General features: G+C 44.3%; 2 protein-coding genes across 2 annotated transcripts; one reads left to right on the plus strand and one right to left on the minus strand.

Annotated features, from left to right (window-relative positions):
* The first annotated feature begins 18218 nt into the window (after window positions 1–18218).
* Sh3rf2 (SH3 domain containing ring finger 2) lies at window positions 18219–119208 on the plus strand. Its single transcript, XM_051163908.1, has 9 exons — window positions 18219–18847; window positions 67829–68098; window positions 70610–70705; window positions 77910–78233; window positions 104076–104167; window positions 105575–105745; window positions 113250–113494; window positions 115943–116301; window positions 118617–119208. Exons 1-9 carry the CDS (start codon window positions 18470–18472, stop codon window positions 118890–118892), a joined length of 2211 nt encoding a protein of 736 aa, XP_051019865.1. The 5' UTR covers window positions 18219–18469; the 3' UTR covers window positions 118893–119208.
* On the minus strand, window positions 44951–45148 carry LOC127204723 (thymosin beta-10-like). Its single transcript, XM_051163964.1, has one exon. The coding sequence runs from the start codon at window positions 45146–45148 to the stop codon at window positions 44951–44953; it is 198 nt and encodes a 65-aa protein (XP_051019921.1).
* Window positions 119209–137765: the final 18557 nt, after the last annotated feature.

Below are 137765 nucleotides of genomic sequence, written 5' to 3' on the forward strand. Positions count from 1 at the left end.
GTTGTTGCTATTGGTTTTGTTTGTTTGTTTGTTTGTTTGTTTGAGACAGGTCTCTCTATATATCTTTGGCTGTCATGAATTCACACACTTTGTAGACCAGTCTGGCCTCAAACTCACAGAAATCCTCCTGCCTCTGCCTCCTTAGTGCTGGGATTAAAGGTGCATACCACCACCACCCGGCTGGGTGCTGTTTCTTATGGTCTCAAGCCCTGGAAATGGCACATAGAGTCGGGATCTCATCTGTCCTCACTGCACCACAGGGCACAACGCCATCTGCAAGGCCTTTCCATGCTTCTGCCTTATATTAGCCACCGTGGTTATGAGCTACCCTTGCCACATCCCCTGGGGCTTAACTTGTGGCTCTAACACTTGCTTCCTAGGCACAAAGAATCTGTTCTTGGAACGCGTTGAGGCAGATTCCTCATAGCGCGTCCACCATCCACGTGTCCCCAGTCCTATAAAATGTAAGGGTTTTCTCTTCCAGCCCAAAGCCATATAAACAAGGCAAGGACATTAAAGGATCTGGGCCCTGCAAAGAAGCTGAACATGGCTATATGTGTCTGGAAACGAGGCAGCTGAGTCATGTGCAGGGTAGATCCCAGTAATGACTTCTTATATATCCTCTATGGTAATCTTTGTCCTTTAAAAAAATAATTAAAAATTTTTGTGTATATGTGTTTCTGTATCCATGTATGCCATGTATGTGGTGTGTGTCGGTACATGTGGAGGCTACATAAGGATATTGGCTTCCTTGGAGCTGGAGTTATAGGCAGCTGTGTGTCACCAAACATGGGAGCTGGAAACTGAACTTAGGTCCCCTGAAAGAACAGGAAGTGGCTCTTGGCTGCTGAACCATCTCTTTGAGTCCTTCCCCCCCCCCTTTCTGTCTTTTTCTTTTTTTCTTTCTTTCTTTCTTTCTTTTTTCCTTTGACTCCTAACATGCATATCTAATGAACACACCACTAGTGTCCTCAGTGACAGTAAGATCATGGCAGGCATGTTCTCTAAGACAGGAAGGGAGAAGTTCATCCATCTTCCTGATCTCAGAACCCAGGCCCTTAACTCTGTCACAGCATTGTGACGGAGCCTTGCCCACGCCGGCTGCATTGACAGGGTGTGCAGATCCAGAGGATGTTTCTTGCTGCAGGATTTCGCTGAGAAACGATGACAAAGGAAGGTTTGGGTAGCGGGTAGGTGGATGGTAGGAGTGGGGAGGAGAGTCTGTTAATTTTAGATCTGTAATTCAGACAGCTCATTAAATAGCAGGGGTGTCACTGTGCCCTTATCTTCTCCAGTCACTTTCTGAACGAAGGAGTCAGAGCCTGGGATTTCTTGGGCAAGGAGATCTCTCCGTCCCATCCTTATAAACCCTGGCAATGGTGGGGCTTTTCCCAACTCACACAGCCCTGTAAGTCTCCAGTCATTCACCCGGCTCTCCCCAAAGCATGCCTTCAACATCTAGTTGAGAGTTTCATTAAGCAGGACAGTTTACCAGGTGTAGTCTTTTACCCAGGCATTCTCATGGAAGCTAAGTCAATAGAACTTCTCAGGTACCTGGTCATCCAGATGCCTCATTTCTACTTCCAGGTCACTCAGATGCCCATGGAAGTAATGACTGGTAATTCCTAGCTCCTCTATACACTAAATTACTCTTTATCCATGTTTGTGTTAGTTCTGCATACATTAAAAACCAAGTGATTACTTGCACAACCAAAGTAAAGACCCTATAATCAGTATTACAACTAGGTATACTATCTGTACCTCTGAAATATTATCATATTTTCTGTATGCCGGACATATTTAAGTTGCCGTGGACTACCACAGGAGTGTCGCTTGACAGCTGCTCAGCATACTTATTCTCAGGCCATGCCCAGATCCTGAGTCAGAACCCCTGGAGAATGGGCCCATCAGTGGAGACCTTAATAAAGCTTTCAAGACTGTTGTGCCTTAAACTTGAGCGCCCTTGTCTCACTATTGGGCATTACCACTTACATTTTATAAAGAAGGACTCTCAAGTCTTAAAAACATGGAGTGAGCTGCCCACAGTGAGTATCAGTAACTCTCAGGTGGGAACATAGTCCAAGTTCTTGCTTTCCTATTGGTGAACACTTGGCATGCCAAAGAACCAAGGAGACAAACAGCTATTCCTATGGAAACAACAAGAGTTTCAGCTCTTGTTGGAAGTAGACATTCACCAAACATGAGTTGTATGCCAGTCTCTATGCATCAAATGTCTGTGTCTCTTCAGAGTCTTACATTGAAATTACAGCCCCGGAAGTAGTGGTATCAGATAGGAGATCATGGGGGTAGTTAGGGCAGCAGCTAGTCTTCATAAATGGAGTGAGTGCCCTTCTTTGAAAAAAGTACTAGAAAGACTCCTTGCCCACTCCTTTCATCTTGTGTGGACACCAACAAACTTCACTATGAATCAAGAAGCAGCTTCTTTTTGATCTCCACACGAGATCTGCCAGTGTCTTGATCTTGGACTTCCAGCCTCCAGAACACCAGGAAAACACATTTTTGTTGCTGATAAGCCACCAGTTCGGGAGATGTTATAGTAATCTCCAAAGACCTTAAAGCACTGTGCATAGATGTGTCTTCTCATTTCATTCTTACCATAGGCTGTGCCAGGTAAGCATTTTGAAATCAGACCAGGGAGGACAAACAGCTCCCACTACTCAGTAAGTTGCAGAGAAGAAACTGAATCCTGCTTAGTCTTTCTCTAAACCCCTCACAGCTTCCCTGGGGCACATGCACACATTCAGCAAATCTATTCCTCCTTGTGGCAGAAAGGCCAGGAAGCCTAGGGTGAATTCTTATGCATCAGCAAATGAGATCACTGTGCTCCAGGGCTGAAAGTCCATGTCTACAGCTCACCAGCAACACCCCAGATTGTTCGTCTTTCCCCTCCCTCTCCAAAAACACCAGCTTTCCCTTTTCTCCTCCTGAAACAGGGAAAACAAGTTCTTACCAAATTGGACATGTTGAGTCTCTCTCTTTTAATACCTTTCCAGGGAAGCAAGGCCTCAGTGCGTTGTGATGCCAGGAGAGAGATGAATTGCCAATTGGAAGCTTAGCAATATTCAATGAGGATTATCTTAATGCTATGGATGCCTTCAGCCAGCTCCCCATACAGAATGTGTACACACCCTCGAAACTGGCCTGGGATTACCAGCAACCATCCAAATCAATGGCTGAGTTGATTTGCAGGCTCTGTGTGATGTGTCATAAAATGTCTGGGAAGGCAGGCAGAAGAAGGCAAAAGACTGAGACCCATTTGTATGTTGTCTACAGTTAACCAGCCATCTCAATATACTCTGTGTTTGTTAAATATCTTGCTATTTCTTTCCATTTAAGGACAGAACTTCTTTATGCCTTGATTTATAGATTCAAAGAGATATAAGGTAGAAACTCTAAGAATATTTATTGACATAAATATATAAGATATGCTCAATCTAAAGGCAAGCTGTCACTCCCTAGTTTAAAATTTGTGATTGGTTCTCAACTGCTTTTAGAATGGAGGTTGGAAGTCCCAGCTTGGTTTACAAAGCATCTGTGGCCAGCCATCCTTCCGCCCCAATGTCTGAGGCTCCTACTAGACACCTCTGCCCAGGTTGGCAGCGCACAAGCATACCCAGAACGTTCCAGATCTTCCCACACTTCAACCTTCTGCAACTGTTAGGTGCTCAGCCTAAAATCTGCCCTCCACCCCTGCCCCCACCTTGACTAACCAACTTCCTCTCATCCCTAAAAATTTACCCCACTTGCCATTTCTTTTGGGAAGTATCCCTTGACTTCTATGGAGCATTCTCAAAAACTGACCCTTACAACACTACCTTTCACACTGGTTCCCAGTAGTCTACTTACTTCTGTGTCACCTCCAAAGATAGGAGCTTCAACAAGGCCCACCACAGTGCTAGGCAAACAGTAAATACTCACAACATCATTGCTGCTGAATGAATGAATGAATGAATGAATGGTCACCTCAATTTGTCTGTTTACTTCACTATAGGGATTGAATCCAGGATTTTGTGTGTTCTAGGCAAGAGTTATCCCACTGAACTAACAGCCTCAGTCCTTTTATTTTTACCTTAGTTTGAGACAGTCTCACTAAGTTACCCACACTGCCCTGATACCTGGCACCCTTTTGCCTCTGCTTATTCCCAGCAGCTAAGACTATCAACTTGGGTCACTTATGCCCAATATTTATATTCCCTGCAGGCTCTTGACAGAACCATGGAGATGAGAAATACATGGCTGTTCTCACCAAATACTCTTGAAAAGCCAGTTCTACCCCCACGGACTCTTATGACTCAACAGGCTCAGAACATCTCAAGGTTTCCAAGCCCTGGTCCAAAACTTTATTTAGATGAGCCCATTTTCATTCCCTAGATAAGCCCAGCGATAGTCACCAACCTCGAGGTTCTTGTGGTTAGTAATTAGGTTAGACCAAACTCTGGAATTAGTTCCAGGCTGGATCTGTCTGAAAACTCAGTTGTATTCAGAGCTTTCTAATATAAGACCATCTGTTCTGTATACCTGGACATAGTGGGTGCATTACAGGAAACACAAAGGCAAATATAAACTAACAAAAAAATAGGTAGGTGTGGTAGTTAGTATTGATTTTCAATGGCAGGGCCTGGACTTTTCTAGGTGACAATCTTCAGGCACCTATGAGGACTCACTAAGATTAGGCTAGTCTCTGAACAATCCTTTGAGAGATTATCTAGATTATTTGAGGTAGGAAAATTCACCCTAAAGGAGGGCAACAACACCCTGGGCTTGGGTCCTGAACTCTGTAAAAAGGAAGAAGTGACCCCTAAGGCTGGGGGAACATCACAGAAGAGAACATAGAAAGAACATAAGAGTCACCAGACAAAGAGCAATGCTGTGAAATGCTGTCTTCTGGACACAGAATGGGCCATTATACTCACGACCTCACTGCAGATATGGTTACCAACACCAAGCCAAGATCAGTCAACACTGCAACAGGCAGCGGTAATTGGACTCAGTGGGTCCAAGACAGTGGGGGGTTGGGGGGGTGGGGGGTAGGAAGGGGAGGGGGAGAGAGAGAACATGAAGGTGGAGGTGCCTAGAGGTAGTGAGGGGTGGGGGACAGGAATTGGGTAGACACAATGCTTACATATATTAAATAGCCAAAGAATGAAATAAAGGGTGTTTTTAAAAGACAGGGAGGAGGCAAGACCAGCTTGAGGCACTGTTGTTCTCTGCTTCCTGACGGTGGAGGCAGTATGAGCGGATGATGGCTCAGTCCTTCATGCTGATGTTCCAAGTAAGCCCTTTCTCCATTAAGTTGCTTTTGTCAAGATATTTTATCCCAGTGAGAAGAATGACTAACATGACCATAGAAGATGGTCCCCTAAGACTGGCCACTAACACAATTCTCCAGAGACTGTTGCTAAGACCATTTTAGAATCTAATATGAAGTGAGCCATCAAGATAAAGCCATTTGCAGCTGACTACATACAAGGCATTATTTAAAATATTCCTATTTTAACCACTAAATAAACACTAAAGGTTTTCACATAACTGAAGGTCTTTTTGTGAGGCTTCCAGCTTCAGAGGTAACAGGGAAGTTAGCAGGCTATCGCAGACCAAGAAATGAAAAATTCCATGGTTCCCAGCTGGTCTCAGAAAAACCTAAAGACCTGCCACTTCATTCACAATGATGCCTGAAACTGAGAGACGCCAGTCACTTGCCATGAAGCATGCCCTTAAAGTTCTCACCGTTCCAGCCTGGCCTACTAACAAAGCCAGTCTGGTCTCCATATGCTCCAGAATTTATAATTGCTGTGTGTGTCTTTACAAAGCTTTTCTAAAGGGCCGAGGAGATGGTGTAGATGGCTCAGTCAGTAAAGTTCTTGCCCTGAAACCATGAGGGCCTGAGTTCGGATCTCCAGGAACCACATAAATGCACATGTGTAGGTCTTGTGCGTGCATGCTGTCACAGAACCTGTGACGGTTCACATGTGCATCAGTCATGTTGCATTTATGTTGAAGTCAGAAGTCAATGTTCCTAAACCAGTCTTTTGATAGAATCTCTTTCTGAACTTGGAATTTCCTGGTTCAGCTAGATTGGCTAACCAGAAAGATCCAGGGATCCTCCAGTCTCTTATTTCCAAGTGATGAGACTATAGACATGTGCTGTTGTGCCCAGCTTTTTATGTGGTTATTGGGGATCCAAACTCAGGAGAAAGTTGGGGGGGTTAGAAGGATTGGAAGGACAGGCAATCTGGGGTGTTGCTGGTGAACTGTAGACATGGGCTTTCAGCCCTGGAACACAGTGATCTCATTTGCTGATGCATAAGAATTCACCCTAGGCTTCCTGGCCTTTCTGCCACAAGGAAGAGTGGATTTGCTGTGCATGTGCCCCAGGGAAGCTGTGAGGGGTTTAGAGAAAGACTAAGCAGGATTCAGTTTCTTCTCTGCAACTTACTGAGTAGTGGGAGCTGTTTGTCCTCCTTGGTCTGATTTCAAAACGCTTACCTGACACAGCCTATGACAAGCATGAAATGAGAAGACACATCTATGCAGAGTACCTTAAGGTCTTTGGAGACTACTGTAACAGATCTTCCGAACTGGTGGCTTATAAGTAAAAAAAAAAAAAAAAAAGTACTTTCCTGGTGTTCTGGAGGCTGGAAGTCCAAGATCAAGACACTGGTGGATCTCATGTGAAGATCAAAAAGAAGCTGTTTCTTGATTTGTAGTCTGGAAAATATTGGTTCCTTGGAATCATCCACCACTCCTAGCTTTTACAATCTATTTTTGTCTTCTTCTCCATAGCTGTCTGAGCCTTGAGGGATAGGGTGTAATGCAGATGTCCTACATAGGGCTGAGTGCTCCAAAGTCTCTCAGCCTCTGCATGTTGTCCAGTTTTGGGTCTCTGTGTTAATTATTATCTACTGTAAAAAGACGCTTCTCTGATGATGGTTCAATGCTGCACTGGTATATGGGCATAGGAATATGTCATTAGGGGTAGTTTTATAGCTGTGCTCATTCAACAGAATAATAGTAAGAGGCTTCATCTAAAGCCTATGACCTATATATTCTCAGGTTTTGGGCCTCATTAGTAGTGTCAGGTATGGTTTCCACGAAATCAAATCAAAAGGTGGTTGGTTACTTCTATAACATCTATGCCACTATTGCATAGGTGAACATATCTTACAGACAGGTCCAGCTCCCTGTTGTAGCTTACAGAGTTCATAACTGAATAGTATTGATGTTTGCATTTCCCCTCTGGAGGCATGCGTAGTGCCTTCCAGCACTATCAGTGTCAATCAGTAGGAGCAATGCCTCTAGTTGAGCCCCCCCTTGATTTCTTCATGTTTAGTGACAAGCATGTGGTATCTTCAGCAGTAGAATCTTGACATTAGTTATGAAGTGCCTGTAGTATTGGGGACAATTATGGGACCCCTTTAGCCAATGACTCAAAAAGATGTAACTCATTCCTTTTACCAGGATTTTTATTTGGTACCATATGATGTCTACTTGGGGACATTGTCTCTCTCACTCTATGGTGACTCTATTTAAATTGCATGTGTGTGTGTGTTGTTGTGGTTGTGGTTGTTGTTGTTTTGTGAGACAGAACAAAATATTTTTGTAACAGAACAAATAATTTTCAGACTTAAAGCTAAAAAGTAGTTTACAGTAAAAAATTGGACCAAAAAAAAAAAAAAAAAAAAAAAAAATGAAGTGATTCTGTTTAACTTAAAAGCAAACTAATTTTTTTTCCTTTTGTTTTTTGGGGGTTTTTGTGTGTTTGTTTTTCAAGACAGGATTTCTCTGTGTAGCCTTGGCTGTCCTGGACTCGCTTTGTAGACCAAACTAGCCTCGAACTCATCGATGCACCTGCCTCTGTTTCCTGTAGTGCTGGGATTAAAGGTGTACGCCTGGCCTAAAAGCAAATTAATTTTTATCCAAATGTATTATATCTACTAACATTCACTTTTCTGCCATAGCCCTCTGTTTTCTGAGACAGGGTTTCCTGGGGTGGTCCTGATTGTCCTTTGACTTCCAGTCCTTCTGCCCCAAACTCCTGAGTGCTGAGATGGCAAGTGTGCATTCCACACCTAGATATTCCTTCTGCATTCTCTCCTTTTCTGTTCCAGGCTATTTCTCTTTCTTCTTGCTATAAATTAACCTGAAGTTACTGTTATATTTCCATTTAGACTGAACTAAAATAAAAATCTGAAATCAAAGCTACTATAATAACGTCTTTTCATATTACAGCTACAATAAATGGGCCACGGGAAGGTCAGGAGCACAAGCTGACTGGGTCTCAATTCTGGGTTCCCTTTGCAGAAGCTGGAGCAACACACAACCTCTCCAGGACTCGAGTTCCTCGCCTGTAAAATGAAGGTTGTGATTCTTAGTTCAGCAACCGGCAAAATAATGATGATTGTTATTGTTTATTCTAGTGTAACAGCAAACCTCGCCCCTATTTAAGTTGTATAGAGCGCTGCAGTACCCAGGATCATGTAAGCCTCCAGGCAGCCACTCATTTGGCAAAGGCCAAATGAATAACAGCTTTGGTAAAAGCCAGAAGTTGGTCTCAGTTTTAAACTGCACTTTAGACGTAGCATGATAAATAATAAGGGGCCAGGTATGGGGATAATGGGTAACCTTGACCGTGTGCTCACCCTGTGTCACACTCTTTGAAGCACTTTATGAGCGTCTTTTGTATGTGTGTGCACAACAACCCCATAGGGTGTTATTATTGTTATCTCATATGTCACACATGCCTGTTTAGACAGGGTCTCATGTAGTCCAGGGTGGCCCAGAGTTCACTATCTAGCCAAGGATGACCCTGGACTCCTAATCCTCCTATCTCTACCTCCAAAGTGCTGGCATTGCAGGAGTGTGCCACCACACCCAGCTTTACGTCTCACTCTTATTTAATAAGATGGCCAGGGTCACCTGACTTGAGTGGAACACATGTGAGACAAAAAGAAAACGCAGATGTCGCAACCAATATCTGTTGAGCACTCACTATATGGTAGCTATTGCTCCAAGCGATACCAATACATATTAAGAAATGTGTTGCTCACAATCCTGAGCAGTAGATGCTGTTGATTGCAACTTTTATGGGCAGGGCTTGGAAATGCTGAACACACAGGTCGCAGAGTGGTTGGTGGCAGACCGATGTATCCAAAGTCTCCAGATGCCCAGTCCTGAAGCTTTCCCTTAGAGACTCAGTGATATTAAATGCAGATGAGCTTTCCACGGTGCCCATCAGGTAGTTATCTATTAGTGTCAGGCATAGAGCGATCCACACAGCCATGGTTCCTGCTCCATGTTACAGAGACTATATAGGAGAAAAGTGAACACAGTAGCATTACTGAATGTATAATTGGCACCACTGGGGGCCCGTCAGAAGTATCTAATTGATTTGTCAAATGTTTCTTACATTCAGATATAGAAAAGTAATTTTATTTAATCTATAGTGTCCTTGAAGACCAGACTCAGGACAGACGTCCATGATTAATCATAGCATTCAGCGTGACTCAGTTTTGCAGTTTCTCTGCCTGTATAATCAAAATTGCAAGACCGTGGTTGCACAACAGCCTCGGCAAATCATCAGCTTTTTGCATGAATCTGCTTATTGTATGAGTGAAGGCTGAATCCTGCTTGTGATTTTAAATCAAAGCATTTACTGATTTCCTCAGAAAGGAAACAGTGGAAGAAGACAGAGAGTCCAGTTAGGAGTGGCATGCCAGCCACAGCCTTTCCTTTTGCCAGGCGCTTACCAGTTCTGAATTGCCAGTGGCCAACTACACCTTCACAGCACATGGGATTCATTATCTTAATGGTTATTTTACATTGTACGGGCAGGCTCTTTGGATTTACCGCTCCTCATTGCAAACGTTTTAGTAAATCTTTGATGATTTAAGCTATTTGGGGGTCTTGGGGTATGTGTGTGTGTGTGTGTGTGTGTGTGTGCGTGTGTGTGTGTGTGTTTAGGTGTGTATGTAAGCATATATATGTAGTAGAGGCAGAAGTCAACTTTGCATATCATTCTTAAGAATAACCACCCTGTTCTTTGAGTGTGGGTCTCTCACAGGGATCAAGAACTTATGGAGTAGGCTAGGCTGGCTGGCCAGTGAGCCCTGGCAATCAGTCTCTACCTCCTCGGATCTGGGATTACAAGCATGTGGCTCTTCAGATGGGTTATAAGGTCAAACTCAGGTCCTCATGTTTGTGTGCTAAGCATTCTACTATCAGTCTAGCCCCTGTTTTGGCTTTTTGTTTGGTCAGTTTATTGGTTGGTTGGGGTTTGGTTTTGTTGCTTTTGTTTTGTTTTTACTGTTGTTTTTAGAAAAAAACAGGTAGCTCAGACTAGTCACAAACTCACCATGTGTCATAGCTTGACCTGAATTCCTGCGCTCACCTCCCAAGAGCTAGTGTCACCATTATCTGCTTTAATATACATATATATAATGGTAGAACCATATGTTCATCATTTTTAAAAGTTATAAAGATGCATAAACAAACTAAAACCAATAAAAATCAACTAATCAGCTGACTTATAAATGTTAACTTTTGGCATATACTCTTCTAACCATGCCACTGCATGTCTGTGCACTTTAAAAAATAACCTGGACTCTGCAGGCATGGTGGCACACGTTTGTCACCACAGCACTTGAGACACCGAGGCAAGAAGATTGCTACCCTGAGCTACAGTGTGCAACCCTGTCTCAATAAGCAAACAAAAGAACCCCTTCTGAAAAGAACAATAAATAAATAGATAGATAGATAAATAAATAAATAAGTAAGTAAGTAAGTAAGTAAGTAAGTAAGTAAAGTAAAACAGCCTGGAATCGCATGACTTTCAAGTTTCTATCATATAGTTGTGAATGTTCTTCATGACATAAAACATACCTCCCTCTATTACTCCTAATAGTCATATAGTTTTCACGTATCACATTTGTTTAACCAGTTTCCAATTGTTTCATATTAAGGCTCTTCTTAACTGCTTGCTAGTGTAAGTCATGTGCTTGGGTACATACATTTTGCACCAGAATTGACTTCTGGATGGCAGTGGGTGAACTGGATACACTCATATGGCTATCACTATACATAGAATTCTTTTTCACAAGAGTTTGCAGAAATAGCACAGAGAATTTCTTGCACACTTCCCACAGCCTCCTCAGTTATGGCATCTTATAAGGAATAATAGACATGAGACAACTGACATGGGCACACAGTTGTCTGGGCCTTAACAGCCAAGTGATTTTCTGCTATTGGCAGCATGGTAAGCTAGCAGGCTTACTTAATATTCTATGTTCTGCTCTCACATGATGCCTTTAAACTTGCCTTCTAGTCTGTGGAGAAAACATGCCTGCACCTACCAAGCTATTCTGCTGCAAATCAAGATGAAGACTGTCACCAAGATGGGCAAACTACTCCTCATGATACAGAATGGGCAGGTCCCTTCAGTCACCCTCTTCCATACAAGGTACAGAGTGTCCCGAAGCTGGATACCCTATCACAGAGTGGATCTCTCTCAGTCTCAGGGTGAGAAAAGCCTTCTTGCCTCATCCCTTAATTCCTGACTCTAGCAAGAAAACTTCAGTCTAGAGTTAGTCTTTGACGCCATGCTAGAACTTGTCAACACTCCCTCTTTTTCAGTCATAATTACACAAGCATTTGCTCTCACCTGTAAATTATAGCAAGTAAATCTGTTTGCTCGTTTGCAGAATTCTTTTCTGAAGTTTCCTTTTAAATGTAATTTTTATCAGAAAAATGATTCAATGTCTTTAAAGTGTGTTACCATAACAAGAGGCATGAAAGTGAGTGTAACTGTGAGAAATGGTAGGTACACTGGGCATAGCATGCCAGTCCATAGAGAACTGGCTGGTCACACTTTAGAGTGAAAAGACTTCGGTTCTTTTTTTTTTTTTTTTTTTTTTTTTTTTATGAGCTCTACTTACCAAAAAGGAAGGAAAAGATGAGGAGGAGGAGGAGAATCCTACATCTAGTAAGCAGTTGTTATATGCACCAACAGACTCCTCGGAAAGAATTCATGAGGTGTATCCTATTAATAACCTCAGCCGATACATGAGGAACCCGAGGAAGAGAGGGATGAAGCGGGCTATGTGGTAACTGGCAGGTCTGTAGGACTCTACAGTCCTGCTCTTGACCCGGATTCGAATTGCCTTTCATTAAACTTAAGGACCATAGGTCCTCTTGAGAAGGTTAATAGTAACTCCTTGTCCTTGTCTGGATCATTTTACCTCAGGCCTCATGATTCCATAGAAGGACCCTAAACTACACTCATCACCTGCAAACACCCCTTAATGGGAGACGAAATACCTTAGTTAACTTCGTTCCAGGCCTGCATCTGTCAGGAAAGACAGGCTGTTCAACAGCCAGCCAGACCACCCTTCTGCCTGCTTTCATGCCCACTGTTAGAAAGCTGCCAGTTTCACACACTCAATCCACTCTCTGAAGCGCTAAAAAAGCTCCCAAGGACTCACTGGAAAATCAAACCACAAGGGCTGACTCAACACCAGGAAACGGCAAATCTCTATTTAAATGTTTCAAATGCATATGCAAATTTATACTAGCCACTGAAGGAAGCCTGTGAGCAGTATGAGCCTCCACCAGAATGCAGAAAGGCTGCCTGGAGTCAGGGCTCTCCTCCTAGAGAGAGCTAGAGTTCATGGGAGCACTCTTGAAGGATTTAAGGACTGATTATGAATGATTAGGTTTAAAGTAGAGATCCTGAGATTACAAACGCCACGAGCAGAAAATGAAGATGATTTCCATGGGTCAGTGAGATGGCTTTACAAGCGAAAGCACTTGCTCCACAGGCCTGATCCCCTGAATCTAAGGCCCGGACTACTTGGTGGAAGAAGGGAATGACTCCCAGGGGTTGTCTTCTGAGCCCCACATTTGTGCCATCACATACACACTTGCATCAGCACACAGACACACAGACACACAGACACACAGACGCAGAGAGACTATACCAAATAGTATGTTTTAGATGGTGTACCACTAAAATTATAATTTCAAAATTACATCCAAACCAACTGCGCTTATTTTGTGATTCAATTTTCACGTTGAAAGAAACTCTCTTAATCTGAGAGAAAGGGTGGTTCCTCATAGGTAATTTATTCAGGGGCAGAAGTCAGAGGCACGCAATCTGTGTGGCGCCCCCTGTAGGTGAATCCTGCTCAGCTCACAGGACATTCTGACTCTCAGGAGCATCACCCTTGATAAATGAAAGAAGAGAGATGAGAACTTCCTCCATAAGGTCCTCCACCTAAGAAGACTCTGGCTTCTGGGTCAGGTTGCCAAGGGTGACCCACATGGTACCACCAGACAACATCTGGCTCTGGGGGAAAGAAGTATATGCAAGATCTTGACTCAAGACACTGCCAAGTGGCATCTACCCGAATCTGGTGAAAATTCTTAGTTCAAATAAAAGGTGGAGCTCATAACATTCAATTTGACTCCAAAGATGCATCTGATCCAATACAGGTTCGATGTATAGTGACCTAAATGTGATTTTGTTGATACAGTCTTTCAAATTGAACTCACAATCCACAGCTTCTGCATAGGCCACTATGGCTCAGTTCCAAGCACAACACTTTTTAAACGGTGTTTAGTCATCCATACATTCATTCTTCCCCGCATAAGTCCATTCATACACATGTATCGGGCATCAACTACACACCGGGTCACATGGTTGGACAAGGACATGCTCCCTTCTGCTTTGTGTGGGAGTATTAGACATTAACGGATGGTTAAAATTCTGAGTTGCAACTGTGAAAAAAAAAGGACAGGAGGACAAACTCACTACTCACAGAGTCAAGACCTCCTCCCAGAAGAACAGACGTTTGGTCAAAGCTCAAAGTTACAGAGAACGTGGCACGGGCAACGAGGGAGCATGAGAGAAAGGAGGCTGAAGGGGGAAAGGTGATGCTTCTGGAATAGGGAGGGATGTGTTTGCACAAGCTCAGGCAGATACACCAGATCATGCGCGATCTTACACGCCAGAAAAAAGACACTTGGATTTCAGCCTAATGCCAGAAAGAAGGAGGTTGAGTAGGGGAACCAAACGATCAGATTTGCCTACTTTTAGCATGAATTGACGTGTAAAGACAAGCAGCATAAACTCATAAGTACCGCACAGATATTAAACAAGCATGCAGCCTGGAGTGGTCTTGTAAAGAGTGTTGATGAACCGAATGCGGTCCGGGGGGGGGGGGGGTCTGGAGTCTGGGAAGGATGCAGAGGTCACCCTTCTGTTTGTTTTTTAGGAACTGACTGTTTGTCTGATTTGATGCCAAGGTAGTGTTTGGGAAAGCCAGAATAAAATCCCCATCCAAATCCACCCATCTTCCAACAGTTCAAAAGAAGAGGTCTACTTGAGACTAACTCTCTGTGGGTGGTTAGGGACCACCTACAGGTATGTTTTGAGAGCCCTACCCCCACCTCCAGTTAATGTTAACTTTCTCTGTCCTACTCTAGTACCCAAAGCCTTCCATCTCACGCTGTGGTTTTGAATTGCCAAATGCACGAGGAAAGGGTAGCTCACTGCACTACCCTGCCTTCTTAGGGGAACAGATGTGACCGAATTTTCTCAGGAATTGTGAGACCCCCTGACTCTGCAGAAATAGAAAGGGGCTGTGAGATGGGCTACACTGAAGAAGGTGGGAGTCAAAGCACCCCACTTTCTTTTATTCTTATTTTCTTGGGCTGTTTCTGCAATCTGTTGACAGATACACCGCAGACTTCATGTGTAAAAGCATGTTGACTTACATAGTAAAAATACTTGAATAGACTCAAGGTATATAAAGAACTTTGTAACATGAAAAGTCAGGATGAAGTCAAAAGTTTCATAACTCTGAAAAAGTTACAGCACCTACCACCCAGAGTTCCTGGAAGACAAAATGAGACAATTTGCTTAAAGTTTTCTCACTGGTATCTGGCATACATTAGGTTGTCTGTAACATTTCTGTAATTGGTATACACATATTACCTATGTACAAATGCTGCATACTTTTCTCATTCAAGCTTGTGTGTGCATGTAGGTGCAGATACAGGTTTGTCAGAGAGATAGTGTGTTTAAGAATCAGAGAGGGCGCACTCGGGAGGCAGAGGCAGGCAGATCGCTGTGAGTTTGAGGCCAGCCCGGTCTACAAATTGAGTCCAGGACAGCCAAGGCTACACAGAGAAACCCTGTCTTGATATATATATATATATATATATATATATATATATATATATATATATATATATATATAGAGAGAGAGAGAGAGAGAGAGAGAGAGAGAGAGAGAGAGAGAGAATGAATCAGAGAAGGCATTCCAAAGCCCTGCTACAGAAGTGCTAGTGTTAAAGTGGTACTTTCTAGAAGGCAGGAGAATGCCCAGCAGTTCGCAGAGGAGCTGAGCTTTCCTAAGAGGACGTGGAAATGAAGACTCAGCAGAGATGTTCAAACTGACCCCATGGGCAGCACAGCAAAGTTGAATGGGATGGGATGCGGGTGAAGCTCAAGGGAGCAATTGGCGGAGAGTTACAAGTGTTCTCTGAAATGAGCATGTGTGGAAATTAAGGCCTGAGAGGAGAAAAGGAGGCTGTGCCTGAGCCATTTAGACATCTCCTTCATCCTGAGCTTCATGCTTATTTAATTTTTCTTTTTGGAACTGAAATGGGAAAACACTAAAAGACAAAGCACCACAGGCTTCTAGATTCCCTCTTAAGATTTTCCAAGAAGTCATGTCAAAGTGACTTCCTCGTAGTAAAGAATTGTTATCAGGCAGATCATTTAGGTCACTGATAAAGCCCTTTCTAGCAAGCAAGAAGCCCTAGGTTCAACCCCATCTCCCCTCTCCGCAAAAAGGAAGTGTTACCCCTGTGCTTAAACATATGAAGAATAACTAGGTAGATAGACAGAAAGAGGGCAGGGGGAAAAAAAAGGAAAGGAAAATTGATTTGTATTTAGGGTGGGGAGCAAAGTCTCACAATATAGCCCAGATAGATTCAAAGTCATGATCCTCCTGCCTCTGCTTTCCCACTACTGGGATTACAGGTGTGGACCACACACCCAGCCAGAAGATACAAGGAGGAGGAGGAACCGGAGTAAGAAGTAGAAGAGGAGGAGGGGGAGAAGGAAGAAAAGAAGAAGAAGACCCAGTTTCTAGTTGCAGCTTTAAACTCACTCACTCTGCAACTTGAGAGAATCTTTTGATCTCTTTAGGCATAGCTGCCTCATCTGCAAAGCATGCTGATTGGTCAGTCTAGGTCATTATCTTTTGACTTCTTGCCATCCTAGATGAGGTTGGGTGCCCTCAAACCCTCTCTTCTCTTAAAGCCTGCTCACTCCATGAGAAGAGTGCGTAGTTAAGAACACAGACCATCTACCTTTCATCTGATGCCACTGGTAGGGTGACCTGTTCTCCTGCCTGTCTTTGCGTCCTTATCTGAGTGAGTAAACTTTAGCTGTGTTCTCATTGGTAAAAGGGAGAATGCAAATAAAGTATTTAGAATAGTAGCTGACACAGACAGGGGCCACCCTGCTGTTATGTAACGTCGTCACCTACTTACTCAATCGACTGCCTTGCAACTTCACATCAAAAAATTATTGATAAATCAGAAATGGAACTTTAGCATCATATAGGTGTGTGGAATGACTGACTGCAGGAAATAAGACAGGTGCTATGGGTTCACTACTTTGGCCTTTTTAAAAGATCTTCCTGAGCTTGAATTTTCAAAGTGTGTGCATGTACACCCTTCTCTTTTTTTAATTGGAAGAAACTGAGTCAAAGATTACTGAAGTCTCTCTCGTCTCAAAATTCAAGGAGTGATTATCACTTTTAAGACCAGTATTTTACGAGAGACTGGCTTATCTTTGCACCACAGCTATCATTAATATGTTTGACCTTCTCAGGAAATCCTTATAAAAGTTTAAAAATAAGTAGGAGCACCTTGGCATGTTTCTAACTAAGCAAGTTTAAGCTGCCTGAATGAGGGAGATAAATGAGGAAAGTGGATCCACAAACTCTTTGCTGTTTGGACCTATGCTGTAACATCAAGGATAGGTTAGCTGAGGTGTGGCTGGCAGGCAGCAGCCGGCAATGACAGTGTTAACAGGGCTGGGTAAGGTGATCCCTTGAAACTGGAAGTTTTCAAAGCTTGGCAGCTGTGCTGCCCAGCCCTTGAGAGGAAAGGAGGTTGGCCAGTTAGAAGGAGCACTCCCCAGCTGAGCCCAAAAGCAGGAGAGCAGATTGCAACTGCAGTTATAGGCACAAGGTTAGTAGCTTCATGCACCTCTCCAGCATGCCAACAGCTCTGGAGAAGACACTCCCACCCCACCCCCACCGCCCCAACACTCTGGCTGTCTCAGTTTAGCTGTGCTAACTGCTGGGGCCACAGGCCTTCCTGCCAAACTCACAGGCCACTTCTGTCATCACTGTCACAGGAGCCTGGGCATGGCTGACTTTTACCGTGGGAAGACCTCTCAAAACTGAAGAGTTGGTTTCAGGCATCCGAAATGAAACTATTTCTAAAGCCAGGCTTGTTTTCAGAACACACACACACACACACACACACACACACACACACACACACCCCTGCCTGTTCACTTATGCTGCTTCCTCTAGGTTTCTGTAGGCTGTGACCACAAGCCTGAATTCCTTTCTGCTTCAAGCAGAAACCCAGGACAATTGTCAAAGCAACTAAACAGGCCCCAGGACCTCACCTGGTAGGAGGAAAAGAATGTTTCTGATGCTAAACTACTCTGGAGTAAAGGAAGACTGGGAAGGAATGGGGGCGGGGAAGGGGGAGGAACAGGGGACAGAGTTTAGGCGAAACAATAGTGGGGAGCAGGAATTTTTCTTATATATTGTGAGAACAAAACAGTGGAGGAAGCTCTACTGTGAGGGAAAGAATTCTGCATCTGTATGGGAGTCGGTAAACATTTTTCTATGCTCATCTGCTTATGCGGCAGATAGGGGGATGAGAGGAAGGGAAATTGCACTGTGAGGGCCTAAGTCTGAGTTGACAGACTAGGCTCCAGGAGGGAAAAAAGACTCCTCCACTCTTTCCAGTAGAGAAGTAGCTCCCTGCCTCAGCTGGCCAGTCTTCTCTCCTTCATAGGGCCCTCGGCTCAGAGGCAATGAGCAGCCAGTCACGGTGCAGGATTCCCGCGGATCCCTGCAGCAGGCACATTGAGTCTTCTAACCTCCTGTACTGAGGCAGAATGAGTCATCCGAAGCTCGCGGAACAAAGTACTTGCAGCTGCCTTTCAAGATACTGCCTCCATGTAGGTGGGACACACCTCTCAGGGCAGTCACACTTTTTTTTTTTTTCCTCCTTCCTTCACACAGGCAGGGAATTCTTGATGCTCCCAAAAGACTGGCTCTACTCCTTCCGCGCTCGGCTGTCCCTACAATGTGGAGTCTGCTTCTTCAGGTCGGGACTGGCGTTTTAAAATAAAATGGATGATTTGACGTTACTTGATCTCCTGGAGTGCCCTGTGTGCTTTGAAAAGCTCGATGTCACAGCCAAAGTCCTCCCCTGCCAGCACACCTTCTGTAAACCATGTCTACAGAGGATTTTCAAGGCCCACAAGGAGCTGAGGTGCCCGGAATGCAGGACCCTGGTGTTCTGCAGCATCGAGGCCCTGCCTGCCAACCTGTTGCTGGTGCGTCTGCTGGATGGTGTGCGTTCCGGGCAAGGCGTGTGGAAAGGGGGCTCCTTTCGCAGCCCTCGAATACTGACCTTGCAGGACAACAGGAAAGCCAAGAGCAGCCCCAGAAGTCTACAGGCTAGCCCTTTCCGGCTGGTACCCAGCGTCAGGATCCACATGGATGGGGTAAGAGAAATCTTGCTTGCTGATATGATGTGCACATGGAAGTTGGCTATGTGTGTGCAGAGAGCGAGGGAACAGACTCCCACCGGAGTGCTGGAGATGATTCCCCAGAAATCAGATGGGTGAGCTGTGATGGCTTTACCAACACACAATGGGTACTCTAAACCTACCTAATCATCTCAGAACTTCGAGCACTTGGTACATTCTCTTTAGTGGTTGTCCAGAGGGAATTGAATGAGGAAAGGACTCGTAGATGATCAGTGTTTTTGGTCTTTCATGTCTACTGCTAAGGGGCCAGACCAGTGTATGGGAAATTCCTCACCTGAGGGTGAGGAATAAAGAAAATAAATTCAGCTGCAGGTTGCTTTTGAGATTTCTGAGAAGCTTTCATATGGCAGGTGTTGCTTGAAATTTATCTAAATCTGTCCTCCCATCCCTTGTCAGAAAGTGCTGTCATGATGACACTCATTCAAAATTTGTTCGAAGTAAATCTATCGAGATACACGTGACACCCGAAATCACTCAGGAGGGAAGTGTCTATGTGGATGGACTGATTGATGGCAAAGGCATACAGATGTGTATAGGAACACTGCTGGTGCGTGTCTACAAATCAAGAGAACACACAAAATACATGGCGTAGACCCAGTCAAACCACACAGATTACCAAGTAAAAGCTCCCATGCTCCTCTGTCTACCCCTGACAGCACATCCTGAGGAGGTTATCTGGCCTGCTATGTAAGAGCATGCCTCTGGAGAAGGACACAGTCCTGAGTACACTGGGATTATGTGCGTTGTCATCCCTGGACCCTCGGAACCAAAATGGACACAAAGCCATGGCTTAGATTGTCAGAAGACTTAGGCAATCAAAGATGCATTCTTTGAAGTCCTGCCTACAGCAAGCTTTAATGCTGGCAGCAGGGTGCCGACGCTGCCCTAAAGAGTATCAGTGGGTGCGAGCGTTTGGCACTGAGCTCCCTCCTCACACGGAAGAAGCTTAAGGTGTACATTTACAACCCAGTCCTAAGGTCTTTCTTTTAAGAGTTCAGTCTTTTGGGTGCTCAAGTCACCCATGTGGTAGGGTTGTGTGTGTAAACATTAAAAAATGAGAGCAGGAAGGCAGTGTGGTTTCTTCACTGAAGTTTTTTCTTTCTTTCTTTCTTTCTTTCTTTCTTTCTTTCTTTCTTTCTTTCTTTCTTTCTTTCTGTTGTGCTTGTGTGTGCGCGCACATTCCAGAAAAGGGATGGGCGCTCACTTCTCTGGAAGTCTCCTCAATCAATCAGAACCCACACAGGCCTGGGAAGGTAGAGTAAGGTGGAGAGCAAACTTTATTCAAACATGCCTTGCTAATAGAGAAACCTATCCGTCTCTGGGTTGGCAAATCTCCCTTGAACTCCTAACACCTAGAAACCTCTTCTCCCCGCTTTCCTACAAAAGCTTGACTTAACCTTTCAGGAGAGGATCACCATTCACGAAGGAACTGTTGTCTGGAAGAAGGCGGGTCCCCTGTAAGCTTTGCATATTTCTGTTCAGGTTTTCCTCTTTACCCCACGCTGCTAAGAAAAGTGCATCCCTGGTTATCAGGGCATTGAACCATACAAGATTCACAGAGTGTGCCTCCACTGGGGGGAGGGGGGGATTGAGAGCAGATACTATAGAAGACATTAAGATAGTGGGTGTCCTTGGACCTCTTCTTGGGGACTTGGAACATGGGACAAGACAGACTCTCTGATGTACCCAGTGCCCACTCACCAAGCTGTCGTGGACCTAGGCCTGTCATCCCACTGAAATAGACTTGAGGGCTTGTGCATTCCGACGGAATCCTAACTAATAAACATGCTTTTCAAAGAGAGGAGCTGGCAGCCCACCACTGGCACCCCCTTCATTCATTCGTTTCTTTCTTTGAAGTGTTCACCTCATGCCTTTTGCCTCTTGATGTGGATACGAACAAACGCATTCCCGGATGTTAATATGGTGTCGTTCTACAGCATGTTTCTGCTTGTAAAGCTATAACTATCTTCCTGGTATGAAACCATCATGCCTTCCAGTTAAGGCATGGATGCTGCGCTCTGAGGATGGATTTGTAACATCAATCAAATCCCCTGGAGCTATTTGCCCTCTCTGCCTCAGTTTAGCCAACCAAGCCAACAGCTAGTAATATTTGCTACCCCCCATCCCTTCTCTAAGGCACTGTGAAATTATCTCTGCAGCATGCTGTATCACCATGGAAAACATCCGCCAGGGAAATGCAAAGCACCATCATTATCAGTAATTTAAGCTCTCTCGGTGTGACTTTGGGCAAGCCACTTAAGTTAGCTGGGTCTCAATTTAAAATTCTGTAAAATGGGAAAATGTATTGTAAAAACAGAGAGCCGCCTTGACACCTAGCTAATTAGTGTTTGCAGAGCTCTCTGAGAGCCTCAGATGAAAGGCATTGGGAGATGTTATCATTGTAAACATCACTATTGACTGTTTATTGTGCCCTGCCATTCTTGTGAGGCATTCTGCAAAACACAGGAGTTATAGCCCTTGCAGGAAAGCGGAGCAGGCATTGTCATTAAACATGACTCTGTGGTGAACCCAGACTGGAGTAATACTAAGTCTAAGTAGTCCCCTGAGCAGGGAAAATAATCTGTTGTCAGAGGGTACCATTTTGTAAGGCACCTCTTTCATAGGCCTCCCTGATAGCCCGGTACTCTGAAGGAGTTCATTTAACTTCCTACCCACAAGTTGTTTAAGCCCCAAGTCTGTTCTGCTCGCCCAGGCTCATCCACCAAACAAGCTCATCAAGATCCTTTTTGTTGGCTCAAAGAGGCCCTGATGCCTGTTGTGCCAGTGAGTATGCTAGGGTGGAACCAATAGTCACACCTCACGCTGCCAGCCCAAGAGAGGGAAAAATTAGCCCATTGTGCCTACACATCTAAATCCCTCCCAAGCTGATTGTGTAAAACAAAACCGGGGAAGTGGCTGCAGGCTTTTACGGCATGCAATTCTTCCACCTAGATGACTGGCTCTGGTGGGCTCCTCGGAGTACAATTCCCTTTTCCTCACAGTGCTGCCAACGCCAAGGAACTGGACCAGCCCTCAAAGTGCTATGAGTAGCCAAAGAGCTTATCTTTTCCCTCTCCTCTTTCAGTTTAAGAATATTTCTAAATTAGGGAAGGTAATAAAGGTTTTGAGAAACTGAAAATCCAAACCGGGAGTCGGCTTGGTCAGTGGTTATGTACTTTAACTGAGTCACTTAAACCTCAGGGCCTTCAATTCTCCATCAGCAAATTGAAGATAATAGCAGTGCCTACCTCAGAGTGGTTGCTGAGATCTGAATAAGATGATTCACACCCATTAACTCTTAGGGCGCTGACTGGCTCACGTTGGATGCTCAATAAATATTAGCTGTTACTTAAGTGACTCAACACTTTCTACTCAAAATCACACGCCCTCTCTCACCCCCTTGAGAATTAAGTGCCACCCCAAAATGATTCTTGGTGCCCTAGTGATCTGACTCCTCTGGTTTCCCCGCCCCCCCAAATGATCTATGGCCCATAATTCAGGTATGTGACTTCACAGCCTGTACTGGCTTTGATGTTCCATTTCAGACCCCCTTAGGGAGCTGTGGGTTGATGATAGGAGAAAGGTCACAAACTTCACTTGTCTGAATAGTACAAGAAATTAATTAAAAATTTAAAACCACACGCAGAAAGCAAGTATCTGGTTGACCTCCCAGGCAGCACCGATTCTTCATTACCTTTGCAGTTTCTCTTTTCCCTGCCTCTCTCTCTCTCTCTCTCTTCCCCCACACAACTGTCACCAACCTTGGTCTCTCAGGGCTGGACTTTCTACCTGCACTGCTAAGCACTGTGACAATCGCACACCATATCAGCGAGAACACACCTGCTGTCACCACACACAGACCAGGTGGCTTTGTCATAGAAACTCATTCAGCTGCTGTTGCAAGCACCTGAGGGGGGAACTAAAAAAGAGGTCAGAAAGCACTTGAGGGAGCTGAGGTCCAGCAGAAACCACGAAGTGGTTGTGCCCCTTTCTTGGGTCTCATGTGTGTTCCAAGCTGTAACACAGATGGTGGGTTTTGCTAAGTGTGCAAAGAGACTAAACTCATTCCAGTTCCTGAAAGCAGCAGGCAGGTGACACCTGGGACAACCACATGTAGCATGTAGAAGGATTCAAGCAGGTAGAGGCTGCGGTTGAGAAATGGGGAGAAAGCGTGATTCTCTGGCCTTACTCATAGTTATTTGTAAGCATTTTTGGGAAAACACAGGGCCCCGAATTTTACTATTGTCACCTACCATTAACACACCAATTCCTAGTTCTAACTCACTCTCCTTTTCATTGCTGTGTTCCCAGATTTCAGGCCAAACGGAGCTGCCTTAGTGCTGAGATTTACTATTTGTTAGCTATGAAGCTTTGGGCAAATTACTTAGCGCCTCCACTCCTCAGTTTCTCTATTGTAAAACGCAGATAATAATGGCATGCATACAGCATAAGGTCATTACGAAGTTAAAATGTGATGATGACACATATTGAGAGGTTAGCATATGCGCCTGGCATCCAACAGTAAATAATAAAGCGCCAGGCATAGAAAAGTCTGCTGGTAGCAAGGCCCTCTAAAACAGCCGAGCAACGCTCATATTCACAAACAGAGACTGATGCATTCACAAGGTATATGGGTTTGCATCAGGTCCTCTGCATATAAACGATAGATTTCAGTTTAGTGCTGTTATGAGACTCCCGAATGTGTGAACTCTTGTGCCTTCTCTTGGGGCTCTTTTATTCTTCTGTTGGCCTGTCCACCAACTTCGATATAATGTTTTTGTTTTTGTTTTTGTTTTTAATTTTATAGTCATTCTTTATTTTGCCATGTTTTGCTGTTACTGCCTAGAAGTGATACTGTACTGGAAAGGGAGTGCAGTCTGCACTTGGTACACGGTTCTTAGTGTTGCCCGATTCTCAACTGGCCTCCTCTGATTTCCCTTCCCCTCTGTGTACAGATGGGAAGGACCCTGCCATCGCCTGCCTGATGATCAGAGTGATTCTTGCTAGGGGCTCCTCCCTGTTTTAGTGAGCCCAGTGTCCTGTGACCTGTTTTAAAGGTGCCTGGCTTATTCCCCATAGGAGGCCTCAGCTCTGAGGCAGGTGGGTGGGGCATGAAGTTCTCCCTAGCCAACAACAATTATCCACTGCCAGGGAAACAACACCTCGGGGATTAGCATATGCATATTTTTGTGCTGTTTTCCTTTCTGCCGAAGAAAGGTTGCTACACCTATGTCTCATCATACTATAAAGAGGTTTGGGAGAGAAAGTGCTCTAGTAGCTTGTGACCTGAGAAGAGCAGCCTCGTCTGACCCATTGCAGGGTTCTGCTCAAACCAGATGAAACACGCTACCAACCCGTTTCCTCCCCTATCTTTCACATTCTTTTCATCTTGTTTACTTCAGAGACCAGCCTTTCACACTTGGGCACTGTAAATCCTCAATGGGTGTCCCACAGAGTTCCAGAGTCAACCCTCAAAGCTATAAACTTCTTTTCAGAACCTTATTGAGATTGCAGAAGACCTTAGCCTCTAATGGCCTGGGAATCTCCGAGTGGCAGATTGTAATAAAACCCGTTTCCCAAACTCTTCTTCCTCCTCCTGTTTGGTGCTGGGGATTGAACCTTGGGCTTGTACAAGCCTAGCAAGTGCTCTGTTACTGCGCTACTTCCCCCAGCCCTTCCTGTTTCTTTCATTTTGTTTTATTTTTTTAATTTGGGCAAGAGGATGGGGGGGGGGGGAGGTCTTGATAAGTTGCCCAGCTTTTTTGAGTTTACTCTGACATCCAGATGGGCTGTGAGCATCAGTCCCCTTACCTCAGCCTTCTGCGTTGGCAGCATTGTAGGCTTGTGGCTCTAGGGTAAACTCATTTCCCAAATCTCAACAACACTGCATCGCATTCTCCGGTCTCTTGTCAGGACCGCAGTAAGACAGCAAGTGCTGTCTCAGAGTTCACATGCTTAGTCATAACACAGACCTTATTTTTAAGCAACTCTGAAACCCACTATCTCCATCTTCTGCAGTACTTAGTGTCTGCTGGTTTCGAGCCACAGGAACTATGGTAACCTACACAGCAAAGTAAGAATCTCACCTTCTCAGGGCTCAACCTTCAACTCTGACTGGCTGGAAACACAGCGATCAGCATACAAGATCACAAATCTGGGTATAACAGGTGTTTCTGTGTGTAGATCAGATATTGATTGTAATATGACATCATTAGAAGACATACTATCTGTGTGCTTATGACATATGGGGGGGGGACATGGCATATTAGCTACTCAATTGTAAGAAACATCTGATTTTAGGAATGTTGAGGTTTGCTAAAAGCAGCAGCATCTCGTTCCAATTATATAAAGCTCAAGAAAATACAAAATTATAAACTATAATTTGGAGGCTAGTGAAGATGTTTAATGTATCTTCATGTGAGTTTATCAAAATCCACAATCCTTTATATTTAAATGGATGAATCCCTATGTATGTTATAATCCAATAAAGTTGACTGAGACAAAGAAGACTTAGACTCAAACATACTATAAGAATGTGAGGTACTGGGTAGATCATTTTGAAGGGAATGAAGCTTGGCCAATACAAAGAAACTTTGTACAAGATAAGCACTTTTCATGACTGAAAGCGAGTGGGGTCAAGGAAGGGAAAGGGAGGGTCTGATCTGCACATGGGCTGCAAAGAAAGGCAGGAGAGAAGTGTGTTGAATTAGAACAGAAATTGGGATGGAGAAAATAGACAGAGTGGAAGCATGGGGTCCTGACTTCTTAGCAGGGTGGCTAATTACTTGGAAGGCATATGTCACTTGCTCCCCATAATAAAGCCACTCCAAGAGCCATTGCAGACTGGTTACATGTCAGTGTGTGGCCTTTCAGCTCTATCAGTAGAGACTTGATGGATCAGTCACAGCTAAAGGACATAGGTGTGCTCCAAGGTGGTAGCTAAGCACATTAGGAAACAGAGATGCAGCAATCAGCAGAACCGTTCTTTACCATTCATATGGGCAGGTCACCTATCTAGCCCTGCACATAGGAATTCCAGCCACAGCGCCCAAAGCAAGGGACAGAGCAGCATAAGACATGGTCCTTTGTAAGCAGCTTCCTGCAGCTTGGTCTTTGTCAGCAGCGATGCTGACAATGCAACCCCAGAACCCCAGCTCAGAAGCCAGAGTACCCAATGTCTGCCACCCTGTTCCTCAGTGCCTGCCACACACAAGCCCTGTCCTGACAAGTCACCCCCAGGAACTTTTGCTGAATTCATGTCAGATCTCCATCAATCCTTCATTCTTACTCCAAGACACCAAGAAAACACAGAACTCAGCTTTCAATACTGCACTCTGATCTCCTAGCCTATAGCCTAACCCGTGCTAACCTCTCCAAAATGTCTATTGAAAGTTAGAGTGAATAACATAATGAGTACATGTTCCTGGTAGACTTCATGGAACCTTGGGCTAACCCCTCATGGGGCAGGAATGGCCCCTTTGTGAATTAAACCATTACTGAGCTATGTGTGGAATGACCTGCACGCTATATTAGGGGCAAAGCCATGGAGCCTGAAATGCTCTTGACATGAGTCACCTCCTTAAATACCTTTTAGATGGATGAACATCTCTCTGCTAACAGCATGGTGGGGCAGGTTCACAATCCCTTGGGTCATGAATTGCTAATCCTAAGACAGGAACCGCCACTGTGCACAGGGCTAACCTCCTTTGTCACGCACCACGAAGCCACACACACTCCTTGGTTTTTGGTAGGCACACTTGATCGGAGTTCATCGGCAGTCACAGACAGGAATGGGCTCCAAAATGTTTTGCCTCCGAGTTACAAGCTGAACTGGCATTACTCCCACTGTCACTGTGGACAGGAACATGGCTGGGGGACTCTGTTGCTGCCAAAATTCTAACTTTACCACATAATATTAAATCTACCACGCGAGTCTTGCCGATGCTAGTTACTCTGCAGCATTTTCATCTTCTCAACATGAAAGTCTAGACCTGCGGCAACCTATGTACGTAGGTCTCCCCATAGTGTGTGTGTGTGTGTGTGTGTGTGTGTGTGTGTGTTTCTGTCTGTGTCTCTGTGTGTTTGTGAATAAAGGAAACAGATTCCTTTGTAGAGTTTTAAAAATATGTATCTCAACTTTCCTGCTACTTCTAATTAAACTTCCCATAAGATAAGCAAAGAATATAGTATTGTGACTCTGAAGAAAGGCCCCAGTTTGATATGTAGTGACTGTGTGCTTCTGGGTAAGTTACTTAGCAACTCTGAGAAGTGTTGGTATCAAGTAGAAATAGCAGGGCACACCTCACAGGATGGCTTGGAGAATTCAGTGAGACAGTAGCGTAAAGTATCCAGCCAGTAGTCTAGCTCCTGCACAGGTTAACCGTGTGCATACCCATCCAGGTAGCTGCGCATATCTGCTGAAGAACTACACTACTTGCTGGTTCAGTGGCTATGTCCCTGCTGTGAACATGGAAGTAAGCACCATCCTGGAGATTTAGGGAGTGTCACATTTAGTAAAGCATTTGCTTTGTAAGTACAAAGTTCAATGGCCAGAACCTGTGCTGAAATGCTGGGCATGGTGGTGCACAGGGGAGGCAGAGGCACGAGACTTCCCAGGCTCACTGAACTGATTAGTGAGCTCCAGCCCATGAGCAGCCGTGTGTGTGTGTGTGTGTGTGTGTGTGTGTGTGTGTGTGTGTGTGTGTGTAATTTTTACAGATTTTGTTTCCTGCACATTGTTGTGGGAATTGAATGCAGGTCCCCTGGAAGAGCAGCCAGTGTTCTTAAACAGTGAGCCATCTCTCCAGTATAAGAGACCCTGTCTTAAAGACCCTGTCTTAAAGGAAGTTGATGGCTTTCCTGAGGATGACACCTGTTGTCCTCTGGCTTCTACATACATGCACAGGTACTCAACCATACACCCACACATTAAATAAAATAACAATCCCTGTGCCACTTGAAGGATAAGTAAAAAAAAAAAAGCCTAGGAATTTTCTAACACAGGCCTGTTGGATACTAAGCTCTTGTAGGCACTGGACTCTTTGTCTTCAGTTTCAGGGAAGATGAAAGCAAATGAAGCATGACCTTTGTCCTCAAAGAGCCTTAAATGCCAACCACGAAGATGTGTTAATCAATCCTAAAAGTAGTGCAGTGTGCTAAGACAACAGGTAAAAGATGGGTCCACTCTGCCAACACAGTCCGTGTAGGGTGTGCCACCTGAGCACTATTCTTGGGGTGAAACACTTCAACTCACAGACTCTGATTTGGAGTGTTTTAAGTTTAAAAAACAAATTTACTATTATGTGCCTGGACACTTTACCTACATGTGTGTCTGTGCACCATGGGCATACAGTGCCTACAAAGGCCAAGAGAGGCCATCAGATCCCCTGGAACTGGAGTTACAGACAGTTGTGAGCCACCTTATAGGTTACAGGAAATGAACCCAGGTCCTCTAGAAGAACAGCCAGTGCTCTTAATCACTGACCCATCTCTCCAGCCCAAAGACTCTCCATCTACATGCAGCTACTGACATGAGTACCACTGGAATCTCCACATTATACATAGCCATCCCAGCCTTAGCTAGGGTTGAAAGTATTGCTTTGATAAGAGAATATGGTTACAGAATATGGTTAGCATGCCTGTAGTAGCTGTGGGAGAGTTCAGGGAAGTGATTGAGTTGCATCTTTTTTTTTTTTTTTTTTTTTTAACACATGCACATGGTCTGGGTCCCTAATCATCTAAGCATTGATGGATGACACTGAGCCTACACATTTCAGAATACACTGAGGCATATATGCTGAGTATTGAGTCCTGGACTCATGGCCCCAAGGCTGCTGGCTTTGGAAAATATATCACAGTCAACAGAAAGAGTCTCAGCAACTTAGAGTATTCAGTATCACCCCTTCCCCCAAAAGGCTACTAAGAGGACACTAGCCTGGAGAAGGAGACATAAAGCAGATAATCCCAGGGAGCTCGAAGCAGACCACCCACACTAAGGACATCCATCAAGGGGCCAGGCACAGGAGGGCAAGAATGAGGCAGTCTTCCTAAGCAAGAAGCTGGCCCCACGTGGCTGGCTGAGACTCACTCTTGGGCCTGTGTTGCCCTCTGTCTTACACCCCAAGTCAGCCTTATGTGCTCCCTGAGATTTTCAGGGTCCCCTTTTGCTTCCGACCCTGCCTCCATTAGCACCTGTCAGCCTGCACTCTACTCTCTCCCATTGACCCCTATCTCCATAGGGTAAGGAAGCGTCCTGTCTTCCTCTGTACCTAGCATAGCCTCTCAGCTGCAGCCAACACTTGCCAAATAGTTCTCTGAATGCCTAATGTTTGCCACACTGTAAGAAGCCACAGTCAGATTCACCAGCCTCTGTGCTGAAGAGCTCTCTGAAGGCTGTCAGAGTTTCCTGAGGCCAGCAGAAAGTTAGCCATTTTGCTCCCAGAATCCTTACCAGCTCCTTTCTGATTGACAAAGGTGTTTCCTGACTTGGGGCCAGGTGTGCTAGGAGTGGCATGTAAGCACTTGCAGAGGATTCAAAGGTAATTAGATTTCAGAAAGTAAGAAAAGAAGAAGAAGAAGGAGGAGGAGGAGGAGGAAGAGGAGGAGGAGGAGAAGGAGAAGAAGTTGTTGAACCAAAATGGAGCAGATTGCAAGAAGAATGCCAGCCTGGCATGTCTTCTGAGTAGGTCATGCTGGGTTTTTGCAGAATTAGGAATGATACCACCATACACATAAAAGTATTTTAATTGGTTACCAAGGCGATGCGACAGAATCATTGGGCACAGAACAAGAATAGAACCATGCAGGGCCGTGTTCAGGAACCGTGTTTATCTGAAATATTAACAAGCTGCCTGCATATAAGAAAGCAGGGGTGACAACAAATTTTATTGGGGACTTTTGCTTAATAAACAAGAAATGGAACAGAGACAGAGAAAAGCTCTCCTCCCTACTCTCTAGAGACGCAGCGGAGGCAGTCTTCCAAAACTCACGGGTCTCCTTGGAATGAGTTTCTGTGGACAGAAAAAAATCCCAGGCGATCAGCTCTTTGCTTAAAGGAAGGTGGAAGTGGGTGAGAGGATGGAGAGAATGGAAGAAGACACCAGCACTGCCTTCCTCCTGAGAGAGGAAAGGGTACAGGATACAGCAAAATCATCCCATCCCTTCCTTTTGATTTTCCTTTATATTGGAAAAAGAAGTATTTTTGTATTAAACACATTTCTTTTTTATTACCTCATTTTTGTTTTCTTTGAGCAGGAGAGGGTTCAAGACAAGGTTTCTCTGTGTAGCCCAGGCTGTCCTGGAACTTACTTTGTAGACCAAGCTAGGCCCTAACTCAGAGATTCATCTGAGTCTGCCTCCCAAGTGCTGGGATTAAGGATGTGCCACCACTGCCCAGCTTCCTTTTTGTCTTCCGTGGTCTGAGTTTCTTCCACAGCAAGCCAGGTTGCAGGTTGGGTGTGTTGCGTTCCTACCGTCTGTCATTCACATCCCAGGACCTGAAGAGTAGAACAAAACTAGTCTAGGGGAGTGTTGGGTCTGATTGCATGAGCAATGGTAAGAGGGCCAGAAAAGGAAGCTGGGAAGGAGCATGGGCACTGGGGTTAACTGTTACCTTGACAAGGACTGGGACCATACAGCACGTACCATATTCCAGGCAGTGTGCAAAATAAACCGATTTTTCTTTACTTCTTCCACTATTCCCTGGAGGCCTGCAGTATCTCTCTCTCTCTCTCTCTCTCTCTCTCTCTCTCTCTCTCTCTCTCTCTCTCTCTCTCTCTCTCTCTCAGATGAAAACAAAACAAAACAAAAACAAAAACAGCTAGTTAATGCAGGGCCAGGACTTGAACCTTATCTGCCTGAATCTAAGGCCTGTGCACTGGGCAGGGCAACCAAGAGGACCAGGACCACAGGATGTAACTCTATGGAGCCTGCACAAGCGGCTTTTGCTGGTTGCCTCAGGCTGCCACCCATCTCTCCATGCCAATGATTCTGAGAAGCTCCCAGAGCATGGTTTAGCCCTCAGCTGTCTCGACTCCATAATAAGGACGTGCCCCGTCTTTTTTTTTTTTTTTTTTTTTTTTTTTTTTTTTTTTTTGAGACAGGGTTTCTCTGTGTAGCCTTGGCTGTCCTGGACCCGCTTTGTAGACCGGGCTGGCCTTGAACTCACAGCGATCCACCTGCCTGTGCCTCCCAAATTCTGGGATTATAGGCGGGATTGTCTGACCAGAAATTTAAGAATTTCAATCATTTTTTTAAAAAGTGAGTTTAGGTAAGTAGAGAAGGAGAGAAAAAAGGAAGATAAAGGAAAGAGAGAGGCAAGAAGAACACATGGGAGATCTAGAGGTTGAGGGGCAGGGGGACACAGGCCTGAGGAGAGCAGAGAGAGAGGCCAGTGGGAAATCAGATGTGCACGGATGGGAAATAGGCCGGCGATATTTTAGCAGGAGTTATGACAAGCTGCGGTCCAGAACTAGTCTGCCTTCCCCCAAAATATAAACAGAGTCAGCGCCAAATATTTACGTCCCATTCCCCACGGAAACCTGTCGTCTGGGGCAGGCGGCAGAAAGCCAAGCCTGAACGTGAGGAAACTCAGTTTCCATCCGAGTCTCAGACGAGAAGCAACCACGGACACGGAATTCATCCGAGTCCTTCCAAACCTTAACAATGACTATGGCTCGGGGGAAAGTTTCAAATTCTCATTCTGAATATTCTAGCATTCCAAATTTAAGTTTTTCCCCTTCCAATTTTAGAGAATGTGCAGAAGAAACAGAAATATCCGCGTACATATAATTTTAAGGAACTTTTTTAAATTTAAAGGTTCTCGGGGGTGGGGCGGGAGAGGGGGGGGGCGGGAAATAGCTACCACCTCGAGGCCTTGCGGTTTTCAAGGGCCTGGAATGATTTAAACCACAGAGCAATAGGAAAACTAAGGCTCCGGAGAAGGGAGAGCCGTGTTCAAGGCCACTCACGTACACTGACTCCAATGCCACGTTCTACACCAGTGGTTCTCAACTGGTGGGTCGCGACCTCCCAGCATCAACCCTTTCGCAAGTGTCGCCTAAGTCCATTGGGAAACAGAGCTATTTATATTACCGCTCATAACAGTAGTAAAATTACAGTTATGAAGCAGCGTCAAAAGTAATTTTTTGTTGCGGTGGGGGGGGGGGGGAGTCAACACGACATGAGGACACAGCATTAGGAAGGTTGAAAACCGCTGCTCTAGACCCTCACACGTGGGGTCATGGTGAAGCCCGGCCTGCCTGTGCAAATAGGATGCGTAGCACACAGCTGTTTACTTACCGTGCATTTATGTATTTCTCTCGTCTTGTTACTAGTTTAAATCTTGGTACCGTACCCCCAACCACACATTCAGGGTCTATGTAAGTCATCTTGTTCTTGTATTCTGGAATTTTTACATCTTAAAAGAGGTTTTGAGGGTCCTCTAACACCAGCTGGCTACCTGCCCCATGCCTCAGTCCTCTCTTTGGCTTCCCAGAGAGAGATTCACCTCAGGGCCTGGGTGTCCTCTGTTCCCTCCACCTCTGGAGAACAATGAGAAATGTATGACTGAAATCTAGTCATCAACCCTATCAGGCAGCCTCATCTCAAACAGGACCCTGCGACTTTTTGAAGGCAACTCCAAGCAGGTGCGCTTTATTGTCGGCAACGTCTTAACTCTCAATCTCATTTTCCTCAACCCGAACATTTCAGTGAGTTCATCCAATGAGCAAGTTCTAAGTATTACTGACATGAGGGGCAGTATAGAGCAATGGTTAGAGCAGGAGGGGGGGATGCTTTAAAGTCATGATGGACTGGGTTCACAATTCTGCTTCTCTTCATTAAGAATAGGATGATACACACCCCACCACAAGTCGGTTCTCAGGAATAACCGATATATTCAAGGACTGATCCATGGTCACAATTTTTATTATTAGATTTTTAATTGCCATATCTCCTATAAAAGTATCCATCATGTTTCATCATGTGCAGCTGGCCTAAGGTCCAATTACTTACTGGTCAAACCACCCACAAATAACTGCGCTGTGGTTTTGGCTCCTATGGCAGCTCTGAAGTGACCCCACACACAGCAAGAAGTGCCACACTCTTAAAAGGATCTTTCTTGACATCCTTTCCCAGGAAAGAGTCTCCAGCCATAACAAACTGTGCTAAGACAGCATCTTGACAGGAATGCTGTTCTTCAGAGCCTTTAAAGGGAAAATATTTTTAGCTTCCACTTTGGAAAACGTATTTCAGTGTGTGTGTGTGTGTGTGTGTGTGTGTGTGTGTGTGTGTGTGTGTCTGCTATAAATCAAGCTCAGGGAAATGAAGAAATTCTGCATTTCGATAACAGTAGCAACTGACATTCACTGGTTACAAAAACCTATACCGCGTACTTTCTGCAAACTGCACACTACACTTGGCACTAGGATATAGCCACGGATGAGGCAGATCGGCACGTGCCGTAGTAGGACAGGCAGAAAGAAAGGCAACAGTGCACACACACGTGCGCACATGCCTGCACAAACGCCTGTGGCCTTACTTGGGTCCTCGGGCACTGTCAGGGCAGTGGGGACATCAACTGGAGAACAAAGGACGAGCAATAAGGATTACAGTGAGGCCAGCTGTCACTCGGCACTGAAGCTTAGGCCTCTGGGTACAGCTCTGGGAGATGTATGGTAAATTCTAACAGGTGACAGATCTGGCGTGTCTACACCACCACCACCACCACCACCCCCATCCCATCTATGAGCCATTGGTTAAGAGCCGTCTTTGGGAGCAAACCAGGTTCAAGAAAGAAAAGATTTCCAACAACATTGCAGGTATTGGCCATAAAAAACAAGCTGACTCCTACACAGTAAATATATCTGGGACACAGACACATATGCATAAAAGAAATATTTAAAACAACAAATGTAATCTGAATAAAGTATGAGTTTTAGTTAACAACTTGTAAATAGTGTTCCATTAATATTTATATTACTCTACCATCTGGATGTAAAACATTAGCCATAGGCGTAACAGGCTATACAAGAGTTTTTTGTTTTTTTTTGTTTTTTTTTTATTATCCTAGGTGTTTTTTTGTGAATCTAGATAGTAACAAAATAGAATATATAGAATGTAAGAAGATATAAATAAGGTATAAACAAGAAAATAAGTAGCGTGGTGGTGGCACACACCTTCTATCCCAGCACTCAGCAGTCAGAGGCAGGTGAATCTTTGTCGAGGCCACCCTGGCCTACAGAGCTAGTTCCAGGATAGCCAAGACTTCTGTTTTAGGATTAAAACTTATTCACACAGTAGAGACTACTATGCTGGTAATTGTTGACAGCTGTCAACTACGTTCTGTTAGTAGAATTAATAATAGAATTTCCTTGGCGTGCTGAAAACATTATTCTAAGGCTTTCTGACTCTCATTGGTGGTGTTAATAAATACGCAGATGTCTGTTTTTATTACTCTTTTTAAGGTGACTTATATCTTCTTATCTGGCTCTATGAAATGTCACTCCCTTATATGTACTAGTCTGTGCCTACCCAAGTGCTTGAGCTAGTGCAGTTGTGTGTGTGTGTGTGTGTGTGTGTGTGTGTGTTATTATCCTACTTAGCTCTTACAGAGCCTCTTACATCTGTACATTGACGTCTTTATCTGTGATTGGAAGAAAAATTGCTACCCAAAGGTGCTCCTCTCTTCTTAGTCCCCTGTGGACAATCCGTGTTAACACTGTAGATTAATTTAGGTCACTGATCAGATGACCCCATGTTGAAAAGATTGCCCTGCGATAGCCACGTGGACCTGATATAACCAACTGTTTACACAGTGGAAGAAGCAGACAGACAGGGGGCCACAGTGATCTAGTGTTGAAGGCGAATAAAGAGGGCCCAGAAATGCCGGCAGGTCCTGAAAGCCGGAAGCTGCTGTGGACATGAGTTCTCCCCTAACGTCTCCAGAAAGCAGTGCATGCTGCCCACATCTTGAATTCAGCCCAGAGATACTTTTGTAGAATTTCTGACTTCCAGGAACAGCAGACGCAAATCTGGTGCTCTAAGCCAGTAACTTGTTATGACAGCTACAGAGAGTTCACACAGTGCTTTCCAAGGGTCCTGGGAAATTCTTCAAATACAGTTCCTAAATACCAGCTTTTACATGCATTCTATCCTTCATATCTCTTGACCAATTTTAAATATCTCATATCTTTTTATTTTGGGGGTTATTTAAAAACTATTGGTGTTTGAGTCTACTGAAAGCTAACACATATATTTATCACTATTAACTAACTTGTCTATAACTGTAATTGAGTTATATTATTCACACCTTTAAAAGAAATTTGTACTTCTACTCAGTATTTTATTGTATTTAGGCTTGAGGTTTCTATATCAGAGGTGCAATAAATTATTTTGATCAAAATTAAATTTTTATTTTATTTTTTATAGTTGTCTTGGGGTTACTGATGCTGTGATGAAACACCACGACCAAAAGCAACTTCGGGAGAAAGGGGTTTATTTGGCTTTATACTTACACATCACTGCTCATCATTGAAGGAAGTCAGGACAGGAACTCAAGCAGGCAGGAACCTGGAGACAGGAGCTGACACAGAGGCCAGGGAGGGTACTGCTTACTGGCTTCCTCCTCATGGCCAGGGCCACCAGACCAAGGATGTCAGCACCCATAGTGAGCTTGGCCCTCACCCACAAATCACTAATTAAGAAAATACTTTATATCTGGATCTTATGAATGCGTTTTCTCAGTTGAAGATCCCTCCTCTCTGATGACTCTAGCTTGTGTCAACTTGACACAAAACTAGACAGTACAATAGTCATCAGTTGAAATCACTTTTACTACTAGTTCTCTTCAGTCTAGCAACCCAGTTCTGAGTGAGCAGACATGCTATTAGATCCTCTTAGGCTAACTAGCGGGATGCATAAGGATTTTCTGATTATTGATAAATATATATATGTGTGTTTATGTATATTTACTTAATTCTGTCTTGGAAACAGTGACTGACTGTTTCTAATCTGCTGTTCCAAATGTCTCATATTTTAGCCTCAATTATACTTCCATTAAAGTTAGTAGTTTTTAAAAAGAGAAAGAAAGAAAATAAGCTGCCAGATGAAGGGCTCAAAGAAGATGTTAGTAGAACACCAAAAACATCACTTATTTATGTGCAAGCGCACGAGTGCACACATACACATGTGCACGTGAACACACACACACACAGGAAATGATCACAACTTGTGATGTGTCTGCAGACATCTAGAGTCACAAAGTAGAAGACAAAAAGACTCTAGTTAAGAGTGGTCAAGTACATTTATGTTGACACCTGAGGAACGAGAGGCAGACAGCTCTGTGACGAGCAGAGAGCATGGGAGCAGAGCTGCCTCCCTCAGCCAAGAGCAGAGCAGCAGTGAAGTGAAGCCTCTCTCCTTGATCAGCTCAGGAGACTTCTCTCCAACGACCTTGGGGGCCAGGCTGTCTTCCAGGGAGAACTGGTTCAACCAAATTCCTCCCATGACTACCTGAGGCCCAGCCTAAGCTGAGTGTTGCAAGGGCAGTCTAAACCACATTCTCTGATAACTTTCCTTTAAAATGCACCTGATAAGGAGTCATAAAACATGGATGGTAAGAACTCTTAAAGAAGAGAGGGTAATAAAAAAGGCATCTGCTCTGCTTACTATACACATGTGGAGTATATGGTTTAATGAGCGAAATGGGGATTCCAAGGTCACAGCATCTGCAGCACACACAAGGAACAAACTGGAGGTTTTCCCACTCTCAGTCAGAGCTCTTCACATTTTCCAAACTTGCTTTGCCTCTTCCACAGAGGATTTGTTTGTCTCCAAAGCATGTGGCATGCTTGAAATATGGATCTATGCAGATTACGGGTGACCCTTGGCAACAGGGTGTTCTCAGTCCTTCTGAGCTCAGCAAATAGGCGTTTATAGGGCCTTGTGGTTTGTACCAATTTTGAACCTCAAAGGGTAGTTTTCTAAGACTCCAGGAAAAGTGCAAGGGATAAGCTCCCCAGAGCAGCAGCAATAAAATTATCTTTAAAGTGTAATATAAGTGCCGGGAAGAAGGTAAACGTAAGCTGTTAGCAAATTTCTCTTTTTCTTCTAAATATATGCCTTGGTGATTTTTTTTTTTTTTTTTTTTTTTTTTTTTTTTTTTTTTGGCATTTTAAATCATTTCCAAAGATTACAAAAAAAAAAAAAAAAAAAAAAAGCAAAAGAGGTGAGCATTTTGAGACTTGGGACGTATTAATTTGCTTTCATTTCTGTTTGCCAAAACTCCTAACCGAAACCAGTTCAAAGGAGCTTAAATGAATGTAGGTATTTGTTAAGTGATCAAATAGAAAATTCAGTTACACTGGTCTCAACGCCTTCAAGGACCCAAACAGTGGGAGAGGGTTAGTTTCCTGTGCCTTGACTCTACTTCGCGCACATACGCACACCCTTCTCTCCCCTTGGCAGTCAGCTCCTTCCCCATTGGGTCTGAGGACAGCCACTCTGCCAGGGATTTTAGTAGAAAGTAAAAACCACTAGTAGAGGAGGAGGAGGTTAAGCAAAGGCAGAATAAACAAAAAGACGTTAGGCAGCCATGTGTTTTCAGGAGGCTTAGAAAACCTGTTTGGAGGCCACCCTATGAGGAACACTTGTTCCAAAAGACCCCTGCTGGCTTGCGTGTGTGACCCTGCTCACACAGAGGACAAGACCACCCTTTGGTCCTCCACCCACTGCTGTATTGGAGGCCGATGTGCTTGCTGTAGGGCAGCACAGGGACCCAGTCCCCCCTGAAACTTCTTTTTTTTTTTTTTTTTTTTTTTTTTGCATCATTAGTTCCCACTTGAATGTCAAGTCAGGTGTATTGACACAGCCTGGATCCCTAGCTAACAGTGACAGTCACGCAGTTGACATGCTCAGCTTCCCAATACAGAAGCAGGTAGGTCCTACCAGCCACCAAAACATAGAAGGTGCTGGGTGAGTTACGGAAGCAAAAGAGGGCTTCCGGGCGTTCAAAACAGTCCTGAGCAAGTGAGAAAAAAAAGGGGGGGTGCGGCATCAAAGGGCTGAGATTCACATGATTCCAGAACCGCCACTCCAGAAAGGAAGCCTCATTCAGCATCGCCTAGCACTCCTTTGCATCTAAGATTGACAAAACTAAGAAGTTAAATCCTATCTCCCCAATTTTCTTCATGTCTCCAGTATCTGTTACCTAGACTCTTGATTCAAGTTGGACAGCCTGACTCACCTCATTTGCATTTAATTTCTCTTGCTGTCTAGTTTCTTTTTGTGAGCCGAAAACAAAATCAAAAACAAAAACCAACAAGTATATTATTTGTTGTTGTTGTTGTTGTTGTTTTAAAGGAGGGGCACTGGTGTTTTTACCAAAGGAACTCTGATGAGATAGAAAATGAGATTCTTACCTTTGAAGAATAGTAACAGGATGTGAAATTGCTGTTGGCACTTAAAGATTCATTAGCAAGGTCAAAGCGTGGATCAACAGAGCCCAACAGGCAAAGCAGCTAGCAGTACTCTGTTTCGCTGGAAAACGGGGCAGGAATTTAAAATGCAATCCCTCAAAGAGCTTTCCCAGGTAGTGTCATATTTGGTAAGCAGCAAGCAACTGATGGAAATTTTATTCAAATGCTGAAATGAATTTTGCTAACATATACTCCTACAGTGAACACAGCCCAACCTTGACTCTTGCCAAGTTGCCCATGGAGAGAAAATGAAGAGGGCAAATTGATAACATTCTTGAAGGCAGCGGGATTTTTCAGGGACCGCTGACTTCCTGTATCCATTTTCATTAATTTACTTCATGACAATCTCAAAGGAACTGTAGTGGGTGGAGCCCTGAGGGGGTCATCTTCAGTTGTCACTGTGGCACTTTCCCTTTCTTGGCTATAGATAGAAGAAAGTAATGACTAGTTAGCAGTGTTTTGTTTCTCACAAACTTCTTTGTAAGAACCATTACCTCTTTCTGGCCTCGGGGAGACTAGAGAGCTTGAGGAGAGATGACATTTCAGAGGTGAAGTAACTATTCTCCGAATCTAGCTGCAGGTCAGAAACTACTGGAGGATTCTTTGGAATGAAAGTTCTCGGATACCTAAAATACGGGGCATGGTCAGCATAATGAGTGGAAAGGAATCTTAGCAGCTCTGACTTAAAGAAATGTTAGCAGCTACTTGGACACAGACCGTAAAACCACAGAGGCTTTATCACGTTAACTGAAGTAATGAACTAAAGTGACCGATTCACATAGAAAGAAAGAAAAATCATCCAGGCCAGATGTTAATACCTATTAGGCCAACTTATGTAGAGATCATTTCTCTGTGTTGACACAGTTTATCAGCTCTGTGTGGGAGGAATTTTTCTATTCCAATTCACAAAATTTCTCCTCAAGGAGACTTAAGGAGGGAAAAAGATGGAGGAAGTGATCTTCAGATTGGCAGTTTCATGACATGGCTGAAGAACGGACCTTGGTTACATAATCTGGGTTCTGTCTGTCAGCTCCACCACTGTTGCTTTGTTCCTTCCCATCTGGGAACAAGATACCTAAGTGTTCAAGTGTTTAGTTATAGAGAACCTGTGGTGTCTTCCGGGACAGCTCTACCAAGTGTCCTTGGGAGAGGACAATTCTCTTTCTTTGCTGGGCTCTGTGCACTCTGGGAACCGTGCTGGATTGGGGGGGAATACTACGTTTTGTCAGAATAAAACCACCTGGTCACCCATGAAGCTAAGAGACCTGGGTATGGTTTGTTAGTCCAACTGACACTCCATGAGCTAAACAGGGCTTCTAAGAATAAATATAGAAAATAGCTCACAAAACGAGGAAAGTCTGTGCAGATGACCTCTCTCAGGGAAACATGGTTAAGTCCTGAATATGTCCGAGAGTTAGTAATACCTCAAAAGGAAACAGGACTTCCATGATGCCTTAACTGGCCTTCAATCCAACCCCTTTACCACCCCCCAACTCAGTGCACTGAAATCCTGTGCACAGCTTTTAAGGTTCTGTGCAAACACCACCCAGCCACAGAGGAACTCCTTCGGCCTGCCTGAGATGACTGTCTTCTCAGAGCCTAAAGCAGGAATCACCTAGGGCATTGGCCTATTCACTGCCCCGCCCTTCTTGTCTCATGTAGGTATGGTTCTGCTCTTTGCCCTGCCCCTCCCACCACCATCCATGTTATAAAATAAAATAGGGGAGCAACTGGAAAAAGGAAGAAAAAGGCCTGCCTGGGGCAGCATTTCTTCTAGTCTAACAACTTATCTCCTTATTTACCTTTTATTATGTGGTGTGAGGCCAGGAGTGGGAAGGTGGCTATGTTTCCACACAAACCGTTCTACTCTAGGGATAATTAGACTCCAGACCCTCCCAGCTGTAACTGGTTCCCAATTCCTCCAAAGACACAGATCTGGCCTGTTGCCCTGGAGATGATTAGACCTCAGATTTATCCTACCGCCATTTGTAGCTGGTTTCCAATTCCCCCAAAGATGTGGCCCAAATAATGTGAAGGGGCTTACTCACCAGCCCTAGGGTTCCCTGGCATTCATTCCCTTTACTTGCAGGGTTTTAGTATGCCTCCATATCACTAAGAAGCCCTGAAGTACAGTCTTTATTATATTGTGAGACTGTGAGCTGAGACACACCCTGGGCCCACTGCGACTGCGTCTCCTTCAGAGTCCACAGCAAACACACTCACAAAACACACTCTGGTAAAAAGACATTTTCTTGTATGCTGGGAGAGCACTGAAAGAGAATGGCAGACTCATTTTGTTATTTTGTTACTTCTGACAGGACTGTTAAAAACAAAACAGAAGAATTATCTTTCCATGACCAAGTGTATTGGTTTTTTAATTTTTTTCCCCCAGTTCTCCTCCTAGAGATGGCATTGGCCTGCTTTGTCAGTGGTGTTTACCCTCAGACTAAGTCTGATTCTGGAGACAGATATCAAACGAAGAGTGCTGTGGGCTCCCTTAGTTATGTGGGTCTAGGTTAGCCCCAGAGAAATGGGCAATTGACAGGTTGTGTTACAACTCAGAACTGTTCTGAGACACTGTCCCGTCACTGGCTGGAGCCATCATTGCTTTGGACTAGGGTTATGACAGTTTTCTATTCAACTAAGAAACAATAAAAATGAGGATTTGATTGTATTCATTTAAACAAACATTGCCTACTGTGTAAAGTGCTTAAGACTAGACATTGTAGGTTTTCAAAGTTGAAAAGTACTAAGATAATTACTATTTACACTAACTATTCTAAATGCCATTCACCTTTTTAACAAATATTTACTCATCAACCACCACCTGCCAGACCGACTGTGAAGCCAGGGTAAACACGGAGAAAAACAGAGATGTGGCTTGTCTCTTTTCTCATCAAGCCACTTCATCATCTTAAAGTGTGGTTAGAAACAAGAAGGGAGTCAGGTGGTGGCAGCGCACGCCTTTAATCCCAGTACTCAAGAGGCAGAAGCAGATGGATCTTTGTGAGTTCAAGGCCAGACTGTCCTTCAGAGTGACTTTCAGGGCAGCCAAGGTTACATAGAGAAACCCTGTCTGAAAAAAACAAAATAAAACAAAACAGAAAGTAATAGTAAGAAAAAGGGAAATGCCTGAGCACTCTGGTCTATTTCACAAGGAATATTTGGGGCAGGACTTAAGTAGGAAAGAATTAAAAGGTGAACTTCCTAAGGGATTGGGGATAGGTCAAATTGAGAACCAAAGAACTAGGCAGAAGTGTCCAAGACAAAGCGAGAGGGAAAACAATCTCCAGGAATGGTACTGAGCTGTGAGAGGGTATGTCCTTCTGAAGAAGGAAAAGAGGTCATAGGGGAAGTGTGGGGCAACAAAACTTACATAGGTAAAAAAAATAGGGGTACCATTAAGTGGTTGTAAACATGAAGGATATTATCCAATTTGCATTTTGTAAAGATCTTTCTAGCCACCTTCATGAAGAAGCTAAGTGTGGACAGGGAGACCTAATGAAGATATTTGACATCTGAAGACTCAACTCTCAGCAGTGAAAATGGTAGCCCAGGGTTGTAGGAATAAGCAAACCAGGCATGTATGGCATTGTGTTCATGCCTGGCATCCTGTGAAACCTCCCGTAGATGTTCATGTTGGTGTTTTCAGGCCGGTGTGTATCACTTGCATAAAGTTTCACTTTTTCTCTTTTGAGAACCCCAAGAAATCAGTTCTAGTTCCTGAGAACAAAAATAGGCTTTCTTTATCCAGAACTGGTCCACCCACTGTGGGGGACCACATGAGAGAGGGACGATGTGGTCTGGCACCCAGAACAACCTCAGAGATACAAGTAAAGAAATGATGGCTATTCTTTAGAAGCAATGATTTCCTAAGTAGAGACCCAACGAGCCATCAAAGCCTTTTGTAACTTAGTTGAAAATATTCTAATGTGACAGAAATTCTAATATGAGCTGAATACAATTTAAGGCTTGTGTTTAGGTGGCTTCTTTAAAACAATGGGTAATGTGAAAAAAAAGGCTCTAGAAATGTAAGTAAACTCCAAGTACATCTTTGATTCCTCTCTACCAAACCTATGCATTTTTTAATTTTTAAATTACTTTTTTATTTATTTGGGGAATAAAGACATTTGTGTCGTGACATACATGTGGAGATAAGGTGAATTCTAGGGGTTAAATCCAGATCGGCAGGCTTGGCTGTGAGTGCTTTCACTCTTCAGAGCCATCTCACTAGCCCCATTTACATATTTAAGTCAGTCTCCACTGTGTTGAGTTGACTCCATCAAGAAACAACGGTACAATGGGCGTGGTGGTGCACATCTTTAAACCCTGCACTCAAGGAGGCAGAGGCAAGTGGATCTCTGTGAGTTTGAGGTCAGCCTGGTCTGCAGATTGAATTCTAGGACAGTCAGGGCTGTTCCTCAGAGAAACCCTATATGGGGGGAGGGTGCCTCAAGGGGAAAAAAAATGACCAGAGTGCCAAAAAGGCAGCAACATTTACTCAGCATCTGTGGTGTGTGTGCCAGACGCCCTGAGGGAGGCATTTGTTCCTCTGCTTTAAGGAGGAGAAAACTGATGCTAAAAGAGTCTTGGGTGTGCCCACATGATTATAAACACTGTGAGTGACAAGTGAGGGTTATGAGTCCATATTTGACACTACACTATACGAGGCTTGTTCTATCTTTTCTAGCCAATGATCATGTTACTTTTACAGTAAGGCATTTCACTGGAAAAGGTCTTAATTGCTTTCAGGGTACCTCCTGACATCAAAGTCATGGGGAAGTTTGCCCTATGGCAGGTTCCTCAAAATGCCCATAGTCTTCTTCAGAATTTCAAGATGGCCCATGTTCCCAAAATGTTAAAAATTCGGTCTAATCTCTCAAGGCTTAAAGAATTTTACCTACTAATTTAGCAATGTCACTATGAAACACCAGAGAATGGTTCAGCAGGATTGTGCAAAGCCTTCACCATGACATTGCTCATGGAATAAAAAAGAAAATTTCAGAAGCACCCCAAGCCACATCTATAGGGATTTAAATAGTCTTGTATCTCTACTGTCATGTTCTAAACGAAGCTGCCCTGGGTGTGCTATCAAAGTGTGTCCACACAGCACAACTAAGCACAGAAAGCAAGTGGCAGGACACACTACAGATTGTTCTTGAAAACCATGATCATATGTGTGTTTGTGCACCTATGTGGGGTTTTCTGCCCATAGAGAAAACATTAGAGCATGATTCTACTCTTAGTCTGTCACTGTGAGTCATTTGCATGATTTTACGTTAGAACTAAAAAGAGAGGCTGGGGAGATGGCTCAACCAATAAAGTGTTTGCTTTACAAACATGACCGAAGCGTGGATCTCAAAACACACACACATGCACACACACACACACACACACACACACACACACACACACACACACCATCCCAGCCCTGAGGAAACAGAAACAGACAGATTAAAGAGTCTTGCTGGGTGGCCAGCCTAGCTTCAAGTTTAGGAAATATTGGCATAAATTTTAATCTATTTTATTGGCTTCTTATATCACCTTTCTCCACCCTAATCCCTTCCAACACCCCAACATCAGGTAGGCGAGACAGAAGGTTAGAAAAGAAAGCGGGGCTTAGGTCTCTTTAGACTACTTCCTGCTAATTAGTGTTGTCGGTTTCCTTGGGGCAGGTCACATCGTTGTCCTGTCAGGACATCTCCAACTTCTTCTTGCCAAGCAGCAACCAGGAGCAGCAGAGGGCTGCACCAACCCCCTCCTCCTTCTTTGGAGCTCTCCCATCCCTTTCTGGGCTCTGGCATTTATTCTTTCTCCAAAATCCCCAGAATTAAGCTATCTGCAGCTGACACCCGCCTGCTAGTGCACGAGACAATCACAGTTAATGGCTGTAGACAAACTGAAGCAGCCCCATATCCCACACCTGGGGTTAAAGCAAAAATATATTCACATAACATAACCGGATGTTTAAAGACCCAAAACTCTCACTACAAGGAGAAACCCTGTAACAAAAATCAAGTGGAGAGTGACTGAAAAAGACACAATACAAGTCTCTGTCTTTTACATGCACATAAGCACAAACACACAGTCACCTCCCAAATATGCACACACAGAGAGAGGGGAAAGGGAGGGAGGGAGAGGGAGGGAGGGAGAGAGAGAGAGAGAGAAAGAGAGAGAGAGAGAGAGAGAGAGAGAGAGAGAGAGAGAGAGAGAGAGAGAGAGAGAGAGATCATTGGGCCCTATGCCTATAATCTCAGCATTTGGGAGGCTGAGGCAGGAAGATTGAGAGTTCAAGACCAGCCTGGGTATGTAGCAAGTTACAGGCCATCCTGGGATGCAAAGCAAAATCTGGTCTCAAACTAAGTAAATGTATAACCTATAGAAAAAAGTAAGTTGTTGTTTATTTTCATCAATCATACAAACAATTTTTCTATAATATCCCAGGGCAAACTGGTGAAACTTGGCAGTCCAGTTATAGTGTGTGTGTAGGGGTCCGCTTCAGAGACCTGTGGGTCAGTGGCATTGGTGCTGAGTGCCAGGGTTCACAGTGCAGCTTGTGACTCCATCTTGCAAGTGGCCCTTCCTATGCATCACCAAGGGTCTTGGAGATGATGGGTGGGGTGGGGTGGGGAAATCCTCCTAGGCCACTCTTCTTTTCCTGATCAATGGTCTCTTTGGTCAGCAGGGTTTTCTTCTCCTGCGTCTTGGTTTTTTTTTTTTTTTTTTTCAGCTTGGCCTTATCAAAGCTGGCAATTTCCCCCATGTTTGGCTTGTCTGCCATTTTCTTGCAAACCCTGAAATCTCGTGCCATGCTCACGCTCCAGGTACTCCCACTTGCACTGATGCAGCAAGAGACCGTAAAATTAAATTTAAAGATATATTTTATTTCGTCTGATTTGTCATGATATTATTTTAACATAGAATCAATACAAAAACTATTAATGAGATTTTACTATTTTTTTTTAACCTTTAGTATAAAAATGCCTTCTGCCTTCAAAATCCAGCGGAAAATTTTCACCACAGTACTGCAGTGACATGTGGTTGGCAGCCACCATACTGGACAGTACATGGCTAGAAGCACATGTGTCTAACTGTGGGTTCGGGTCGCCTCATGTGAGGAATGAAATCAATGGAAAAAAGCATCAGAGAAATTTCTATTTTTCTGAAGCATTCTCTGCCACAGTGTTTCTCAGCCTTCCTGATGCTGCAATCCTTTGACACAGTTCCTCATAAAATTAGGTTTGTTGTTACTTCATAACTGTAATTTTGCTACTACTGCTATGAATCTTAATGCAGATGTCTATGGTTTCTGATGGTCTTAGGGGAACCCTGTGAAAGGGTCTTTCAAGACACCCCCCAAAGGAGTCACAACGCACAGCTTGAGAACCGGTGCTCAAGTATTTAGTTGTCTTCCTATAGGACATTTTAGGGATCAGAAAGTGGAAACCTGAGAACAGTCCATGGCTTGTTTCCTCACATTCCACTGACTATAAGGGCTGACACTGGAGTATCAACTGTGCCCTCTGTTCTAGAAAACTGAAAAGACCGTAGGTAAAAAAAACAAAACAAAACAAAAACCAAGAAAATGTGTCTGTTTCCAGGCTTCTACATGAATTCAGTGCTATAGAAAAGTTGTTTTTTTTTTTTTTTTTTTTGAAGACAGAAGTGAACAACATAGATTTGGGTGCATATTAGAAGAAGTTCCAATGGCTTAAAAGTGTATAATTTTCACTGACATGGTTACAAATACAATTTCATCTTCGCATTATTCCAAAGCAGTTAAAAATGGAAGAAAGCAATCTTGGGGTCATTTTGTAGTCATTGGGAGTATTAATGGGTGCCATGCTCTGAGGCCTGTCGAGCCTAAGCACTCTGTAGCCTTTGGGGTTCCCTTAGATTGGACTGGTTCCTCTCTGGCTGGAGTTTGGCTTTCTCTGCTACAAAATTACAAATCCAGCGTAAAGCAACCCGCAGCCATCACCTCCACTGCTGCCACAGAGATTGAAAGCTCTGCACATATTTGTTCTGTCTAAAAATTAAGGCCTTGGGCTTGGAATTTTTCTTTTCTACCACCAAAAGCAGACTGGTCATGTTTATTGGTTTGTAAGAAGATGAAGCAACAAGCCAAAAAACCAATAACCTGCTCTACCACCTCCCTCCTGGATGACGGTGTCAGAAGAGCCCTCCCTGCTCTGGCTGTAGGAGCTAGTTGACAGAAGAGGTGAGGGATCAGGGAATGCACAGCATTTCACCTTCAGAATGGCAGCACCAAGATAGCAGGGGTGGAAACTTAAGTCTAGAGTAGATAGGTCGCCTTTCGTGGTCTTCCAAACAGCCCCAAAAGTTGTGTTTATTATTGCTTAATACTGTGCTGATTGCTGGAGAGAGAGAGAGAGAGAGAGAGAGAGAGAGAGAGAGAGAGAGAGAGAGAGACAGAGACAGAGAGAGACAGAGAGACAGAGAGAGACAGAGATAGAGAGACAGAGAGAGACAGAGAGACAGAGAGAAACAGAGACAGAGAGAAACAGAGACAGAGAGACAGAGAGAGAGACACACAGAGAGAGAGAGAAACAGAGAGAGAAGCTAAACAGAAATATAATATAAAGTTCCCAGGTACCCACTCATCAGAATGATTGATGTTCAGGTCCCCCGCCTCCCCGCCATCAGTCAGCCCACAGTGATTGACAGAGTGCCAGTCATTCCCTGCCATGTGCCAGATACAGCAAGTACCAAAGAAGCAAAGTTTGTGGATTTACCTGACACTTGCAGAGTGTTGGTTGTCAGAGCTTTCACATCTAGGATGGGTAGACTAAGATACAAGCTCCGTAGTTAAGACCCAAGTAGTACCTGCAGCTTGTGTAGATAGAGAAGCAGTAACACCAGGGGCTAAGAGACTTAACGTTTACTAAGTTCCAGTCGTGAACACATGTGCCTTCTTTCTCAGCCCTGTGAGAACAGCATACAGTTAATATTATTACCATCATCTTCATAACTACCCACAATCCAATAACCTTGGGAATGCTATTTAATGTAACATCAACTCATCTGGAAAAGAAAATAAATCAAGGGAGGAAGAGAGGGAGGAAAGGAGGAGGAAGGGAAGGGAACACTCTAGCATCCTACCAGGGTAGTAAAGGCTTCGTTTCCACTTCGTTTCTACTCCTGTCATGTCGGTTTGCCGCCTTCTAAGGGACTAAGTAGAAAAGCAAAGACGTCTGGAGAATGTGTGGGTACCGCATTCTTTTTTTTATGCTGTATAACAAATCATCACAAATACAGAGATATTCAAGCTCACTGTTCCTATAGGCAGGAGTCCTGCAGCCTAACCAGCTGGATCCCCTGTCGTTAAGAAAGTAGTCAAGATGGTTTCTTATCTGAAAGCACATCGGAGGAAGGATTCATGATCAAACCTTCATATTGTAGAATCCATTTACGCACATCTAAAACACTGAGGGCACAGGCCTCTTGCTCCCAAGACCATCCTTAGCTCCTTGACATACAGACATGCTAACAGGACCACACACTTCATCAAAGCCAACAATGAAGCTGTCTAGCAACATAGTTCCAACAAGGTGGAATTCAGTGTGATGATGTGTCCATGAACTAACCCCAGCAGTCAGATCCCATGGCCTTTTCTTTGTTCGGATGCTAGAAGCAATTCACAGTTCCTACCAAGCCCTGGAGGAAGACATCACACAAAGGATGAACAATCATCTTTGCTCATGGCGGGGGGGGGGGGATGTGGGGGCCACCTTAGGGTCTGTCCTCCATAGACTACTAGGAATTGGAAGGAGGGGAAAGAACAAGGAGAAAACGAAAACAGAGAATGGAAATGTTATCTATGGACACGTGATGTTCATTCATGGCACGCTGCTTGTAAAGCATTCATTATATTCCCTCATCTAATCTCCTCCCAAAGCCTGTGTGGCCATTTTATTATCATGATCGCTTCACAAGAGACCAACCCAACACTGAGACATTTCCCACGATCTCACATGTAAAAAGGAAAAGCAGGGCCCATGCTTGTTTCGGTTAGACCATAAACCAAGCTTCCACTGTGTGCTTTAGTCAGAGAGAATGAGTGACAGAGCGGAGAAAGGAGCAGGAGAGAAGAAGGCTTCTAAGCCACTTGCACACCCAGTCCTGAAAGACCTGGCAGTCGGGCCTGGGATGGTCAGTGGCTACAGTGCTCACCCCACATGCAAAAGGCCTCAAAGTCAATCCCAGGGCTCAGAGGAGGAAGCAGGAGGATCAGACATTCCAGGTCAACACCAGCTACACAGTGGGCTACAGGCCTGCTTGGACTACGTGACACATTATGAAAAGTGATAGAGAAAAGTGGCGGGAGGTGGGGGGTGGGGGAGGGAGAAAGAAGGAAAAGAAAACAGTTCATAGGTCCACAATGTATTGTCTAGTTCTGCACAAACCCAACTAAACACGTAAGTTCAAACCAGAGATGGTGGGAGCCTGGATGAGGCTCTTGTTTCTGAATCTTCCTGGCCCACCTTAGTCCAACAGAACCTAGAGCCAAACACTGCAGCCAAGCAGTGTGCAGAAACTTGAATACCCAGTCCAGGCAGGCAGCATCTTCCATGCACGTTTTGCCAAACTCCTGCAGAAACACATCTGGGCTCCAGCAACAGGGCCAAGGCCTGGGTTTGTTTTTCACAGCTCATTTGCGATGTCCCATTCTATTCCTGGACACTCTGTCCTTCCCAAACTGACATTAGAGCTCAATTTCCCAATCGCTACTTTAACCGAGATGGCTCCAGACGTTCTGCTCGGCGTCAGCCCTGGGAAGCCAGCGTTTTCCAGCACCTGCTAGAAGAAAGATGGCTGGACACAGCGAAGCTCTGACTCCTCTCTTAGCTGGCTGAGCCTCTCTGTCTTAAAGGGATAGCTGCAGGTGCCATTGGAAAGCCTTGTGCAGACACGGGTGACTCACAGCCATGCAGGGGAAAGGGATTTGAAAATCAGTTCTCTCTTACACCAATCCAGAACAGCCAGGTCACCTAATCAGCCCTCACTCTAACCGCCTGTACTCTAACATGGCCACACCCCCCACTCCACCCCCCCCCCACTCCCCCCACCGCCCAGCCCCCCCCCCCCTGCTCACTGGTTCCCTCCATGTCTATCTGGTTCACCCTCCAGAAGGAAAGCCCAGCAAAACTATGTTCTGTGTTTCTCAGCCAGCCCTACTGGAGCTTAACCCACTGATAAACTTGGATTGAGTTCCAACAGTATGGCAGTGCACTGAAACTTTAGCATGAAGAAAAGGAAACAGGAAGCATTGTGTTCTCATACCTGGGGTGGTGTCTGGCTCAGCCATTCTCTAGTTGTGGGGCAACCAGTCAATGCTGTTCTGTGTTTCATGTCCCTCATCTGTCAAGGGGAGATAGCAAAAGATCCTCCATCATGGGCCAGTGTGAGGCTCAGACAAGGTACTTCATTAAAGTGGGGGCACAGTTGCAGTCAGCCAGTAAGTGTGACTGTAGTAAGCATTGACAGGAATGATTGGCAGGGGACTGATCCATAGCCTACAGCCAGCTTTCCTGAGAGGCAGTGTTACATCTGCACACACCTTGTGCATGAGAATCCTGACTGCCTTACTCACTGACTAGCCCTAGCTTCTAGAGCAGTGTTGGCATACACAGGCACTTGGTAAATTTTTTGTGATCCTCACTTTACAGGGAAATGGAGTATGGAAGAGGCTACAGATGATTTGTTTTCAAGTTATACACTATGGTTGGCCGATAGCTGGGATTTGAATGCAAAACACTCTGGCTATAAAGTCCTTACTTTTTATAGAATAGTAACTTGTTATTTATACACTCAGAAGGCAGAGGCAGGTGGGTCTCTGTGAGGGCAAGGGCAGTCTGGTCTATAGAGTGAGTTCCAGGACAGCTAAGGCTACATAGTAAAACCCTGTCTCAAAAAAACCAAACAACAAACAAAGTCATAATTATTTGTTGAGTATATTTTACTTTTTGTGGGATTTGTGTGTGTGTGTGTGTGTGTGTGTGTGTGTGTGTGTGTGTGTGTGTGTGTTGAGTTTATTTTTCAACTATGGGGTCAGGAACATGGGATTACAATAAAGAGTACTAAGTTTTACTTCCTACTCTCAAGAAATTGAGATTCCAATTATCTGCAAGAACTCTACTTGCTTACATTTGTAAGCCCTGGGTTTGATCCCTAGAACTGAAAACAAACCAACAAACAAACAAATGCTGATTCTAAGCTCATATTTCTAGAATCATGTTCTCTGACTCCCTGCATCCACACAGGCACGAATGAGAAAGCCCGCTGGTACATTTTAAGCCAGTGGTGCCTTTTCAATCTCCCAAACCAGAGATTATAAACGAGACCAGTGAAGCCCATTGGGCTGGTCCATCCTAGTTTGTCTAGGGTTAATGTGAGAGGACATTGTTGCAGGGAAAGTTAGATGTAAAACCAGGGTGTCTGGTCACCTCTTAAGTGTTTCTACACGCGTGGCCTTCCCAAAGGCAGTCTTTAAGCACTTGCAAACAGAAGCTACTTAGAGAATGTTGTTCTGTTCAACACAGCCATCATCTCAGGAAACATGCTCAGATTAGAAGCAGCCGCTCAGCGTTTGTCTCATTTTCCTTCCTGGTTGTGTTACTATAAGATTTGTGAGCCAGAAGAAGTGTGTGTGTGTGTGTGTGTGTGTGTGTGTGTGTGTGTGTGTGTGTGTGTGTGTCTGTGCTTGTGTCTGTGTGTCTGTATTTGTGTGTGTGTGTCTGTGTGTCTGTGTGTCTGTGTGTCTGTGTCTGTGTATCTGCATGTGTGTGTGCCTGTGTGTGTATGTGTGTATGTGTGTGTGTGTGTGTGTGTGTACGTATGTATGTTTTAATGGGCTCTAAATTCATTTGTTGAATTCCACGGGACTGAGTGAGCAATCACATAATAATTCTACCTCAAAAGGAGAGACGTTGTAACTAGTTCACTTGGGGTAATTATAGGGCCGCTTTCTGCCAGGCTTTAAAGATAGACTTTGAAATGTTTATTTTTTTCACTTGCCTACTGTTATGTGTAGAGCGAGGTTCCAGCTCCTGGGACACCTGCCAGAGTTAAATGAGGGCCAGCTACAGAGAGAGGCTTGGAGAGCTGGGTCTTAGCTTCCTGTGCTCAGACTTCTGGGGACACAGCTTTATCCTACCACATTGGTTTCCATGGAAGCCCTACATAGAATTATGGCAAGATGCACAACAATTAGAGGTGTGATCCCCAGTCCAGCACCCACAGCTCTGGGAACTGCTTAAATGTGTGGATTTTGAGGTCCCACCTCAGACCCTCCTCAGGTTGAGAAGAAGCAATTTGTTTGGACAACCCCTCAAGATGATTCGGATGCACTAAATTGTGAGTATCACTTCTCTATGGACATGAAGTTCAGCTTAATAACTATACCCCAAGATTTAACCAAGGAGGAACTAATTTAAATAAAGCCTATTCACAGTTAGCCACACAATTTGTTTATGTTTGGCCACTGTGCAGCCATGGAGCCTAAGACATGTTACCCAACTGACCTCAGTGTTTGAAAGTGTAACAAGTGGTTCAGAGGATCACCATGTCTGTGCATTTTCAAGGCATCAATCAACACATTTACTGTGTTCAAGCAGTCAACATGCTGTCAACCAACTGGAAATTTTCAAGAAAATTCAGCAATTGGCTCTTATAACCTCAGGGAAGAAGACTCCAATTCACCAACTGCTCTTTCAAAGACTTAACCTCTTCATCTATACTATGGTTAGAGGGCAACAGTATTTATTCACAGTAGTTTTCAGAAGATTGAAATGAGAACATAGGAAAGCTGCAAAGAAAATTACAGTAGCAAAAATGTATAGAGTGTGTTCCTCTTCTGGGTACTTAACATGCACTGTCTTGTTGAGATCTCATAGCTGTGATGAGAGTACTGATAATTCCTTTCACTTCATGTGTGAGGAACCTGGACTCAGATTACTAGTCCATAGTCACATGGTGTAGAGGATTTTTTTTTTTGTATTTTTTATTATACTTTATTTAGATTACATCCCATTTGTTATCCCTCCCTTTCTGTCAGAGGTAGGTGCAGAGGAATTTTAATTTAGAATATGGCTGCTCTGGTAAGAGATCACATCCAAATACCTTCTAGGTCTGTGTGATTGGCTGGAATACACACACACACACACACACACTCCTTGTAGCTCACAAATTTTATGGAAACACAACCAGAAAGGAAAATGAGATAAACTTTGAGTTGATGCTTCTAATTTGAACATGTTTCCTGAGATGATGGCTGTGTGGAAAAGAACAACATTCTCTTCCAGGACACAGAAGCAAGCAGATCTGAGTTCAAGGCCAGCCTGGAATAGAGCAAGTTTCAGGTAAAGAAAAACTTAGATCCAGGTGTGCTGGTACATGCCTTTAACCCCAAACAATGAAAGTAAGTAAACATAATTTGTAGAAGGAAGAATCCATGTTTGAAAGTGATGCCTAGTTGAGTGGCAGAAAAAGTGGTGACTCAGAGAAGACTTGACAGAATAGGATATGCCCAAGAAGAAAAGGCAGTGACATAAGGGGCAATACACAGGGAATGAAAGGAGAAGAGGCAGTTTTACCAGGATAGTAATAGAGACACAGGTTGCAGAGAAAGAACACAAGTGAAGATGGAATGAGTCAGAGAATGAGAAGGAGCCAGAAGATTAAAAAGATTGCTGGAGTTAGTTTGAGGCCAAGCAGAGAAATTCAGAGGCCAAGAGAAAAGCCAGATTAAATAAGTCAGCTGGGAGAGGAGTTTGAGTCAGAATACCTAAGCTGAACCTCCTGCTCCTCCTCCTCCTCCTCCTTCTCCTCCACTCTGTCTTAAATACCCTTCAACTCACAGCCCCTCCTTTCTACTTAATCCCTGTCAGCTGGCTGCCTGCTCCACCTCTTGACCTATGGTTAACATTATTCGATCCTGTGTACAAAAAGCTCTTGGATTAAAAATGTGTGCTAGGGCTCAACTACACCAAACAAAAGACAGGTTTTGACCGTTCACAATCTCAGGGTTCACAATGGGATGAAATATCCTTCAGCAACATGGGTAGCAAGTGGAAGAATGAGTGTGACTCCAAAACCCAGGGGCCAAAGGCATTCTAGGCCAGTTCACCAGTCTGGGCTCTCAGTCCACTATTAAACAACCTGCTCTAAACAATTGTTTCCAGGAATTCTAGCATGGGTCTGTAAGAAAAACTCATAAAACTGAGGCTACTAGGTCCATGGCAACACGCAGTTTAGATGTTGTCTGATGTTCACAAATCACCATTGAGAAATTGTAAGCTCCCGAGTCCCAGAAGAGGGGTGTCTGTGCAAACCTCTGTCAATGCTGGTTTTCCTCTGATATTTAGAAGCTTTTTGCTGTCAACCTGAGATATTTTCTGCACCATCTACACCTCATTCATTTTCTCCTCCAATTAGAATGGAATCAAGGCATAACCCACACATTCTTGCCTACCAGCATTTGAACAGCTACGTTTCAAAGATAACGGTCTATTTTTTTAACACAGCTTACACGCCATAATCATGCCAAAATTCAGTCTTGGCATCAAATACTTTCACCCACTGGGCCCTCATAATTTTTTTGATGGCTATTACTTGAACCAGTATACACCAAGTTCTGTGTATTGTAGTTGGTCAATATACCTCTTAAGTTTTTAAGTCTGTAGGTCCACCCCATGACAAGCCTATTTTTTTTCCACATGCAAGAATGAGATTTTCCCAAGACTCTCTAGCCCCCTGAATTTTTCCTATTGTATCCCTGGAGCATCACTGGACATGCTCACCTACTACATCCTGGGGTGTCCCTGCATTTTTGTAGCAAACAGATACATACATATGCACCCTGTGTAGTAGCCACTAGCACATTTGGTCTGTCTTCAGTTACACTAATTTGAAGTACATGAAATTTGAAATTCAGTTCCAGTGCTGCGCTAGCCGCATGGCAAATACTACTGACTGTATAGCAGGTTTCCCTCATGGTAGGAAGTTTATTGAACAGCGGTGCTTCCAGAAGTTTCAGTAGATCCCCTGATGCCTGCACCTCCTTTTTGCCCGTGCACACTAAAGAGCAAAGATGAACACCCTGTATTTAATTTCACATGCATGCTCAGGTCATATAAGGGAAGCGAGCAGTGTGTGCCAAATTCTATTCCTGCCTGTTTTGAGTGGCAGCATCTGTGTTTACAGAAGGTGATTAGACGCTATGAGGAGAGCTTTCCTTGTGTGATAAAAGGCCAGCAGCTCCTCGGCAGGCGAGCAGCCTGGTCCTTTCCTGCCTCCTCAGATGGAAACTGAGAGAATCTGTGCTACCTGTAAGATTCAGTGATTAAAAGCCTTGCTGCTTCCAGAATAGGCTTCCCTTGCAGGTGTCTCTGGGGGTTTCTTCCTTGCTGTATTTTTGTCTTGGCATGGGTGCAACCAGCACATTTCATAACACGGTAAGCAGGTTTCAGCTTGCTCCCATGACACTATGCAAGCCCAAGGGGGCCAGGGCATGGAGAATTCTAGCAGGAGCCTAACTATCTCCTAAAGAAATCTCAGCAAATGGGACTAGAGAGATGGCTCAGCAGCTACGAGCACTTACAGGAGCCAAGTTCAACTCCCTGCACCCATATAGGCCAGCTTAAAACCTCTTACACTTCCAGCTCCAAGAGATCTGACTCCCCTTTCTGGGACACTCTCTCTCTCTCTCTCTCTCTCTCTCTCTCTCTCTCTCTCTCTCTCTCTCTCTCTCTCACACACACACACACACAAACACACACAAACACATACAAATACAAAGAAATATTTTTAAAAATAAATGAAACAAATCTCAACAAATTTATGGGGACTGGATATTTCAGGTTTGTGGTTGGAAAGAATATGGAAATATTGAGGTTAAGATGACATAATAAATGGATTGATTTGTTTTTTAAAAAAAAACACATTTATTGGGCTAGATACTATGTTAAACATTGGGAACACTAAAGAGATAAAGCTTTCAGTCTCTGATAAATCTACAGTCTACTGGGAAAAAGTAAATATACAAGCCACTTTAGTGCCCAGTTATCAATTTTAATGCCAATTGGCAAATGCCTTGGTGGAGACTGTCATCAAAGGAAGTGGACAGATCCTTAGTTCAGTGTGGCTATTTAAGAATCTGAGGTTTAAGGCCTAAACAGCAAGTAGTAGTTGGGCAGTAGAGGAACAGAAGGGGAAGAATATTCTGGAAAACACTTAAGATGGAAGAACTTCTAAGGCGAGACTGCCATGGGCAGTGTGAGAGAAAGATGCTTGGGGATGGATACGAACAGAAGAGATCCAGCAGTGTGAGCTGAGGCAAGCCGTGTGTCCTCGCACCTCAGTTTCTTCCGCTGACAAGTAGGCATGATAATGTCTTACAGTGTTGCATCTAGAGCCCGGTGACAGCAGATACAAAAGTACAATGCAAACTGTATCTTAAAGTGGGAAGGCAATGGAGCTGGACCGTGGCAGTGTTTCACATCCCGAGTGTGAACTCACAGAGCCCTGCACAAGTATGCTAGAGCAGCTTCTACCTACTGCCTAGAGAAACAGTGCCCATCTCTTCCAAACACCACACTCAGTGACGTCACGTAGGTAAACAAGGTAGGGATGAGTGTTCACACTGAAGAACTTGGCACATACTCAAGCCCAGCCTTTCTGTAAAGGTTAATTTACATACAGCACTGAGTGTGAAAGCAGTGAAAAGAATAGAGACCCTGGGCACAGTTACCAAGGAATGCCCTCCCGCAACAAAGAGCAACACAGATCTGTTGTGACTTTTGAAGGAGCAATGCTGCAACTCTGTCATAAGAGACAGGCCCACCCAAAGCCAGAGCTCTGGGAGACAATGGAGAGGGCCTCTTCCCTGTGCCAACCTATTTCCTGACATGCCAGAAGAGTGTCGGTGACACCCAGCCCACAGAGAACAGCTTGGAGCCTCTCAGGTCAACAGCTGCTGAGAACCGCTTTCTTTGGCACACGTGGCTAGCAATAAATTGGATTTCAATGTTCTGAATAGACAGAAAAAGATAGCTCCTTGCTCTCGCCTGCTCCCTTCACTGCTCCCATCTGTCAGTTTTTGTCACTCAACATGGTCGCCTGCATTGGAGATTAAGGACTTAATGCAGAGGGGCATGCTGGGAAAGAAAATGTCCGCCACAAGCAAGAATCTCCAAGGCTCATGCCGCTGGAAAACCTGAAGCATAGACATAATCCAGAGCACACTTAAACGGATGACACCTTTTCAACAAGCAAGTTGTGAAATATGGAGTATTTATCCATGGTTGGCAAGTCTGATTGGTTCCCACTTTTAAGGAAGTTATAAAAAAAAAAAGGGGGAACATTTTAAAGATACTTCTGGACTCTTACCTTTAAAGAAAGTCCTGTCATCTTTAGAGTTGGAGGCAATAGTACTTTTTTTAAATCACTTTTTTTTTTTTTTTGGATCAGAAGAAAATGGGGTGCAGAGAATTTACTTCTTCATCCAAGGGCATGGTGCATGGTGTATGAGCTGTGGATCTCATCTTGGGACCACCTCTAGGCCTTCAGCCTGTACAGCCCTATGCTCAGGCCTACTGTTTGCCTAGGTTAGGTTGCCACTCATTCGTTCCCCTTTCATCTCCAGACCCATCCACATGGAGATGATGGAGAGCAATTAAGTCAGGGGATAAAGCCAGAGGAGAACCGCCAGCGCACTCTTTCTTCTCAAGCTAGTGGGAGGGTGGTAGATAGCATGCCATTTGGCTTATTTCTCCTCACCTCTGCATGATGGGTTTGGCTCATTTCTCCGGCTGCCATGTACCACACCTATTGGGAAAGCTTCCCGTGAAAGCAGAAATGGTAGGGGAGAGTAGACCTGCCTCACAGGCTAAGGGAGGCGGTGCGCTCCCAATCTTCAGGCTGCATGCATCTCTTACCTTCCCACTGGTGCCTTTCTGCCCTGCAGAAATAAACTGGGGATTCTGTGTTGTTTTCCATGCTGTAGGTTTGACATGCCTGCTAGATAGTCCAGGCTGGCAGAGTGACTAATTCTAATGAGATGGTGACAGAAATGCCTGGTTTTTTGTTTGTTTGTTTGTTTTGTTTTGTTTTGTTTTTTAAGAAGTCCGATGCTATCTGTTTGAACATCTCCAGGACTTGGGAGGCAGCCCACTTCCAAAACAATCCCGAGCTATTGGCTGAGAACCAGCTTGAATTTGGAGCCTGAGATATGGCAGAAGACATCTCTGGTATTACCCTCAGTGGTAGATAAATGAAATGACTCCAAAGCAAACTTAGGAAAGTGTTTCAGGAGAGGAGAGGAAAATAGACAAATGGCAGAGCTTAAAAGGCCGTAACAGATTTGAGTAGACACATCCCCTGTTTCCTTTCATCTTCTTCCTATTACAGGAACCCAGGAAGTGGCAGGGATCAGGACAAGAGCATGTCATGTCCTGAGCACTTGACTGGTATCTTCTTGGAGTCAGAAGGAAGGATGCCATGTCTCTCCATGGCAGGAAATGAATATGTAAAGGAGATCTGTGATGTTCCTGGTGCTAAAGTACAGGCTAGAACAAAGAGACTCAGACAAAAGACAGAGACACACACAGGAGTCGAGTGGAAGCTTAGACATGGATGTGAGGACAATACTAATCTTTTTTGCACTTCATCTCCTTTCTGTCTCAAGGACTCTTGTCCCCTAATCTTTGCTTCTATTAAATGTCCTCGAACCTGCAGTGTTATATTTATTTGTTATAAGCTGGCTTTGTTTGACCAAGTGGACTATGAGATCAATCAAACGCTTTGTACAATGCCTGACATGATGCATTCCCAAATTATATTTGTTGAAAGAAAAACCAATAAGTGAATGACAAGTAGATCTGAGAAAGTCAAGCCAGGAGCTGTTAACAGCAGGCTGGTTCCTCCACTCTCTTCCTTCAGGCAAGCATTTCTAAGCATCCTGGTTTGTATAGTATTTATTCTTGCACACACTCTACCATGCAGTCTGCATAATTTGCCTCATTAGTCCTCTCAACATGGCCATGATGAAGTGTGTCCGAGAGCCCCAGGGCACCTTCAGATTCAACAAATCAATGGAAATGGGTAAATCTAGTCTATCCAGCTAAAGGATATGGATTAAAGTAAACAGTAAAAGGAACGCATGAGACAGAACCCAAGAAGAGCATGCTGTAGTGCTTCCACATACCCCGCCCACAAATTCGAGCAGGCAGCACCTGTACACCCATCAGTGGATGCTCACCTGAGACCTAGTATCTGGGAATCTCAGTGGAGGCCTGTCATGTATGTGTGACTGACCACCTATGACGTTTACCTTAGTCTCCAGCCGCCTCCAGAGATCAAGTTTCTCCTGCTCACTCCTCTTTTCAGAATTAATCACTCTGCTAGCTGGGACTATGTGGCAAGTATGTCAAATCTACGGCATGGAAACCAATACAAAATCCTAAGTTTATAAAATCTACCGTGAGAGGTGTGTGTGTGTGTGTGTGTGTGTGTGTGCGCGCGCGCGCGCACGCGCGTGTGTGTTTATGAGAGAGAGAGAGAGAGAGAGAGAGAGAGAGAGAGAGAGAGAGAGAGAGAGAGACTTTCTATTTTGTTTTTCTATTTTGTAACTCAATTGCATGGTCCTCAAGTGTGAACTTTGTAGATGACAATGTCGTGTTATAAGGTAGAAGGTTGGACACATTGATGCTTACGTGACCTGAGGCCACCACATCTCCCTAGCCAAGCACTATAGTCTAATATCTAGAAGTTGCCTCTCATGACAGAAGTCAGACCTTTTATTAGATTGTGCACAGTTTGAATAGCGCAGCTTGCTGCAGTGTGGTGAGTGTGGGGAAGTAAGGAATGCTGACCCCTTGATTTGGCCAAAACTACAAAAGTCAGAATACAAGCCAGTCTCTTACTCAGCAGAAACTTATAAGCTCTTCTACCATATGATCTAGCCATACCATACTTGAGTTTGTACCCAACCACAGAAATAGTCACAAATCCATAATTACTGATTTTTTCAATACACACACACAAAATCCAAGAAATGGAGCGAGCCCAGATGTCTACTGACAGATGAATGAATAAAGAAAATATAGCATATATACAATGTGATCCTATTCAGTCATAAATAAAAATGAAATCATGGAATTTGCATAAAAATAGGTCAAAACTATAAATTGTGTTAAGTGAAGGTATCCAGACAAAGAAAACTAAGTGTCACATGTATTTTTTCATATGTAGGGCCTATATTTTAATGTTTTATATTTGTGAAGATGGGGGATAGGTTATAAAGCTAGAAAGGGGGCCATGAGAAGAGAAAATGAGGTCCTAATGAGTAGGGAGATAGTAGGTACATGTGAGGGGAAAGTAGACTGGAGGCTACTAGGAGAGAAGGAACAGCAATGGGAGAGCTCTCTCCGCTCTGCTCTCTCTCTCGCCATGAGATGCCTTCTGTATGTCATTACCCAGCCATAAGGCCTTAACCAGATGCCAAGAGAGACCAAAACTGCACTCTTGAACTTCAAGAACCACAAGCTAAATACTTTGGGTTTTTTATATAATTTTTTTGTAACTGCTTTATAAATTACTGAGGTATTTTCAGTCGTAGCAATGGGAAACAGACTAGCTACTCACTGTCTATTTCACTTAATCTCTGGTTCAGGTAGTGCCCTGCAGTTTCTCTCAGGGAGGTGCATCTACCAGTTCAGAAATAGCACCACAATTTGTATACAAAATCAGGCCTGGAAGTCGAAAGGCTACAAGAATAAGGTTCGTGATCCAAGTGAGAATTAGTCTATCCATTTAAACAGCACTTCTCAAGAAAGACAATAGTTGGCCCCAAATGGTGCCCATGCCTGCCCCTACCATTAATTTTGTGGGGCAACCGAATCTATTCTCTGACTGGTGGGTAAAGGCCCCATGACCCACTGTGTCATATGACGAGAGAGAACACCATCTTGCCTGCCAGAAGATGAAGACAAAGCAGAAAGTTCCTCAGACAAGCAATTGCTTCATAAAGAGCGACACAATGACATTACTACTAGCTCTACATGCCACCGTTCAGTTCTGAGCTCTGTGCGTTGTCCACCCAGCTAAATCACAACCCTGGAGCTTCAAGCCACCTGAAAAGACAGCCAAAACAACGAGCCACAGGAACAGTCTCGAGCTTTTTGAATCTCAAAGGAATGTTCTTTAGGCATAGATGAGCTCCCATTATAATACCAACCAGTCTTCTGTAAAACACCATGACATAGTTGGATAGTGACCTTTGAGTCCCCACTCTATTTCCCCCACCCCACCCCTCACCCCTGTACCTGCCGAGACCAAAAGAAAATTTATGAGCGATAAAAGCTGGTGCCAACCGCACAACGGTTAATAGCTGATGCAGAACTTGGAGTCATTTTCCCTGGAGGAAACAGTTGAGGACTGGATAGAATCAGCCATCTGAGACTCCTCAGGTGCTTAGCTTTTCTGTGAGGGCTCTGGAGTTCAATAATTCATGCGAATGCAGCCAGCATCAAGCCAATTGCCTTCACACTCCACTCAGATTTTGATTACTAAACAGACCCAGTGGCTTCTATGAAGAGGAAACACTTGGGTGACCTCAGCTAGAATGGAGGGAGTGTGACAGAAGCACCAGGGCTTTGGGGTCAGGTGAGCCCAAGTCTTTTCTGGGCCTGGTATACACTGGCTGCATATAGACTTTGTGTTATATATAAAAATTAAGGCAGAAGATAGATGGTACCAGACAGCAGATGTTATGTTATACAGAGTTTATTAAATGAGCATGGGGGGAGAAGGAAAGTGGGAATGGGTACTCCAGAGAGAGAGAGAAAGAGTAAAAAGAGAGGGGACAGGGAGAGAGAGAGAGGGAAAGAGAGAGAGAGAGAGAGAGAGAGAGAGAGAGAGAGAGAGAGAGAGTAAAGAGAGGTAGAGAGAGAGAGCCCACATGGAGGATCTGTCTTTTATATGTCCTGGGCAGGGCCACGCCCCAGTTGCAAGTAAGCAGTGATGTCACAGGTAGGCGGACTGAAGCAGAATCCTAACCCCTTGTCTGGTGACAGTTACCATCTCAGAATTTCTATTTCCTAATCAATAAAATAGGGTGATGCCACTTACTTCATAGGGCTGTGAAGCCATGAGGGAAATTAACAGATGAATAATTTAGTAGCACAACAACATCAAAGAAACTTCTGCGGCCTGAAAGAACCCTGAAAAATGCCCATGGAAGACAATGTTTTCTGTCTCTATAATGGGAGTACCAAGAATACCAGGGACATAGTGTCCAGAAGGAAGAAGGAAGATGGAGAAGCCTTGTGCTGAATATAGAATCTGTAATTCGCGTCCACGGCGCTTCCCTGTGTTGAGCGGGAACTCAGAAGCAGTGATGAAGACGAAGATGGACAATTAGTACCATCACAGAGTTTCAAAGTTTAGGCGGCTTCAAAGGAATTTAAGCACTTTTATACGGCTTTGCTTCAGCGCACTCTCTCGGTTCTCATTAAAACACGTATGCCGCTTGCACTAGAAATATCTTCCCGGAAGGAAAAGAAGAAAGTAGGTTAGTAATTTACAAGCTTATCGCAGATCTCCGTTGCCCCCATTTGGCTTTGAAAAAAAGATGTAGCTCAAACGAGTATCATGAAACCTGGACGGCAGGAAAAGCGTCGTCAAATGAGTATCATCAAACCTGGACGGCAGGAAAAGCGTCGTCAAATGAGTATCATCAAACCTGGACGGCAGGAAAAGCGTCGTCAAACGAGCATCATCAAACCTGGACGGCAGGAAAAGCGTCGTCAAACGAGCATCATCAAACCTGGACGGCAGGAAAAGCGTCGTCAAACGAGCATCATCAAACCTGGACGGCAGGAAAAGCGTCGTCAAACGAGCATCATCAAACCTGGACGGCAGGAAAAGCGTCGTCAAACGAGCATCATCAAACCTGGACGGCAGGAAAAGCGTCGTCAAAGTTAAAATGCAGCCACAACTAAAGAAGGCCTACACCAAGAAAAACTGAGCAAGTAGTTCAGGACTGGTGTCTGGGATACGTCTTCATCTTCTTCCGGAGTTCTGATACAAGTAAGCCAAAAAGTTTATTTTGAGACACATGAGTTCAATTGTTACGACTGTAAGCACAAAGAGATTGCTATGTTCAAATCCTGGATCCACTTTCACCTACATCGCTTTGTGATTTTGGGCAACTTTTCTGATGTTGAATTTCCTAAGTTTTGAAATTTATATATACTTCAAAGGTTGCAGTGAAGATTAAATAAAATACATTATGGAGTAATGGTACCTTGTCTATATAAAAAATAATATTGCTATTTATATATAATATATGTATGTATATACATATAACCATTATTGTGTAAAGGACTTGGATCCTTTTTATTTTTTATTTTTTATTTTTTGATACAGGGTTTCTCTTGTAGTGTTGGCTGCCCTAGACTTGCTTTGTAGACCAGGCTGGCCTTGAACTCACAGAGATGTGCCAGTCTCTGCCTCCCAAGTGCTGGGATTAAAGGTGCATACCACCATGCCCGGCTGGATTTTTTTTTTTTTTTTTTTTATCATTTCATTTTTTTCTTCTTGTAATTGCAAAAGAATAATACATCAAAATAAAGGTTTGGGTAGTTTTCAAACAAAACTCTGGAAAGGACGTAGTCCAGCACAGTACAGGAGGACCTCTTTCCCCTGTTGAGAAGTGTCCTTCAGCCTCATTATTCAAGATGGCAGTCAGAGCTCCAGATGGGTCCCATACAGCAGGATGGAGCCAGGGAAGGGAAGACAGTCTCCTTCAGCAAAAACCTATCTGAAAGGTTCTTTCTACTCCATGGGTCAGAACTCATCTGTCAGGAAGACTGAAAAGTGTCGTCAACCAGTAGTATTCCATGTAGTCATGTGCCCAGAAAACCATGGCTTGTGTGATGGTGGAATATTGGGAAGAAGGAATTTGGAAGGATAGTTACTGATCCCTAATGTCTCCAAAGCAGGATACCGCACAGATTCAGGTTTTTCCTGGGGATCCTCCAGTCTCCTTTTTCTTTGTGCTGGTTTCTCACACAACATCTCAACATGGGTCACAATTACTTCTCCCACTAACTTCCTTCCCAGATTCCGTCCATAGCTCTGCCCTTCTTTTTTATTATTTTATTTTATTTTATTTTATTTTATTTTGGTTTTTCAAAACAGGGTTTCTCTGTGTAGCCTTGGCTGTCCTGAAACTCTCTTTGTAGACCAGGCTGGCCTCAAACTCACAAAGATCCACCTGCCTCTGCCTCCCAAGAGCTGGGATTAAAGGTGTGCGCCACCACCTCCCAGCTACTCAATTCTTCCCCCGCTCCGAAATTTTATCTAATTTTAATAAGCAATACAATCATTTTGTTATAAAAGCATCTTGTGAGTGATGCTCCCTGCTAAAGGGTCGACGCTATCAGCTTTAATGACTACAGAGTTCTCGCCATGTGAATGTGTGGTTATGCTTTACTCAACTACTTCTTCATGCCTTGCTCACTTACCTTCCAGTTACCCCAGGGTGAGCTGTGTCATTGCACATCTCCAGGCTCCAGGCTTTCCTTACAATATCCACAGCCCCGTTATCCCATTGCAAAAGGCATGTGATATCTCTCTACAGTCTGCTTGGAACTGCGTGTTCAAATGAGCATTGTAGATGCAGAAAATCCTGACCTGAATTACACCCTTCCTACTCCCCTAGAAAACAACAAGCTATCCCAATGCAGGGTAAATTTTGGGTTAAAGTGTTTATGAGTAGGTTGGTGGTCCCCTCCCTCCACTAGGAGTCCTGTCTAGTTAGAGAGTGTCCCCTTCAGTCTCCCTGACTCCTCCTACTAGGAGCCTCAGCTAGAGTCCCTCTCTTATGTCCCAGGAGCCAGCCCTGTCTTATAGCTACAGCTTGTCGCAGAGATGCCTCTGCCCACAGTTGCTCTTCTCTCTGCAGGCCCTTTGTCCTGCCGCCCACTTTCTCCCCAGGTCTGGTCTCTACCCTCACTTTTCTTTGCCTTCCTTTTCCTACTTTGTTCTCTCTCTCCAACCATTTCGACTGTCTATTCTATTTCCCCTTCCAAGTGAGATTTAATCATCCTCCCTTGTGTATATGCTGCACTATATAGCTAACTCACTTATTAGTCAGTATATACCATGCATGTCTTTGTGGGTCTGGGTTACTTCACTTGGGATGACCTTTTGTAGTTCCATCCAGTTGTCTGAAAACTTCATGATTTCCTTGTTTTTAATAGCTGAGTAGTTTTGTGGGAAAGTGGTGGGGGATGGGAGGGAGGATAGAAGGACCTGGAGGTGACAAGAGCTTCACAAGAAGACCAACAGAGTCAGCTAACTAACCAGGGGCTCGCGGAGCCTTAAACACCAACCAAGGACCATGCATAGACTGGACCTAGGCCCCCTAAATAGATGTAGCAGATGGGCAGCTCAGGCTTATGTAGGCCCCCTAGCAAGGGGAGCAGAGGCTGTCTCTGACACGGACTCAGTTGCCTGGGGTTTTTGTTTTGTTTTGTTTTGTTTTGTTTTGTCACTCCCTCCTGGTGGGGCTGCCTAGCCAGGCCACAGAGGAAGATGATGTATTCAGCCCTGATGCAAATTGATGAGCTGAGGTGTATGAGTAAGGGGGGTGCTCCCATTTTCTGAGGAATAGGGAAGGGAGAGTGGGGCGGGGAAGAGAAGAAGGAGGGGGCTAGGCTCTGAATGTAAAGTGAATAAGTAAATAAGTAAAATTTAATTTAAAAAAAAGATATCCCAATGCAAGGGAATTGTTTTATCCCACTGCTTAGGAAAGCACACACAAATACCTCAGGTGAGAGAAAGGTTTTTGTTGAAACCCGAGTTGTTAGAACTTTCAGTGTGCCAAGCCAAGCTCAAATAAAACCATATTGAGATCATTCCTGTGTGGAGAAACCAGTCTCAAATGGAGGGGAAGGGGAAGTAAGAGCATTTGACTGTATTAATTATTTAGACATACAACTGATCTGACAAATGATGATTCACAAACTGCTTTTTTTCAAAAGCTATGATTGATTCCTGACTAATTGTTTCCCTGTCTCAGTTGAGTTTCCTAATGATCCAAGTGCTCATGGGGTCTACAATTTCTGAAGAAAGCTGTGGACAAATGATGCTGCTGCACGCTCACAAACCACTTCCTATTTGCAGGTGGTTTCCACTCCCGTTTTCTTCCCATCAATGCTGAGGAGTGGGCAGAACTGCTGTCATTAGTTCCCCATTATACATGACGCTAATAAAGGAAGACATTCGCTGAGCACATATTATATTCTAAGCAAGATGTTAAAAGCATTATGGATATTGTTTATTGTTTGCAAAAGCCCTAATGAGGTAGACGTTCTACTAATACCTTTTTTTATACATGAACATAGTTCAAAAAAATATTAAACAATCCTAATCACATAAGTAGAAAGAGGTACAGCCAGAATGCAAAATCAGTATGGACCCAGAGAGAATCACTGATTCACTATACTGGCTGATTTTACGTCAATTTGATACAAACTAAAAATCATCTGAGAGGAAAGAACCTCAATTGAGAAAATGCCTCCATAACATCAGGGCTATAGGCAAGTCCGTAGGACTTTTTCTTTGTGACTGATGGGGAAAGGCACAGCCCATGGTGGGTGGTGCCATCCTGGGCTGGTAATCCTGGCTTCTATAAAAAAGCAGGCTGAGCAAGCCAGGGGAAGCAAGCCAGTAAGTGGCACCCTGCACGGCCTCTGCATCAGCTCCTGCCTCCAGGTTCCTGCCCCCTGAGTTCCTGCCCTGACTTCTTCAGTGATGAGCAGGGATAAGGACGTGTAAGCCAAGGGGTTCATACCTTTTCCTCCCCAAGTTGCATTTGGTCAAAGTGTTGCATCACAGCAATAGTAACCCTGCCTAAGACACTCACTCAAACCCACACACCTGCGAGTCAAGCCTAACCTGTACTCCGGGTATCAGGATTAAGAACAAAAGCTCTAGATTCACGTAGCCTGGGTTCAGAGCTGATGTTTGCTATATTTACCGTTCCCTAACTGTGTCACTGTATGCAAGTTACCAAACCACTGTCCATCAGCTTTTTTGGTAAACTGGATGGTGAACTTCCATCTCAAAAGGGCACTGTATTCTTTCCATTTCCTAGACATTGTGAACACAGTAGCAATGCCCCACAACTGAGGTTTGGGGAACATTGCCGACCAACGAGGGGCAGGAAGATTGTAAGAGCCAGGAGATCAGGGAGTTTGCAATGAGATTGTGTCTCCTAGTGATATCAGAAGCTATTTCCACAAAGTCTCACCAACATGCCACCCCAATACAAGCTGAATAAGGATGGCACTACTAGATTTTCCAGAGAGCTTTGTGGTGAGATAAAAGATACATGTATTTAAACATGATTTAAAATTCATATATATATATGTATATATATATTCTATAAAGTGTACAAATCTTATAAGTGAGAACAATCAACTACAGCCACAAATCCCCATGAGAAGCAAAGTATAAAACTAAGGTGTTGATGAGGCCTCAACCCTATACAAAGAACTACAGGCAACTGAGCAAAGCTGGGAACAGCAGAGGTGGACAACCCCAAGAAAAATCACACCAGTTGGCTGTCCAGTGGCAAGCAGTCACCCCTGAGAGCGTACATACAAGTAACATTATCTAGACCGAGCAGACTGTGCTTGGAAATGTATGTGTGCATGCATGTACGTATGTATGTGTGCATGCATGTACGTACGCTCGTGCAATAACAATGGGTAAAGGTGGAGGCCATGAACTTGAGGGAGAGTGGAGAAAGGAATATGGGTGTATTTGGAAGGAAGAACAAGAGGGGAGAAAGGTTGTAATTGTATTTTATTCTCAGAATTTTAAAATTAAAAAAAAAATCTTTGCCTCCCTTCTCCCCGAAAAAAGGTTACTATCATGGTTGCTGCTAGTTAACAGTTTGACAGGGTGTAGAGTCATCTAAGGGAAGGACAGGAGGTGCTGAGCTTGCCTATGGGGGTCATTTTGATTATGCTGAGTGGTGAGGGAGGGAATCCTGCATAACTATGGCCAGGGCCATAACTTACGCAGGGGGAGATCCTGGCCTGTGAAAACTGGAGAAAGAGTTCAGCAAATTGGAAGCAGTCATTGTTTCTTGACCAAAGCTGTGAACAGCTGCTTCAGCTTCCTCTGCCATGCCTTCCCCATCATGACGGGCACCCCGAACTGTGAGCCAAAATAAAGCCTTCCTCCCCCCCCCCCAAATTTGTTTTTGTCAAAGTACTTCATCACAGAACAGGAAAAGAAACTAAGACAGCTATTTACACTATGTGGTAAATGGTCCACACATAGCCATCGTTAGTGGTTGGTATGCGACCTTCTGCCTCTCCAGCACTAAGCTCGGTTCCTATTTTCTGGTCTGTGTCACTTGCAGGTACCTCGCGCCAAGGCCCTGTGCAACTACAGAGGGAAGAATCCTGGTGACCTGAAGTTTAACAAAGGAGATGTCATCCTCCTTCGGAGGCAGCTTGACGAGAGCTGGTACCAGGGGGAGATCAATGGGGTCAGTGGCATCTTCCCGGCCAGCTCTGTGGAAGTCATCAAGCAGCTGCCCCAGCCGCCCCCACTCTGCAGGGCCCTCTACAACTTTGACCTTCGAGACAAGGACAAGAGTGAGAACCAGGACTGCCTGACCTTCCTCAAGGTAAGAGTCACAGGCCGCAGACAGACTATGGCAGAAGCCAGAGTCCACTGCTTACTACTTGCTGATTTTTTAAAAATAGTATGCGTTTTACATGTGAAAACACAACTGCATGTACATGCGTGCATGAATACGCGTGTGTGCGCATATGTAAACAATGTGTGTATATAATTTTAACTACATGGATACTGTCTCAGTCAATTTTCTATTGCTGTGAAGAGACACCATGACCATGGCAACACTTACTAAAAAAAAAAAAAAAAAAAAAAAAAATTCAATTAGGGCGTCAACTGCATTTTCAGAGGCTATTGTTCCATAGGTGTTCAAAACCTCTCGTAGAAACCTGAGCTGGGTTAGTTTATTCTTTGCTGCTCTGGCATGTTAGCATGTGAGCACATGCCGTGCCACTCACTGCTACAATTCCTCAGCAAAAGTCTTTCATAAAGTGTTTGTGGTTTGCTATTATGAGAAATGAGATTTTACCTCAGGTTCCTTCTAACTAAAATATCTCACTGCCCTGAAATGATGATCACCTTTATTTCCTTGGTTCCTCAGAATGGGAGTTCTAAGCAAGCTCATTCTATAACCTGAACTACAAGCTTCACACTTAGATGACAGTTAGAGAAAGTCCAATGTCTCAAGTATCCATCAAGTATTGATTGTGTAGGAGACATTACACACTTTGCTTGTGAGTAAAGCATAGCATAAAACAGCATCTGCTTCTCCGACCTGTCCAGGGATTTGCATACAGGGACAGGATACCACACTCTTGTTCATTCCTTAAACCCATTATTTGAGAATTTCTTTTAAACATATTTTTAATCTCTTTCCTACACACACACACATACACACACACACACACACACACACGTGCGCGCGCGCGCGCGTGTGTGTGTGTGTGTGTGTTCTGCCCACATGCATGTCTGTGTACCATGTGTGTGCCTGGTACCTGTGGAAACCAGAAGAGGACACTTGAGTTACAGGTGGCTGTGACCCACTGCGTGAGTGCTGGGAATTAAACCTGGGTCCTCAGCAAGAGCAAGTGTGCTTAACTACTGAGTCCTTACCCCACCCCCACCCCCACCCACATCTGGCAATTCAGTCACTGGGAACAAAGTGATGAAGCAATGTCTCTCCTTTCACTCCTTTCATTGAACTGGGCATCTGATGGAAGACCCACACATGTCAGTGGCAAAGTGTGACAAAGACTATAGATCAGAGAGCTTTGTCCATTCTGTCACTGTGGAACACTGAAACTTCATTAGAAATTTCTAGGATAGTCCTAACTCTGGCATGTTCAAGTTCAACTAAAGATCTTCCCTCTGACAAATGTGGTGGCACGTATCTTTAATACTGAGGTAGGAGGGTAACTGAAGCCAGCCAGGGCTCCAGAGAAAGTTTATCTCAAAAAAACAAAAAGAGGGTGTGGTGGCTATGGAGGTGGCTCAGTAGATAAAGGCACTTGCTGCCAAACCTGATGACTCAATCCCCAAACCACAAGGTTCAAGGAGAGCTACAACTCTCAAACGTTGTCCTCTGAGCTACACCTCTCACACATTGTCCTCTGAGCCACACACACACACACACACACACACACACACACACACACATACAAACACCATGGTACACGACACACATACCATGGTGCATGTCCCACACATGGTCTGGGGCAGGGGATAACAAAAAGTGTATCTATTGAGGTATTAAGTATGACATAATTTGTATGAAGTAGAAAAGTAGCAAAATGAGTGGACAATATTAGAGGTCAGCGATCATGACGCTAGAGTGTGGAAAAATGCACAAAGAGGAGCTAAGTTTTATATTTTGATTTGCATCAGGATGCATAAATATAGTTGATTGTTCCAGCTTATTTCCAGGATTTATGGACTTTATTGACTGCATCTATGTATGTCTTGAAAAGAATGTAGATCAATATTTATACACGTATTTCTTTTGTCTTACTATAAAAGCATCTAGAAAAAAACCCTGTCTACAGCGCTATGAGAAGCAGCTATTGTACCTACACCGTGGTGGGTAGAATCCACCTGTTTTTCTTATCAGCATTTTAACTGCAACTTTGTATACAATCTTCCGTAGTTAGAACTTTAGTTAGAACGTTTTGATAGAAAGCTGCTTTATTTTTGACATATTAAAGCTGAGGTTCCGAAAGTCTTCAAAATGTGAAAGTGGTTCCTGCCGCCAAGCTAGAGCTGCTTCTCCTGTGCCTTCCCTCTTGACTTCTGCATCAGGTTAATTTAAATGAGACCCACAGATCCTACTAGTGATTGGACTTTCCGGAGGTTTTTTTTACCAGCTTCCATTGGTCCTCAAATCACTTCCATTCCTCTTGAAAAATCTTGTGACCCAAACACTACCCTTTATGATGACAGACATATTTCCCACATAACCTACTCAAGAGCTACACCTTTGCTCCTTGCTGTAAACAGATCTCCATGGAAGCTTTTATCACCTGAAAGTGGAGGGTAAAGCTGACACGAGGCCCTTCTCTTTCAGGATGACATCATCACAGTGATCAGCCGAGTGGATGAGAACTGGGCAGAAGGAAAGCTAGGAGATAAAGTGGGCATCTTCCCCATCTTGTTCGTAGAGGTATGTGAGTCTCCCATCCACAGGGGAATCAAGCTTGCTCAGAAGGGGGTGTGTGCCCCTGGGTTGCGTGGGGGCGGTTCCTGCAGGACGTGAGGCTTAAAGTCACTGGAGCCCTAGAGAGGCTCAGTCCACACGATGACACCTAACACTGGTGAATGGGGCCTTTTTGTTCAGTTCCTTGAGTGTAAAGTCGTGAAATTTCTCAAATCAAAATGTAAATTCACCTATATTTAAAGAAAAAACAAAAACAAAAAAAACCTCTGCACTCCCTGTATACTCAGGTAATTGACTTTATTCCTTCTCAAGTCTCTGATGGGGTTGAGACCAGATAGTTTAGTTTTACAATTAAGTTTAGTTGTTTAGGGGTTAAGATGTTTTTAGGTCTAGACAGATGTTTTAAGTTGATAATGATGAGTTATGATAGATATTGATTTACATTCAGAATTTTAGACTCACCAGGATAAGAAAAATGTTTTCTTCAAGGCTGCCAAATACAAATAGGCAAAACACTATGAATGTAACATATATATAATTCCTGGTTGTTTCATAGTTCTTCTTGCTGTAGGTAATGTATTGTATACATGTGTGATAATATAAATGTATATGTAAAAATATTTAATTTAAAAATTGTAATAAAAACCCTTAAAGTCTACACCATTTTATGTTAACATTCCCACATCTGAGGATTGATTATAAAGAAATAGTTTTAAAAACATGTAAAGTTGTTTGTACAAAATATTCAAAATGTTCACCACAGCATGAAAATGTGGAAATAATCTAAATAGCCAACACTAAGGACTCACTTTGTGAGGGAGGGACAGGGTCTCACTGTGTAGACCAGAAGCTAGACTCAAATTCATGTAGATTCACTTGCCTTTGTCTCCTGAGTGCTAGGATTAAAGGCATGTGCCACCATGCCTGGCCTAGAAAATTTTTATATATAACATTTAAAATGTTAAAGAATAATATTGTAGAGAACTTGAAAGTATGGGGAAATATATGATTTATTGTTGAGTTGAAAATCAATTGAATGAGTACAGATTTTCAAATCCCCAAGATGAGTTCTGGTGATCTTCCGATGACGACGTGAGTGTACTTAATACTGCTGAACTAGACACTTCAGTGGATGAAATGGTGTCACAGGTGTTTTCTACCACCATAAAATAAAGCTGAGCTAAGTTGAAAGGAGCCCTATAAGGATGTGTTTGTGCACAGAAGCGAGAAAGGGACTGCAATAATAACACTCACCGATGTGTTATTGGCAGTAGTGACCTCTAGATGGTAAAATTCCAGACGGAAGCCAGCGGTTGGCATCAGGTGTCTTCCTCTACAGCTCTCCGTATTATTTTTGAGAGTCTTTCAGTGAACCTGGAGCTTGTTGTCTTGATGATTACTGGCCAACAAACACCCAAGATCTGCCAGTTGCCATGCCTTCACCACCATCACTGGGGGTTCAGGCCTGTGCTACGACACCCAGCCGTTCTGCAGGTCTGGGGACTCTAAACACAGGTCCAAGAGCAAGCAGTTAGCCTCCTGAGCTACTTCTCCAGCCATACTCCTCCCCCCCCAAAAAAATCTATTTCTCCAGTATAATTATCTAACCTCTAGTCGCTAACCTCACTAGCCATGAGCCTCGCCCTAGCTCCAAGCAAGTCATTGCAAATTCAAAAAGAGTTTTCATTGTTTAACTGCATTCACTTGGTGCTTACCATGCATAAAAGTATTAAAAGTCAGAAGTATCGAGAGCTATAAAAGAAGTACAAGGCAGTGTCCCCACCCTCCAGAGGGTGGGGGAACAGAACTGAGACATAGCTGGGGAGAAGAAGCCAATTGTTCCGTGCACGAAAGCCAGAGCAGGTTCTGCAATGAAGGGTGTGTCCACAGCATTGCCCAGTATGTTGGGTATGTCCTTTGCTCTGCCAGTCAAAGTAACAGTGGAGGGAAGGGTGGAGGGAAAGCAGTGCAGAACAGCTGTGTTTTAGAGTAATGCTCACTCAAAGGTACTGTCATTCCTTGTGTCTTGTCTCTTCTCCTGGCACACCTGCCTTGTGCTTCCTACCTATTCAAATGTCACCCATTTTATGAGGCTCTGCAGGGAAAAAGAAATTTCCAGAGCATTTCAGTAGCCAGGCGAGCATTGATTGATTTCTGCCTTCTCTAAATATGTGACAGGTACACCTTTTGGTTAGACTTTACAAGCCAGCTAACACAGAACAGGCTCTCCACTTAAAAAAAAAAAAAATAGTTTGCCCAGTTTATGTAAGGCCTTGGGATCCAATAATAATACAACGGTTTTTAAAGCATTAAAATGAATAAATGAGAACCTATTTGGAGGTGGTTAGAAAAAGATAAATCAACCATTCGCTCTGACTCTGTCCTGTACACTCATTTATTTAATCATTCATTGACACTTGCTCTACATTAAATTCTAAAGATACGGAATAGATGTGGGTCCCTAATCCCCGAGATCGCAGAGTCAGGCACTGAAGGAATTCATTACAGGGATGATGGGTGATGGAAAGAGTGAAGTACAGGGAATTGTTAGGGGGGTTGTGATGCGCAACTTAATCTGGGAGGCCAGCAATCGCCATCTGAGCCAACTGAGAAGCAATTAAAGTTAGAAGTGTATGAACGGAGGGAAAAGCAATTGGGGCCATAGACATGGTGGCACCATGAGGACCCAGAGACAACTATAGGCAAAGCTAAGTCACCAAGCCAAAGAAGAAAATTTTAGTATATGATGAACCATTCTGTAAACAGTCAGAAACGGCTAGGGGGTGCTCTGATACAGAACAGCCCCAAAGCCTCGGTGGCTTAACAAGGAAAATGTGATTCCTCGCCTACACTGTATGTGCAGCTTACGATGCTGCATGGCTCTCCTCACAGCCACCTGGAAACCCACAGTAAGAAGGCTGGGCCATCTTATAGCTGCAACAACTGCAGCACGTGTTCCCTGCATAGTTCCCACAGGCTGGGAGAGTGGACTGTATGTATGTTCGTAGTTGTGGGCCTCTGAAGGACCACTGCCCATATTCACCTACTGTCCATTGGCCTGAACAGTCACATGGCTCCAAGAGGACAGATAAAAGGGGACCCTATGGAACCACATAGTGGAGAGTCTCGCCATATGCTATAATAAATTTGGATTTCACCCAGATATCCGTTGAAGCCATAGAAGGCTCTTAGTAAAGCGGTGACTTGATCAGGCTTGTTTTGTTTTGTCCAATTGTTGTTTTTCAATTGTGTTGTTCAATTGTAGGTTGGTTGGTTGGTTGGTTGGAGTTCATTTGTTTATTCTATTTTCAGACAGGGTCTCATTGTTAATCTGGCCTAAAACTGAATGTACAGCTCGGGCTAGCCCCAACCTTCCTCAGCCTCCCAAGATCTCTGATTACAGATATGAACCACCAGGCCCAGACGTAGGTTTCCGGGATGCAGTGGAAAGAATAAATACAAAAAAGGAGAGAGAAACACGGAAAGACAGACGAGCAGGCTGAGGCATGCATGGCTACATGGCTCCATTAGGAAATGATTCGACTTTGACTGCTAGACTGGAAACAAACAGGCAATTCTGGAACAAATTCAAATTCTAGTTCTTATGAGCATCTGGGGACTGTAGAGGTGGAGGGCAGGAGAAAGAGGAAGTGGCCTGGAGCATCTCCACTCTCTGATTCATGTACCTGGGTCAGGGGTGGAGCCATTTGCTAAGCAGAAACAATAAGGATGTTAGGGAGACCATGTTAGCTCCCCCAAGGACCTGTATTTGGTACCTAAGTAACACATTGGAGGTGGGAGACTTTGGCCTGATCTCCTGCGTTATTTTGAGATGCTTCTTCATAGCTCTGGGGTGAAGGGGTAAGCATTAATTTTATTACCCGTCTTCTGAAAACTGGTTTTTCCCAAAAAAAAACTTCTGTATTTAATGACTATTCATTTGGATACTCTCACTACCAATTTACTTCTAAAATTAGTAATTACAAGAACCCTCAAAATCATCATTAAACTGGCCATTGCTTCATTTGTACCCTTAATTGCTAGGAGGGGGAAGAAGCTAATCAAGTGGTTTGTCTAATTGGGAACCTGCTTTTCGAACATTACTTCAAATCTGAATTGAGCTTTTTAAAGCAGTACTTAAAGTTTTGACTCCAGTAATTTCATTAGCACCAGCGTGTGCTAAGATCTCTTGAAGTGTGTGCTGCCGGCACCAAGTGTGTAAAGCAACTAAATGGAAGGTTTTCTTATAAGAATAACATGGATTTTGTGTGTGTGTGTGTATGTGTGTGTGTGTGTGTGTGTGTGTGTTTTCTGTTAATGCATCATTTGATTTATTAAGCTGCACCTGCACAAAGGGTGGTAAAACAGAAGCCAAGCCTCTGCCCATTCTGGTCTGGACATTTCCACAGGGCAGCCTCAGTTATGTGAACCTCAACCAGCCCAATCAACTTCAAGGATATTGTTTCAAGTGAGTGCAAACGGAAGAGCCCTGCAGTCCTGCCCAGCTGAGCGAGAGGCTACACCAGAGGACAGCAGGGCAGAAGCAGTCTCAGGAGGCCCTTTGTTTGGTTTACTGATTTTAAAAAATTTGAAAAGGTGATGGTAGTGCCCACCTGGACACAGAAAAGGCAGGGCAAGTAAGAAAGAATTAGAGTGTGCTGTTACAGCTGCAGATGGCTGTGAAGAGCATCACTCATTCAATTTGAAAGATATCAGCTATCCTCTTCCTGTGCAAACCATGGAGGGGCAGGTGCTGTGGGGCCTTGCAAGGCCTTGTCCTTAGTCCAAACCACCATTAGAGCTGCGGAAACAAGGTCAATGCCTTCCTCATTCTTCTTGCCTGCTTCTTGTCATCACTTCTGGGTAACACTAATAATGAGATTTTCATTTATATGGAGTTATATCTTTTTGCTTTTTTATATATCTGTCTATCTGTTTTGATAAATATATATATTATATAAACACACTATGGTCAATTTATAGAAAAGTTCCAGCATGTCCCCCCTAAATCCCTTATGCCACGCCCTCTTTATTCCTTCCCAGACTCCCAATACCTAGTAACCAGTCATCTATTTTTCCGCCCCTATGGCTTTCTTTTTCTAGAATGTTCTATAAATGGAACACCATAGAGCCTGGCTTCCTTCATGTTGCTTAGCACATTTGAGATAAGCCTGTGTTGTGTTATGTGTCCATAGCTGCTTTTCTTTTTTATTAGTGAACAGTGTCTCAAAGCACAGATGTCCCAGAGTTACTATTTTTTAACATTTAAAAGACCTCGGCACCTGGAAAGATAGTTCGGCCTGTAAAGTCTTACTGTACAAGGACCTGAGTTCAAACCGCAGAATCCAAGTTGAAAACAGAAAAAAAAAAAAAAAAAAAAAAAAACCCACTTACGATGGCACACACTTGTCTTCCCACCGTTGGGGGGGTGGGGCTGGAGACTCGGGGAGCTCAATGGCCCACCAGCCAGCCTCATTGGCAAGCTCTAGGCCAGTGAGAAACCCTGCCTAAAATCCATACTGGACAGCTCCTGAGCAACAACAACAAAAAGTGGCCTCCGGCCTCCACATGCAAACAGACAAACCATCAGTCAGTCGATCAGTAGTGAATGGCATTCAGGTTGTTTCCTGTTGTTGGCAGCCCCAAATAAAATCGTGGTTTGCGCACACATTTTTTTTCTTTCTTAGAGTAAGTACCCAGAAGCAGGATTGCTGGATCAGATGCTCAGTATGTGTTTAGCTATGAGAAACTGCCAAACCGTAACACGAGCTTCAAAAAGCATAAATCACATCCCGTCTCTCCTCTTCCCAGACCCTGCCAGGAGCTTCCTGTTACACTGAAAATAAGTCAGAGCTTCCCGAGTTGGTGCGATCTGGTGCCTGCCAACCCTGCGGCCGCCTCTCCCTGTCTCCTCACCTGTCCCTCTTCCATCCTTCTCTACTTCTTTCTCTCTGGCCTGTTCACATCCTCATTTCCACACAATCATCTCTTTCTCGCCACTTGTCTCAGCTTAAATGTCACCTTCCTGGAGGCTCTTCCTTGATCTGTCCCCTCACCAATTTAAAGTAGCCACTCCCCTATTCCCTGTTATACTGAAATATATTATCGTCGATGGTCTCTTGTTTAACTAGTTTAACATGGGCTTTATCACTTATGACACTTCTACAGGGCCTCAGCTTTCTTATCTTTGAAATGGACTTTTTTTTAAAGAGCTCTAGGAAGATGGCTCAGTAAAGCACTTTATAAGCTCCAGGAAAATGAAAGACTCTGCCTGAAAATACAAGGGGACTGCCCCTGAGAAATCACAGTAGAGATTGACCTCTGCTTTTTGCACCTATGTATGTGAACACTCACACATGCATATGTGCAAATACATACACAAATATGAACATAATAACACTAACTCCCCACTTGAGTTTTTCACAAGATGGCAAGCTTTTTTTTTAGACAAGAATTGCCTCTTCTTCAAAGTTTTCTATCTTAGCTATTTTAATCCTCTGCACATTGTCATTTTAAAAAGTTCTTAAATGGGAATATTCTTTTTTATGTCTCTAGTTGAATTTCTAAATTAGAATGAGATGTGTGGCTTCGGAGAACAACTGGTGATTAATATAATAATAGGAGTTTAACTAATGGCCCTGAGATTGAAGAGTTGATTCATAGGGACCATCATTTTTTCAACCAATTTCATATTTCCAAAGGCTATGAGTCTGTAGGGGCCCTTAATGAGGGGAGTAGGATGATGAGAGGTAAGGCTACAGTGACACAGCAATCTAGCACTGGGCTGGCTGGCACCAGATCAGACACACCATTTGTTATGTTCCCAGAATTTGTACTAACCAGCTGTTAAACCACTGGTTTATCAATAACACTGCCCACCAGAGCTTTTCTACCCTTTTTCCCCCTAGCTAATTTACCAGAACAACTGATTTGAGAGACAAAGAACAGGAAAGGAAAGTGAAGAGATGGCAGCTTGAAGGAGGAGAAAACAGGATGAGCAGAAGGACGTCGTCCATTTTCTGAATGTATGCTTACTGTCTCAAACACTTAACTGAATGTATGAACTCCACATGGATAAGAGATATAATTATTATACTGACCCTTCTGAGCCAGTGCCTGAGGAGATAGCATCGGCAGCCAATGGACATGAGACTTAGCTACCATAGTGTCTCAGAGAGAGTAACTCTCTTCCACGCTCTTATCTTTGCAGCCAAACCTCACGGCAAGACACCTCCTAGGGAAGAACAAAGGACACCAGCTATCACGCACAAAAAACCTGTCCCTGATGTCTTCACCGTCCAGAGGCAAAGCCACCAACATATCCACCCTCCGAAAGAGCCCAGGGTCCAGGAGGAAGGGGTCTGGGCCGTTATCCATCACAACAGCTTTGAACACACTCAACCGTGTGGTCCATTCTCCTGACGGTCACCAGGTGGTGGAAATCAACACTCCAATGCTCATCAGCTCTAGCGGTCCCTCTGTGTTCACCCAGCATGGGGACAAAGCGGACTTCCCTGCCTGCTCTACAGGACAGGTAGGGAGAAAAGCCACTGGCACCGAGGTGGTAGGCGAGAAAGCTTTACCATGTCACAAGCACTGTTGTATGCTGACTACTTGCCAGGCACTCAGGATACATGAATATTACCTGTATATTGACTGTCAGATATTTGCAATCTCATTTTATCCTTAAGCACTCTGCCTATGATTATTATTAGCCCGATTTTACAGGAAAGGAAACTGAGAGTTCAAAGGGTTAAACAGCTTGCCCAAATTCCCAAATATTTCCCCCTTTTCTGTCCCAAGGTAAGTATAATTGCCTGTTCACCAGGAAACTTCTAAGGAGATGTTGGGCAGCCATTTTCTAGACAGAGTTTGGGCATCATGTGTCATATCTTCTACAGTAGCCTGGGCATCATATAGAACGTAAGTAATAGGACCTGTGGGTTAGCAGGTGTTTCTCGGGATGATGATATAATTTGTGGGTCCGATGCCCATTTCTGTATTTTTGCGTTTTGTCATTGTATTTGATGCAAGCCGCTTGCTCAAAAAATGGTTAAGAATTTCAAGACAGTAATAGCAGCACATTAAATCAAGCGATGGCCCCGAGTGACTACACAAGGCTCACACCCATGGAGCCAGCTTGGATGCTTTCACAGTGGGTACCTAATGAGGTAATGGGCATAAAATGCCTGCTGTAAGGATGTCTGCTCATGTTAAGCTCCCAGTCAGCACTAGCTCGCCGCACTATTTTTTATTATTAGTCCTGCTCACTGAGGTACTGAGAAGAGCTAAGCCAAGGTGAGTTGTAGCAGTCCAGAAGCTAAAGTATTTCTGACAGCATGTGGCTATTTAGGCTGAAGGGCACTTTAAAAAATAAAGGAGGAGATGCATGAGGCAAGGTAATTAAGAAGAGTGCCGTGTTGGGTGCTCAGCTAAAAACACTCTTTGGAGCCATGCAGGTGGCGACTTGAAAGGACAAACCTCAACTTGCACTGATGCTAAGAAGCTGCAAATCTTGTTTTTAAACATGAATTTCTACCTTGAGATTAAATGGCTTAATTGGACTCTAATCCCCTTATAACAAGACAGGGAAGGAGAAAGTCAAGGGCTCCTCACAGACCTGTGTGCTGGTCTGCAAGGAAATCACTCACCTCCACTAATGCTCTACCTTACACCACAGTCTGCATTGCTAAGAGGGAAGTCTCCCACCTAACTGTATCCCCACCTACACTACACACACACACACACACACACACACACACACACACACACAAACACACACATGTTCTCTCTCTCTCTCTCTCTCTCCATATATATACTCTCCTTACATTTCACTTTTTCCGATGTGCATTCTAAATACATTTTTATAGGTATATACATGCGATGTGCCCAGAGTTGTTCTAACAAACACATACACGAACACATGAACACTCTAAAATAGGAACGTGACGACTAACGTGAAGCTGAAAAGTCAGCAGTGTCTAAAGCTCTTTATATAGAGCCATGGGGATATAAAGTGCAGCCCACACTCTGTTAAAAAAAATAAGCGAGTGAGCTCAGCTGGAAGTGGGCTCCTCAAAAGACGTATCCAAGAGACATGTTCTCCGTGCCTTTGAAATCCTTATTCCTGGACATTTACCTCATCTGCTAAGAGGATGAGCCAGAGTGGGAGAGCCACAGTAGCACTCAAAACAAACCTTATTCTTTCCAAGAGTGCACAAAGAATAAGAATTCCAAACTGCAGCATTCAAGGGGAATCACTGGGCCATAGCAATACCTTTTCATGGATGCAGATGGTTATATAAGTGATGACTATTTCTGTGTGCATGGCACAGGTAGTCAGAACATACCCAGAAACCCCATGTACAAGCTCTATCTAAAGATAAGCAAAGACACTGAAATCTCTCTCTCTCTATCTATCTATCTATCTATCTATCTATCTATCTCTGTCTCTCTCTGTTTCTTTCTGTCTCTCGGTCTATCTCTCTGTCTATCTCTCTGTCTGTCTCTATGTCTCTGTCCGTCTGTCTCTGTCTCTGTCTCTCTGTGTCTCTGTCTGTCTGTCTCTCTCTCTGGGTTTGTTCTCTTTTTTCTCGTCTCTCGCTCTCTCTCTCTCTCTCTCTCTCTCTCTCTCTCTCTCTCTCTCTCTCTCTCTCTCTCTCTCTCTCTCTCTCTCTCTCTCCCTTCCTTCCTTATTCCTCTACAATTGTTAAGAGCCTGGGATGGGCCTACCCCACCAATTTCTCCCTACTTTTCCTACGCCATACCTTCACACAATGCTCAGACCCAAATAAGAGTTCTATAAATCAAAATCAAATAATCAAAAGTTTTTATTAAGTATCTGGGCAGGTGGCAGCACATAGGTAGGGAAACATGAAAGAGAGAACAAAATTCTTGTAGGCCTCACAGATTACTAGAACTCTTTCAACCAACAAATATCCAGAGTGTGTACAGTGCACTATTAACCAACTAGATCCTGCTCCAAAAACAAGGCAGTGATAATAATCTAAAATATTTTGAAACTAGTATGAGACAGGTGGGTGGTTAGATGATAGATGCTTGGAAGGAGAGGGAGAGAGACAGATAGACAGACAGACAGACACGGAGACAGAGACAGACAGAGAGACACAGAGAGAGAGATGATACATATATGATGAATAGATAGATGATTGATTGATATGATATAGATAAATTATAGAAGATAGATGAACATATTAGATAGACACATAAACAGACAGACAGACTGACAGTGATATGTAGATAAAGACCAACGGATACATGATATAGTCTTATAGGACAGGTCCAGCCTCCAAAGCCCTGCTCTCCACCCTACAAATGTGGTAAGAACCTTTGTGGCTAAGTTATAAACCACTTTGTGTCAAGGTAAATAAGGACCCAGAAGAAAAATACCTTGGCCAAGTTCTCATAGTTGTAGAGTTTGTTTTGATCTTAGTACTCTCTAGTGCTAGAGCATCATTGGCATTTCACTGTGCCGCCAGCAAAGAGCACTGGAGCATCATCAAGTTAGTGTGATTTGCCTTAAGTTTACTTCTTCTTCTTCTTCCTCCTCCTCCTCCTCCTCCTCCTCCTCCTCTTCTTCTTCTTCTTCTTCTTCTTTTCTCTCTCTCTCTCTCTCTCTCTCAATGTCTCTCTCTCTCAATGTCTCTCTCTCTCAATGTCTCTCTCTCTCTCTCTCTCTCTCTCTCTCTCTCTCTCTCTCTCTCTCTCTCTCTCTCTCTCTCATTATTCCAGACAAGGTTTCTCTGTATAGCCTTGTCTGTCCTGGACTTGCTTTGTAGACCAGGCTGGCCTCAAACTCAGATTCACCTGCTTCTGCCTCCCCAGGTGCTAGGATTACATACGTGCGCCACCGCACCTGGCTTACATCCTCTCTTCTCGGTTGTCTTTGTTTGTCTCCTCTTTGACTGCAAGGCTTTCCACCACTCTTCCCCATGTACCTCCCAGTGAAAAGATGGCCCTGTCTCCTCTCTACCTAAAGGCTTCCATTTGCTGCCACTTTGTTCCTACCAATTGTGTCCAAGCATTCATGGTGTATGTTGGTAAGGGCATGAAGAATACATTGTTATCAAAGAAGAATCCACAATCTAGCAGAGATTCAAAACTCAGTGGCTAGCTGTGGCAGAGACCAGGCTCCCTAAAGAGAGATGAGAACCCTGTTGTCCCCCACACTGCCGTAGGTGGTTTAGGGACCCAGAAATTATTAACACAAAATAACAGGCTGAAAACCACATTCCTTTTACAGGGTTCAATACAGTGCTCCATGGGATGTCCCAGGGGGTGTTTTTAGGATAACAAAGTCTCAGATCTGTTTCAGTCTATCTGTGCCACCCCTCAAGCCTTAGCTACTCCCCCTAAATGAAGAAAAGAGAGAACAGCCTCAGATCCTGTAGGAAGTTACTACCTTGCTTCTAAGTTGAAAAATACCCTTTGTCTATTATGTTGTGTGTGAGTAACTCTCCAAATTGTATAAGTAATATTAATTTTATGTTCACAGCGGGAAAGGCATAAAAGTGTTTGGACACTTGATTTAAATTTTCCCTATTTAAAGACCAGTAAGTTAATAAAGGTATATGTGTTGCATAGACATGGAAAAATAACTATGAAGGTGGGATTCGATACAGATTAGACCCTGCTGATCCTGAGTGAATATGTGGGTAACCAGAGCATGCACACATGGCTGTAGACACAGATAGGAAGAAAACCGTTGAGTTTAACCTTCTCCCTAGCAGAAGAATATTTGAATTTTTTTGAGACAAAGTTTTACCATACAGTCCTGGAACTCACTATGTAAACCAGACTACTTTGAGCTAACAGAAATATGCCTGCCTCTGCCTCCCAAGTGCAGGTTAAAAGTGTGCCCCCACTATGTCCTGACAACAATAGTTGAGTATTATTTTATTATGTGATCGTTTAGTGAAAGGTCCGGGAAATTTCTTTTAGGGAGGTTGCAAACCATATCCAGGTCCCACCAACAAGATAAAAGGAAGGTTGGATAACAAGAAGGCATTTTGAAAAATCACCATAGAGGCCATCCTAGTGAAGAGCCCTGATGCCCTCTGTGAGGCTAGAATTGCCCAGGTCTCCATTGTGTAATTGTTACCATCACACCAAGGAGCCAGAGAAAGGGGTTGAGTTTTCTCATTCTCTGTGTCTTCCTGCCTGTTGGAAACCACCTGCCAGTCCTGGGTTAGACTACACTGTAATAAACTCAAAGATACACTGCAACTATGGGCTGGAAACAACTGCACTTGAAAATGACTCAGAGTCAGACTTGAGCACTTGGAGCAAGTTCTGCGGAACCCTTGATGGAGGAGGTCAAGTGGGCATCTTGGCACTAACACACTTGGTCTTAAGGAAAGCCTGAGACTTCTGTCTAGGACCATGACCTAGGAAGGAAGGAAGCCTCAGAAGGAGAAAACAAGCCAAGTGTATGACATAAAGTTACAAAAGAAGTTGCTTGGCGATACAGTACCTCTTTATGGTAGTCATGAGCACACAGTCCTTTCTGCCCCTGTGATTCAGGATGTGGGACCTCTCCGCTACACTCACAGAACAATTAAGCAGGCTTCTTTTTCTACAATACAATGACCTGCTCCTCTGGCATCTCTTCCTCTTTTCTCTCCATCCCACTTCCAGCTTGGTAAACCCTCCTTCTTAGCCTCCCTCATCCTAGATGTACAACCCAGGGTAGTAGAATCGCAATTTTTTTTAAATCTCGTTCCTAGCCAGTCACAGTGGTGCATGCCTTTAATTCCAACACTTGCGGGGAGGGGGGGCAAAGGCAGGCGAAGCTCTGTGAGTTCAGGCCAGCCTGGTCTACAAAGTGAGTCCAGGACAGCCAGATCCCTGTTAAAAAGAGAAACTTGTCAAAACAACGATGACAACAACTCCTAACCTTCTACATGCAGCTAGTTGGAAAGTCCATTTGCCAGCAAAGCAGTCGCTGTGCCTGTCCCTTCCCACTTTCTTAGTCTTGAACTTTGTCTCTTGCCTAGACTATAGATAGTTCCAGCCTCTTTCCTGGCCTCCTAGAACCATGCTCCATCACCTCACCCAGCCAGCCCCTCCCACAATCACTTGTTTTTACAACCATGATTTTGTAATGACTGTGAACTTTTAAATCCTTTCAGCCATTTCTATTTCCCAAATCTCCAGTGGTCCCTGGAAACCCGAAGAAATGGTAATATCTGCCATTTGTTAAGTGGTGACTAAAAGCAGGAGGAAAAGATTGGGTAACTTGTCTCAAGGCTAGAAACAAAACCAAAGTTTGAGTGTAACTCATTCTCTCCCCTTTAAAAAAATTCTTAAGTACAGCACCATAGAGTGGCCACAGTCTGGCTACAATTCACCTTCCAGCAGCCTCGGCTCATTACGCTGTCATAAGGACCCATGTGCCTAGCCCATGTTCACACAGAAGGTAGAGTTTATCTACATGTGGCAGCACTCCTAATCTCAACACTCGGGAGATGGAGGCAGGAGAATCAGAAATTAGGTGTGATCCTTGTCTACATAATAAGTTTGAAACCAGCCTGGGACTGACAGCATGAGGTTTTGTCTCAAAGCATACTCCCCTGCATACACACGACAGTCATCTGCTCCGCGCCCTAAGGACAATACACACTCAGCCTCCTCACTCTCTTTTGTCCTTGTACCCCTCACCAAGGCCTGAGTTATTCTGGACAATGAACAAATATATGTTGGCAAGATGGTGCAGTTCCCTCGGTCACCTGTTCCAGTAATACCCATCCCTTAAGCCCTAAATACAGCTTCTTCAAGGAAGCTCTTGTCAGCCATCCTCTGTGAGGACTAGTCTCTCCCCTGTGTTAGCTGCACACTATTTATACTCTTGTACAACATGTTGTTATAAGCAGCATGTTAGAACATCAGTAAATAAAGACTGCGCGTCGATCTTATTACATTGCTCAATGGGTTGGAAGTTTCTCAGGCTTGGGAATTTGGTTTTATTCACTTATGTCACTGGAGAATATCCGAAGCCCTCTTGTTTCTGTTATACAGACAGTGTAGAGAAGACAGAGGGCAAAGACAAGTTAGCATGAGGGATGAAATTCCTACTCCCACCTCCGCCTGGCTGATAGCACCCAGGCTAGGCATCTTTGAGTTCCTAGAGAAATGGGCTAGCATGCGTCTTGGAGAATTCTAAGCTCTATAAAGGTGACCCTCCCTTTTAGCTCTTATCTGGAATATTATGAAGCTATTTCTAGAACTGTTGTAAGTCCAGACCCATTCTCTGGGTCTTCCGCTAGGGACTCTCAGCCTAACTTGCTGCTCAGGCTGCATGAAAGATGATTTTTACTGAGTATGAAGATAATCAAGCCTAGCACAGTGACTCGTGCCTGTAATCAAAGCACTTGGGGAGGCAGGAGCAGGAGGATCTCTGTGAGTTCAAGACCAGCCTGATCTACAACACAAGTCCAGGACAGCCAAGGTTAAACAGAGCAACCCTGTTTCAGAGGGGAAAAAAAGATAATTTCCCTCCTTGTACTGACTCTGTCTGTCTGTCTGTCTGTCTGTCTGTCTGTCTTTTCTTCTCTCTCTCTCTCTCTCTCTTTCTCTCTCTCTTTCTCAATGTAAAGGTATGCTTAAGATTCTTAGCTAACTCCACCCTCTCAGATAATTTTTAGAAAGAAATGATGCTAGTATTCCCTAAGTTGATATCTCCCCAATATAAATTTCATTCATTCAATGACTCTCACTCCACAGATGCACACTCAAAAATGATGTATGTAGATCACATTAGAATTGTGTAGTCTTGAAGAGTTACAGGAAAAGAGAAGAAAGTCCGCATTGAATGGACACCCTCCATCACACAGCCTGTTACGTACTATCATTACTTGTCCAGAACATCTTTTATGAGGCTTCATGAGTATTTTAAATATGTTTCTTAGCTTTTTGTAAACATGTTCCTGGGTAGAGATATATCCTTAAAGTATTCTTATGGATTATCAGTTAATGTCATAGAAGGAGATCACTGGCAGGCATCTGAAAGCAAGAAAGGAACCAGATCCCACCTGTCTCTCTTCCACCAGAGCCCACAAGGTAAAAAACAATCATGGACCAACTAGCAATCAGTTCTGAGTCAGAGAAGCCATGCCAGCCTTGAACCCAGGACCCTCTCCTCATCCTAGGACTGAGGCTTCAGATAAGCACACTGAGCTCCAGTCTCCCATGCTTGGAGTTGGGTAATCTATGTGGGAGCTTGTCCTTGGAGAAAACTGATACCCCCTCTATCAGCAGCCAATAACCACTCTTCATCTAAAGTTGAGACCTTCTAGAAATTCCCCTGTCCACACCGCTGAGATCTTATGGGTGCAGCTATCCAATCCAATGGGCTCAGGCATGGACACATGTACATTCAGGGAAGACTAGATGGCTTCCATAAATATTACTTACACACACACACACAGACAGGGCAGGGAGGAAGGGACATAGATGTAAGAATAATAATGAGAGAGAAAACAGGAGTAGAAACAATGTAGAAGCAGTGCTCATGTATGAGGTTCTTATAAAATTAAATAATTAAATAATTTAAACATTTTATTTTTTAATGAGTATATTCTGATTCACAAGCTTGCTGGGGAAATCAAAAGATAGTAAATGTACTTGGCCCCCAATTGTGTTTCTTTTAAGTTTTCAAAGTCAAAGTTTTTAGTAATAATTTGCTATATTGCTGTACAATCTTTCTTATACATTTTGAACTTTTTACAATAAAAAAATTCAAATCTATATAAAAATTAAAAGAATATTATAATGAACACACTCTTGGGACAATTTATCCTTACCCCATTCCTCCATGGGATAAACTGAAGCCCAGACATTGGGTCAAAGTATCTATTACCATGCTTAATAAAATAAAAAATAATAGATAAATAAATAATGTAAAAATTTTTAGCACTGTCATAATATTATCAAACAGCAAACAAAATTGCCTTTTAAACTCTCAAGATCCCATGCTTGCATTTCTACATTTGCCTTATAAACCTCCTCCTCAACTGAGGTACAGGTGAAGTGAGCACTCTGCATTGCTTGATACATCCCCTAGTTTTCTTGCATCCCATACACTCACCGACCTCCTCATCCCTTGAACTGTACCAGTCATTTGTCTCTTGAATTCAAAATCTTCCAGATACTGACAGTTGCATCTCCCAATGGCTTTGGATTGTTGTTTGCTTTGTTTTGTTTTGTGACAGTTTCGTGTTGTCCATGTTTCCAAGTTTATCTATATAAGCAGCCTGTATTAGTTAGTGCTTTATTCCTCTTTATGGACAAATCGCATTCCAGTAAGCGGAAATGCCATAAGATTTAGTTAACTCATTCATCAACTGGTAGGCGTTCGAGTAGTTTCTATTTGTCCATTACCAACAATTTTGCTAGGGCATTTGCATGCGAGCTCTTGTCTAGGTGCATTTACACATGCATATAAACCTAGGAATGGAACAGACTGTTCATATAGTGGTTCTCTTTCACAAAGTTCTGTTTGCAAAACTCACAGCTATTTTCCAAACTGAGTGCACATCTGACATTTATATCAATACATTACAATGATTCTTTTTTTTTTTTTTTCATTTTTTACCAACATGTATTTACTGTCTGCTTATGGACAATAGCCACCGTAGTGTACATGAAGCGTAGTATCTCATTGTAAATTTTTTGTTTGTATGTGTCTGGTTTTCCTGGTTTTTGCTTTTTGTTTTGAGGCAGGATCTCACTGTACAACCCAGGTTGATCTTGGACCCACTACCCTCCTGCCTCAACCTCCCAAGTGCTGAGATTACAGGTACACAACACCACTGTGTCTTGTGGCAGTTTTAATCTGCACTTCTGTTGATTAATGACATGGACACCTGTTCACAAGTTTACTGAACAAGTGTTCTTTGGAGAAAGGACTGTTAGTGTGTGTGTTGTCTATATTTTAGTTGGGTTATTTGTCTCCTTTTAATTGACTTGCAAAAGAGTTCTTTACATATTCTACAAAAGTCTCAGATCATATATATGACTTGCAAAACTTTCCCATTCTATGGGTTGCCTTTCCACTTTCTCCATAGTTATTTAAAGCTCAAAATGTTTTCATTATGGTGGAATGTAGTTTATCTACTCTAGGAAACTGTGTCTAACCAAAATGTAAACATAGCCTTATTTTTCTTCTATGGTATTTTACATTTTTATCTTTTACATTTGTGTCCAGGACCCAGCTGCAGTTGATTTTTGTATATGTTATGAGATTGGGGTTTAAATTCATTCTTATGCATGTAGATATCTAGTTGTCCCTGCAGCATTTATTTAAAAAGCCACCACAGCTCCATTTTGTTAACCTGACACTCTGGTTAAAACTTAAATACTTATCACAACTCATGCGGAGGCTCAAAATGTTTGTTTGCACCTCCTTTCACATTAAAATGTTCCTGTTAAGGCGTCACCTGCCTGCTCCACCAGTTACTAAACTCCCCATCATCTTTCTTCCTAAGGACTTGAACATCACTCTATTCTGGGTGGCAAAATGGCGGCATTCCAAATCCATCCTTCCTGCGGATTTCTTCGCAAACTGCACTATTGACTTCTGTGCTATTGACTCCTGTTTCCAAGAGCACCTCATGTGACAGACAGGACAGAGAGCTTTCTCTGGGCTACACACTGGGATCCCACACCTCATAGGTCAGGGTCTCCCAAAGCTCATATCCTGGATCACTCCCCGTCTCCCCCATTTGTTCCAGAGCACTCTCTAGTTCAAAAACAGGACTCGTTTCTCACCAGTGTCCTGCCTGGAATGTTTGCCACCACAGAACTGCTAAACCCTTTTTCCACTGGCTGCTGCCAGCTGGACTGACGTTGCCCTGAGTGTCTCTGCCAATATCCTTGTTTACATCCTTATCATTGTCCTCAGGATGGCCCAAGTGTCCCAGGTTCCTTGGCTGTGTGTTCACTCCTTTACCCTCCCCAAGGTCTAGTTTCCACACTTGGCCCAAGCTCAGGAGAAGGAGGCCTGCGCTTGCGCAATCTGGAAAAGGAATGGCTTCAAGGTTGATGTGGGGGATGAGTGGTGACTTTTTATTTTCCCAATGTGGCTTCGCACACTAGAATTGCCTTCCAGTGTTCTGAATCAAAGGCCCTGGGAACATACGATGAGAAAGCTCTCGTAGCCCATGGACTGGTTGACACTGCATACTGAAAGCACCAGATGAGCCTGTACATTTGCTACTATTGTGTTTCAGTTTGGTTTTCAACGGTAAGGAATTATAAGTAAAGGTTTTGACTCAGTCAGAGCTCCTTATCGTGGCTTTTCCATCTAATAAGCAAACATTGGACTAATATGATTCGTCCCAGTGCTCTCATTTGCAAAATGCACTAAGTCTTTCCGTGAAGAGTCTCTGCAAAGATCTGCAGTGGCTCACCAAGCTGTAGCCGTGGTTCTTCCCCAAAACCGAGCTTTTAGAACATCAAGTTTGTAAGATTCAAGAGGCCCCTAACAACTGCCAGCAAAGGGGTGAGGCTTAATCTTGCTTTATAAGTAAGAAAACTGGCAGGAAGTGGTCCCTCCTTAACAGACTCAGGCCTCCCCCACTCATCAAATAGACACTGGATTGCAATTTAAAGCAGAAATAAGGGCCCTAGTGTGTAAAATTTGGTGTCTGGCCCTTGAGCTGCATGATCCCAGGTGATGGTGGTGACGGACGCGACACCAGTCAGGCCTAAGAGAAGTGGGATCCTGCTCAGTGCATGGCCCTCTGGGTGTCCAGCCCGTCCAGGTCTCAGTTTCCTGGTCTACTAAGGAGACCAGTGGAACTGAGTTGACAGAGAATGATTCGGCTGGACTACTTAACAGCGCATTCTGAAGACAGACACCAAGGGCCGGGGGTGCTGCTACTGTTACCTAGTTTAGGATGGCCATTGTTCCTCCTCACACACACACCTTCACACACAGTCACATCTGATTTTGTTCCAGCTACTGTATAGTACATTGCTTCTTTCTGAGCAGAAGGACTTTGGGAAAGGTAGTTCCTCCCTCGGAACCTCAGTTTTCCATGTATAGGAAATAATGGCCTGGGTTTACTGACCCAGTCAATGTCCCCTCTGTTGTTTTTATTAGGTCGAACCAGGAAACTATAAGGCTCCTCTCTACCCCTGCCCCAGGGCTGACCTGTACAGACCAGCCCTTGCCCAACTCCCCAAAGAACTCTAGAGGAGGTCTTCTGGTTTCTGGTGACTAAAGCAAGTTCTGTAATTAACCTTACTTGCTTCCTTAATTCAGCACTTTTTGAGCGAGTGGTTAAACTTTACATCATCACTTTGCCCAATTAATTCTGGCCGGTGAACCACTAAGGAGACCCAACCCTGTCTGGGTGAAAGAGGGAGCAGCCCAGCCTACACCTCAGCATTTTAACAGAGATTCTTGAGCTCTGGGGCTGAGTACCAGGCTCACTGACATCCTCAAGGACCTGAGAATTACACACCTTCTCTCTGTGGACCCAGTCACCCTGTTGTAGCAGTAAAAAATGTCTCCAGACATTGACAAACATCCCCTCGACTCAGAGTCTCCCCACCTGAAAGTCGCAGATGTACAAAGTATGGACCAGACACGTGTCTAATGGGATATTAATATCAACTAAGGGGAAGGCCTGTGTGGAGACAGTGGCCTATCTGAACACCCTACCAAGCCATGCTTCTCAAATACACACTGAGAGACTGAGGGGCCTTTGTAAAAGCCTGGAAACTTCCAAAGGTAAGGGCAAGTAGGTTTGTCAGTGTCGTGCAAGCAGACTACTCTGGCCCTTAAAAAAAATCTGCAGAGTGAGTTACAGCTTTCCATTTCAGCTCTACCCAAAGGAAAGGACACTCATTTTGTGACAGATCCAGTGCTAGGATCCTAAACACCTTCGCAACCTCTGCCTGTTGCTGATTGTGTTGCTTCCATTTTAAATGGAGGAACTGAGGCTCAATAATTAGCTCAGCATTACTCACTTCAAACAGTGGATCAGAGATCAGGGTTAGCTGTCTGCCTAGTATTTCCCTTCACCAACAGCAGAAATGGGGATCTCAACTGTCCACAGAAATGGTTTAAGAGTAATTCTTGGGAAGTAGACAGACATGGTAAGAAGAAATTATGGCATTTGATTAGTAATGTCTGTCATGCCTGGGCATGTGAAATGAGGCACAGGCACCATGTGACATGTCTACGATCTAAGAATCTGCAACTCTTCAGTTATTTCATTTGTCATTTGGGGGTACAGTTAGGGGTAAAACCAAGTTTGTTTAGCAAACAAGCTACTCTGTTCAGTCCTTCTTCAAGGGTGTAGTTTCTACGGGAGACAAAGATGGAGCATGACTTTTTATTGTTTCCATCAAAAAGCAAAATGTGTTCTCTATCACAGCCCCTTGTTACCAACTTAGCAATTTTACTTTCGGTGAATAACAATAGTCTAAGAAGAAAGAAAGAAAAAAAAAAAAACAATAGAGAAAATTCCCAGAAAACGGGGCATTTTCTTTCATTTAAAAAAAAAAAAAAAAAAAAAAAACTGCTTATCACATTTCAAAGTCCAAGTAGAAGAGATAAAATAACACACTCTTCTCCCTCTCTTCTTACCCCCAACAATAAAGCAACTAATGGGTAATTGGACAGCTTTGTTCACAGTAAAAATCTGCTTACATAGCAAAGAATGTTGCAAACACCAGTGTGTCTGTTTCCAAGATGTCTTTCCCAACCTGATTGCTAGGTAGGTCACTGAGGACACAGAGGCCAAGGACAGAAAGGAGACCAACTCTTTACCACTGGCAGCATGTGTGGCTCAGCTCAAGTGCCCTTTGGTGCTTTCTAAGCCAGACTAGCTAAGAATACTTGCTTCTATTCACAAACATGATGGCCTGCCATGTGCGAGTCATTTACTCATCTGGGTACAAGTGAGTGAGGCCTGGCTGCCTGCCACGCTTGGATGTACAGTCAGGAAGCAAGTTCTAGACTGATGTGAGTCAGTTATGCCCTGGATCCCAGAGAACTGCTCACCTGCCTTGTCTCAAGTGGTAGAGCACAAGCGGGGACTTTGCCTGGCCTTCATTCCTGGGCCTGGTATTAGACTGCAGCGACCAACCTAAAGAAAGCAGTCTCCAGGAAAGGACTGCTCACCCCACTGCTGTGCCTAGAGATCATCTTCTGTTCACTTGTCTCTTTGACCTAAAACAATACTGACAATCTACAGCCTACGGGCCAAGTGCTGCCTGCTCCCTAGTTTGGAATTGGGGTTGGAGGAGATGAAACGAGTAGTTAGTGCTATAACAGGCAAGAATTATATCTTTCAGTTTCAGTGTTCAAAAATAAAGTTTATTGTCACACAGGTAGGCTCCCTCTCTGAGTATTATCCGTGGCCTATTTCACACCACAATGATAGAGTTGGGGTTATTTTGACTGAAACTGAATGTAAAACCTAAAATACTTACTCTCTGATCCTTTACAGAAAAAGTTGGTTGGCCCTTGATCTTTCCTCTTTTGTAAGGCTTTGTGAGCATGTGTGTCTGGTCACTTTGAGGCCTGTAGAGAGGAAGGAACACTCAACACTCAATGCCCCACCACACACAGGCTGACTATCATGCAGGGGACCTCTCTTAGTTCCCTCCTTGTTTATAAATGCACAAGGCCAGGGTAACTGGTGCCCTGTGCCATCCCAGGGTTAAGTGCAGCCGAGCCTGGCAGGGTGAGAAACACAGTAAATGCTGGTTGAATACACAAATGGGCACAGGAGTGAAGCCTCTGGAATGTATCTGTGCCTGTGTGTGTTTGTGTGTGTGTGCGAGCCACTGGCCGTGAGCAAGAGACAGAATGAATAAACGCTTCAGTGGAGGAGGGATTCGATAACAGAAAGACGGAGATGAGTGAGGGAATCGCTGTACAGATGAGGAACTGAAGAAGAGGTAGTGAGTGAAGGAAAGGAGCCTCCAGGGCGCATGAGTGGCACGTGAATGTAGGCTTCGTGGGCCACACACAGGAGACAAAGGGTGCTGTTGACACATCCCGCCTAGTTCATCATTCTGCCTTCTTGGCTCACACTTGGCTAGCTTAATCGATGCCCTCCCTTGAGGACGGGGTACCCATGCTTTCATGCTTTCTTTGGGCTCTGTCCCCAGATGGGCAAAGTCACCTGCAACCCTGAGCGTCAGGCCAGGCTGCCATGCTTCCTAGAGCATAGCCTCCCGTATATAGGAAGAATTGTTCCCAACACCAGTTCCTTCCATGTACATAAGTGGGCGGGATGGACCCCAAAATGTAAGCAACCCCACAAAAGCACATATTCCATTTATAAGGGAAGGGCGGTGTGTTAACTTGTGGAAGAGCTTCATAGCCACGTTCATTCTAGCCAGATAGCCAAGCAGTCAAAAAGCAGAAGGCCATCAGGAACATTTATCATCAACTCTCTGTCTTCAGTTCCTTTAGAGCAAGCATTTGACGAGCCCTTGTCCCTCCTATCTGTGTTTGTTGTGTTTCCTTCGCTCTCCAGAGTTCAAGCCCTGTGAGGGCGGAGGCACGCACAGGGAAAGCCTCTGAGGATTTGCTAGGAATAAGTGAAACAGCCTGGAAAGCAAGTCCATCTCCTGCTCCAACCAGCTCCCTGGACACAGTCCCTCCCTCACGTGGTAGGCCTGGCCTGGCTGATGTTAAACCCACCAGTGGCCATCACCATCCTGCTTGCCCTCTTTGGGTCTATTTCAGCTCTCACATACTAGGATTCGAAAACCAGAGGCTGGGGCTGGAGGTATGGCTCAGTGGTTAAGGCTATTTCCTGCAGAGGACCTGAATCTAGTTCCAGTACCCACATTGTACAGCTCACAACCACCTGTAACATCCTCCTCTGGCCTCCGTGAGCACCTGTATGCACACATGCACCCAAATACAAACACACATATACATAAACAATAAAACCTTTAAAAAAAAATAATAAAGCCAGGGGCTTCAGGTTTTTCAAGATTCATATAATTAATAAAAGCCAAAGGCTCTTGGCCACAACTCTTAAAAATAATATTTGACTATTAGACAGGGAATGACTATGTAACCTGGCCTTGACCAATGAGCATTGTGTGTGAACCAGAACAAATGCCTTGACTGCTCTCCCTCGGGCTCTGCTCTGTTGCCTACACCCTGTGAAATCCATAAAGTGCACTCATAAAACCTAGAGGAGAGAGGTGGCTGGGAAATTTCTCAGATGCCTTTGCAGGTCTCTCAGACTCTGGGCAGACCCGTCCTGGCCCAGCCTAGCACATAAGGAAGAGAGAGCTAGTGAAGCTGTTGCCTGTGGTCCCAGCCTTCTCTGTTGCCTGTCCCCTGAGAACCTGCCAGCCTTATCACGGCCACACTTGCCTCTAAGATGCACACGCTGTCTTCGCCATGGCAGCTGGGGCTGAAAGAGCAGACTCGGGGTCAGACTGCTCAAGCTAGGATCCTACCTCTGACGCCTACTTGGTCCTGTGGCCCTAGACAAATTACTATATTGTTTGTGTTTGCTTTAGCCATCTTGTCGGCAAGACGAGAATGAGGAACACTTAGTCTGGAACACCAGAGGAGCAGTCACAGGTGGGTCCCTGGAGCTCCCTGGCCAAACAGCTTAGCCCACTGGACCAGCTTCAGCTCAATGAGAGATCCTGACTAAAAGAGAGATGGCGTGGTTTTTGAGGTCTAACACCAAAGTTTGATCTCAGGCCTCCACACGAAGATGTATGCACACCCACGTGCACCAACACAAGCACGCATATATGTGTGCACACTCACACAAAGCACTTGGTTTCTTTTTCTTTCTTTCTTTCTTTCTTTTTTTTTTTTTTTAACTTACTATGGAGATTACATGAGAAAATAAAGCACTTAGGAATATGTGGCCTCTATGGAATATTCTGTGAGCACGCGCTCTTGTCGGGGTTCCACTGTAGCAGGAGCAGTTGCTGACTGGAAGGGATCAGACATGCCCAAACGATGTTCAGTGTTATCAAATGCCTGCCTTTCTGAATCCTTGAGTACCAGACCAGATCCCACAGAGGGAAATAATATCTGGATTTGTGGGAAGTCATCCATTGGAAAAAGATACTGAGTTAGGGAATAGCAAAGAGAAAATAATAAAAACAAAAATCGACAGTGCCTAACTTCTGATACACCTCAATTCCCTGGGGTTGCCAAATCCTTCATGCTGATGGAAGGAAGAGCTGGGTAAGAGAACCCACCTCTTCACATCTCTCCCAGCTGGTTTAGACACCAGTCTTCTTGGAAGAACTCAGTGAACACTTGTGGGGTGCTTGGATATGCTCTGAAAGCTGGGGTACAAACAGCAAAGCCACAGATCTGTTCTACAAGGTTCCTCCTCTTTAATCAGATCAGCATTTCCATGCCTTTTAGCACAGTGAGATACAAACTGTCAGGACATCTGGAAACAGATAGTCTGAGGTGTTCCAGGCTCTCTTTTCCCCTATCGAGTGCAGAACAACTCTGGAAAATGAGAGGGAGCCATCGTGCGAGGAGCCTTGGGCTCTGAGCTTATGTGGTTGACTCGGTGACAGAGCAGGACAGCAGAAGTTTACCTTTAGGGCAACTGAAATTCCTCAGTTGCTACAGGCTCGGCCATCTAGGCAGGGCCAGTGGGCCTGTGGGCCTGTAGGCCTGTGGGACAGGCAATTCAAACTGCTAAAATCCAGTTAGGAACATGGAGAACGGGTTTCACCTTTCCTTCAGAGTCACACAAAACCAGCATCACACTTCCAGAAAGAGGCTTTAAGAGACACCTTTGGAGAAAATGCTGTAAAGGCCATCCACAAATACAGCCTGGGCTTGCCTCTAGGGAGGGTAGCAGGCTGCTGCTGGGCCTTGCATACATGCTCTGTTATTCCCAGAGGGAGAAAAGAGTCCATGACCAACCAGTGCCTCAGCCTGAGTGTGAGATGTCTTTCTAATGGTATCCCATAAAATCATTCAAAAGGGAAAGCTGTCCTGCCGCTTTTTTGCAAGCAGCTTCTGGTTGCCATGGGGAAGCTGAGTCTATGAGTTCTAAGGCTATGAGCTCACTTGTATTGAGGGAACTCAAGTGCCCCCAAGGGAACAGGGACAAGTCATTTGATAGTGTACAGAGTCATGGTTGTTGGGAGGGGTTTTCTCTTCCCTCTGCTCCCTTTCAAAGGGTAGTGGAGTGAGGAAAAATCTCATGCTATGCAGCACAGGCAGGCTTCAAAATCACAATCACTAGATGTTCTGGCACATCATATCTTGGGATTGTCCTGTCTGGAAAATGTGAGGGCAGGACTCACTGCAGGCAGATTGTACATTAGCACACAGCCTACCATGTACATGAGAATATGACCCTGTCAAGAGTCTCCATGACCTAGCACATCCTTACCAATCACATTTTATGAATAAACACCAGTAGGGAACTCTGTTTGCTGAAATGTTGTGGTTACACTATAAACCAGAACTCCTCAAGTGGACAAAAGGCCAGACGGTAGTGGCGCATGCCTTTAATCCCAGCGCTTTGGAGGTAGAGGCAGGCAGATCTCAGAGTTCAAAGCCAGCCTGATCTACAGAGTGAGTTCTAAGACAGCCAGGGCTACGCAGAGAAACCTTGTCTCAAAAATGAAAGAAACAACAAAAAGGGACAAATGTTATCATTAAGGATTTGGTATGTCCTTGTCTTTCAAAAGTACTTTTAGAAGTATAGCACCTACCCTTTTCCTTCGGACCCAAATCTTGCTTTAAAGGTAGCAGATACTTGGGCTCAAAGAAGCCTGAGACAATGGCAAAGGATGGAGGTGGCATGGCATGGCATGGCATGGCAGAAGATGCTCTGTACCTAAGCAAATGAGCTGGCTCAGGGGAAAGGATTTTGTCTTTGTGGTTTGAGTTAGGGGTTGGATTTGGGCCCCTTTCCACATACCCTGATGCAAACCACAGCTGTAGAGAAGCACTGGACCCCAACTTTCTTGGAAGCCCAAGATGCCTAAGAATAGCCGCCCCCCTTGCATCAAGGAAAGATCCCTGTATTCATGTTCCCAGACAGGAGGTCAGCTGCCCATCACTGGGCCCTCTCTAAGGGAGTTTGATCTGCGGTGATTGACTCCTGGCCTTTAAAGTCTGGTCCTACTGAGAAAGGCCTCCTGCCTGCTTTCTTTTGCCTCACTCGTCCCTAGCTTATCTCCCTTCTCATTCTAGTAACAGGAAAATTGGTCTATCTTTGAAACAGGTATGATACAAACACCCTGCACCATGCAAAGTACCTATTCTCTCTCTCTCTCTCTCTCTCTCTCTCTCTCTCTCTCTCTCTCTCTCTCTCTCTCTCTCTCTCTCTCTCTCTCTCTCTGTGTGTGTGTGTGTGTGTGTGTGTACATGCATGTATATGATGTTCATCCTGGACATCTTTTAGCATAATATAACCATTAAAGACAATGATTGAAGACAAGTGCATGCCTACTGCATCAACACCGTGGAAGTCAAAATGGACTGTCTTGAGTTTGAGGCTAGCCTGGACTACATAGCCAGACCCTTTCAGAGAGAAAAGAAAGAAAAATAGGCAGGAAAGAAGCAAGGGAATTGAATTTTTTTTTTAAGGGGAGTGGGGGCAGGGGTGTACATCTGTAATCCCAGAACTCAGGAGGCAGAGGTAGGCAGATCTCTGTGAGTTCAAGGCTAGCCTGGTCTACAAAGCAAGTGCAGGATAGTCAAGGCTACACAGAGAAACCCTGTCTTGAAAATCCAAAATAAATAAATAAATAATTTTTTTAAAAATGTGAAACCCAGAGAAGTGTATATTTAATTTTATTCACAATTTTGAGGAGATAGTATTTAAACTCTTTCAAACATGAAAAGAAAAACTATCTGCATGTATTTCATGGGGCCTGGGATTTTTTTATATTAAAAATAAAATAAAAATAAAAACGGGTTGGAGAAATGTCTCTTGCAGAGAATGTGAGTTCAATTCCCAGCACTTCCATGGTGGCTAACATCTACCTGTAACTCCAGTTCCAGAAGACATGATGCCCTCTTCTGAGCCCTGAGGGAACTGAACGCACATGGTGCACAGACATGCAAGCAAAACACCCATACATATAAAAATAAAAATAGACAAAAATTAAAAGAAAATTAATTCCACTAATAAATCATATTAACAGGTTAAAGAGGAAAGCCTTTGTGACATTTAAAATAATATAAAGAAAACATAGTATGGAATAACAATATATATGGAAATATTAGATAAAATTCTATAACTATTTATTATATATTAGAACATTTATTAAGCTAGAAATGAAATCCTTTACAGAATTCAGTGAGAAAAATATATCTAAAATCTACAGCAAACATCTTGCTTAATGGTGAAATAATAGACTCTTTACAGTTAGAACAGGGTCCTGCCATGTTTCTGTCTAGGAGCCAACAGACTAAGCAAAAAGAAATAAAGGCTGAATATTTGAAGATTAAAAATATCATTGCATGAATATTTACTAATGTTTATATGGAAAACTCAAAAGAATACAAAATAATACACTGAGAATAGGTATGCTGTTATCAAGGTTACCAGTCTCGTATCAGTATTTGTAAACACAACTGCATGTCTATACACCAAAAAGAAAACTAGGAAGGTAATTTTATTTTGATTTCTATTTTGTTTTGGTTTGGTTTGTTTTCAGCATCTCATTCTCTAGCTCAGGCTGACTTGGAACTCACCATGCAATCTATGTTGCTCTCAAATTGATGGCAGTCCTCCTGCCTCAGCCTGCCAATTACTGGATGTAAGTTACAGGCTTTATAGTGTAATTGTCTTTCCAGAGACAGGGTCTCATGTAGTCCAGGTTAGCCTTGAATTTGATACGTGGTAGAATGTGACCTTGAACTTGAACTTCTGGTCTTCCTTCCTCTATTTTCCCAGTTCTGAGATTACAGTCAGGCAGCATCATGTCAAGTTTTCTGCAATTCTTAGGACCAAAAAAAGAGAAAATAGATGATGAATTGTGTCAAGATTTTACAAGGGGAAAATTAATATCTATCTTTAAACCGTGTCTCACCCAGGCATGGTGGCCCAAGGGTGTTTTTATTCTACCACTCAGGAGGCTGCTGTGTGTAACCAACATGGTTACCTTGTCTCAAAAAATTAAATAAAGGAAGGAGGAAGGAGAGAGAGGAGGGGAGGAGGTGGGGAGGGAGGAGGGGGAGGAGGAGAGGGAGGGAGGAGGGGGGGGGGGGGGTAGGGAGGGGAGAGGGGGGGAGAGGTAGGGAGGGGAGAGGGGAGAGGAGAAGAGGGAAGGAGAAAGGAGAGGAGTGGAGTAGGGAGAGGCCTATGCTGGCCTTCAGTCATGATCCTCTTTACCTCACCACACACACATTTCAATATCTTAACGTTGTTATTCTTGCTGCCACTCCCACCCCCCGCACAAAAATTGTGCACAAATTCAACAGCTCTAGAGTTTGTTTTCATAAAACTCAAAAAGTAACTCTAAGGTTCAAGTGGAGCATTAAAAAGCCAGAGGCCAAAAGATTTCTGAAGAGAAGGGGCGGGGTTTGGTGGTGGTGAAGCATTAGGCCTACTGATCAGATTTGCATCTTAAGTTAAAACTGCAGTAACTAACAAGATTCAGACTTTGCTCCAGCTTCTTTTAAACCAATGGAACACACTAGAAAACCTGGAAACAGACAGTGTGGAGACATGATTTATGGCAAACAGCTCCGCAGGTTGGAAGGGAAGAATGAACTATGACACTGGGCTAATTGGGGATCTGTGTGGGGAAAGGATGAAAATGGATTCCTCCATCATCAAAAATCAATTCCATGTGGGCTAAAGGGCTCACGTATGAAAGGTAAAACTATAAACTTTCAAAAGGCAACATGGAAGCATATCTCATGATCTTGAGATCAAAAGGCATTTTAACCAAGATTTTTCAAAAGTGAGCCCTGTGTAGGAATAATTTATATAATTACTTTCATCCATTCAAGGATACCACAGAATTTTTTTAAAAAGTTACAAAGAATTTGTATATAAAAATAATAGAATTCCACAACTTAATGATAAAATAATAAAAACCCAACTGCTTTAGAGACAAAGGGTCTGAACAGGCATTTCACACAATAAGAATGGTTGGTAAGCATTTGAAAACAGGGAAAAAAGAATAAACTCAAATTCATTGGCATTCAGAGACGAGGATGCAAAACCACAGTGAGTTAGCATTTCATACCAGCACATGAGCAGATATTAAAGAGCTGAGCAAGACTAAAATAACAGGAACTGTCATGTGTAGCTGGCAGGCATGTGCATTGTTACAGCCACACTGGGCAACAATTTGTTATTACCTAATAAAAACTGAACAGGCTCCTACCCCACGGCCCATCGATCCCATTCCTAGGTGTATATCCCGGGGAAACTCTTGAACACAGGCACAGGGGACATGTACAGGAATGTTCATAGCAACATTGTTCGTAACAGCCCCAAACTAAAAGCCACCCAGATGACACATAAACGACAGAATAGTCCCATGGTGGCATATTTCTGCTATGAACCACAAATATACAGCAAACCTCCGTGTCTCAGAATGTACTTACTGCGTATGCTTTCCTGTGATGTTCATGACAGACAAAACAGAGAAGTGTGTGTAAGGCTGTGTGCCAGGGTGGGAGACACTACCCAGAAAAGCCCTGGGATGATTAGCTCATAGTTTAGCACTGTGGTTACCTCTACTGCAGTGGTTCTCAACCTTCCTAATGCTATGACCCCTTAATACAGTTCCTTACATTGTGGTGACTCCCCCCAAGCATAAAATTACTTCATTGCTGCTTTCTAACTACAATTTTGCTACTGTAATGTATATATGATACGCAGGATATCTGACAAGTGACCACAGAGGGGTTGCAACCCACAAGTTGAGAACTGCCGCTCTAGAGGAAAGGAAGGCACGTGGTGATTGAGGAAGATGCAGAGAGCTTCTCAGTACGATACCCACTTTCTATCTGTGTTCTGAGTTGAGTGGTATGGGCACACACATCACTTATACTGTTATGTAAGCGATGCATAAAATTATGTAGACACTTGCTGTGCGCATGATGTATTTATGATCTATTTTTAATAGAAAATAGAAGTAACAAGAGGTGAGGACAAATGATAAACACGGCATGGCCAAAGAGATTGCATGGCTGAGAGGAAAGCAGGAGTAGATGGCCCACACAGACTCGCAGAGTTCAATGCTTAGGGAGTGGCATTTTGAAGTGTAACCTTGCTCAAGTAAGTGTGGCCTCGTTGGAGGAAATGTGTCACTGGGGAGTGGGCTTTGGGGTTCCATATGCCCAAGCCAGGCCCAGTGGTTGGCTCCCTTCCTGCTGCATGCAGATCCAGATGTAGAACTGTTACCTCCCCAGCACCATGTCTGCCGTGCTTCCCAATGCAGCGATAATGAATAAACCTCTGAACTGTAAGCCAGGCCCAGTTAAATGCTTTGTTTTAGAGTTGCCATGGTCATGGCATCTCTTCAAAACAATCAAACCCTAAGACAGAAGTCAGTACCAGGATTGTGGGGTATTGTCATGACAGACTTGACTATGTTTTTAGGAGGATTATGGAAGGACTTCGGAACTTTGGGGTGGATGAGCCATTGAGTATTGAGAGCTTCTGAAATTCCAGAGGGAAGCAAAGACTCTACAGGGCCATTTGTGTGAGGAGTTTATGATGAACAATAGACCAGAACCATTAAATCTTTATTTTACTGGAATAACTGTGCTGGTTAGCTGAAGCTGAGAAAGTAGTGGTGATTAAGATACAGGGGGAGGGAATCCCCCTCAAGAACAGTCATAGGGGAGGGGAATAAGGGGAAAACGGGAGGGAGGGAAGAATGGAAGGATACAAGGGATGGGATAACCATTGAGATGTAACAAGAATAAATTAATAAAAAAAAATAAGTAGAAAAAAAAAAAGAAGAGAACAGCATCACTGATGCAAAATCTTCTGGGAAGTGTCTCCTGAGAGTCAGCACACAGAAGCTATAGAAGTGGCCATGGTTGTACCTGAGCTGGTAGCCACACTTGGTAGTGTAAGAGTCACACAGGTGGTATTATTTAGAAGGCATGAAGGGGTCATGGAGAGCAGCTGAGTCTTGGCACTGTGAGAGGCCAGGAAAGGCCATTGGTCAAGATGCGGCCTCAATAGCAGCTGAAGGCTCAGGCTAGAAGGGACCATACAGGAAAGCTGAGGTCTGGCACCACGAAGAAAGTCCAGGAGAGATTATTGGTGAAAGTGCTACCCAGTAATAGCAGAAAAACCCAGCATTTTGGAGATACCAGTACCATGAAACAACCATCAACAGCAACAGTGGGGAGTGGATCCTACCCAAGCTCAGAAGACAAGCTGTGTGTAATGCAGAGGGCAGAGCTAGGGAAGTGACGAGTTTTTTGGAGGAGCCCAGATATTGGACATTGCTTTGATCTAATGTGACTGTGTCCTGATAGGTCTCTCTTGGAGTCAAAATGTTATTTATTTTTTTATTTTACAGGATCCTACAGCTGAGAGACTAAATTTTAAGAGATTCTAGGCTTTAAAAGAAACTTTGAATTTTTTAAAAGAAACTGAACTTTAAGTGTTTGAATTTGTAAAGTCTATGGGACTTTTTAGGTTTGTAAAATGTATTATGTTGTGATACTGGTATTGTGTCATCTTGGGGATGAACAAAAAAAGGAAAAGTTATGGCTTAATAGTGATATGTTTGTGTGTCAAATTGACAAGGGGTCAGTTGTGCTGGGGAGTTTTATGTGAACTTGACACAAGCTAAAGTCATTTGAGAGGAGGGAACTTCAATTAAGGCAATGCCTCCATAAGATCATGGCTGTAGGAAAGCCTGTAGGGCATTTTCTTTAGTGATTGATGTGGAAGGGCCAGCCTTATTGTGGGTGGTGCTATCCCTGGCCTGGTGATCCTGGGTTCTATAAGAAAGCAGGCTGAGATAGCCATGAGGAATAAGCCAGTAAACAGCATTCCTCCACGGTCTTTGCATCGGTTCCTTCTTCAGATTCCTGCCATGTTTGAGTATGGTCCTGATTTCCTTCAATGATCAACAGTGATGTGGGAATATAAGCCAAATCAACTCTTTCCTCCCCAACTTGTTTGTTGGTCACAGTGTTGTTGTTGTTGTTGTTTTGTTTTTTTTCTGGGTTTTTTTTTTCAGCAATAGAAATCCTAAGACAGAAAATATTGGAAAGGAAAGCAGGAAAATAGTCTAAGGTAGCTTAGCCTTTAAAATGCTTGCCCCACACGGAGGATTAAATTCAATCCCAAGAATACACATAAAATATGCCAGTGGTGTGTTCTTGTAATCCCAGAGATGGCTCACTGGCTGGCCAGCCTTTGTGATCAGCAAGCTCCAGGTCCAAATGAGAGTCTGCCTCAAAAAAGAATGGGAAGGGGAGGGAAAACATAAGGGCTGATGAGATGGTAAAGGTGCTTGCTGCCAAGCCTGATGGTGATCTGAGTCCTAAATTCTATCCCCAGGACCTATAGGAACTGATTCCTATAATTCATTCTCTAACCTGCACACTCTGTGAGAGAGAGAGAGAGAGAGAGAGAGAGAGAGAGAGAGAGAGAGAGAGAAAGGAGATAGATGATAGGTAGATAGAGATAGATGACAGATTAGATAGATAGATAGATAGACAGATAGATAGATAGATAGTCACTTTTTTCTTTATAAGAATCCTAGGAGAGCAGGCAGAGGTCAGAGGCTTCTATCATTGCCATTCTGGTTTTATCTGGGAAAATCAAAGGGGTTCAGATTCATGTTCTGTAAGTTATTGAACACCCTGTAAGACGTGTGTGTGTGTGTGTATGTGTAAGTGTGTGTGTTTAATACTATTCAGTAGTTAATGAACAGGTAGGCTCATATTCTAGACTTAATTTTAAGTTGTGTTTGTCCTAGTTAAGTAACTCCTGTCCCCCATGGTGTCTCCTTTAATTAGTAAGCTACTAAACTTGTTGATAGTTATAAGGCATTTAAAAGTGTGGGGGCAGGCTAAGTCCTGAGTTCCTGTTAGTGGTCTTAGTGTTTTCCACATATAGCTTTTCACACAGGGATGAGACCTGGTTAGGGTGGGACAGAAGAGGAAGCACACAGCCCTGCAGGTTCTAAGTTGACAGCCTGCCATACTCTGCTGCATTCCTTTGGGAACCCAGCCCTGGTACCTTACCCTGGACAGGACATAAGATATCTGGCTCCACCTCACTCTACCCAAAGCCGCAAACCAGAGAAAGGGCTGGGCGGGCAGTGCTAGGCATGTCTGTTGGTTTTCAGCTGCTTCAGGCTGTTCTGTGGCTTGCTCACACACCTGGCTTATAGTGCTCACTGGTTGGCTGTCTCTTCTCCTGTGTAGGTCAGCACTTCTCACCCTGCACCTGCCTCCCCAGGACATTCCACAGCCATGGTCAGTGTGCCCAGCTCCCAGCAACACCTCTCAGCCAACATGTGAGTAAAAAGCTCAGCACCACCCTCCCAGCCTCTGACACAGAGATCTCATCTTTGCAGCCCTCTGCTACATAGTCTCCATGCCCAAACCATACCATGCAAACAGCTAATGACCCACTTTCCTTTTACACCGCCAATGAGGATGAGCACAGATAAGAAAAGCACAGATCCAAAAGCACAACATTGCTAAGAGATTGAGTGGGTATTGAGGGGTCTCTGTTGTCTCCCTTCATGTTTAAAACATTGGGTCATAAATTAATATTGACTTATTATATTCAGTTAAAAATAAATAGATTCAGCATTGGGCTAAGGAAAACACTTGCAAATAAGGACCACTTTGATAAAGAGTTTAGGAGTGTCTCCACAGTCCATAGGATCTTAAAGGGCCACTGGGCATGGCCAACCTGCAACTTACATAAGACCAAACATAGCTATGGAGGCAGCCCAACACATAATCATAAGCTAACCTAAAACATTATCAGATCTATTTTTGCTTTTATTTTGTAATCGCAATTATACAGTTCTGGGGCATAAATTTTGTAGATGACACATTATCTCACGATGTCAAAAGCTTGGACATGCCTGGCTGAGATGACCTCGAATCCAGCATGGCAATTAAGTTCTTCCTTCAATGCCTCCCATAAGGCTGCTGTTCTCATGTCCTCAGCCTCACTGTTCCCTCTTGTCCTTGCTTACCGTGACTCATACCTGGATGCCACCTATCTGACTCCTGTGTGAACTTTAGAATACAGTGTCTTTCTTCTCACTCACATGTTTGCATGATATGAACTGGTCCACCCACCTGTCAGCCAGTGGAATCATTATGTGCAAAAATAACAGTGATAATCACGGCTGCCTCCTACTTCCCAGTGTACACTTTACACTTGACATACAGCTGTCTCCCAGGTCCTTCCTGGAAGTCAAACAAGCCCCTACTCTCAGTCCAAAGAGTGTTTCAGAGAGGTTTCCAGACTCTGGTAATCCTGAGCCCTCCTGTCTTCAAAACCACAGCCGACAGCACTGAGAAGGCACTAACTGTCACACCCCTCCACCACTCATCCCGGCCTTCAAGTCTTTTCGATGCTGGATGCCAGTTCCCCACTGTCACAGTGCCCACATTGGCCTATCCATGATTTCCAGCTATGCAGAGTCTTATAGAGTGGAGAGAGAAAGGTAGTGAGTGTACTTCCTCCTCCACTGGCACTACAGTCAGGTTGCTCCACTTCTGTCTGCTTTCATGTTTAAGTTTCCGTTTTCAATGATTTTGTTGTTGTTGTTGTTGCTGCTGCTGCTGCTGCTAGGTGCTGACAGGAGAGCTATGGGGACTGGCCTCCCCTCAGCCCCTCATCAGCTCTGCTCCTTCCTCCCGTATGCTCCGCTTCCCTTACGAGCTCCCTGCGTTTCCAGGTTCGTAGCCCTGCACTCTTACTCAGCCCGCGGACCTGAGGAGCTGGACCTGCAGAAGGGAGAAGGCATCAGAGTCCTGGGGAAGTACCAGGATGGCTGGCTGAGGGGCCTCTCCTTAGTCACCGGGCGAACTGGCATCTTTCCAAGCGACTATGTCATCCCCGTCTTCAGGTATGTCTCCAGGGTCCCTCTGTGCGTCCAACTGTGCCTTTTCAGAGTTTAAGCCAAGAAATAGGGTTTATTTTTTCTTCATGACCCATTAACTTACACACAAAATATTTCTAACTTTTTCCCCCAAGAGGTCCCACTGTGTATTTACATGGCTGGCCTGAAGCTTAGCCAAGTTGGCCTCAGACTCTCAGTCCCCCTGCCTCAGACACCCATATACTAGGACCACAGGTGTGACCCACAGTGCCCAGCTTTGCCTCACTTAATCTCCCAGCCGTGCTGAGGAGCCTGCCATGCATTATTCTTCTGATGGAGGTGCTTAGATGCAGCGAAATTACTTCCTTAGGATTGCGTTTGAGGCTTTCTGCTGCTGAGTCCCAGATTTCCCACATCACATCTGACACCAAAACAATACCATCGATGGAACTAATTGGAAAATGTGACCAGATGTCTCCCTGGGGCATCTTAGAAAGGTTCTCAGGACACTCAAGCATGAGGCAGAATTTCCATAGGTTCAGACTGATACTTGTCCAGCCATGCCCCAGGTCAAAGACCAGTCACATCGAAGGAGCCTTTCCCTCCCAGCATTCCCAGTGACGTACCTAATCAATACCACTGACTGAACAGCAGTTTGCCCTGCCTGCTCAACAATGTGCCCATAAATTCACACAGACCGCAAATCTATTACAACCCCTCCTACCTACCTCTGCCCCCACCCACACAGCTATGATGAGGCAGTGAGGCCTTTGTCACACATCAAACCCTGTCTTTGTGACATGCCAGAGGGTCATGGGCTCCAGGAAAGTGAGAGGCTCAGTGAGCATCACGCCTGAAGCCACCTTGGCAGACCTTCATTTAGGTGGGACACTGTGTCCGAAGGAGGGTAACAACAATGGTGAGAAAAGAGCAAAGTGCAGCATGGGAGAAACTGACAAAGTAGGGTCATTTAGCCTGTGGAGAACAAAGGACAAAGGACTCATGAGTGGCTGTGTATGCCAAGAGCTAGACTGAAGCCATGAGTGGCAGCACAGGAGACCAGGGCATGCAACATAAGACAGTCTAGCTTCAATAAAAGGCTACATCTTCTAATACATAGATTTTCCTTTTACATGGCTGGCTGGCATGGTAGAAGGGCCCCTGTTTAGAAAAAAAAAAGTACAGGCAAAATGAGGTCCTCAAGAACTTCGAGGGCTTTTTTTTTTTTTTTTAACGTGACAGAAGTTGGAATAAGACAGCAAAACTATTCCTTTTAATGTAAGGTACTTAGAATTTGTTGGAAGAATGGCAAACTAAAAGTATGTGTAACTGACGCTTTCATCTCTTCACACATATTGAACTTTTTTTAAAGATTTATTTTACATGTATGTTTGGTCTGCGTGTATGTATGTGCACTGTGTGCAGCTCTGGTGTCCTCAGAGATCTGGAGCTGGAGTTACAGATGCTTGTGACCTACCATATGGGTTCTAGGGACCAAACTCAAGGTGTCTACAAGAGCAACAAGTGCTTTTAACTGCTGAACTATCTCTCCAGTCCCTTAATGTTAACTGTATGTGAGATACCATACCTTCCCTGCACCCAGGGAAGTATCAGTAAACACACACACACACACACACACACACACACACACACACACACACACACACACACACCTACATCTGTAAAAGGATTTGGTCTTACTGAGAAGAAAGTAGAATGAGGGAAATGAAGTAAGCCAAGCCAATCTTGGAGAGAAGTACATTCCAGGCCACTGGAACAGCAAGTTCACAGTCCCTGGGGTAGGAATGTATCTGACATGAAAACCAACTGGTCTAGGTTAGAGCAAATGAGGGGGGGAGCAGGAGAAGATGAGGTCAGAATGGTAAACAGGGCCAACTCATCTAGAATTCTTCAGTCATAATGAAGGGTTTGGCTTTAATTCCACAGCAGAGTTTTGAGCAGAAGAGTGATACAATCTAACCTATGTTTAACCATAATCTCTCTGTTTCCTGAGTTGAAAATAAAATGTAGAGAAGAAAGGGTAGAGACAGAAGATCTAGCTAAGAGAATACCATAGCAATCCCACAGAGAGGGCAAGCCATCACGTTGTCAGCATAGGGAGGGGTAACTTGAAGATGTAGATTCCACAAATACCTTAAAGCTAGAGGCATCAGGGTTTTTTCTGACATTAACCATTAGGTGTTAAGGGATAGAGGACTCAAGGTGAGTGTGAGGGTTTTTTTTTTCCTCCCCTAAACCTATTAACCAAACAAAACAAAACTTTTTAACCAAAAGAGAGTGCCTGCTTTATTAGGAGGACAATGTTGAAAACACTAGCAGATAGGTTTGAGCTATGGGCAAACAAACACTTCACAGCAGATTAAGTATGAGATGCCTATTAGTAACACAAGTAAAGGTGCTGGCGAGCCACAGGGTATACAAGTCCAGCGTTGAAGAGAGAGCCCTGGTCTTGAGATGCTATTTAAGACCATGAGATTAGATGACGTCATTGTGGTATGACGGGGAACCAGAAGCAAAACTCCTCAAGGAATAAAAGGAGAGACAGACCTAGAGTGTAGGGGATTGCAACAACTGCCATGGATGGTAGAGTCTGATAAGATGAGCCAAAGCTAGAAGGTATTGAAAAGGCTGTGGGATAACCATGAAGGATCAGTGAGGGACAAGGACCCACGGGCATATTCTTCTAAGGGATCTGACCTAAGTAGTCCACAGTCCACGCTGACTACCAACTTCTTTGCTTATATACCAGCCTTAGCCCAGAGTCCAGGATGAACTATCAAAGTATTAGTCTGAATAAGAGTGATCATATATTTACCATCTATACATGAATATTTTTGAGGAAGTATGAACTATGAAGAAATTCCTCAGTTTCCTGGCCCAATCGGGGATGTGTGGTCACCCTGTGTGTGTCTGAATGCAGCTTCTCACTGCTTCCTTCCTTGGTTTTCTCTTGGGTAGACACCCAGTGCCCTCAAGCAGGTCAAGCCTATCTGTGCTCAACCCTCTGAAACAGCTGAATGCCAGACAGTGCTGGGGTTCTGGCACCACACACTAATAGTAAGATGACCCCCCTCATCCCCAAGTCCAGGGAAATCTGAACATTAGCAGATCATGAGGTGCTAAGGCTAGGGCATAGTTTTCTCCTGGGGAAGTGGCATTCCAAAAAGCAAGCCCTTCTCTTCCTATTGGGTTAGAGAGGACCCAAGTATTGTTTCCTTGATGATTATTTCTCAGACAAAAAACACTCCCATCTCCACAAACCTTAATGGTGAATGGTACATGCCAGCTTTGTCCAGCTGGGTACAGCTAGGCCCTGTTCTTACCCTCCCTTCCACAATGTTAAGTTTTACCCTTCCCTTCTCACAACTGAAAAATACTGTCCTTTGTCAGCTTTGTGTCTTGCTATGATTACCAGGTGAGAACAGAGTGGGTCAGACAACACATGCAAGGCTCCTTTCTTCTCCTCGACACCTCCCTTGTCTGTTTCCTATTTACAATGCTGGCTCTGTAATGCCATTAGCTCCTTTGGTGTAGAATGCCAACAGATGGGGCTCAGAGATGTCAGATACCTCCTGGATTCTGAAACCTTTGCTTTTATAGCATCATGACCTACAAACTGAGACAGAGTTTAGGGATTAACTATAGATAAGAACTGGCCAGAGCTGGGCATTGTAACACATGCCTGTGATCCCAGCACTCCGGGAGGCTAAGATAAGAGGATTGGCATGAGTTTGAGACAAGGCCAGGCTATCTAGTAGATATCAAGCCAGCCAGGGCTACATAGCAAGACTGTCTTTTAAAAATGACCAAAATGGCAAGGTTTCTATTTAGGATTCAGTAAGTGGGACTTTTTAACTACTTATAGTGAAGGAAAAAAAAATTTAAAAAATATATATATATATATACATATACATATACATATACATACACACACACACACACACACACACACACACACACACACACACACTTCAGCTGCCAACATGTCTAGGTCCTATTAATCACAGGTAAACCTCTGCTTCTATGAAGTCTCTTCTCCTCCCAGACCCAGGCTCAGGCTTACAGAGCAGTTGTCAAGTGTTTTTCTGTCCAGCATCCAAACCCATCTTAACATCTACTTGAGTCTTTTTTCCAGTGTGCTCTCTGCAGGTGGCAGTCCTCCAGTTTCTCCTCATGCCATCCACACCTAATTTTCTTTTCTTGTGGGTTGACGGTGCATGAGACAAGGCCACAGGTAACAACACAGGGTGGCCTTGAACTTGCTGCATAGATTGAAGCTGACCTTGAGTTCCTAATTTTGATGGTTGGAATGAAATGCCCCCCAATAGGTCCCTAGGGAGTGGTACTATTAGAAAGTGTGGCCTTGTTGGAGGAAGTGTGTCCCTGGGGTAGGCTTTGAGGTTTCCAATGCCAGGCTCAAGGTCTCTTGCTCTTCCTGCAGCCTGAGGATCCAGACATAGAACTCTCAGCTACTTCTGCAGCGTCATGTCTGCCTGTGCACCACCATGTATCCTACCATGATGGTAGTGGACTAAGACTCTGAAACTGTAAACTAGCCCCAGTTAAATGTTTTCTTTTATAAGAGTCATGGTGTCTCTCCACAGCGGTAGAAACCCTACTAAGACACTTTAACCTCTTACTTCTATCTCCCAAGTGCTGGGATTTCAGGTGTATGCCACCAGGCCAGCTTAGCTTGGCCAACCCTGCAGTTTTACTTGGGACTTTGAACTGGAGCCAGGGAGGAAAGAATTCAGAAAAGCTGAAGATCATTATGGTAAGGCCAGGAGTAACATCGTATCTATATTTTTGCCTCAGATCCCCCAACGGAAGCTTCAGGTGCCCACTCACATCCTGTGCCCAGGTCCTCTCCACCTGGCTCCTGTCCTCCCAATAAAACCCCTTCTGTGTAATTATGCAGGATGGTTCTTTATTGTAGCCTTCACAGACACATATGCCTGTCTTGTGCCTTATGGGTGGAGGAAAGTGACAAGGGGCCATCACTGCCTGGCCTTTTGTTCTCCACACAGACACTACAAAGACAGTAAAGCTTCAACCTTTGTTTTTCACAGGAGGTTGCTTCTGTGGCAAGCCCAGCAAAAGTGCTGTGTGAAAGCCCTCTTTGAAAGCAGGATAAGTTCTAATACCACAGACAGAAAAGGACACAGGGACCTGTAGGCGCAGCAAATCAGAATATCCACTCCTCCCACTTAAGCCCAGAGTATCTTTCCGTCTCCTCTGGAAAACAAGGATCATAATGTCTTCAGGTTTGAGGTTTCCTGGGAATTAATTAATACATGTTAGCTAAGTGCTTAGATGTTGGAAGAAAACGCTAGGTAAGTGCTAAGCTTTTTGCCGAAAGACACAGAGGGAGTCAGCATTGGGCGGGAAATCACAATTTAGGAGTTCCTGGAATGGAGCCCAGTGCTGGGCCATAAACAGTCGTTCAGAGCAGGGACCAGTGGATAAGTCTGACTTGAGCCTAATTAGCTATACTCTGTCCTTGCTTCTGTCGCTCCTGCTGGAAACAATCTGGGGACTAGTCTTGCCTTATTGCCGACGCACTTTGCAGCAAACAACTCCAAGAGGCCTCTTGTTCAAAAGACAGACAGCTGTACTCCGGCTGGGGAAGGCAGGTTTTGGAGATCTTCAGTACTCAGGCCTCCTCTCTGGAATATGGTCTCATTTTCTCACTGGTAGACTACTCCATTTTTTTGTTGGCCACGTACCATAGGGACTAGAGCAGGTTGACAGCTCTGGATAGGTCTCTTGCAGGAGGCGTCAGTTCCTAGAGCGTGTGGCAGCCTATGCTTCTTGAGCAGCCGTGGGCACAGTTAAACAATAGCTTGCCCAACTTCGTATAGCGCTGGCGTGTTACTAGAATATGCGCTGAGTTTCTTATCAGCAGAATAGAGGAAAAGAGGATGAGGAGAAAGAGTCTAAGGAAAACCGTGGAGGACACTGCAGGGTAGGACACCATGAGGGCTTTCTACACCCGGGCCCTGGGGGAATTCATTATTTCTGTGGACTTCTCAGAGGCTATTTCATCGACAGAGTGATGGGTGATTGGTGGGCTGCACGTAGGAGACAGGACGCCAGGTTTGGGTCAGTGAGAGGGAGAGAAAGGCATGCTAAGTACCAGCTACTGACATGCACTTCACGGGGGTTGCAGTCGGGAAACAGTGGCTACCAGCTTGTGGTTTATAAAACTTTAATACTGTTCATGACATCACAGGCCAAGGCTGAAGCATTAGCATCTTACGAAGTCACTTCGGGGCTACCAGCCTGGAGTTGGTATAGTTCAGAAGTAGGGTAGAGAGCTAGCTTAGACCTGGCTTCAATGTAGTCTGGTGGCTGCTTGGACAAGTAACCATGAGTCTGTCTGTCTGCCTCTCTGTCTCTCTCTGTCTCTGTCTCTGTCTCTCTGTCTCTCTCTCTGTCTCTCTCTGTCTCTCTCTGTGTCTCTCTCTGTCTATGTCTCTGTGTATGTGTGTGTGTGTGTGTGTGTGTCTGTAAGGAGATGCACATGTATGTGCAAGTGGGTGTGAAGGCCATCAACTTCAAGTGCCGTCCCTTTGAAAATCATTCACCTTGTCTTTCGAGGCAGGGTCTCTCACTGGGACCTAGGACTCAACAGTTAGGCTAGGCTGGCTGGCTAGCAAGCTCCAAGGAACCTGCTTGTATCCACCTCCCGTGACCTGGAATTACAGCTGGATTTTTGTATTTGGATGCTGGAGACTGAAGTTGGGTCCCCATTGTTTCACAGCAAGCACTTTACCTGCTGAGCTCTCTCTCCAGTTCCATGAAGTCTGTGTAATCTTTACATCTACAAAGCCATGGCAACAATGGCGCTACCTCGGAAACCTGTTATGAAAGCCTCACATTAATATGGGAGAGGTATCTGGCCAGCGTCTGGCGTCCAGTTAGCACTCAACACCTGTTAGCTAAATTGACTAGAAGGAGTACTGAAAGCATCGAGGCAGCAGTTCAACAAGCACATGCATCAGCAGTCCAGGCAGAACACAGAGGCTGTAAAATAAGCCTTAGAAATCTCCACCTTCAAAGTATCTTTAGCATCTAGCGGGGAAATCCTGAATGAGCAAAGGCTTAGTGAGCAAAATAAACAAAGAGCAGGGAACCCGGGCAAGGCCTGTGCGTGAACCAGGGCTGAAGGAGTGTGGCATGAGGGGTGACGGGAGAATCTTGGACAACGCCTGTGCGTGAACTAGGGCTGAAGGAGTGTAGCGTGAGGGGTGACGGGAGAATCCAGAAGTTTGGGTGTACACGTTCTACCAGGACCTCATGAGCCCTTCTCCCTACTGTCAGGACCCACATCGTTATTAAGATACAGGGATGTGGGATCAACTTAGCCAAATCTGTGGGTGGCAAAAAGAACAGTGGTGGGTAATTGAGAGGCTACATTCACATGGGGGCGCTGACTTAAAAAAAAAAAAAAGTAGGAGTCCTGACTGATCATTTTCTTTTTCCATTTCTTCTCTTTTGTAACAAATAGTTCAACAGCTAGAAAGACGTCTAATTTTCCAGATTCCCGGAGCCCCACTGTCTACACCACATGGGCATTATCCACCCCCTCTGTGTCCTCCCAGGGTAGTTTTTCAGAAGGTGATAACCAGCAAAGCCGACCCTTCAAATCTGTCTTTGTGCCCACTGCCGTAGTTAACCCTGAGCGGAGCACAGCTGGCCCAGGGACTTCCGGACAAGGGTCTCTTCGGAAAGGACGGAACAGCATGAGAAAGAGTAAGTATATGAATAAATTAATTTAAAAAAAAAAAGAATTGCAAAAAGAAAAATGGAAAAAAGAGCCACATAGGCCTGAACAAAAAAAAAAAAAAAAAAAAAAAAAAAAATTAGATGCGCCAAAATAGGAAAGATGTTATCTTCAAGGCTGGCAAATACAAATAGCCAAAACACTTAAGAATGTAACATTTATATAATTCCTGATTGCGTCATGGTTCTTCTTGCTATAGGTAGTTTATTGTATATATGTGTAATAATATAAATGTATATGTAAACAATTTTTAAAGTTTTTAAAAAAAGAGTAAGTGGTGACAGACAAGGACATGCCTAGAGCTAACGATGGGGGTTCCAACCGGGACACACTGGAAATTTCTCACAAGAACAACATGTTGGTTTTGAGCTCAGCCTCTGCAAAGGACAAGGCCCAAGGGACGAGTGCTTTTATTGAGTGTAGCCTAGGCCAAGTGAAGGCCACCGTCTGGGCCTATTCAGATACACATGGTGAATATGGTGATACCAAGCTGAGTGGCAGCTTGTAATTAGATTTTAGCCAAGGAGCTGATGATGCTTGTTGTTGTTGTTGTTGTTGTTGTTGTTGTTGTTGTTGTTGTTGTTTTGCTTTTTTTGTTTTTCAAGTCAGGGTCTCTCTGTGTAGCCTTGGCTGTCCTGGACTCACTTTGTACACCAGGCTGAACTTGAACTTACAGAGATTCACCTGTCTCTGCCTCCCAAGTGCTGTGCACCAACAAGTGCAGCTTGGGGGTGATGCTTTTATTTAATTTTGAAAAAAAGGAAAAGGCTAGTATTACTGGCCCAGTGATTCTCTAGACTGTTCTAGGGACAGCCCTGAGAGGGCATGACCTGGGGGTCAAAGATGAGACTCTGGAGACAGTACTGAAAACCCCTCCTTTCTGCTGTGCTGTTTGTGTGATGTTGCAGAGAGGTTCTTTAGAAGGCGATGCAAAATCAGGGCGAGCATCCTGAACCCACCAGGCCCAAAGTTCTCCGGATTGATGGAGACACCTGCCAGCCACACTCCCTGCACTGTCCCATGACTTTCTTTTCCCCCTAGATAACATCCACGCTGAACGCACGGCAGCATACACAGGCCTCTCATTAATACCGTACTGTTATTAGTACCTTAACATATTAAGCCTCTGCATGACATTTCATTTTCGGGGATTTGAAAAAGATCTCGAAAGCTCACTGTACAAAGCAACATGGTTCCTTCCTGTCACAGTCCAAGTGTGGGATGTCCCTCCACAAATCCGGTCCTGTAGTGTCTCTTGCAGTCTCAACAAACGAGCGAATGTGAGCTGCAACACTGCTGACGGAAGAGTAGCATATTGGACAGCATGCCACATGGAACGTCCCCAAGAACAAAAGAAAGCAAATGTCTTATGTGTGCCCACATTGAGTGTGGACTTGGCACAGGTCCTCTACGCCAGACACAAATGACCAGTTCAGACATGTGTCCAAGAAGGGTCAGGAAAGACCATAGTGGATAATGTTCGCTCTCTAAATGCTTGGAGACCCTTTGAGAAATAGCCCCCAATGCTTCGCAAGACTAACTCCCAATCTCTTCCCCAAAGGCAAGTAACCTCGACCCGCTTGGTCACCTATAGGATTTATGCCTAAGGGATGGGGCCTCCCTTCAAGTCTCTCAGGGAGGACTTGGAGGAAGGACTGTCCCAGTAAGGCACAAACCCACACTGTCAGACTGTGTTGCGAGGGCACATTGCTGTCCTTCACATAGCCATGACAGCCAGAGAGCACCAGTGCTGTCCAGCAGTTTGTGTAGCTTGGAAGATGCAATCCACACTCTGTGGTGGTTGTGAGCCTTCACTGAGCAGGAAATAAACACGGACAATGCGCACAGGTGGTTCTCAGCGGCTGCCCCTCCCCCGTGCCTAACGTTTCTATTAGCAATTTCTTCTTCTGCAAGCAGATGGTAACGTCCTCTCCCTGTTTGGCTTTCCTCCTCCATTGTCTGATTGCTTTCTGTCCCTCGGTTTCACCTTCCTCTTTGGCCTGTCTGCCTCTGTGTCTGCTTCGCACTGCGAAACTTTGTGCATTTGTTTCCCTAGCCATCCTAAAGGGCTAGAGGGAGAGAAAAGGAGAGGTTGGGAGAGGGGAGAAAGAGAAATGTAAATTAAAGCAATGTACCTTCAGACACCTCACACAGCATTCAGCTAGATGGTTAGCTGCTGCCAGCATCCCCAAATGGCACAAAAAAAAAACAAAAAACAAAAAACAAAAACAAAAAACAAAAAACCAAAACAGCTCACCTTTGAAAAAAGATTCCAGGGGACTGTGAGCACAGTCACATCACATTAGGGAAGCACTTCTCTACTTATTCTGGGATATCGGGGTACACTGCATACTCAACCTACATGCGAACTGTTGTCAGCCATCCTATTGCTGATAACTGCTCTGTCATCCCCCCAGATGGATCCCTGCAGAGACCAGTCCAATCTGGGATCCCCACTTTCATGGTGGGCTCCCTCAGGCGCGGTCCCACCATGGTGATCCGGCCTCAGAAGTTCCAGTTCTATCAGCCACAGATGATGACCTCTTCCACCACACCGATGATGGTGGAGACGGGGTCCAGACCCATTTCCACAGGGGAGCCTGCCCTGACCTGCATCAATAGAGGTAGCAAGACCAGGATCCACTCAGCAGCCAACTCTCTCATCATGGAAGGCAAAGAAACACCCATCAAGAGTGAGCCTCCACCGAAGCCACCAGCATCTGCCCCACCCTCCATCCTAGTGAAACCAGAAAATTCAAAAAATGGCACCGAAAAGGTAGGAATGGAGTGGCGCCGGGAGCATGACTCTTCAGCCTCCCGGCTTTGCACATCATGAGACTGTCATGCTAGTGGGCATGGCCAACCACACTGGCAGCCTCCAATGAGAGCCTCACACAGGACACACCCCAATCCCACACACACCGTTTACGCCTTCTCCTTGCTAGACATGCGCCTCCATCCGTTCATACATGCTTCTTTTGATATGCAGAGACAGCCAGCTGGGAGAAAACATGGCTTGATTTGGCGGCTCCAGTCAAAAAGCTTCAGCCTTCTGAGGCTTTGTTTATTGATTCATTATTTACTTATTTGCCTAAACTATAGAAATAATAATACAGGGATGGTTATATTATTTAATATGTAATATAGCCATAAAATAACAGAGATGACTGAGCAGTAAAGAGTACTTGTTCCTCTTATAGAGGACCATGGTGACTCATGACCACCCACAACTCCAGTTCCAGGAGATTTGATGCCCTTTTTCTGACTTCGACGGTACACACATGGTGTGCATACAGACATGCAAACAAAACACACCTATATACAAAAAAATAAATAAATCAAAACAATGTTAAGTAAATAATAATAATGGCCACGCATAGGCTCGGGGATGAGATCGAATGATGTGAGATGTGTGAAATGCTTACACAGGGCTTGGCACATACTGTCTCATCAGATGACAGGGACAACCAAGACACAGGAAAAATTAGGTGACATCAAAGTCACATCGAATGATAATTGTAACAGCTAACTTATTGTGACCTCTGTGGCATCCATTGTCAGATCTGTTAACATCTAGTCTGGAGATTTTTACACTAGAAGGCATGAATTTTATAAGGAAGTAAGAGATGGTTAAAAGGAGATGGTGACATTAAAGGAATCATGGGATGTTCATCACAGTCCGCTTAGCGGGCATCACCACACCCATCAATCATCCCACACACTGGTGCCTTCGCCACCATCTCACCATCCCCATGTCCTATAAACAAATGGGATGGCATGTCCTTCTATTTGTTAAGCCTTGTATTAAATATGAAATATGCTAGCAGACACCGTGCACAGTACCCTATGTGTTCCATCTCATTTAGCCCTGATGACAACCCTCTGGGTAGGTAGTATTTTCATCCTCATTTACAATGAGTTAAACAACATGTGCAAAGCCACCAGCTGACAGCTGTATCCGATCCGAAAGCCCAGGCTTTTCTGCTAAGCTCGTAAGGAAATGCATGTGGAAAAGTTAATGGTGATTGACAGAAGGTTAGGAGGGCTTACTCCAGCTTCCAATGTTATATAATCTAAATAATTCCCTGCCTCAGATGCCAAGTCATTTAGCCAGTCCCAAGGTCCCACTGGAAACAGTGAGACTCAGAAAGTATGGGATACACTTGGAGACAAAAAGGGTAGGATTTCATGGAACAAAAGAAGCAAATCTCAGGAAGTGCCAGAGAAGAGTGCTTTATGAAGCCCTGGAATAGTGATTGGCTAAAACAAACACCTGCAATTGTTAAGCAAGATACATGACCACCTAAGAGACATGAGAAGGAAACAGAGAGAGGTCCTCAGCACAGCCAGGTGCTGCTAGAACTGACAGAGTCAGATCTTAGATTTCTGAGGTTGGATTTTAGGTTTTACTTTGGTTTTGAGACAGATTTTTCACTATCTAGTGCAAGCTGGCCTCAAACTCACAGCGCTGCGGCCTCAGCCTCGAAATGCTGGTGTTACCTGACTCTGAATCTCCAGTCTTTTAAAAAGACACAGGAGATGCGTGTTCATCTCATGGTCTTAATGAGTGGGGAAGTCAGTCAACATTTGGAAGGCTAGCTGGCAGCAGGTGCCCAGGAACCAGCTCTGTGATGAACTAGGGTGATTATGGAGACCTCAGAGTGGGGTTACCAGGGTAACCCATGAGGAAGAGCCAGGCATTGAGAGAGACCTTAAGAAAAGCAGAGCGGACTGTTCCTTTTCTAAGACCACTGTCAAACCCACTTCTCCCAAATTATTCATCATTATTCTGAAATCCTTTTGCCTCAAGAAAGGCCTCCCTGGCTGCCTATTAGGAGCTACTCCCCTGCCTCGGCAGGTTACTCTTCTCCCATCACAGGTGGTGTTTACAATTTCCTGTTGGGCGGCGTGGGTTTGTTCATGCCCGGATCAACGGCCCCTGACTGGGTGTGTCACACCATGCACAGTAGACACAAATACTTGCTGAGTGAACACCATATAAATGAGACATTTTAGTAGCGAGACTACAACAAGGGCTTGGGCATGGGGCACACAGCTTACCCATGATTCTTTGTTCTTCTATTTTTACAGCAAGTCAAAACAGTGAGATTCCAGAATTACAGCCCTCCTCCCGCCAAACATTGTGCCTCCCACCCCACCTCTGGAAAGCTGGATCAGCTAGGCACCTTGAAGGGGTCCCAGCCTGAAGCAGTCCCCTCCGGTGGAGAGATGACCATTCTATTCGCCCACCGAAGTGGCTGTCACTCTGGACAACAGACAGACCTTCGGAGGAAGTCGGCTTTTGGCAAGACCATGCTTCCAGCGTCCACTGCTTCAGCCACACAGACCGTAGTTCCCAGCAAATGATTCTTCAGGTGGCTTTGCTTAAGACACAGAGGTGATTTGCATGTAAATACCATCTGCCTCCACTAATACAGGCATCCTACTGTTCTTTGAAGGATTAACATCTCCTTGATCTCCCTTTTTAACCTGCCAGTATGGGAAGGCAGGAATTCTGGGTTGGCCTTCTTTCTTTTTAGCTCTAGCTATCCTGGAACTCAATCTGTAGACCAGGCTGGCCTCGAACTCAGAGATCTGCCTGCCTCTACCTCCCAAGTGCTGGGATTAAAGGTGTACTCCACCACCGCCCAGCATGTTTCTAAACCTAATGATTTCATACAGCCAAGCCCACTGCTTAGGCCAAAGAATAGGGACAGTGTCAATACCTGTGCCTTCAGCATGCAGGGTGTGGCCTCTCTTCCTATGCGCTCACACTATGGTGGTGGTGAAACTGACCTCATGGCCATCCCCTTCTCTTCTCATCACACTAGAACAGCCTCGGCCATCCTCTGAGGCCATAGCTTTTCCCCTCCAGTGCCACAACTCCAGAGGCAAAGTGAGAATTTGGGGGAATGGTATGAGACAGACCATTTTGAACATTCTGAGAGCCCACTAAAACTGAACAGAGTTATTTTCTGAGTTTGCTGCAAACAAGGCCAGAGAGAATGTTAACTACCAAATGCCAAAGGGTTATCATGAGTTAAGCCCCTTGGCCTTTTTCTTCCCAACATTTCTACCCAGTAGATAAGCAGGGAGCATGGAAAGGCAGATAAGGGACATGGAACGATATTATAGGTTTTTCATCCTTCCCTTCAAAGCAAGATGTGCTTGAAAGCAACTTTGGATGGGCAGTGTGTTTACATATGTATTCTGCTTGCATTCCAGCATTTTGTTCTCTCTGGTTCCTAGTCATTTGGGGCAGATGATTAGTTTCTCCTATGGGACAGTAGGGAAGGGCAGGACCGGCCACTTCTTAGAGAGCTGCCGTCAAAGGAAGTGGACAGACAAGGCTGGAGACAAAAAGAGAGACCAAAATAAAGGAAGAATGATTCATGAAACAAATATAGAGGAAGAGGGGCAGGAAGGAGGGAAGAATGAATGGCTCGGGGAAGAATAAAACAGGTGTGGTGGAAGCAACGTTTCCACTACTCACAGAAGAGGAAAAAAAAGACAAGAGTCTGCCATGGAGAAAGGGTCGAAACTAGGCGACTCCACACAGATGGGCTAGAGTGATCAGGGTCCAGCCAAGGGAGCCTTGTGAACAGGGCAGGGGAGCAGTGGGAGGCAGCTCTGAAAGCTGGGGCCATGCTCTAAGACGGCCCATTAGTTCTCATTAAATGTAATTGTTGTGACTTAACATTCAGCACATGCCCATCAATGTAGACCCTTTGATGCATAAACGCCATTTGTTACCAAGGCTGGGTGCCACTTAAAAAAAAAAAGAAGAAGAAAAAGAAAAAGCAGGTCTAATTAGACGTTTCCCCGCAGACAGTTCTTGCAGGTCTCTGGATTTCGAACATACATCTTTTACCTGCCCACGCACTTGGCAAACTGAATTATCTGTAGGCTTTTCCAGACCTTAATAGAATACATCAAAACCGTAATCCTGCCGAGGAGTACTACATATGTGCTAGAGTTTTGGGAGCGGTGGGGTCCACAATATCATGTTCTTGCCTTTCCATAAGACAGTGGTTCATGTAGATGGTATGGAACCAGCATACAGGACTGCACCTTCTTGAACTCAGGACGACCATCCAGTTGGAGAGGTGGGACAGTCACAAGGACAGAAACACACTATGATTTGTCCAAGTATGAGCCTCACCTTTACCCCAGAAAAGCATTCTCACTACAAGTAGTAGCCGTGCAGCGTAATGAGCCAACTGAATGTCTAGCCCATTCTTCAACGGCAACAGGTCCAGTTGATTTTTTTTTTAATGTTGTGGCTATCAAGTAGGTCATTTAAAGGACAACAGAGAGGAATGCTCATGAGATGGAAATGAATATGGAACATGAAACAAATTTTTCCCCATACACTATGTGTACAGGGTAACATCCCTACGAAATGAGCATTGTTCCAAGGACCGCCACCTTCATGGCAGCAAACCTTTCATCCATTCCCAGAATCGAATGCCTCCCCAAAGCATAGCGCATCTTGTAGAGCTTTGTGAGTACTTGAACTGGGTGGGCTGATAGTTCCAAGTAAAAGTTGATTTCCCAAGCACCTTTCGCTCCTCTATTCCATGGATATGTCTTGACATTTACCTCTGTGCTGGATACAGGGATGGGAGCCATGCATTCATATTTTTGTCCACTTCCTGCAAAACTTTGTAGGGCAACCATAGCTGTTCCTATTATAGGGCCAAGGAAATGGAAGCTTGAAAATTGGCCACAGACTGGCTGAGGCAAGGATGGGAACCCAAACAATCTGACAGCAAAGCTATCAGCAAAGGGGACAGTAGTATATGAGCCAAAAGGCCACCCTTGACTCCAGAGCAATGAAGCCCAACTGCTACAAGGCAACATAGTTCAGTTCTGGCTACAGATTCAGAAAAGGGCAGCAGGCCCTGCTGAACAGAGTTCACGTCTTCACTAATTGCTCTCTAGGCCATGCTACTTAACCAGGCAGATATTACTTTGCGTAAACAAGGTAATCATACCCGCCTCACTGGACAATTGTGGGGATTACCTGAGATAGCAAAACAAACAGTGCTTAATGGATACTTACAAGTGCTTAACTTGGTTGCTTTAAAAAAAAAATGGGACTGCTGGACATAGTGGCTTATAGCTATAATCCCAGCACTTGGGAACAGGGGTGGGGTAGGATGTGGGAGGATCTCTATATGAGTTTGAAACTAGCCTGGTCTACATAGAAAGTTCCAGACCATCCAAGGCTACATAGTAAGACCCACTCTCCAAAAAAAAAAAAAAAAAAAAGACTTTAAAATCTATGATGAGAATTTTCAAAACAAAGATCTGTCTAGCACTGTGGAGTTAAAAGGGAACCCCCCCCCACCCCCTCTCTTGCTCCCAGCACTCAGGAGGCAGAGCCAGGCAGATCACTGTGAGTTTGAGGCCAGTCTGGTTTACAGAGCAACTCCAGGACAACCAAGGCTAACACAGAGAGATCCTGTCTCAAAGCACCAAAAATAAAAAATAAAAATTTAAAAAAAGGTGGGCACGGGGGTGGGGGGAATCCCTTCTAGTCTCACCAAAACACAGTCTAAATCCTAAAGGGAAAACAAGAGTCAGACAAAAAGCTTTGGCAGATGGGCTTAAATGTAGCAGTCAAGCTATGTTCCACCGACAAATCTGCTCCTTAGTAGAACATTCCGGAGACCCAACACTCCAAGTCTGAAGTGAAAATCCCCTCCCAGCTAAGGCATGGAGGCCCTGGAACATGCACCATTGCTTCAGACTAAGACCCTGGCACCAAAGGGGTTAACAGTAGGGTTTGTTTGGAGAAAATAAGAGGACAGCTGAGAGATGACAGCAGGGTGCCACCACCACCACCACACACTGAGAAAAGGGACCAAGCATCATCAAGATCCTCCATCAGAGCTCACCTCCTTGCTTTCTTGCATGAGTTCCCCCTCGCCCCCCAACCCTTCATCCAATTCTTGGAGCAGAGGACTTTGAGGTAGTGTCAACTTGGTGAGTCCAGAAACAGACCCAATGACTCTGAGCCTCAACGTCCCTTGAAAAAATTCGGGATGTCCATCCACACCAGATCGACTTCCTGGTGCTACGGCCGCCTGAAACAGCTGGGTCAGGATCAAATCAGCCACAGGTCTGTCAGCTTGCCAGTCCCACAGGCCGGATCCACTCATGCACGTGATCCATGCTTGGCTGAGGCACACTTGCCTCTCAGACTCCATCTCTCAAGTCATAGCCCCCCTCCGAAGTTAGAGCTGGCTCACTAAAGATGACTTGTCCTGAGGTTCTCAGATTTGGTATATGGGTCTTAATCTGGAAACTTGGGGCTTCGATGATCTTTAGGTGAAAACCAGGCACTCTTAAGTTTTTAACGAGCCCCCCCAAATGGCTCAGAAGCACCTAAACTATAAGGACCTCATCTCTCACTATCATGGGCAGAACAGAAATGCCATTCAGCAGGAGTGTGGCTCACTGGTTCTTAGAATATTGAAGTAGGTCTGTACTAGTAAGTGAACTGCAGGTTCTCAGAGCTCTTTGCAGCTTCTCCCCATCCCACAGCCAGGTCTCCACCCCCACCTCCCACCCCCACCCCCTAGGTCCCTCTCCTCCACTCTACCACCCAGTAGCTAGACAGATACAAGGAGAAAAGCCCTTCTTCATTCTGATTGGCTAGTGCCCCATGTCTGCTCATGGACAGTCTGACTGTTGCCCCCATGATACAGAACAGGGCCAATGAGGTCACTCAAAAGCAGAGAGGACTGCCAGAAGGGCCTGGATTCTTCCCAGCCCTATCCTGGCTCAGGAAAGGAGATGACTGGTTGAAGATGGCCTATGCCACTGAGCCTGCGCCCTCCAGCTGACACTTCCAATAAGCATAAGCAATGCTGGCTTGCAGGCTTCCCGCTTCCTCCTCACACACGGTATTGTCTCAAAGAGATCACTAGACGCCCACCTTTATCCTTTCACCCCTGCCAGCCACAGGCCTGCCACACACCTCTGGATCCCTCCCCTGGGAAATGAGGATCCTGGGACAAGAAGAATAGCTAAGATGCCCTCACGGCTCCCCTGCCAAGACCTCACATCTAACAGGCTGGCCCATGCAGCCCCAGGGGTGCCAACGCTTCCCTTGATCATGCCTGGAAAGGAAAGTCTCCAGTCTGCCCTTTTGTTAAGAGAAGTGACTATTCACAGTTCCAGCAGCTTCTGACGTGGCTGGGAAGGACAGTGGCTTAGGGTATGCATTTAGGAGGAAGGACTGGACCAGTTCACGCCGAAGATTCTTGCTGCAGGTTGGTGTCATTGGGAATAAATCACACAAGGACATTTTGCTTAAAATAGAGCAATCGTAAATGATCAGACTGTCTGCCAGAGTTATGTCCTAGACCAGAGCAGAAACAAAATGTTCCCAGGAGGCCCTCAGTCCACTGATCCACACTTTGACAAATAGAACACAGCAGAGCAGAGGTGGTATCCAGGGTACACATTCCAATCACACGCCAGGGAAGTGGGGAGCAGGAGACAGTGTGGCAGACGGTGAAGTTATCCATCAGTCACTTTGGGGGAGGCCTTAGAAGTGACAGGGACACACTAGTTAACAGGAGGCAAAATAGCGTGGGATTTCTTGATATTTCTCAGTTAGGGGCTTCTCTTGCTATTTCCCCTTTTACTTATCAAATGTTACATATATATATATATAAAGCATACTTAAATAGTTTTATGATTACATGATACCATAAAATAGCTATATCTGGTACACAGCTTTTTAAAGAACAGGAAATACCAATGCTATTGAGGTCCTACTGTGTGCCTCTCCCCCTCCATGTTCATCTTTGCCTTGAGCTGTTCCCACATGTGGGCTATATGGAAATCTCATACATTCCCTGCAGAGGCGCTCAGTAAACAGTCAAGTGAGTGCTGCGACACCATGCTGTAGACACTCTGAGTATTTGCAACCTCATCTGGCTCCTGCTGCTGGGATTCCGTGGCTTTGATTTGCTGCTGGGAACAGATTAACCAACATGTCTGATTTTGACATGATGCTGGCTGCAGGGATTTTTCAAGAACTCTTCCAAGAACAGCTGTTTGTTGCTTCTAACTTGAGGCCATGCCTAAACTGTTGGAGAATGGGATTTTTAATTTATTTTTATTTTTATTTTTGGCACCTCCATTCTGAGCCATTGCCTAGCACCTCTGTGTTAGCCAACTATGGAAACCAAGATGGCGTGTTGGAATCTGAAACTTAGTGTCTTGATAGTGGTGCAGCTGAGATGCTCCTGCTGATGACAATGGCAACGAGACCATGGTCATGCTGAGATCAATGATGATGACAACGACAATGACAAATTCCCATAAGAACCCTGTGACGCATGCTGAGAACATGTATTTTGGTTCCCAAACTGCAGATCAGAAAACAGACTCAGAATGTTGTGGTTCCAACAAAATCAGTTGGATGTGGAGTAGAAACTAAAAGGCAAAACAACAACAACAACAAAAAAAAAAAACAAAATAAAACCAAACAAAGGTATCTAGTGAAAGAATCTCCACCATCACTTACTCAGCACCAACGGCGTGCCAAGGCCTTTACATGTTTCATGAATTCCATCTAAATCAGCCCTGCCCTGTGAGACCTGTTGCTTTGATATCACACCATTGTAGAGCGTGGAATTAAGGCCCAGAGTTCAAATGACTTGTTCAAGGCCACAGGGACCACACTAAAACCTCAGTCTTAAATCACAGCAGCTATAAGCAAACTTCTAATGTGGTTGAGGTCGAAAAGGATAGACCAAGGGGCCAGGGTTGCTGGATCTCTAGGACTGGGTCAGAGTCAGGCACAGGGTACATCTCAGCAGGGAAAGCCTTCCCAGAAAAACAAAGTAAGATCTTGTCCCAGGGGCAGGAGTGAGGTGGGGGCGGTGGTGGAACAACAGTGAGCATGGCTGCCTTCTAAGAAGTCTGGGCTGAAGGACGTTAACTGACAGGGTTCTGCCTGGAGAAATCCTGAAGCAAAGCTGCCCCTCCTATACGAGCTGCCAGCCACAGCTGAGCCCAGGCAACAGAACGGACCTCAAAGCACAAAGGTCATTTTGCATTCCCCAAATCATTCCCTCTCCCCGACATTATCCTGGTCTTGCCTGTCCTCTCACTGAACAACACAAAGCAGATTCCCAGAACAAGAGGGACATGATTTCCAAAGGATTCCTGCTTTTCTTTCCACTGGGAACAAGATGGATCACAGAGGTGCCATCTTCCATTATCCCATGTGGTGCTTACACAAAGCTCAAAGGCAGCCCCCCACAGATGCAAGCTGGTTACACAAACAGGGTCACTGCCGGTGGACAAGAACTGCAGCATGCTAAGGACAGAGGGGATGTCAGCCGGGACCGAGGGAGACACAAGAGGCATTTGCAGAAGCTACTTTGTGCATGGTGTGAAGTTTGTGTGGCCACCTTGGAGCCAATACTAGCTTGAGGGACACACGTAACGGGAGCCACTGTCAGGGTTTGACTGCCATAGATCACTCGGGTCCTGCATGCCAGAGGCATTCCCACAGGCCTTCCCATGGAAAATAAAGGCTCCTAGACCACATGAGGAGATTGTCAAAGCTATTTATTGGAATTCAGGACAAATAAGCACACAGGAAGCCTAAGGAGACAGCCATGAACGGCCTGGTGGGGATTAAATAAGGTAATGGGCCTAATGTCATTAGCACTGTGCCCAGCACACAAAGAGTGCTCTGTACTGCTGTCATTATTATCCACATGCATTTTTTTTCACCTAATCCTCAGACTCACCCCATGGGTTAAGTACCATGTTCCCTCTTTACAGATCAAACAAGTGAAAGGGATAAACCACTCGTTCATCTAAGGTCACAGTTAGGAAGCAGCAGGTGACCTCGTTTTACCTCTGAGATAAGCTGGTGAATACATGAGGCTAGCAGTAATAGGACAGTTATTCTGGAATGAATTTAACACTGTAGCCCTCACCAGTCTTTTCTATCTCTGCTCCGTCCCCACATCATTTGATGGAGGTTTAATGTCTAGGGCTGTCTGTAGCCCCAAATGCAACTAATAGGTTCACTGGTGGTGTCTCCCCTAGGGACTTGCAACTTTATAGGGCTAACAAGACTTAGTAAAGGTGCATTCTGATTTGCAAATGGCTCTGACAGGACAAGCATCCAGCTGGCTGATGATTTTAGTAGCAACTCCTCCTCCTACTCCTCTTTGGTGCCAAGTAACAGAAATCAAATATCTGTGACACCCTGTATAGCTCAGAAAATTCATGTGCCCACCAGTTAACCGCTGCTAGACATGCCATCACCATGGCCTATGGAATCTGGGCTGAAATGTGAAGGCCAGAAAGGAACTAGATTTGCAGTGTGGAAAAGAGGGTAGGAGTTAAGCCCACAGTGCCAGGAAGATCCCGGGCTGGGTTCCACTGACCGTCCTCCATTCAGCAAGCACCTTTGATCACACAGTAATGATTGCTTTGAAACGAGGTCTATGTAGCCCAGGCCATCCTAGAACTCTGTATGTAGACCAAGCTGGCCTTGAACTCAAAGATCTTCCTAACTCTGCCTCCTGAGTGTTGGGATTAAAGGTGGGCACTACCACCGCCTGACTGCAGTAATTATTTCCTGAAAGGACAGTGGGAGGAGCCCAATCTCTTTGCTGACCACAGAGACCTCTGTAGGAAGACTGGGCCCTCAAGATGCTCACTGACTTACCCTTTTCTTCATGCCTCCCCCCATCTCTAACCCATTTTTTTCTCCATCCTAGAGCACACCAGAATTCCAGAACCTCGGGGTCTTAGGTGCTCATTTCCTAATGGAACCAACTCTCAAGGCTAAGGCAATGACTGCACAAGTCTGTTGGGGGGTGGGAGGGGGTCAGAAAATCCAAAATGGTTGTTTAGAATTGTGTGGCCAGGTATGGAATGTCATCTGTTTCTTGTCATCAGGATGAACTTTCCCCACCCACCACTGCACTCAGAAAATGCTCGGTGATGAGTGTCTGCCCTTCCTTGCCTTTCTCCTTTTCTCTCTTCCTCCTCTTTCCCTTTCTGGCACTGCCCAGGCTGTAAAACTGGAAAACCTGGATTTATACAAAGTATTACTTGCTGTGTGACCTCGGACAGTCACTTTATATCTCTGACAGTTCTCTCATCGACGTAATGGAATTAATAATACCGATGTGTGTGTGTGTGTGTGTGTGTGTGTGTGTGTGTGTGTGTGCGTACCTAGCTGTTGTTATTCTGTCTTATAAGTTAAAATGTGTGACTTTAAGAAGTGTAGGTAGGGCTGGAGAGATGGCTCAGAGGTTAAGAGCACTGACTGCTCTTCCAGAGGTCCTGAGTTCAGTTCCCAGCAACCACATGGTGGCTCACAACCGTCTATAATGTGACCTGATGCCCTCTTCTGGCATGCCGGCATACATGCAGATAGAACACTGTATCCATAATAAATAAATGAATCTCTTTTTTAAAAAAACTCTAGGAACACTAACAAAGGATGTTTTCTTTTTAGTGGCAAAAAGCACACTAGTTAGCCATGTTACAAGGACCACTTAGTGATCTGGCCCCATGTATGGGATTTTCCATTCCTTAATCAAGAAGTAAGATGATGATGAGCAGCCTTCAAGGAGCATCCTAGACGTATAATAATGTCTTCAAGCCAATAATTCTAGAACCATTGCCAGTGGGCAATCTTCTGTTCTTAGATTGACTCTTTAAAATTCTTCCCATAGCAAAGTACTATCACAGTCTTTGTGTTACCAGCAGGGACTCTTAGGACTACAAAGATTAGCATCTACAGGGTCACAGGTTGGCGACTGATGGAGTTCAGGGAATGATAAAAAGCAATCTGAATCCAGTGTGTCGCTGCTAACTGCTTGCCATCTCATCTAAACGGTCAGTGAAAAGTTTGCCTCAGACATCAGGGCTTTCCTCTTCCCATAGGTTTGTCTTCTGTGCCCTCAGTAAGAAAAGCATCACTATCTACCTAATGCTGACCACCCTGGCCTGTAGCACCAACCAGGGCAGCTTCGCAGTCCTTCCCGATTCTAGCCTAGGAAAATGTACCTCTCCTCTATTAATGGGGTTTTCAGGTGCCCATTAAAATGTCAATTGCTCTCGGAGTCAGAATTCTTTCTACATCATTTGCTACAACCTGGAATATCAGATTAATGTGGCAGTGGCCTTCCCTTGACAGTCCTTGCTTACGGCTTCCCAGGCCTTGCACTAGCTCTCAGAAGCACTACATCACAGCCAATGTCGTTAAAAGGGCTAACAAACCAGCACTATTTCCATGGGAGTCACACACAGTGATCTCAAGTAACCTTGCCTTTCCTCCCAGAGGGACAGTCCTCGTGGCCGGCCTCCCCTTCTCTCCCTCCACCACCCACCCCCCTCCCTGCACCCCACCCTGTCTGCTCCCAACCCCCTACTCCCCCAGCTGACACCAGGACTAACTTGGAGATCACAGTGGACATTTTCTGGTTTGAGGGCAGCTGCCTCTTTACTGACTAAAGCCCAGCATGGATGCCAGATACCACCTTAAAGTTAGGATGTGCCTGAGACAGACTGAGTTCTTCTGTAAGAGATAAAATTCACCGGGTGTGGTGGTGCATTTCTTTAATACCAGCACTCAGGAGGCAGAGGCAGACGGGTCTATCTGAGTTCAAGCCCAGCCCCACCTACAACGTGAGTTCGGGGACAGCCAGGGCTGTTATACAGAGAAACCCTGCCTTGAGAAACCTTAAAAAAAAAAAAAAAAAAAAAAAAGTAAAAGACAACCCAGCACCAACTCCGTGTGACCCAGCAGCGACACCGTGATACAGCATTCAGCCGTGGACACGGAGGTTTTGTTTTCACACATGCTCCTTCTGCTAAATGTGAAGCCACCTACCTGGCACGGGTGTTGGCTCTAGTCGCCATTGTGCTGAGTGGAGCACATTTGCTGATGAGGAACGGCTGCAGTGGGCACGCAGCCCCCTGAGAACTCTGAGAAGCTCGGCTTTGAGGCCAGAAGGACCTTTCCGGAGCTTGGGCTCCGTTAGCTCTTCCAGTTTCCGGTTCCACGGATTATAGTTCTTTAGAGACAAGGTATTCAGGTTAAGGCCCCAATTTTGGCATGGTAAGACTCCACAAGCGTCGCTTACAACATCTATCTGCCCTTGCTACATCTTCCAAAATTAAGCCAAACTAGCCTGCTTGAATCCCTGGTCGGAAGTCAGGCATTTGGTGAAAGTAGGCAGGGGCGTGGAAAACAGTTTCTACTTAATTCCAGTTTTCCTGGGTTTTCTTGGACACTCATGAGTAAGCTGAAGCTGAGTGTGTAAGAAGGCAAGCCTTAGAATTGGTCAGACTGTTTCTGCTCGTATTTTCAGTTTAGTCAATTTGGACTTCATTTGCACTGCAGATCTTAAACAATTGCCCTACTAGGCTTTGGTTGTTGCTTTCAATTGTCCTATTTTCCTTTGTTGTGCATCCTGGGAATGGTCCTCCATATCAGCTGATTCCTACTGTGCCTATTCAGGCCACTTGCCCTCTCTGCTAAGAGGACACCACAGGTGCATGGTGGCACTTTCTCCTAAGGAAAAGTCTCAAAGACGGGGCGACAAAGGGAGAGTCAGTGGAGCCCACTTGGCTGCATGAGGATGGCTAGGGTGCAGGTTGGGTTTGGTGTTCAAAATAAAACTCTTGAGGCCTCAGGGAAATTCTAGGAGCTCATGAATTTTAACTTATTTCCAAAATAATTTCAGACTTACATAAATGTTTCCTAAAATTGTACAAAGTATCCCCACGTACCCGCCAGTAGGTTCCCCAAACGTTAACATGTTACTGTGCTGGTTTTTATTCCCCCCCCCCCACCCCCGAACCATTGAAGAGGAGATTCAGGAACAAATGGCAAGTTATGGCTGTACATGTCAGAGTTCATTTCCCTAAAGACAAGGGTGTGCTCATAACAAAACCTCAACGCAACTAGGGAAATCAGGGCATCGGCTTTGTATGATACTATTAACTAGTCTGTAGGCCTTATTCAGTTGGGGTACTAGTTTTTTTTTAAATTGTCCTATTTTCCTTTATAGAAAATCTTTACAAAACTCTTGTCTAGGATCCCTTCCAGATCCACGTATGGAGTATGACTGTCACAGCTCTCCATTCTCTTACAATCTGGAACAGCTCAAGATGATCTTGGTATTTTGAAAAAATACCATTTTTTTAATAGGATGTCTCTCAGGGTGTGTCATCTATGTCTTCATCATTAGACACAGTCATTCACTTTGGACGGTAACAGGCTAATCCAAACGATCAAATGTGACCTCTATATCCATGCTGATATGAAGGGGGAAATGCGTCACTACAGAATACATGTGCTAATGGTAGAGAAACTGGTAGAATGAAGACACCACTGCTTGGCAGCCAGTACATTAATAGTTGGCTCAGACAAGAACCATCAGTGAATGCTAACACCGGGTGGGCGACAGCTTGAAGAAGCAGGGAGCATCTCCTCACAAGATGTTTATTAATTACAAAGGGGGAGATGACAACTTCATAGTTCAGGGATCAAAAGGTCCATGAGTGGCACCAGCCCAGGGAACACATGATCCAAAGCACTCCCTGAAAAGACAGATGGAACATAGCCTTTCCTGCCCAGAGTGCTTGGGTTTTAAAGAACTGCAGTTCTTCTTCCAGGCCGCACCCTGCCCTAATGGATTCAGCAATCTTTTTTTTTTTTTTTTTTTTTTTTTCCATTTTCACAGAGCCTGTCTTGGCAATCAGCTCTGGAAAAGCTAGGGACATTTAGGATGTGGAAGGAAGCAAACAACCTGCTGGACCGAAGATACTCAGTGAAAGACTATGGGCCATTCAAGATTCTTCGAACAACAGAGATGGCACCAGAAGACCAAGAGTCCAGCCTCCAAGACAGGGAGACATGTCTTTAGCCCCTGATGAGTGGTGAGCCAGAAGGCAGGAGAACAAGAGATCCACATGCTGTTGTAGGTTGCACATCCTCCTGTTTTGCTCACTCTGTTGTCAAAGGCATACTTGACTTTGTCAGTCACCAATGCTTGGCACTTCACCAACAAATGAACAACCCTCATCCTATGCCTTCCAGCCCTGTGTCTGCCTGTCTCTCCTGAGGGCAATGCAGGGCTAACATGACTTTCTGCTCTCAGGTTTGATCCAGAGAGGTTGCTACTTATACACAGTGTCTTCTAGGCTTTACCCCTCCCATGACTCCCTACCATGAAGCCAGCATGTTAACCCCCCATCTTTTCCTGTGATACCATCTGACTCAGAAGATATCTGTTAGAAGAGTGCTTTGTGAACCTTTTCCACTCGAAACCTCTCTGCTTGAAAAATGTTTATGTAACTTTGGGTAGATAGGTAACTTTTAAAAGAAATATAAATCAAATACTAATAAGTCATAAAAATATATATAACTTCTTTGGTATACATATAATTTTACCATTTATTAAAGGCTAAAGCAAATTTGCATACTAATTAGATAGATGTGTTCTTTGATTGCTACATAAAGAATTGAATTTTACCAGGCATGGTGGTACATGCCTGTCATCCCAGAACCTGGGAAATTAAAGGACCTGGAGCATTGGGAGTTCAAGGTTGTGCTCAGGTACATAATGAGAGTTAAGTCCAGTCTGGAATATATGACATCCTGTCTTAAAAACAAAACAAAACTAAAGGATTAACTAATTTTGGATAAGAGCTTGATACTGAGTGGCATAAAGTATATTTATTGTTTTCAGAGTTGATTAATATTTTGATTTTATGATCATCAAGGCTGAGTGTTGCTTTGCAAATATATATAGTATATAGTGACAGAACTATATTTAGAGCCATTTCATAAACTGTTAGAAATGATGACCTAATCCTGAACCAAAATTAATTTAATGATTTTTAAGAAACTATCAGCAACCCACTGAACAATTTTTAAATGAAACATTCTAATACAATACAACCAAAAGACATGCTGATTTGATGCTCACATACTCAGGAAGGATGATAAGAAAGCAAAAGTCTTTGTTTTCCATAATCAACAGGAGCAGAAAGTTTTGCATGTGAATTAAACATGACGAGATTCGCCGATACTCTCTAAGCCACGGTGCTCACACAGCCGCGATCCATGAGCATCATCACATAGCATGTGTGCACACTTAGTGCACATTCACATGTCCAAACCTGCAGTCACTCTGAAGCCATGCAAGGGATGCATCACAGGTGTGGAAACCATTTGTGTTTTCTGTACTTTCAGAACCTCTGACACTTACTTACAGAAGCCCAGCAGGCTGGCAACCAACAGCTTAAGAAGCTGCGTGTTACAGCATAGTGGTAAAGGAAATGAAGAACTGTGCCCAAGAACCTCAGATAGGAAACCCCAGGCTCTCACAAGACAGATAACACAGAGAATCATATCTACAGACGATGGCCTGTTGAAGTAGAAACAACTGTCTAAAAAGCAAGCCATTGGAAGATAGTCTATTCCTGTGTGTGTGTGTGTGTGTGTGGGGTGTGTGTGTGTGGTGTGTGTGTGTGTGTGTGTGTGTGTGTGTGTGTGTGTGTGTGTATAATCTAAAACACAATTTTCAAATTACTCATGTTAACCTGAGGGAACCGTTGCCCAGAAAAGTGGAATTCATAAACAGTCCTGAGGTTATTTTGAGCCGTACATTTCCATGCCCTCCTTTTAAGACATTGCTAAGAATTGTTCTTAAAAATGGCACAGCACCCTAGTCAGAGGTGATGTCGGAGTATATTGGTTGTTTTAAAGTTCAGAATCATAATTTGACATTGAAACATCCCCTACTCACTCTTGCATCCGGTCTTACTTGTAAACAGGAATGAGCACAGGCCAAATTGAGGTTAAGGGAAGAGATAGACTTTCAATGATGCGGCAGCTGTGAACCACCTAAACCTAACTCTCAGTGAGTGTGCTTGCCGGGGTTGCCATCACAGAACTCCACATTTGGAAGGAATTTCAATTTGATAAATAGTATATTAAAAAGTTGAATGTAGGCCTGGAGAGATGGTTCAGAGGTTAAGAGCACTGTCTGTTCTTCCCAAGGTCCTGAGTTCAATTCCCAGCAACCACATGGTGGCTCACAGCCATGTACAATGAGATCTGGTGCCCTCTTCTGGCATGCAGGCAGAATACTGTATAAATAATAAATAAATCTTTATTTTAAAAAAAAAGTTGAGTATAAACAAGTTGTCTATATAAAAATTAGGAGATAATATGTTAGTCCCCAGGAACCAGTGACCAATGTCCACATATTGCCCATGTCCCCTAGTTCACTTGAAACAAAGATGTTCTCCAACTGTCAACCATGTACACAACAGAAATTAGTGTGTTTTTTAAACCTATTTTATTGGGTTCTTATACCTACCGCTCTTTCAATGCTTATTCCACTCTAATCCCTTCTAGTCTCCCAATATTAGGTAAAAGAGGAAGAAGATTAGAGGGAAAGGGGGTGTCAACCTCTGTGGACTATTTCCTGTTGGTTAGGGCTATGGGTTCCTTGGTGCAAGTCCAGTCTTCATTGTCAGGCTATCTCCAACATCTGCTCTTCAAACTGCAGCAACAGCAGCCAGAAGCAGCTGCAGGGGACACTCCTTCTTCAGCCCCCCGTCGGGGCTCTCACATTTATACCCGCTCCAGAGTCCCCAGAAAGCCAAATATAAACTATCTGCAGCTGGCAGAACCACACCCCTGCTAATGCATGAGGCAAATCACAATCACCTGCCGTGAAGCAGCCTATTATCCCACACTCAAGATTAAAACAAAAACATATTCATGTAACATAACTGGGTTTTTAAAGGAACCGAAATTCTCACTACCCCACGTTTTTATACATGTTATTGTTTTGTTTGTGGAAATATCCTATGGCTCTTAGGAAGGGTTTCATGAGGATTTAGCTCATCTTTTGAACTTGGTTATGCAGTAGACCAAAATATGTGACACAGAAGATGAGATAGCCACTCATTCCTAGCCAAATCTAGTATCTTAGAAAAACCTCCTCACTTTCTAAAGTATTCGTGTCTCGACTCAGTTCCATTATACAGATTACTAATAATCATTGGTCAAAATCTGGTAGGGTGACACAGCAAAGGGGTATGTTTGAATATTATAACAAAGTCAAGTCATAGTTTGGCCTATGATAAATTTCTAATTATGAAAGTCTGAGTTCCATCTAAGATCATTGCTTTTTAGTTCTGCATTTGATCAGGCAGAGTAGTGACACTTAGGTGGAAAATAAACCAAGAACATAGACTGGGAGAAATATTAATTTCTCTGCAGAAATTTAAACAGAAATATTATAGTGTTCTATCTTACTTTTTTAAAAAACTTAGTGTTTTTAAAAGGCCAAAAGAAGATATTTCTGAGTTAATATATTTGCAAATAGTGTTCATAACTGGGGTATCATGCAAAAGTCATTACAGAATGTGAAATAAATTCTAGCTACATAAAATATATAAACAGATAAAAATGATTGCACAGGAAAATGGACACTTAAAGATATCCAAACTTTGCACACCTTTGTTCCAAAAAAAAAAAAAAAAAAAAATAGAGTATTCCAGAAATGCAACTATTGTCCTCAGTTTGTTCTGTAAGTAGAAGAGCACCAGGAAGATTTCTGTTGGCTGTGTCCTGGGGTTTGTGATGCATGGCATTCTGTTCAGGTGACTTTGGAACTTCTTTTGCCTGTGTGTTGGTATCACAGACCCACAGGGAGTCGTCAGAGCTTTGTTGCAGTTTGCATCCCAGTGATCCAAAAGGAACTTCTCTAATACAATAAGCAGGCTGTGCCTTCACCACTGGGTAATTTTCAGATTTGTACCACAAATTTCACAGGCACCACAGATTGATTGCTCAGAGTTGGGAAGTTCTTGTCTTGTGTCCTCGGTCCACCTGACAGATAGAAAAAAGCCAATTGTAGCACCAGCCAATCTATATACACTGTCCCCTAGGGCCATACCAGGGTCTCTGCTCTGTCCAGCTCACACAGCTGGTAGGTGGATGCAGCTGATGGATGTTTAATATCAGTTTTTTCTGTCATGTGAACGTCTGGTATTGGATAATGGTGCTCATAGGGAGCACACATTTTTGTCAGGTTCCTTTTCTTGGCCTTGACATGTTCTTTTAGAGAAAATCATAACTTATGGCCTGAAGCCATCTCCCTTCAGGATCACTCTGTACTACGTGCAAAAAAAAAAAAAACCATCCTATCAATTCTGTTTTGTGTTCTATGATCCTATGGTAGACATGGTATTTTCAGATCCCAGAGTTTGACTTGCCTGGACCTGTCTCTAATGAAACAGTTTGTTCTTTATTGATCAGATGCAGCAAATGGATAGGGGCTTCCTCCATGAGAGGGACACACACACACACACACACACACACACACACACACACACACACACACACACTCACACTCACACACACTTTATATCAGCAAAGAGGTAGACTGGACCAGAGACTTGTGCATGAGCCGCCATCTTTGCTTACTTCAGACAGGATCCATTGTGTGAAAGTGTAGAGATTACTTCAGGCTTCTTTGCCAAGACTAAGTATTGCTGCTCATCTGAGCCTGTATGTGGCTTAGCACAAAACAGTTTTTTGGGGGGAGGGGGGGTTTCGAGACAAGGTTTCTCTGTGTGTAGCCTTGGCTGTCCTGGACTCACTTTGTAGACCAGGCTGGTCTCGAACTCACAGCAATCTGCCTGCCTCTGCCTCCTGAGTGCTGGGAGTAAAGGTGTGCGCCACCACACCTGGCCAAAACAATTTTTCAAATGGGTTTATTTTCATTTAACCATCTTGTCCACCAGGCATGATTTTTTTTCAGTTGTTGGTTGATCATCGTGGAGCATTTAATTTTTCCCCCAAGAGGTCTCTCCTAGCAACTGCTCTGAGCACCCAAAAGTGATTTTTATGGAAATGATTAGGGATAGGGACAAAGACAAGTAGCACTGTCAAGGCTGACCATGTCAGATTCACCTCTGTAGAGAGAGCTCTGCTTTGAACAACCATGTGGGTTCAAAAGGGCTAAGAGCCCTTGAAAAAGTCACTTGCATTTTTGTGGCTTGGACCTCTTTTTTGAAGTGCTCCTCAGGAAGCAATGTTGAGTATTGAATAGCTCAGAATATGAGGAGCACTTTAAACTTGTTAGCGTTAGGCCATTGAGATGGCTCAGTCAATAAAAAACACTTGCTGTGCATACCTGATGATTTGACCTCTGTAATCCATGGTAAAAGGAGAAAACTGACTCCCAAATGTTGCCCTCTGATCTCCTATGCACTCCACACAGACACCATGAGTAAACATACGACACACTACACAAGAGTGTTTGTTACATCCACATACCAGCTATCCTAGTAACTGATTTTATTTTCAATGATGGCAGGTCTCCTGCCTCAGTCCCCCAAGTGTTGGGGTGTAGGTATGAACTATCATTCCTCTTTAACTGTTACGACCTCGTGATTAGAACACGCTCTTCAGCACTGAGCTGTTGACCTGGCAAGACCTAGAGGGCATACTCACTTCACAAGGTAGGCGGCTGCCACACTAGCCTTTTAGGGCTGGTGTACAAATTGTCACAGACTTGGTGTCTTGAAACAACAGAAACTTATTCTGTCACATTTCTAGAGCCTGAAGTCCAACAGCAGGATAACAGCAGAACCAGGTCTTTTCCAAATTCCTGTGGGGGAAGAGTCTCTCCCTCGCCTCTTCCAGCTTCAGCATCCCTAAGCAGTCCTCACCTGGTGGCATCAGTACCCCAGTCTCCGCCCCCAACCTTACACATGACTGTCTTCCTGTGTGTCTCTACCTCTACCTCTTCTTTACGGGATACCTAGTGTGCTGGATTAGGTCCTACCCTACTGACCCCATCTTAATTTCATCACATTGGGAAAAAAAAAAAAACTATTTCCAGGTAAGATTTCCCTTCACGGCACAAGAGGTTGGGTTACAACCCACTGTTTTGTGGAGTATAGGAAAAGCAGGGAACACAATTTCACCCACAACAGTTGCCCAATTATGCTTTTGAGCCTGGAGTAATGAGCCTGGAGAAAGGAGACTACAAGTGTTGGAGAAGAGTTCGAGATTAGCATGAACTTCAGACTTTCTACTTGTGCAACTAAGACAGAAGGAGCTGGGCCAGAGGAAGCCAGGGGAAGAGTGAGACTCCCTGTTTCAAAAGTATTGGTACCTAGTTACTCACGCCCCACCCA

This window comes from Acomys russatus, chromosome 20 (assembly GCF_903995435.1).
Source record: "Acomys russatus chromosome 20, mAcoRus1.1, whole genome shotgun sequence".
NCBI classification, from domain to species: domain Eukaryota; kingdom Metazoa; phylum Chordata; class Mammalia; order Rodentia; family Muridae; genus Acomys; species Acomys russatus.

What these genes read in the sequence shown, in the direction of transcription:
- Sh3rf2 (XM_051163908.1), top strand. Translation starts at nt 18,470, where the DNA reads ATGGATGATTTGACGTTACTTGATCTCCTGGAGTGCCCTGTGTGCTTT. An exon ending in ACTGCCTGACCTTCCTCAAG is followed by an intron (nt 68,099 to 70,609) that starts GTAAGAGTCACA and finishes CTTCTCTTTCAG; the next exon opens with GATGACATCATCACAGTGAT. An exon ending in CAACACCTCTCAGCCAACAT is followed by an intron (nt 104,168 to 105,574) that starts GTGAGTAAAAAG and finishes CTGCGTTTCCAG; the next exon opens with GTTCGTAGCCCTGCACTCTT.
- LOC127204723 (XM_051163964.1), bottom strand. Translation starts at nt 45,148, where the DNA reads ATGGCAGACAAGCCAAACATGGGGGAAATTGCCAGCTTTGATAAGGCC.